Source organism: Mirounga leonina, unplaced genomic scaffold (assembly GCF_011800145.1).
Source record: "Mirounga leonina isolate KUSES-001 unplaced genomic scaffold, KU_Mleo_1.0 Mir_376, whole genome shotgun sequence".
Lineage (NCBI taxonomy): Eukaryota > Metazoa > Chordata > Mammalia > Carnivora > Phocidae > Mirounga > Mirounga leonina.
The window spans coordinates 79525-197917 of record NW_023270718.1 but is presented as its reverse complement, the minus strand read 5'-3'; the positions used below and the strand labels follow the sequence as shown (position 1 = coordinate 197917).

The following is a 118393-nucleotide window of genomic DNA, read 5'->3' as shown; positions in this document are numbered from 1 at the left end:
GCGGACTCTGAGGCACTTTAGGAAGTGGAGTCAGAGTCACACACTCACTCCACTGCAGCAACTGCAAGCCCTAAGTGTGTTTCAGAAATGTAGTTGCAGCCACTCTTTCGGTGAGCTTCGTAGGCCTGATGCACGCCGGGAAACAGAGTCCAGACGCTCATTTAGTCTATTGGCTGTGTATGCCGATCGGCGCCAAGTGCACTGTGGGAAATTGAGTCGGCGCCGGTGCATCCGCAGATACCGGGCCGTGAGGCAAGCCGGGAAATGGAGTCGTCACCACGCCCTCACCGCATTGCAGGTGTAACGCGACTTCCAAAGCACGTCGGGAAATGGAGTCCTATGTGCTTCCCCAAGCCCCAAGTAGACACTGCAATTACGGAGATAGGCTAGAAAATAGAATAGGTAGGTACGGCGTTCTTCTGCCCTCCTATGCTAGGCCGCAGTCCCTGCCGGGAAATGTAGTCAACACCAAGGCTTCAGAGTAGTTGCTACAGAGAGCCTTTGTGTCTTCTGGGAAATGGAGTTCAAGGCAGCCTCTCCGTTTGAGGGGGAGGGAGCTACCAGGAGCCCGGAGCATGCTGGGTAATAGTCCAGACCGGATCCTGACCCTTTATGAGACGAGGCTGCAGAGGCTTGCTGGGAAGTGAAGTCCAATCGGTACTTTTGGAAAAGCGAGAGCCAAAGGTGGAAAGACATCAGTCCCTTGCGGGAGACTGCAGAGTGTTCGACGCCTCCTTCCCTTCCCCAGGCTCCAAGAAAGAGCTGAAGTTGGTCAGGAGCTGCAGGAAAATGGGAGTCCAAACATTCCAAGTTTCCACAAATCAGGAAGGAAAAATCCCCCTCAAACAATTTGGGAAACAAAGTTATCGGTGGTCTCTCAGAACAATAGTCTTCAAATACATTTTAGCTTTTTCTACCAACGTGGGTTACACCAAGAAACTGAGACGAGCATTAAAACATGTGAAAACAGAATTTCTGTTTTCAGCTCTTTGCGTCCTCCCGCTTCCTAAGTTTACAGGATCCAGGAGGGCCCCAAATGAGGAAGCCGGCTGTTAGGAGTAGCCTCGGGTTTTGTGCACGGACTAGGTTGCTCTATTTATCGATTAATACCCGGAAAGACACTATCCCCAAAGGACGCTGGGAAACGGAGTTCGTGTGAGCGAGCGTGCGCGCGCGTGTGTGTGTGTGTGTGTGTGTGTGTGTGTCCCGGAACTAGAATGAAATCATCCTCAGCCCCTCCTGCCTCGTAGAATAATGGGAAATGGAGTCTCTAGACTTTCCCTTAATTTGAGTCTATGTTCATACTAACTGTCCTGCCCTTTCTGAAGCCTCAAGAAATCTGCAATTCCCAAACGGACCCACAGACCCCTGGGGCCGGAAGTCTCGCTGAAGCCTTGTCGGACTACAATAACCAAAAGGCAAAGCGCGGACATACTTCCGCTCCCTTTTCAGTGAATGCAGCTGCATTGTGAGCAGTCCATAGCGGGTGTTTCTGGGAGCTGTAGTTTTTCAGCCAAATGGTCGTTGCTGCCCTCTGACGGCAGCTCAGAGATGAAAAGCAAAAATCTGAGTCAATCCCCAAGGCTGGGAAATCCTACACTGGACCAACAAGGCCCAAAAGGGCAGCGGAGCGGGGGCGGTACGGGGGCGGTTACTTAACGGACAGAACTCATGGGACACGCGCAGTGGACGGCTCGTGGGCAACCGCCAAAAGGGGATTGGGGTCCGTGGGAGTCAGAGGGCTACCGTCGGAGGGAATCTTACCAGGATGTTTGCAGGGGTGAGAACGTTTGTTAAGGGGTGCTAGGGCAGATTATAAGTATCTATGAGGGGCCTGTGGGTGTCTGGAGTGCTCAGGGGAGTCCGTGGAGAGGTAAGGGGTCTTACTGGGGTCCAGTGGAGAAGTGACTGGGGATTTGGAGCGTTTTTAAAAGGTCTGTGGGATACCAAGAAACTACTGCTGACTGAGGGGATCTCTGAGGGACCCGAAGGGGTGAGCGATGTTTAAGAAGCCTCAGGAAGGAGCTTCGGAGGCCTGGGGGGGGGGGGGGGGGGGGGAGTGCTGGGGGTTATAGGCATGAAGAGAGTCTCTGAAAGGATGAATTAATTGATGAAGTGTTGTGAGCTCCATAAAGGACTTTCTATTTGGAGTCCGAGATCCTGGGATGTAGAAGGGAGCAGGGGTGTGGTTTTGCAGAAACTGAATAGGCTTAGGTGAGTCATTAAAGATTAGAAGAGCCGCTGGGGTTTTCAAGACGAGATGCCACCTGTGACATCCCACTGGGTCAGAATTGGGGGCAACAAGTCTGGCTGGGCTGTGGTCTGACCTGGAGAGCAGTTCTGGAGCTGAGCACTTTTTAATCCACATTAGACCTGGTTAGAGGTGCTCTGAAGGCCCTGGAATCGGGCTGAGACTCCTAGTCTGGGTCCTCCCTCCTCCCCCCAGTGATAACATCCCCCTTTCTCCATCACACCACCAACCACCAACTCCGTTGCATCTATGTTGCCAGGAGACATGCCTCATCCCAACTTCCAGAAATAGCCCAGTGGCCCCCACCCCAGGGAGTGACTTACATCACCCAGGAGAGGGAGCAGTTGCCCGCAGCCTGCCAAGGGAGCCTCGGTTTCCTGCCAGTACCCCAGCCCTGGATCCTCTCTTCACTGCCAATCGACATCATCTGGGACCACCCACCCTGGGCTGGCAGGAAATGAGGGTGAAGCCTGAGTAGATAGGAGCTGCCAGTTCCTTCCCCCTCAGAGTTGTGCAGGGTGGAGTTTCTCCGTGAAGCCAGTCCAACAGGCCTGAGTCCTCAATTCCCACTTCATTTCTTCACTGTGTGGCTTTAGGGAAACTCCTTCCTCTCTCTGGGCTTCCAGCACCTCACCTGCACTGAAGGAGTTGGGCTGAATTCCTTTTGGCTTGAATTCCTCCTCCTGGTTCTTTCATCCCTGAATCACGCTCTCCAACCTTAGCCGCTAGCTTTAGGAGCTCACCTTTCAGAGCCTGTGATCTGGAGACCTTTGTCTAGATCCAACCATCCTGTGCTTAGGAAGAACATGGGCTTGAGAAACAGACCTCATTTCAAGTGCTGCCTGGGCTTAGGGCCTTGGGCAAGTCATTTAACTGAGCCACTTGCCCCTGCCTTGCTGGATGTGGGAGATAAGGCACTGCAGCTAACTAGGTATCAGGTACTTGGCACACAGCAAGTCAATCAGTAGCAACTAGGATTAAGCCTGGCCCTTCTCAGTTTGCTGCTGGACGACGTTCCCTCAGTTTGACAGAAAGACGAATAAGGAACGGTGGAAGCTCTACATTTCAAGAGACCCTGCAGGCCTGTTGCCAAAGTCCAGCTCCAGGCCACGGGGGCACAGACAGGAGTACACAGAAGCAGAAAGGAAAGGCAGTTCAGGTGATCAGAAGAGCAAGGGCAATAGCGTAGTTTCAAGGACCAGCGGATCCCCACAGTATAAGGGAGCAACTGGTCAGAGGGCCAGAGGATACCTGAGAGCTTTATCATCAGGCCCTGGGGGTTATGTATGTGCCTCTGGGGTCAGATCATTTCCCAGGCCTGGATTGGACCCATTCAGATGGGGTTAGACCCTCTGGCCATAAATCCCCTGGAGGGCCAGTCTAGGCTCCTGTCTCTGAATCAAAGGCTGCGACCTCGTGGTGATTGTACCCAGCACCCAGGACAGATCACCGCATCCAAAGGTCCAAAGTTTTATTGTTTTGAATACATTCTCCAGCAGCCCCCCAACTTCCCTCCCCCCCACCCTCCATCCCCAATACAGAATAAGGCTTGACCACAGACCCCCACCCCAGGGGCCCCAGCTAGGAGGCAGAGGGGGCTTCCAGTTTGGTTTCAGGGCACCCCCTTCTCACCCCCCCCACCCGCCTGCCTGTGGGCTAGTCCTAGGAGCAGCTGGGGGTGAAGGGGTTGGACCAGTGCTGGGGTAGGGGGTAGGAGAGGAATAGCAGGCACTTGTAGAGATTTGTGGCCTATGGGCGGCACCCCTCCCCCTCCTCTGCCCCCCACCCCCCAACATGGAATTTTTGGTTCATCATAAAATGTCCCTCCCTCCCCTGCTGCAACCCTGTGGGGTATGAGAAACCCAGGCACTCAGGGCCCCTGGAGGGGCAGGGAAGGCAGGATCGGGGCTGAGGATGGCCTGGGAGTGGAGAGGGACAGGGACAGGGACAAGAGGCAGAGAATAGGGAGGGAGACAAGGCTTTTACTTCCTAAGCGATTGTAATAAAAAACGTTCCTGGGCATTGAGGCCAGCGCCTCAGTTCAAATATAAATTCCCCAGAATGGAGGTGGCCCCTTCAACTCCCCCCCCAACCCCCCACCACCACTTTGCCTGGAGCTTCGAAACCCACAGATAGGGGAAAGCCCCCAGCCCTGGGCACCCACCCACCCTCACCATTAAAAAAAAGAAAATTAAAAGTTTTATACAAAACGTCAGGGCAGGAAAGGGGAGGAGGCAGGGGAGACACCAGAGAGCTGTCCTCACCTCCAGGGCTTGGGGGGGGGGGGTGGTTAAGGCAGCAAAAGAAGCATGGGAGGTGGGGGGACCAGGGCCCCCTGCCCACAGCCCTCAGGAATCTCGATGCTCCAGCGAGAGCTGGGCTGTAGCGTGCTGGAGGTCAGAGCTCACTCGCCTCGGGGTGAGGGGTCCCCCGGCCTCCCCGGGTCCCTCCCCACGCACCTTCTTGTCCTCACCCTCATCCTCCAGGCCCCCAGCAGGGCCCCCACCCCCCTCCAGGCGACAGTCTTCGCTCCAGCGCCGCTTAAAGCGCAGCTTGAGAGGCATGCACAGTGCTGCCCCAGGTGCCTCGCCGGGCTCGGGCTTGGGGGGCGCAGGCGGGGCACGGGGGGTCTTGAACACCTCCCCGTCTTCCTCATCTTCATCGCTGATGTCAGTCACCTCCACTTCCTCCGACTCGCCTTCCGAGATGGGCTCCACCTTGATCTGCGGTGGCGGCGGGGCCAGCGCCCCCGCCCCTGCACCCTCGGCCAGCCCGCCCGCGCCGCCGCCGCCGCCAACGCTCTTGTCGGCACCCACCGGAGCCTTCTCCCCGGCCGCCCGCTGCCGCCGTCCCAGCGGGGGCGGCTGGAGCTTAAACTTGAACGGGGAGGAAGAGGAGGAAGAGGAGGACGAGGCCGAGGAGGGGACCGGTGGGGTCTCGGGCGCCATGGGCGGCAACGGGCACTTGTCAGGGCGCTGGGGCTGGGGCACCACCAGCCCAGGGTAGTGCAGGAAGGCGCGGGGACTGAGGTGGTAGTTGTAGACGCTTTGGGTGTGGGCCTGCAGGTACCGTTTCATGTCCTCAGGGCTAAAGGAGAAGTGGGAGCCTCCCCCTGAGCCGCTGGGGCCCCCACCACCACTGGGGTACATAGGGCTCAGCGTGGGTGAGGGAGTGTAGGCCAGGTGAGTGGGTGTCATGGGCAGAGCCGGTGAGAGCTGAGGGGGAAGCAGGGAGCCAGGCCCAGCCAGAGGCGACACAGGGAAGGGGCTCAGGGGCTCGGGGCCACCCCGGGGCCGGGGGTAGACGCGGAAGACGCCAGGGTCATGGGGCAGGCGTGCCAGTGGGGGCCCGCGGAAGGCCCCCAGCTCCGGAGGGCCTGGCGGTCGGGCCCGGGGGTCCTCTCCCAGCGGCTCTTCCAGCTCTGACGTGCCATCGCTACAGTCGCTGACTGAGCCCCGACCCAGGCGTCGGGCCACCACAGCCGAGAAGAGGGAGGAGGAGGAGGAGGAGCAGGCCGGTGGTGAGCGGGGGTCCTCGGTGGGGGACAGCACCTCGGAGGGCGTTGAGGGAGGGAAGCGGAAGTGGCTGCCGCCCGATGGCACTGGCGGGGCGCTCTGGGGCACTGCCCCCCCTGCAGGAGAGGGGAGACATCATTGTCAAGGCCCGCAGCCCAGCCTGGACCCAGAGGCAGATGCCCTCCTCCCTCTGAGGCCCAGTACACCAGCCCTAGTAACTCACCAGCCAACCCCACATCGATGAAAGGGTAATTAACCAGCACCAGTTTGTTGAAGTTGAACTTGTAGGTGAACCGTTTCCCCTTGGTCTTGTGCAGAATGCGTTTGTTGTAATAATAGCTGTGGGTGCAGAAACACATCGGATGACCGCTCACACCAGACCCCAGTCTAGACCCCATTCCTTGACCCAAGTCAGGTGCTGCTCACAGAGAGGGACCAAGAAACCTGGGCCACGCAAGAGAAACCAAGGACCCGGAGGAACGGACCTAGCTCTCCCCTCAGGTCTGGGGCCAGACTAGAGGCCACACCCAGGACTGCAGTCTCTCCTCAGGACACCTCTATGGGACAGAGGCGCTCAGAGGAGCCTTAGGACTTGCCCATCCAGGGTCACACAGCTATGATTTGGCAGAGGATCAAACCCAGGGCCTATTCCCTTGGCTTACAGGCTCCCCAACCAGTGGGGGCTACCCACATCTGCCCAGGGGCTTCAGCCCCTCCTCACCGCAGGGCCCGGCTCAGCTTGTCATAATTCATCTGAGGCTTGCACTTGCGGACGCCCCAGAGCCGAGCCACTTCATCGGGGTCCTTGATGACGAATTCCCCGTAGTCCCCCTGCCAGGCGATGACCCCCTGGTACTCCTCCTTCCTCAGCAGCTCCAGGATAAAGTGCCACAGCTGGATCTGCCTGGAGCCAGGGGACGACTCTGGCTTGTAGGCCCAATCCGGGAAGGCAAACCCTGGGGACAGGAGGCAGGGGAGTGGCCCCGGGTCAGGACGCCAAGTCCAAGGCTCCGGGTCCCCTCCCAGGGTCCACCCTCCTACCCCGCCCTCCACATGGGGAAATCCGTCTCCCCTCCGCCAAGTCAGGACCTGAGTTTGAGGGAGACAGTGTGTGTCTGTGTGTGAGGGGGCTAGACAGGAGCTGGGGGGGGAAGGGAAGCTGGAGCCTGCTCCAGCGACACCGGGAGAAACAGGAAACCGTCGGCGGCGGGTCCCGGGGCCAGTGCCAGGGGGCCAGGCACCAAGCCAGGCCGGCGGGCAGGGCTGCCAGTGGGGGAGGGGCAGGAAGGGGCACACGTGGCCAGCCGGGTTGGGGCGCACCCCCCCAGCCCCCCCAACGCCCATTCAGGGCCAGTTATACCCCTCCCCCAACTCACCCCACAGCTCCAGTCCCCTCCTGGGAACATAACACTGTCTCCCTCCCAAAACCTACCAGAGCCCTACTCCCACCCCAGGACCCGATGATTTTTTTTTTTTTTTTCTTAAAAGGACCAGGAGGGGTGGGGTGGTTGGTTGACGATGAGGTCAGCGCTTGCACACACAGAGGCTTCTGTCTTCCCTGGAGAGAGAAACCCAGACTGTCTGAGAGCGAGCCCCCCCCCCCCCCAAGCCCTAGACCCTCTGGGCAGCACTACCCTCCCTGGACCCAGGCACATGGACACAACCTGGCTGGAAGGCCCCAGCCCAGGCCTGGAGACTGAGTAGGCAAATGCTGCAGCCTGTTCCCCCCCTTCCGCCTTCTCATCCTCAGCTTCTTCCCTGCCCACCTGCCTACCCGCCCCCAGCATTAACCTTGGGTAGAGGTTGGTGGTGGGCTGGCTGGTCCCTGGAGGGGGTGGGCAGCCTGTGGGGGGGGGGCTGCGGTTGTCATTTCCCAAACCCCGGGGTAATCAGGGGCCATCAATAATTCAGCACTAGGCAGCCGGTAATGGAGGGGTGGGAGGAGGGAAGGGGAGGAAGAGAAGGAGGGGGAGGCAGGGCAGGGGCCCTGGTGCCACCAGAAGGAGAAGGCCAAGGTGGACAGCTAAGGATGGGCGGGGTCCCTAGTCCCAGTCAGGCTGCACGGTGAGCCTCTGGCCCCTGGCCCTGGCTCAAGCCCCAGCTCAAGCAGGTACCAACCAGGCCTGGGGCAATGCTGAGCCTCCCTCAAAGCCTCCACAGCAGTCTGGACTCCCAACAGGGGATCCTTACCCTTGGGGACACAGGGGTTCAGCAGTTCATACTGCCACAGGGACCACTCCTTCTAAATCCAGAGCTGACTCTGTCCCCTACAGTGACCCAGCTTCCTGAGCCCTGGCCTTGGGTAGAATGGGATGGCCAGCATTCCCCACGTAGTCCCTGCCCAGTTCAGAAATCCCAGCCCCAAACCAGCCCCTTAGGGCTCCAAGGATACGACCTCCAGCTGGTCACAGACCCAGAGTCCTACACCAGCAGCCCCTGTTCAATTCAGAAGTGACAGCCCCCAACAATGCCTTTCATAGATCCCAGCATCCGTAGCCCCATCCCTCTCACAGGAATCCAGGTGTTCACCCCATTATCCTCACCCTGCTCGAGAATCCAGGTCCCAGGGTCTTCCTCAGAGCTCAGAGGCCCTTGGGAATCCAAGTTACCAAGTCACTAGCTCCATGTACCCTCTGAACCCTCCAAAAAGCTCCTACCCCCCACTGAGGGCACCAAGCTCTGTGCTTCTCCCACCTAAGCCCCAATCTGGCTTTCAGACCCAGGAGTGTGTGTGTTGGGGCGGGGGGGAGGCGAAGCCCCTGAGACAGCAGTCTGGAGGTGGGGGGTATACTGACTTCCATCCTCCCCCCCAAAATTAAAGCCACCCTTCCCAGCCCACCCACCCCAGCCTCCTTGTCCCGGTAACCAGGCAACGTGTGTGCAGCGACAGTCCTGGGAGCGGGGGAGCAGGAGGCTAAAAATAAACTTTGCAGAAGAGAAGGAGTGAGAGAGACTACATGCAACACAAAGGGAACTCAAAAGGGAGGTGGGGGGCTCTGGAAAGGCCGCACGCCACATTCCGGGGGCTGTCCCAGGCCACCTTGTTAACCCACCCTCCCTGAGGAAGCCCCCCTCCGGGCCTACGACCCTGGATCCCACTCCAGGCAGGGACCCTCGCCACTCCCAGGTCCACCCCAACCCAGCTTTCCTCATCGGACATGGCATACATGAGGGCCTGTTCCTGGCTTTGGGGGGAGAAGAAGAGCGGGGGTGACGTCAGGGTGTCTCAATGGGGCTCTGTTCCCCAGGCCTTGGAGCCAGGAGCCAGGCACGGGCAAGGGGAGCATGTGTGAGTGTGTTGTGTATGGGTCCACGTGCTTAAACAGGGAACCACCGGGCCTGCACCAAGAAAGCTTGGGGGAGCAGGACCTCTGGAGCATGGGGGGTCGGTGAAACAGGGAGCAGGCAGCTAACACAGAGAGGTGCTCAGCGCATTTTGAGACAGGGTGGAGAGGTGGCAGCAGACAGACAGGAAGGATTGGGATGGCAGGGTCCCAGAAGGCACACCTGGGTCCCACAGAGGCAGGGTAGGGATTCTCCCAGACAGACTGGAAATGCGGGGGGGGGGGGGCAGAACTCCTGGGCACCCCCCAAATTCACATGACTGGCCAAACTTTTTCTAAAGAGACTATGGGGGTCGGAAGGGAGGGGTGGTAGTAAAGGAAGAACACGCCGACCTCCTGGGGGGCCCTACCACCTCCCCCACTCCAGGCAGCCCTCGGTGGCGCCAGAGCCGGGAAGAAAACAGGAAGTGGGAAACAGCCGCGGCAGAGAGGAGAGGGGCCGGGATGGAGGATCGGATGGAGGGGCGTGCGGACGGACAGACGCACCGATGGGCCGATCGGGAAGCCATTCCAGGCCCCCGCCCCTTCCCTCAGCCGGAGAACCTACACGCGGCTCGGGCCCAAGACAGGGTTAGGGGAGCGGCCCAGCCGGTCCCACCAGGCGAAGGCCCGTAGCTGGGAGGGAAAACGAGGCGGGGTTGTCTGAGCGCCTAGGCCCCCTCCCCGGGCGAGGGGAGGCTCCTGCTGCCCCCAAGGCCCAGGGGCCCTGGAGCCTGTGGGAGCCAGAGAGTATGTGGGACGCACGTGACTGACCCTACAGCACTCCGCACCCCTGCCCCACCCCCCTGCCCCCCTCCTCGGCCCCAATCCCCAGGCGCCGGAGCACGGCTCCGAGCCCTTTAAGAGCCGCCCCCTCCCGCCGAGCGGGGGGGGGGGCGGGGTGGGTGGGCCGGTCGGGGCACACACCCGCACACAGGAGCCCTAGCCGCGGCCGCCGCCGGGGGAAGGAAACAAGTTTGAACAGCGGCGCCCGGCCCCCTTCCCCCTCCCCCGTCCCCGCCCCGGGCCGGATTCCGACGGGGTAGATGGGCAGGGGGCGGCTGGGACCCCTCCCCCCAGCGCGCTCGGGCGCAAAGTCCAGCCCGCGCGAGCCCGGGGGCGGCGGGGGAGGGGTGGGGGAAAAGTCCGAGTGGGAGGGGGGTTAATCCCGCTGCCCCCCGCCCGCCGACGGATGGGGGGAGGGGAACCTTGGCCCCTTAAGGAGGAGCAAGTTGGCGGGGAAGAGGGGGGCGGAGGGAAAAGACGGCCGGTTGAAAGAGAAGCGCTGGATGAGGGAGGGGGGGTGAAGGGGGAGCCTCCGCGTCCCCCCCACCTTCCCCACCCTCCTCAACCCCGGGGCCCCGGCGGCGCGGGAGAAGGGTACCCAGGTCTCCCCGGAGCCACCTTAAAGCCGCGCGTTCTAAGGTCGGAAACAAAAAGTTCCTTTTTCGAACGTTCGGGCTGCGCTTTGGAACTTTGCGACTCGGCGCGGGCGGGGGAGCGAGGAGCCGGCGGAGACGGGCGGGGGAGGGGCGGCGCAGCCCGGACCCCGAGTCTTGGGCTCCCCAATCACGCCCTCCTCCTAGAAGCCATCCCGTATCCCCCTCTAAGCCGGTGCGGGGCACGCGCCGCCGTGAAGGTCATGGGCCGGACCACGCAGCGCGGAACCGGGAATAGCGGGCCCCGTGGACAGTCCCCCCCCCCCACGCCCCGCACACGTCCCGGCCCCCAAAGTGCAACGTGACAGAGCGGCGGGGAGGGACCCCGCCACCCCCGTGATCCCGGGAGTGGGGGAGAACCCAGCTTTCGGGGTCCAGTAGGGAGAGGACCAGGACTCGCAGCACCCACACCACTCCGCCCGGACCCAGAAATTGGGGGTCCCGTGCAGCACCCCTCGCTTGCGCCACGAGAAGCAACAGGTCTCGAGTGCTCGGGGGTCCCCCGGAACTGGGGATCACTCGGGCTACCCCGGAACCCTCCAGCCCCCCCAAAGTTTCTCCGCCTGGTTTCCCGGGGCAACAAGTCTCCCCCACACGTGCTGCCCCCGCCCCCACCTGTGTCCGCCGGGGTCTTCATGCTGGGGGGCCCGGGGCGAGGCGCCCCGACTCCGGGCCGCAGCTCCCGGCGCCCGCGCTGCCCCGTCCCGTCCCGCGCCCGTCGGGCCGCCCTCGGCGATTCACCCGGCCTCGCCTCTCAGAGCCTCTCCCCTCCCCGCCGCCGCCTCCCGGGTTAATATCGCACTCCGGGGCCGGGACGCCCACGCCCCCCGGCCGGCGACGTCACCGCCGCGTCGCCATGGAGACACTGCGCCCGCCCCCTCCCCGCGCACTCACACACACACTCGCCGGCGCGCAGCCACTGAGGACCGGCCGGCTCTGGGCTTAAAGGGGCCGCGCGGCGGGGGAGGAAGGAAGGAGGGGGCGGGGGTGGGATGGGGTCCTGCGGGTCATGACCCTTTTCCGAGGCTCCAAGTCTGCAGATAACTTAAGTCCTTGGCACTCGCGACCTGCCGCCCCTCCTCCTCCTGCCCACTGCAGAATCCAGAGTTTCTTTTGGGAGCTTGTAAGAGGGCGGAGTTGGGGGCACATGGAGGGGGGTCAGAAACTTTTGAAAGGCCTGGACCTTTCGGGAGGGGGCAGAATCTTCACCTCAGGGGGACGGGGTCAAGACCTTGGGGGTTGATCAAGACCACAACATTTCCCACCCTGGCCTTACCCTACTGCACCCCCCCCCAAAGCCCTTAGCCTGAATGGGGGCAGCTGTCCAGGGGTGGGGTGGAATGGGTGGGAGGCATTTCCCAGCATCGGAAATGGGGAGGCGGCTGTGCCCTCCACTCCTCCGGGGATGGGGTCTTGGCCTTCCAGATATCCCCAGTCCCAGCTGCGGAGGAAGTGACCTGAGAGAATGCATTCGGGAGCATCCCCCCACTCCATCCCCAGGCTGCAGCTGTTCTAAGGACGCGGCTGGCGTCGGAGGTACCCCCACCTCCACCACCAGCGCAGGGGTTCCGGAGGTGGGGCCAGGATGCGAGGGGGCGACCAAAGTCTGAACAAATGTGCTCCCAAGGGGCACTGGGGGGTCGCCAGGAGAGAGGAAGGTAGGGCTTAAGGATGAAGGCCAGTGCGTAGGGCAGTGTTAAGTCTGTTCTCCGCAGCAGGGAGGGATGGAAGGAGCCTGAGGCTTCAGGAAACAGGAAATCAGCGCTGATCAGATGGCTAGTTGAGCCGGCAGCAGGGTAGAGAGAGGGCAAACAGAAGCAATATCCACAGACCGAGCCTGGAGACAGAGTTTCAGAGAAGACTCTGAGGTACCAAAGGAGGGGAATATTGCAGGGGTTGGGGGGTGATGCTCAGAGAAACTGAAACTGAGAAGATGGGCAGGGAGAGACAAGCCACAGGGAGGGAAAGCCAGCAGGGTCAGACTCTATCTTCTTAGGGCTCTAACCCGCGGCGGGTTCCTAGATGCATTAGAACCGTCTCTCACCATCGCCTCAGAAGCAGTCTCTAGCCTCTTCCTCCTGGAGACCACAGCCTCCAGGGAAGCATCACCTCCCTGGGGAATTATGTAACCTTGCCTACGGACAGTGCAGCTCCCCCACGGATATTGTAACCCTCCGGGAGCAGTGTGGTCCAGCGATAATCATCACCATCATTGTTATTATAACAGCTCCCGAATTCCTAGCGCTCATGATGTGCCAGGCACTGGGCCAAGCATTGTCTGGGGCATCTTGTCATTTGATGCTCACAAAATCCCAAAGAGGGAAGTTACTATAGTTATCCCCATTTACAGATTAAGAAGGTGAGGCTCAGAGGGGAAATCAGTCTGCCGAAGTCCTACAGCCAGGAAGTGTCGGGAGTCAGGATTCAAACCCGACTTATCCCATGTGAAACCACTACCCTTCACCACTACGCTTTACTAACGCCTTTACTGTCCCCCCCCCCCCAAGAAAAAGACAATGCAGAGTTTCAAAGATAATAGGTCTGTAACAACTTCAGGGATCCCACACTCCCACCGACAAGAGAGACCTGTGTTGCAACCCTAACTTGGCTATTTCCTGTCTGTGACATAGAGCAAGGGAGTTTGCTTCTTTGAGCCTCAATTTCCTCATCTATAAAATGGGAATATTATTAGATCCTACATGACCAGTTTTTTTTTTTTAAGATTTTATTTATTTATTTGAGAGAGAGAGAATGAGAGACAGATAGCGTGAGAGGGAGGAGGGTCAGAGGGAGAAGCAGACTCCCTGCTGAGCAGGGAGCCCGATGCGGGACTCGATCCCGGGACTCCAGGATCATGACCTGAGCCGAAGGCAGTCGCTTAACCAACTGAGCCACCCAGGCACCCGACCAGTTTTTTTTTTTTTAAGAAATTGGGGATGTGAAGTAAGTATGCAGTAAATACTGGTAATAATTAGTAGCAGAATGAACTATATACCCCATGGATAATGTAAGCACCACTCACCATATAGACTCCCAACTGTACACGGTAAACACAGGGTACGGAGAGTGTGAAATGGCTTCTTAATGGCGTAAGTCCCACCCTGACCCAGTCATAACTCAATCCTACTGTTTCTATGAAATACAGTCATGGATGGTGGGCATGCCTGGTGGTAGAGTCTGAGCCATCACCGAGAATGGGCATCCCCGGTGAAAATGTCCCTTGGGTTGTGTGACCTCTGGTGGTTTGTGAAAACCTATCCACAGCTAGTGTAACCACTGAGGGATTGATGCGACTCTACCACGGAAGTGTGGACCCTTTTGGATAGTTCACTTGCCTCGTGAACGCTGAGAGCCATCCTCAGGGAAGGTGGACCCATCACCACTGGTCATTCCTTAAAGACATGCCATCCAACCAAGGCCGTATCAATTCCAATGAACAAGGGGACACTCCACTCCCTGCTTCCGTTCACTGTGAAAAATCTCCACAGATCCCCCCTGGGGCTTGTGAAAAGTGCAGCCTCTCACAAAGACCTAAGCCATGCCTACAGTGAACAGTGTCGTGCTCTGGGGAGAAAAGAACTCTTTCTAGACAGTGAAGGCACCCTTGCTCCCATGGACCTAGCACTTCTTGTTCCAGTTTACCATCCTGACACAGATAACACTTAACCTGTTGCTGTCAGGCTAAGGCATGGACAGAACCTGTCCCCAGAGAAGTCCCAACACTCCACAGACCTCACTCCTGGAAAGGAAACTGTATGGATGATGAAAATCATAGTTGCAACCTACCTATCACCTATAATAAGCAACACTGAGCCATCATTACTGTGTGAACATTGTAGTTCCCTTAGAAATAACATGAATCACCCTATATAGAGAGTGTAGCCACCTAAATAGAGTGACTGCCCCCAAACAAAAATGGAATCCCATTAGAGAGTACCACCCCTCTTCAGCTCCCTGACTTGAAATGCCAAAGGGCTCCTGGGCTCAGACCTGGGTCCTCCTCTCTCCTCCATCTATTGCTCATTCCCTTGGTGATCTCCACCAGCGCCATGTTTTCACATGCCATCTCCATGCTGATTCCACCCAAATTTCTCTCTCCAGCATAGGACTCACCCCTGGCCTCCAACCTCACACATCAAACTGACTCACCAGTGTCTCCATTGGGATTTCTCAAGCTTGCCAAGTCAAAGTGGTTTTCCTCAGCTCCCCCAAACTGTCCCCACCTCAGTCTTCCCCATCTTGGGCACCTGCAGCGCCATTTTGCAAGTTGCTCAGGCTGAATTCCTTGGAGTCCTCCTTGACCTTCTCTCACCTGTCATCTGATCAGAAAGGAACTCCCATATGCTCTACTTTCAGCTGCTTCAGAATCAAGCTCCTCTTCGCCACCACTCCTCACTCTCTCCTGGCTGCCACCAGCCCCTATGGTTTGAGCCCCACCCATAGCCAGAGGGGTTCTAGTAAATCACATGATGTCCCTGTGCTGCCCTAAATCCTCTGTTCCCTGGGAGTAAAAGCCAACTCCCTGTAATGACCAGCAGGGCCCTTCCTCCCTGACTTCACTTCCCACCTTTCCCCTCCATTTCTGTGCCAGCTTCACTCCCAGCCTCTTTGCAATTCCTTGAACAGGCCAGGCAGATGCCTGCCTCAGGGATTTTGCCAGGGCTGTTCCATCTGCTCAGAAGGCTCCCCCCCACCCCAGAAGTCTACATAGCTCTGCCCTTCATCCCCTTCGGGTTTTTACTCAGAAACCACCTTCCCAATACCTGACCACTCTTTTAAATTGGAGCCCCCTGGGCGCCTGGGTGGCTCAGTTGGTTAAACTGGAGCCCCCTTCCTAGACCCCTCTGTCCTTTCTATGCACTGTTTCTCCCCATAGCACCTTTTTCTCAAGTGATACAGATTACTGTAATGTATTAGCTAGTCATCAGAATCCCTCCTCCATCCCTGCTTTATCACCGGCGCCTACACCGGGGTGGGTCATAGAACAGTCTGGTAATATGTACCTGCTGAAATGAGCTGAGTCCATGTACAGCTAGTATAACCCCACGATCAGAACCCATCAGACAGACAGAACAAGGTCCGTAACTGATAGAAACTCCCATTTGCAATGTGGCTCTCATATGGACAGTGGAAACCCCAAATAGTGCAATGCTCAAAAACAGCGTGAACCCCAGTAGAGGCAGCACGACCCTCATAAACCTCATACAGACAGGGTAACCCTCATAAATGATAGGAGTCCCATTCAAACAGCCCAGCCTTCATAAACTTTGTGAGCCTCGTATAAAAGGGCAACCCACATGAATGGTGTAAACCTCATATTGCCAGTGTAACTCTCATAAACAGTGTGAGCCCCATATACATGGTGAGGCAGCAAATAAACAGTGTGGGTCCCCCTACAAATAGCATATACTCTTATTAGTGTGCCCTACCATAGAGACAGTGTGGCTTGTTGAACATGTGAATTCCTCTATCAACAGGGTCAACTCATACAACCTGGGTAAACCCATATGCACAGCGAAGACAAGCATATAAATAGGGTCGTTTCCATAACCAGCGTGACTTTTCATGTGAACAGTGTAGCCCCATAGTCATATGGCCTCATGCAGTGTAACCCATGGACACTGTGCCCTCCCGGGAACAGTGCCGCCTGCCTCAGTGGACCACTCAGTGAACAGTGTAGATTTCACAAGGATTGCAACAGGGGCACCTGGGTGGCTCAGTTGGTTAAGCGTCTGACTTCAGCTGAGGTCATGATCTCAGGGTCCTGGGATCGAGCCCCATATCAGGGTCCTGGGATTGAGCCCCACATCGGGGTCCACGTGGCTGGGGGGGTCTGTGCTTAGCGGGGAGTCTGCTTCTCCCTCTTCTCCCTCTCCCTCTGCGCCCCCTCCCCCGCTTGTGCAGGCACTCACTCACTCTCTCTCTCTCTCAAATAAAGTCTTTTAGAAAATCCAATGCTTGCAATAAACCTCAATGTCACTATGTCAGTTTTATTAAGTCATTGATAATGTAGCCCTTTTCCATAAACAGGGAGAAACCCCATGTTCCATTTAAGCTCCCTGGGCCTTTGTAACCTTCATAAAATTATATTATCCACCCCCCTCCCCAAAGTCCTAATTCTCTCATTAAAAGTTACCCAACTGTCCTTCAACACACACATGTATTAAGACAGTAGGAGTCCCTGAAGGGTGGTGTAACCTGTCACAGACAATGAGGTCCCAAATAAAGACAAAGAAATGGTGAATTCATGAATGGCAAGGATTTCCCAGGGCCCAACACAGGATAAGCCACATAAAAAGCGCCCCTCCGGGATGCCAGGGTAGCTCAGTGAGTTGAGTGTCTGCCTTCGACTCAGGTCATGATCCCGGGATCCTAGGATCAAGCCCTGCATCGGGCTCCCTGCTCGGCGGGGAGTCTGCTTCTCCCTCTCCCTGTACTCCTTCCCCTGCTTGTGCTCTGTCAAATAAATAAATAAAATCTTAAAAACAAAAGCACCCCTCCTATTTACTGAGCACTCACTATATGCAAGGCCCTGGATTCAACATCTGATTTCATTGTCACCTCAACTTTATCAGGTAGGTACTCCAATGATCCTCATTTTTCAGAGGAGGAGAGGGCCCACGGCAACACAGCTAACTATGGTGACAGCTGGGACATCAAGTACTGGACCATAATGCCTCCCGATAGATTGACAAATGCCCCAAAGATATGCTGAACCCTGAAATACCTCCCCAAAACATCGCCACCACCATCAGCAGCACCACCAGCATACAAACTGCGGACAAGGTGACCAATAAGACTGAGACAGCATAAACTCTTCAGGCAGGGATAACCCCCTGAATACTAACAATCACACTAATAGCCAAGATTTTCGAGGATTTACTCTGCTGGAGACACTGTCCTAAATCCTTTGCACATATTAATTCATTACAACCCTATGCCGAGGTGGGTTTTTTTTTTTTTTTTTTAATTATCCCTGTACAGATGTAGAAATGGAAGCACAGAGGGATGAAATGACTCACCCAAAGTCACACAGCTGGGGAAGAAGCCCCACTAGCTGGGTTTGACCCCAGCAGCCTGGCTAAGCCTGTAGTATCCTGCTTCCTGCAACATCACCCCCCCCCCCCCCCCACCCCCCCGCGTCACAGGACAGTGTAATTGCAGTGAACTGTAGAACTAAGTTAACTACGGTTTATGTAATTCTCCCAGGGGCAGGGCACAGCTCACTGTGCACACCTTTCCTCGATGACAGGGAAAATAGGCCTTAGACAGCATGAATTCCCATGGACAGGTCTTCTTCGTGCATGGTGTAACTCCAATAAGCAGTGAGGATTCCTCTGTGGACACTGGTTTTTGGTTTTTTGGTAGATTTTATTTATTTATGAGAGAGAAAGAGTGAGGGAGAGGAGCAGAGGGAGAGGGACAAGCAGGCTCCTCACAGAGCACGGAGCCAGATGTGGGGCTCGATCCCACGACCCTGAGATCGCAACCTGAGCGGAAACCAAGGGACGGACGATTAACCGACTGAGCCACCCAGGCGCCCCTCCTCTGCGGACATTGTGAACTCACCACAGCCAAGACGTTCCTGAATGGGACAGCAGAGGCCCCTCTCACTACAGCAGAGCATACTCCCTGGACAGGGTGAGTTCCGTCATGGACAGTACACACCTCCCCACCAACAGTCTGATTCTCCCTCACACCTGATGTGAACTGACTGCGGACCCTGAAACAGCATCCCCATCAGTGGAAGTCTCCCTGTAACGCAATAGAATCTCCTATGGGCAACGAGAACTCCCACCTGGTATGTGGTTCCCGTGGACAGTATGATGTCTCATATCCATGACAAAGTTAACAAGGACACGGCACATCGCCATGTATGGGGAACCTTCTGCAGCTGCTGTGAACCCCTTTTTGTGACAGTGTGAACCGCTCTCCAAGGGTCTACCTACGTAGGCAATGGGAACTCTCTGATGAGTATAAACTTCCCTCAGACCCAGCATCTGCCCAACGTACCCAGTCTAAACTGCCCTGTAAAAGTTCCCTCAAAGCCCGCTCAATGTTTAAGTGCAAACTCTTCCAGAATGTTATTAAAAGAGCATAAAATAGCATGGTTATAAAATAGTACGTGCAAGTCATAATATAATACTGTAAGTAATTGTGTAAGATTCCTTCCCAGTGGAACTTGCAGACAGTGAAATTTCCCCCTCTCTCAAAGCAAATCTCTCGTGGACAGTGCATAATGCGTATCTCCTTCAAACTCAGTGAACCCCACTGGACAACCGACATTTCTCCCCAGCCCCGCGGTGAACTGGCCATATGTCACGGGTCGTGGGAATGTCACACAGCATGCACCTGCAATAGGCTGGGTGCGTTTTCTTCACAACTGGTGTGGATCCTGTGTGCATACTGGGAACCCACCACGAGCAGCGGACGCCTCGGCTGAGGCCAGTGTTCACTGCTCCCCATTACCCTCTATCTAGGGCAAATCCAACGGGGAGAGTATGGATGCACTGCAGACAGCTTCCCACCTGGTGCAAACCCCGTGTCTGGGCTGCAGGAATCTACGACTGGCAGGGCATATCCCTCTCCTCCCTACCCTGTGTGAACACCCCCCCACACACACACCCCGAGACCTTAAAAAAGTCTCGCTCCCGCCAAGTGCGAACACCCACAAAGTAGCTCCCCACAGAATGTAGTGTGAAGGGAATGTGGTGTGAAGCACCGCCTTTTCCCATCTTGTGCCCCGACAAGCCTAAGGGGGCTGTCAGAAAACTGCACCGCCCTACATGTCAAAGTCTTGGAAGAGAGGACTTGTCCCCAGGGTCCCCAAGCCCCAGGCCGCGCGCGTTCACTCCACTGCAGCGCGCGCCTCCCCACACGCGCACGTTCTCTCCCCTCCCGGTGGCAACAGGGCTTTCCGCGGGGCCGCGCCGGACTTTCTGAGGCTGTTGATTGGTCATAGTCCCGGCCGCCCTACAGCCAATCAAGCGGGGGAAAGGTGACATCACTCGTTCTCCTCCCCTCCCCCCCCCCACCCCGAACTTCCCTACTCCCGGCTACCGACAGCAACAACCACGTGGGGGAGGGGTAACAGAGTAGAACCCGGTGAGGTCATTGCACCGCCCCGGCCGCTGCTGATTGGCTGCAGGGCTTGCGGGTGGCGGTTGGCTGCTCCTCGCACCTCCCCCTCGTGCCGCTACCGCCGCCACTGAGAGGAGCCACTGGCGACGCCAGAGCCGGGAATCCGGGTGAGTCGGGGCCCTGGGTCTAAGATGCTCCCGGTGTGCAGGGAGACTTACAGGAACTGCCCTGTCCGACTTTTTCTCCTCGCCCGGGTTCTTTGGTGCTCCAGCACTCTGTCACATGGGAGTTGTAGTCTGCTTTTTACTATCGACTATGGGCCGGAGACGTAAGAAGACTACCATTCCCAGCAGGAATAGCGACTAGCCGGTCAACAAACGCTCAGGCCACGCCTCCTCAGCCTGCTTATTGGACAGCCTATTCCTTAGCCCTTCCTTCTTGCACCCCATTGGCTACTGTCCCTCACAGAGGCTGGGTTCCGGCCTAGAGTGCAGGGCGACTGGGTACTGTATTCGTCGTTCTGCACTAAGACGGCCTGCAATTGGTCAAGGCTGATGCCCATCACTTGTTGTGGGGCAGGGCCCCAGGCAGATCAGGCGGTCGTAGGCTCAGGTTGGTGTCGGTCCCAGAGGGAGGCCGGTCTTGGACTTTGGCCCCTCCCCCTGGCGCTGCCGGGTGGGCGGGATTGGTCATGGCGAATGTCGCTCGTCGTGGAGAGGCGGAGCCGACCAGGCTGCGGATATCTATTGGTCTAGGACGGCGCCGGTCAGCGGGGTTGTGGCCGGTGATTGGCTGGCTGCTCCAGCTGTTGCAGGTCCATTCACCATTTTGTGTGTTGGAGTAAAAAAAAAAAGGGAGAATCGAGAGGGAGAGCCGGAGGGGGGGCGGGGAGGGACCGGACCGGACCGAGCCGGGGCCACGGCCCCCCGCCCCGAAACCCCGCCGAGCCCGAGGTGAGGGGCGGGGCCAGGGCTGACACGGGCAGGGGGTATTTGGGGTGCTGGGGGCCGAGAGGGGACAGGTGGCAGGGACGGGGAGAGGGTACAGGGGGAAAAAAGGTGGGTTGGATGGTGGGAAAGGGGGATAGAGTGGATGAAGTGGTAGGGAGGAAGAGTGACAGAAAAGGGGTGACGGAGAGGGGATGGTGGGCAGAGAATGGGTAACAGGAATGGAGGGGTGACAGGACTAGATCAGGGTGACAGGGAGAGGGAGGGGACAGAGTTGGAGGGGTGACAAGGAGAGGTGATGGAGAGAAAAGGTGACAGGTCCAGAGATGGCTGACAGGGGAGTGACTGGGAGAAAGGGGTGACAGAGATAGATGAGAGTGACAAGGATGGGGTGGCTGAGGAGGGGGCCTAGGGCCTGTGAGGAGAGAGGCAGAGGTAGAGTGGTGACAGGACGAGAGAGAGAGTGGCAGAGAAGCTGGTGCCAGGAGGGCTGATGGGAGCAGAGGGCATGGGACCCTGAAGACCCAGGGCCTGGGCTTCAGGAGTTACTGCTTAGATTCTGAAGGAGGTGAGGGCCCACAGGGCCTTGGGTGGGAGTTATCCAAAGTGGGGTGGACAGGAAGAGAGTAGGCCCCAGGGGAAGGAAAAAGGCTTGGCTTCTGGGGTGAAGAGGCAGGACCAGACGGCAGGGTCCAGGGGTGCCAGGCCGTATGGTCGTAGGCCCTGGGTGGGGTATGCAAAGGTTTGTGTTTGGGCAGGATTGGGGCCGGATCTCAGTCCCCAGGACGGTGGCCCAGCGGGTCAGTGGGGAGAAGGTGGTGGCAGCTGCCCAACTCCTGGGCACTTGGATGCTTGCCCCAGTGTGAGAAGCCCCGGGCCCTACAGGCTCTGCCCGCGAGGACCCCAGGACTGGCCCAGAGAAGGAGCAGCCTGGGATTGTAGGGTCCACAGGAGGAGCAGGCCCCAAGTAGGAGAACACAGGATCAGGGGTCCTGGGGGAGCTTGCAGACTGAGTCAGGGGTGTCTCTGATTGTGTTTGGGTTATGGTCCTGGGTACCCCCACCCTCCCAGAGGCCTCCTTTTGGCCTCTCAGCTTCTCTTAGTCACTTCAGAGTAAAGTTTTTTTTCCCTTTTCTTTTCTCAGGGCAGCTTGAAAGGGGGCGGGCAGTAATGACTGTTCAGGAAGTGGGTGAGGTTGGCCTGCTGGGCTTGCCCTGCTTTCTTTGACCTTCTCCCACTTACCCCCACCTGGAGTCGGAGGGCATATTTGGGGGCCCCAGGGGGCCGGGCCAGCTCAGCCACCCTGCCAGAGGCAGCCCAATCAGGGCGGGGGATGCGTGCAGGCCAGAAGGGGGGCTGGGCTTGCTGGTATCACGCTGGGTGCTGTGGGGGGAGGGGCAGGCTCCCATCCAGTGGGACAGCAAAACCCTGGGGTGTAGCTCCGTGTCCCACTGTGTGATGACGTGTGTGTGCCTGTGTGTGTGTTTTTGTGCGCGTGCGTGTGCTCATGCACGGCCCCGTGGCAGCACTGGGTATAAGCTCTTGCCCCAGACGTGCCCCTGCCTGCTCCCTGCCAGGATCTGGGGAGATGGCTATACCTGGCAGGCCTGGGGTGCAGAGCAAGAGTGGGCAGCCGTCCCTCAGGACTTTCAGCTGCCCACTCCTTCCCACAATGTCTGGCCATGCCAGGCGGCCCAGAGGGGGTGGGGGTGGGGGTGGAGAGAGGCTCACATCACAGCCCAGTCACCTCCTTTTCTGTGACTGTGTTCCTGTGCATGTGTGTGTATGAGTGTGTGTGCTCTCTGGATCATGTGACAGGCGGCACACTGAAATGGTTAGGAGCACAGACTCTGGAGCGGCCAGATTGCCTGGGTTCAGACCCTAGCGCTGCCATTTCCTAGCTGGGTGAATTTGAACAAAGTTGCTTGAGCTCTCTGTGCCTCAGTTTCCTCAAGTAGGGCTGTTGGTCGCACCTGCCTCTTAGGGCCGTCGTCAGGATAAAATGGGTTAATAAAATCAAGTTCGGCCCACGGTTTGGCACCAAGTGCGTGCTCCACAGGCGTGAACTGTTACTGCCTTTTTGTGTCCCCTCGGGCAGTCGCACTCACCTGCTGTGGCCTGTGTAGAGGGAACAGATCTGTGTCAGTGGCCCCAGGGAGCCAGAGTATATAACTCAGGGGACATGGGTGCCAGTCTGTCTGGGTGCCGGTCAGGGGCCCCCATGAGTTGAGGACAGCCAGGAAAGAGCCTTCAGGTATCATGGAGCTGAGGCGGTGGCCTCGGCAAGTGGCAAGTCTTGGGGGACACTGGCTGTGGTGGGGGAGGTTCATGAGTTGCTCCCGATGATCCCTGTCTGCCCTCCCACCTGCAGGTGGACAAAAGATGAAGCCAATGAAGAAGGCATGTGTCGGCCTCCCGGGTTCTAGCAGTGGTGGCAAGTCCCCACCGGCCACTCGGGCCAAGGCCCTGAGACGGCGAGGGGCTGGGGAGGGCGACAAGCCGGAGGAGGAAGACGAAACGGTGCAGCAGCAGCCGCCGCCGCCTCCGGGGCCAGAAGAGGCTGAGGAGGGTGAGGAGGAGGAGTCCGAGCGGGGCCCTGGGGCTGAGGGGCTGCCCCCGGAGCTGCCCCCTGACGACCCGGCGGCCCCGGGCCCCGCTGAGGACCCCAAGGTGGAGGGGGAGGCGAGCCGCTGGGAGCCGTCACTCAGCCGTAAGACGGCCACGTTCAAGTCTCGAGCGCCCAAGAAGAAGTATGTGGAGGAGCATGGAGCTGGCAGCGGTAGCAGTGGGCCAGCCGGGGCCCCTGAAGAGCGGGCACGGACCCCTGAGGAGGCCAGCGCCCTGGGTGTCCCTCCACGGCCACCCACCTCCACCCGTTCCTCTTCCACCGACACGGCCAGCGAGCACTCAGCCGACCTGGAGGATGAGGCAGCCGAGGCTTGTGGGCCCGGCCCCTGGCCCCCAAGTGGCACCAGCGGCGGCTATGACCTGCGGCAGCTGAGGTCCCAGCGGGTGCTGGCTCGGCGTGGAGACGGCCTCTTCCTGCCGGCCGTGGTGCGCCAGGTGCGCCGAAGCCAGGACCTGGGGGTGCAGTTCCCCGGGGACCGGGCCCTGACGTTCTACGAGGGGGCCCCCGGCGGCGGTGTCGATGTGGTTTTGGACGCCACGCCGCCGCCGGGGGCCCTGGCGGTGGGCACAGCTGTCTGTACCTGCGTGGAGCCCGGCGTGGCTGCCTACCGTGAGGGTGTGGTGGTGGAGGTGGCCACCAAGCCCGCTGCCTACAAGGTCCGCCTGAGCCCCGGCCCCACCTCCCAGCCGGGCCCGCCGGCCGCCCCACCGCAGCCCCCGCAGCTGCCACACCGTGAGCCTGAGGAGGCCGTGTGGGTGGCCCGCTCCAGCTTGCGCCTGCTGCGGCCCCCGTGGGAACCCGAGGCCCTGCCAAGGAAGCCCCCTGGGGGCCCCGAGGAGGAGCGGGCTGAGCCGGGGGGCGCCCTGCCCCCCTGCCCTGCCGCCCTGGACCCCAAGCAGCCTGAGGATGCGGAGGTGTCGAAGATCAGCTTTGGTGGCAACCTGGGCACTTGCGAGGAGGGCGAGGAGAAGCACCCGCCGGCCCTGGGCACCCCGGCCCTGCTCCCACTGCCCCCGCCCCAGCTCCTGTCGCCCCCGCCCAAGTCCCCAGCTTTCGCAGGCCCCGGCCGCCCTGGCGAGCAGCCGTCGCCCTGCCAGGAGGGCAGCCAGGGCGGGAGCCGGAGCAGCAGCGTGGCCTCTCTGGAGAAGGGGGCTGCGCCCGCCCGGGCCCGCACGCCGCTGACAGCCGCCCAGCAGAAGTATAAGAAGGGGGATGTGGTCTGCACGCCCAATGGAATCCGCAAGAAATTCAATGGCAAGCAGTGGCGCCGGCTGTGCTCCCGAGACGGCTGCATGAAGGAGTCGCAGCGGCGGGGCTACTGCTCGCGCCACCTGTCCATGCGAACCAAGGAGATGGAGGGCCTGGCGGACAGCGGCCCCGGTGGGGCCGGGCGGCCGGCAGGCGTGGCGGCACGTGAGGGCAGCACCGAGTTTGACTGGGGCGACGAAACATCGCGGGACAGTGAGGCCAGCAGCGTGGCGGCCCGCGGGGACTCGCGCCCACGCCTGGTGGCTCCTGCCGACCTGTCGCGCTTTGAGTTCGACGAGTGCGAGGCGGCCGTGATGCTGGTGTCGTTGGGCAGCTCTCGCTCTGGCACGCCCTCCTTCTCTCCCGTGTCCACGCAGTCGCCCTTCTCACCGGCCCCCTCGCCCTCCCCCTCGCCGCTCTTTGGCTTCCGCCCCGCCAACTTCAGCCCCATCAACGCCTCACCAGTCATCCAGCGCACTGCCGTTCGCAGCCGCCACCTGAGCGCCAGCACCCCAAAGGGGGGCGTGCTGACACCACCGGACCTGGGCCCCCACCCACCGCCGCCTGCCCCCAGAGAGCGCCACTCTTCTGGCATCCTACCCACCTTCCAGACCAACCTGACCTTCACCGTGCCCATCAGCCCCGGGCGGAGGAAGACAGAGCTGCTGCCCCACCCGGGGGCTTTGGGGGCGCCTGGTGCGGGGGGCGGGGGAGCCACCCCGGACTTCCCCAAGAGCGACAGCCTAGACTCCGGCGTGGACTCGGTGTCCCACACGCCTACACCCTCCACACCGGCTGGCTTCCGGGCTGTGTCACCCGCCGTGCCCTTCTCCCGATCCCGCCAGCCCTCGCCGTTGCTGCTCTTGCCCCCGCCTGCTGGCCTGACCTCGGACCCTGGGCCCTCTGTGCGCAGGGTTCCTGCTGTGCAGCGGGACTCACCCGTCATTGTTCGCAACCCCGACGTGCCGCTGCCCTCCAAATTCCCTGGGGAGGTGAGCACTGCAGGCGAGGCACGGGCAGCAGGACCTGGGCGGGGCTGCCGAGAGACCCCGGTGCCCCCTGGGGTGGCCAGTGGGAAGCCTGGCCTGCCCCCACCTCTGCCAGCCCCTGTGCCCATCACCGTGCCTCCAGCCGCGCCGACTGCCGTGGCCCAGCCGATGCCCACCTTCGGCCTGGCTTCTTCACCCTTCCAGCCGGTGGCCTTCCACCCCTCACCTGCTGCCCTATTGCCCGTCCTGGTGCCCAGCAGCTACACCAGCCATCCTGCCCCCAAAAAGGAAGTCATCATGGGCCGACCTGGGACAGGTAAGAGATGGTGGAATGGCTGGGTGAGGGCTCATTTGGGACGGGGCCGCTTGCCAACTGGCTCTCGAGAGAGGTGAAGCTCCCCACCTTGGGAGGGGCTCAAGGGGAGATTAGCCTCCCCTCTGCATAGATGTTTCAGCGGGAATTCACATGCCAGGCAAGGGACTGGACTTGGAAGGCTCAGTGCAGTGTTTCCAGAGGCCTCCTGTTGGGAATGCACCCTCAAGCGCTCTATCAGTCAGCAGACCTTTCCTGAGCTTCGGGAGCCAGGCCCCCACCATCCTGATGGGGTAACAGAGGAACAGAGTTGATAATCGTGATGACAGCCGCCGTGTTTGGAGGGCCAGTGGGGGCATCACCATGATAATAAGCATCGTGTGAGTTACCTCGCGGAGGTACTGTACGGGGCCTGTTCTCAGCCCTTTGGAAATACCCGCTCATTTCGCCTTCACGAACCTAACAGGCGGGGGCTACGATTATGTTCATTGAAAGGCGACTGAGGCCAGGTTAGTAACTTGCCCTGGGTCCTACGGCTAGTAAATCCTGGAGCCGGCCTGCAAAGTCAGGCAGGCTGGCTCGTCCCCGCTGGGCCACAGTGCCGGGTCGCAGATGGGAAGATGGAGGCTCCGACAGTGCCTTCTGCCTCGGGGTGGCAGGATCAGGACTGGAGCGCTCACCTCACGCCTGTGCCTAGTAAACACCACAGGTGCAGTCAGTGCTGTGGAGGGGAGCTGGGGGTGTGCTGGGCAGGCCTCGAGGTGTGAAATCCAGTCTGGCTGCCCTCAGGAAAGGGCGTGTAAGCCAAGAGTTGAAGGATGAGTTGGAACCAGCAACCCTGGGCTGGAAGAGCCTCCTAGGAGGCCAGAAGGAGCACAGCTGAGGGAAGCTGTTATGTCCAGAGGGCTGAGGCCGGAGGCCGGGAGAGCCAGAGGCCAGGCCAGGTTGGGCCTTGTCAGAGCGACTGTCAGGGAGGGTGACCAGTCACCAGCCCCTTCCCTAGCACCTTCTTCCTCTTTATTTCTTAATCCACTGTTGACTGAGTGCCCTGACTCTTTGCTAGTTGGTGCTGAGGACACAGCCCTACCCTCACAGGGCTCACAGTCCTGGGATAGACAGATCTGTCCCCAGACAGTGAGCATCCGGAGCGGTCAGGGCTGGGATGGGGGAAGCCCAGGAGGCGGGGGGCGGGGGGGGGGGAGTCAGGGAGGGCTTCTTGGAGCAGGGGCCAGGGTCTCTAAAGTGAGATGTGCAGGGTGTGCAGAAAGCGGGCCTGGGTAGGCTGGCGGGAGGGCCGTCAGGCAGAGGGAAGAGCTTGGGCAAAGGCCTCGAGGCCAAAGTAGGTAGTTGAAGGAAGTGGAATCTGCAAAATCAAGGGCTCTAGATGGGCGAGTGTGGGAATGTGCGGCTGTATTGATGAGCAAGGGTCAGATCCCTGAGGGCCCTCAGGAGACTTGGGAACTTTATCTTGAGGGCATTAGGGAGCCATGGAAGGCTTTGAGCTGATCTGACCCGCACTTGTACTGTGGAGGGTGAGTTCCCGTGCCTGAGACCAGAGACAGGGAGGCCAGGGAGGAAGGAGACTGGATTGGGGATCTGGGTGGGAGCTGGGACTGGGGCAGAGACTGTGGCAGGAGGGAGCCCAGGCCCTGACCTTACGGAGCTCCAGCCCAGATCCAGGGTACAGGGACACAGGGGCTGTGCTTGCCCCTCAGACTTATATGCTGAGGTTGTGAGTTGTGTTTTTTGCCCTGCCCCCAGCATTTTTTACACTTGTTAGTGTAGTTGATAGGAGCAAAATTCCACAGAGAGGGGCACAGCAGGGATTTCTGTCCTTAGCCAGATGAAGAAAGTGAAGCAGAAAGACTCCATCGAGAACTATCCTCCTCTGCCCCCACCCCACATGCCTACAGCCCCCGACATTGCCTTCATAGCATTGTGTCACGTGACCATCACTGCTGGCGCTTGGAGGGGGATGGCACCAATGCAGGTGACCCGAGGCCTACCAGGGCTGACCCAACAGGGGTACCTGCCACCATTTTCCTGATGAGGAAAAGCGACAGAAGAAGAGTTCTGATTGAGGTCACCCGGCCAGGGAGGGTCAGCACTGGGCCTTGAACCAGGTCTCCCAATCTCCAGATCCTGGGTCTCCCACTGCCAGAAGCTACAGCAGTCCTCGTTTCTGGAGCACCACCCATGTGTGTGCGCGGTACACGGCTCTGTAAGGGCCGCCTCAGCGTTTACTTACCGAATCCTCACAACACCCCAGGAGGCCAGCACCATTTGGATTTCCACAGTGTTCAGAGCGGGAAACCGCTCCCCAAGAGGTTAAGCGACTTGCCCAAGGTCACCCAGCTAGGAAGAGGGAGAGCCAGGATTTGAACCCAGGCTGTCTAGCTCCAGAGCCCAGGCCCTTAAGTACTCTCGATAACAACGATAATAGTAACCCGTCTTTTATTTTTTTATTTTTTTAAAGATTTTATTTATTTATTCACGAGAGACAGAGAGAGAGGCAGAGGGAGAAGCAGGCTCCCAAGGAGCAGGGAGCCCGATGTGGGACTCGATCCCAGGACCCTGGGATCACGACCCGAGCCGAAGGCAGACGCTTAACCATCTGAGCCACCCAGGCGCCCCGTAACCCGTCTTTTATTAAGCATTTACCACGTGCCCAGCCCCAGGTGTGGGGCCCTCTCATGGAATCCACCTGATGCTATGCAATAGGGATTACCAGCCCCGGTTTGGGGGGTGGAGGGGTGGGGCCTGAAGTTCAGGGAAGGGAGGCTGCAGGCTGTCTGGTCGTCAGAACTTGTCCGGTGCCTGTCCTGGCGGTTCTGAGCAACGCCTCCCTAACAACACCCATGCTGAGGTATCCAGGCTGCCCTCAGGTTCCCAGCCAGCAGGTCCTTTTGTTCTTGTCCCAGAGGCCTCCCCAAGCCCTTGGGAGGCAGGCACCCTGGGGCCTTCTGCCTCTGAAGCCCAGGTAGGGCAGATCCTGCCCAGTGGCATAGTGAGGCCGTGGTCCTGTCCCTTTCTGCCCACTCATGGCAAGGCCTGACCCTCACTCAGGGCAGCAGGTGTGAGGGGGCGGCCTGGGACAGCTTGCCTGCTCCTGCCCCCCGCCAGGCATTTGCTTCCGCTGGGGGACGTGCTGGGGCAGGCGGCCGGCATTCTCCACATTCTGTGCATGGCCAGGCCAGCCAGCTGCCACTGCCACCTCCCTCTGACTCTTCCCGCCTGCTCCCCAGGAGAGGAAGCTGCCCCAGGGCCTGCAGCCCCAGCCCAGGAGGCCAGATGTCTCAGCCCCATTCCTGGCACGGCCTCCTTTCCAGCTCCCAGCTTCCGCCTGGCTTCCCTGTACTGACAGGCAGTGCCCCCTCTCCGGGGCCTCGGTCTGCCTGCCTTTGAGCCACTGTGTGTCTCTCTGTTTCTCCCTTGGGTCCCTAAATCTGTCTGTCTAGGTCTCTATTTCTGGTCCTGAGTCTCTCTCTCTGGACTTATGTCTCTCTCTCTGTCTGCCTCTCTATACCTTTCTTGGTTTGTCCCTCCCTAGACATCAGTCCTTGTCTGAGCTTTCATCCCACCTTTCTTCTGTTTTGGCCCCCTATCTTGGGATCCTGTGTCTCTGGGCCTTCCCTGGCCCTCCTCCCCCTCCTCAGACAGACTTGCTGCCCCGCCTCCTAGCCCCTCACCTCCACCTTGTGCACATCAGGTGCTCCATCCCTTTGAATCAGTGGACAGTTGCTAAGCACTAGGTCCCTCACTCCCCTTCTTGGGGAGTGGTGGGAGGTTGTACAGGCCTGGGAGCCCCTTCCTGTTCCTTGACAAATTAACTGCCCACCACTGTCCCTGAAACGTCCTGAGAGGTGTCAGAAGCCATCTACATCCAAGCACCTGTTCCCAAGTCAGGCAGGAAGGTGGGGGCTGCATGGGCAAAGCTAGGAGATCCGGCTGTAGGGGAACAACAGGAAGGCAGCTCCTGTGCCCACCCACCTGCTAGAGGGCACGACCCAGATCACCCCAACTACCCCCTCAATGCCTTGCAGGAGACACATTTGGTGCCAGCTCCATGTAATGGAGTCCCACATGTAGTAGGACCTCAGAGACCATGCTTGGCCAGGTGGGGAAAATAAGGCCCAAAGAGGGGACTAGGTTCTCCTGACTCCCCAAATCCAGATTCTGCCCACCAGAGTTCCTGTTTTGTCTCAAACGGTGAACCCCTTCTGCCCCGCCAGAAGTCCCTCCTCATCTCTTCCAGGCCCAGGCTGAGCAGCCCTGGGGGAAGTGGGTGGGCAAGGCAGACCTGGAAGCAGGCACAGGCAAGGATGAGCAGAAGGAGGTACAGAGTGTGGGGAAGCCAGAGGACAGAGACAACTCTGGCTCGATGCAGGGTGATGAGGGAGGTACAGGTATGCTTCTTAGTGGAAGTGACATTTGAGCTGAAGCATGAGGCATGAGTGGATTTCAGGAGAGTGAAAGAAAGGGGTGTTCCTGGCCGAGGCAGCCATAGGAACAAAGGCCAGGAGGGGTCAAAGTGCATGACCTCTCAGTGGCTTAGTGGAAGCTGGAGCTGACACTAGAGCCCAGGATTGGCAGAAGCGTGCCAAGGAGCACAGTTCTAGCCAAGCCAGCTTGAATGCCGGTGGGTGAAGAGGCAAAAGTTCAGAGCAGGAGAGGGAAAAGGTTAGATTTGGATGTCAGAGATCTCTGGAGACTCTCCTGGAGAGGGAGGAGGCCTAGGCTGGGAAGAAGAGGATGACCTGCCCAGGAGAGAAAAGAGAAGGGCCGTTTTTGAGGTAGCGGGAGTCAGTCTTAGGGACTTCGCGAAGAGACCCCAGCACCAGGAGCTGCAAGGGGTCAGGCTGCCTCCTGGCGGCGGCGGCGCGGCGGCGCCGGGCGGGCGCATGCGCGGGGCCGGGGGGGTGCGGCCCGGAGCCCCCGGCGCCCGGGCATTAATGGCTCCATTAGTGGCCGGGAGGGAGGCGCATTAGCGGCGGCGACGGCGTCTGGCTCCCATTACCACCGGCGGCAGCGGCTGCACCGCAGGCGGCTGGACCCTAGCCCGCCGCGCCGCCTCCTCCGCCCGCACCCCGTCCCCTGTTCCCGCTCCCCACGGGGGCCTGGGTCAGGGAACCCCCGTCTCCCTGTTTCCGCAGAAAAGCTGTGTGTGAGGCCAGGCAGACCTGGGTTCAAATCCCGACCGTGCCACCTCCAGATTGCAAGAGCCTATCCCCCTCTGAACCTTTTTCTTGCGAAGCAGCCGGGGAAACAGGGTGCACCCGGGGCTTTGCAGATCCGGACCGGTACCCTGAGGGCCGCGCCCAGCCCCGGTCCGCACCGAGGGGCGCGGATTCCCGCGCCCCAGGGGTAGGCCCTGAGCGTCGGGCCTCCGTCTTTCCCATTGGCCGCCTACGCGCCTCCCGACGCTGATTGGCTGAGACCACCCCCCCACGCCGTTGCGCCATTAACCCTTAAGCGGCCGCGCCCTCGGGCTGGGTGGGGGGGCCCCCCCCGCAGACAGCTCGGGTGCCAGCTGGCCCGTGCCCCGCCGCGGCCCGCGTGGGTGTCAGGCCGGCCGGGCGCCCGCCCGCCCTCCCAGCACAAAGCGGCTTTGTGGGGCCCGCCGGGGGCTGGCTGGGGGCCAGGCGGCGAGTGGAAAATCTCGTGAGCGCGGGGAGGGTTGGAGAACGCAGGGCGGCGCCCCCTCCTCCGCCCGGGTTGGGCGCCTCCCTCCCTCCGCGCCGACCAGCCCTCTCAAGCCCGGGTGCCTGTACACTCCCCCACCCCCCGCCCCTTTCCACCCCCAAACCCACATGCCCCCTCCTCTGTCCTATCCCGTCCGTCTCCCAATCCCTGGGGACCCTCCCCCACACCTCTCGGCTGCCTCTTTCCCTCCTAGTCCCCCTGCCTACCCCAGCCCCACTCACACTGACTCACCCCGGCGCTATTTTTAGGCCCCCATCCCTCCCGAGCCTCACAGCCCAATCCTGGGCCCGTTCCCCAGGCAACCCTGGCCGTCGCCGACGCCGCCCGGGGTGGGTGGGTGTGTATGTGGAGAGCGGGTGAGGGGAGCTGGGGACACCGGGGTGGTGAGCCAAGGCGGGGACCCGGGCCTGTAGAGCTGGGTGGGGAGCCGCGGGCGACAGGGGCGCGGTGCCTCTTGGGCTCAATAAATGGGCCCGTGAGTTCAGAGTGTGTCTGCCTGTCCCTCAGTCTGTCAGCATCCCTGGCTGTACGCCCCAGGCCTCTGGGCAGGCCTCAGCCTGTGCCACCCTGGGTGGCAGCTGGTGTCTCTGTCTGGGCTCCCTGTCCCCGGGCTGGGGGTGGGGTAGTGCTTCGGGGGATGTTTGGCGCCAGACCTTTTGTGGAATTGGCGATGGGGTGGTGCAGGGGGTGGCTGCGCCACAGTTCTGTCGGGTACCTACCTGCCTTGAGTGCAGGGTGGTGGTGCACCACTTCTCAGATGGGACTGGGGCCCTGGTTTGGGAAACTCCCTCAGCCTTTTCCAATTAGGGAGGCCCCAGTTAGGGTTGAGGATGGCTGGAGAGATGGAGCTGTCTGGGGTTAGGACCTGCTCCCTCTTCTCCACTTCTAATCACCCCCACCCAGGGTTGCTCCACTCTGAACAATGGAAGCTAAGTATAGGGCTGGCCCGGTGCCCAGGGCAGGGGGGCCCTTCCTGCCCGGATTCCGGCCCCTCCCTGCCAGGCTGGGTCCCCACTTGGCTGTACCCTACCCTGTAAGGGGCCTCTTCCCATCCCTCCTATGTGGGCACTGTGTCTTCTACCAGATGTGCAACCCTCCCAGATGTGTGGGGCCCTCTTTCCGTGCTGTGCCAGGCCTAGCTCTTTTCTCACCCTACAGAAGTTGGGGGGCTGGGGGCAATGTTGCTCCGAGCTCTGTCCTGGGCTGCATTGTAGTAGGGAAGGGGTTAACTTGCCAGTAGGTGACTCACCGGAGGGGAGAGGAGGGGGCAGTGGTGGGGAGATAGCGGGCCACATTGATTTCAGCCTTGATTTCTGCCTCACATTGCAGTCCCTGGGGCAGTGAGGTAATGGAGGGTCTGAGTCTGGGGCTGCATAGGGAGGAGGGGGCAGTCACCTAATAGTCCCTCCAGTGGCCCCCTCCAGGCTCACAGCCAAGTGTCTGGCCCTGCAGTCTCTGGAGGTCAGAGGGCTATGGACCTTCCCTTCCCCTCTGGGCCCAGATTACAGGTTTCTGTCCCCTTTCCATGCCTTCGGCTCTGTGAGTGGATGGAATAGGCTGGGAAAGGGATTTGTTTGTGCTTGTCATTGACTCCACCTGTGTAGGAGCCCACTCTTTGTCCATCTGGGCTTGTGCAACCTTTAAAACCTGCCCGGGTGTGACCCCAGGCCTCTGCCTCTACTGGATGTGACCCCAGGGCCCATCTTCGGTGATCCAAGGCCTCTGCCTCTCTCCCTGGTGGGCCCCAGACCTTTGCATGTGTCTCTGTGTGTGCTCTCTGGCCTTTCTGTAGTTCTTTCTGTATCACTGTCTGACCATATTCCTGGACGTCTGGGAGTGTCTGCCTGGGTCCACCCCGAGGTTAAATTTTCAGTAGTGGAAAGAGCAGCTGAGTTGGAGCACTGGGCTGTTGCGTTCTGGAGGCATGATCTTGCACAATTTATTCAGTTTCTCTGAGTCTCATTTTCTCATCTGAACAATGGGCATAATAAAGTATACCTCCCTAAGTGGTTGTGAGGATTCAATGAGCAGTATAATACATACAAGCTCCCAGCACGCTGAAGCCCCAGTGTTTGTTTCCTTTCTTCCTCCTGGCCCCTTTCTGGAAGGGGTGACTCCCAGCCTAGAGTGGTAAGGCCAGCCCACAGTGGTGCTCTGTGGCCCCCTCGCCCCCCACCACCTTACACTGTGAGGTAGAGGGTCCCAGGTGGCTGCTAAGTGTCAGGCCAGTGAATGGCCATGGCGCTCTGTATTCCTGGGGGGCCAGGGTACTGAAGGAGTGCTCACTGGGGTAAGCTTACATAGTGTGCGGGGGTCAGTACAATGGCATCTGTAAGAGTTAGCCTGTGTTGGGGATGGGAGGTGCCAGGAAGGCCCCATGAGAGTGTGTGAAGATGGAAGAACATGTGGTTGTGTGGGAGGGATGTGGGGTGTGTGTGTGTGTGTGTGTGTGATGGACAAGCAGCGGTTGTGATGAGATGTGTGAGATAATGCTGCCTGTTTGATATGTTGTTTGTATGATGATTCATGTGGGCTGGCAATGAGAATATGCGTTGGTGAAGCATGTATGACAAGGCGTGCATGAAATGGGTGATGTGGAGGATGGGTGAGAACGAGTGTGTATGATGATGGGTGGGGAGTGATGGACCAGGAGTGTGGGAGGTAGTACATACATGTGAGCAGGTGTTCAAGGTGTGTGACTTCATGTGTGACAGTGTGAGTGTAAGGCCAAGGGTACATGTGACCGTGGGGTGTGTGTGAAATAATGGGTGTGGCAGGAAAAGTGTCTGTGAGAGGGGTGTGTGTGTGTGTGAGTGTGTGTGAGTGAGTGTGTGTGGTGGGGGAAGAGTCTGCTGGCGTGAGTTGGTGAGGGCTCGGGGTGGCTCGCGTAGCCCTACCGCGCAGTTCGTCTGCCCTGCCGAGCCGTGCGCGCTCAGGCGGGCGTGAGGGAGGTGGGCCAAGCCGCGCGTGAGCGTGTTCCTCGCGTGGCCTGGACACACGTAGCAGCACACACAACCCCGAGGCCTCCGCAGCGCGGTGCCGCGAACCGCCCCTCTGGCTCGCTGCCTTTACTGCAGTGCGCCCTCCCTGCCACCCTCCTCCCGCGGTCCCGCCCCGGGCCGGCTTGGGGCCAACCGGAGCCCGCCCCGCCCTTCCCTTATTTGCATATGACTGACGTTCCCCCGGGGCGGCCAATGGGGGCGGGCGCGGCGGGGCCTGACCCGCGCGCGGCGGCGGCAGCCAATGGACTCACGCGCGGGGGGCCGGGCTTGCGCGGAAGGCCGCGGGGGAAGCGGGGAAGGGGCGGGGGGAGGTGCGGCGGGGGGAGGGGAGCGCGTAGTAGTGGCGGGGCGGGGAGGCGGCGGTGGCTCTGCGCGGGGCTCGCTCGGAGCGCACGGACGCACGCACGCTGGTCCGTCTGCCCGCCCGGAGCCGAAGGTCGACCCGGCGCTGAGCCGCGGGCCCGGAGCCCGGAAAGGCGGGGCGGCGGCACCGGCAGCCGGGGCGCGCGGGGCCAGAGCCGTTACCCGCCGGAGCTGCGAGGGAGGGAGGGAGAGAGCCAGCGAGAGGAGAAGGGAGGGGGCCGCCCCCGCGCACGCGCGCCGCGCCCCGCCCCGCCTGCCCCGCCCGCCGAGCACCGCGCGGGAGGAGGGAGAGGGAGGGGGCGGCGCCGATGGCCCCTGTGCCGCGCGCCCCGTGACGGCCCCCGCGCGCGCCGGGGGGCGGGGCGGGGCCGGCGCGCTCTGACCTCCCCCGCCCCCCGGGCGGCGGGAGGCAGGCGGCGCTGTGCGCAGGCGCGCCCGGCAGAGACCCCCCGAGTGGGGCGGCCGGAGGGGGGCGGCGGGGGGGGGCATGCGGCGACGGCCTCCAGCTCCCCCCGGGCCCGAGCGGCGACGGCCGAGGAGCCGGCGGCGGGCGGAGTGGCGGCGGCCGCTGAGGAGGCGCGAGCCCCGGCCGGGCCCCCCCCGCGCCGGACCATGTACTCAGCCCACAGGCCCCTGGTGCCCGCGTCCGGCGCGGCCTCCCGTGGCCTCGGCATGTTCGGTCAGTAGTGCCTGGGCCCTGGGACTGCAGGGGTCAAGGTGTCGGGGTGCTAAGTGCGGCGTAATGGTGTTAGGGGTATAGTATGAGAGTGATAGAGGCGGAGTACAGAGGTGACGGGAAAGTTACAGAGCTCAGCTGGGCCAAGCGGTTAGTGACGGCAGGTGGGAGTGTAGCGGGAGTGATGGGAGAGAGGCGAGGGGAGTAGCTAGGGACAGCTGTGGTGTTTGGGTGATGGGGTGGCACGGTCCGTTGTCATTGGAGGTGAGGGGTGCAGAGTAACTGGCTTGGGAGCATGGATTAGGATAGGGGCAGCATGAGACCTGCTGGCCTTAGGTGTGGAAGAGAGGGGGAAGGGAGCGTGATCGAAGAGTGGGGCTAAGAACAGGGCTTGAGAAGTGAGCGAGGCGCTGCTTGCTTAGAACAGAGTGATGGGCTGGAGTGTATGTGGTGTGCTAGGCAGAGACGGAGGGACCCAAGAACCTGGACGGGAGTGCACTGAGGAGGACCTGAGGAGGGGCAGGACCAAAGGACTCTTCCCCCATTGTCTGCTGGTCCCCCTTCTTCCCCACCCAGCAGATGAGAGGCCCGGTGGGTAAGATCTTGGTGAAGAGAGGGACAGGTCTAGATCCTTGGGGTTGGAGGGCCGAGCAGGCTTTTGCGGTCCCCAGTGTCCCAGGGATCAGGGACAGGGTCCTCAGAGCGTCTTGAGACCCCCTCCGGTGCTGGCTTCCTTATCCCTCTTCTGTTGATTTGATGTCTACTTTTTCTTTTGTCAGCCCCTTGCAGAATCAGGTCTCGAGGCCAGTGTCTCCTATAGAGCTGTCTTAGTCCAGGCTTTTGAGGGCATAGAGGGGTCACCCCAGGTCAGATTGATCTGGCTCAGGGGGAGGCTTGGAATGATGGAGACCAAGGCTAGGGCGTTTCCCTTCTCTCTTCATCGTCTTCCCTCGCAGGGGCCTCCTCAGCTGGTTCCACTTCCCCCAGGGAGCCAGCAGTGAGAGGGCAGCCCACTCCTAGGCTAGGCCTGCCCCAGGAGTCCTGCCAGGGATGGGTCCCAGCCCAGGGCTTACCCTGCTACCCCCCAGCTCCTGGGGCAGAAGGTTGGACCCCTGGGACTGGCCCCCTGGGAGGGAAGTGCCTTCCTGTGCATATTCTCAAGAAAACACCTGGCACTTTTGTCTTCCTTGGGCATAGACTTGTAACAGTTCTCTTGTCTGTCCCATTGTCTGTGCCTTTTCTTCCAAGGAGTTTACCGCACCCTCCCCTTTTTGGGCAAGGGGCCTGGATACTGCACCCAGGATAAGTTCAGAGGTTGAGAGGGAGCAGGGCTGGGAGACCACTTCGTGGGCAGTAGATTCTCTTAGGGGGCCGGGGGAGACGCTGGAGCCACCTGTGCCCAGCCCAGGAAAGGCGGGTCTGGCTCCTTGGGGTTTGTGGTACAGGGAGGGAGGCAAGGAGAAAGACTTAAGACCCCACACCCTGTGGGGAATGGAGAGGGAAGAGAAGGGGAAACCAAGCCATGGTCTCCTCAAGAGAGAGAAAGGGAGTGCGAGGTGAAGATGAGGGGCCATGTCAGATAGCAACCTGGGTGCTGGAAATGTGGCATGATTGGGGAGGGTTCCTAGCTCTGCTGAGGTCTTGGGGCCTCGGGAGTATGAGATGGCAGTCGAACATGGCCTGGTTTGTGACAGGAGCCAGTCATTCCTCTGGCCTGGTCCCTGGTGGCAGGGCTGGTAGCAGTGGGGGAGGGAATGGGGCGTGAGGCCTATTTCCCTTCCCAGCTTCTGTTTTCTTTTGTATAAACCTCGAAATCTTTCAGGGAGGAGTTTTTCCTGAGTGATGTTGTACGCACAAGCCCACGAGGCTCTGGGATAGTGGAAGGGGGTGTGAAGGAGGCATGGAGCCACCTCATCCAGGGTGGAAAAGAGCTTGAGTTGGGGGTCAAGGCCAGGGTCTCCTGCTGCACAGCTTAGCTGGCTTCTTCCCACAGTGTGGACGAATGTGGAACCTCGCTCTGTTGCCGTGTTCCCCTGGCACTCCTTAGTCCCCTTTCTGGCCCCCAGCCAGCCCGACCCCTCTGTGCAGCCAAGTGAGGCCCAGCAACCTGCCAGCCACCCAGTGGCCTCCACCCAGAGCAAAGGTGAGGAGTGGGGGGCCATGGAAGGCATGGGGATAGGGTCCAAGCAGCCCAAGAGCCCTCTGACCTACCTCTCTGCCCCCAGAACCTGCTGAGTCCGCGGCTGTCGCTCACGAGCAGCCACCAGGTGGGACAGGGAATGCTGATCCCGGGCGGCCCCCTGGAGCCACCTGCCCTGAGAGCCCAGGGCCTGGACCCCCCCACACTTTGGGGGTGGTGGAACCTGGAAAGGGTCCCCCTCCCACCACTGAGGAGGAGGCCCCTGGCCCTCCAGGAGAGCCCCGGCTGGACAGCGAGACGGAGAGTGACCATGATGATGCGTGAGTGCCACGAGGTTTGGGACTGGGCGGGCGGCGGGGAGCAGAGATGTGGCCCTCACTGTCCCTGCCACTCCCACCACAGATTCCTCTCCATCATGTCTCCTGAGATCCAGTTGCCCCTGCCACCCGGGAAACGCCGGACCCAGTCCCTCAGTGCCCTGCCAAAGGAACGAGACTCCTCGTCGGAGAAGGATGGACGCAGCCCCAACAAGGTGCCTCATCTCTACCTGTCCCCAGCTCACCCTCTGGCTGCCCAAGCCTGTCTCCTGGTTTTAACCATCCCACTCTGCTGTAGCGGGAGAAGGACCATATCCGGCGGCCCATGAACGCCTTCATGATCTTCAGCAAGCGGCACCGGGCCCTGGTCCACCAGCGTCACCCCAACCAGGACAACCGGACCGTCAGCAAGATCCTGGGCGAGTGGTGGTACGCCCTGGGGCCCAAGGAGAAGCAGAAGTACCATGACCTGGCTTTCCAGGTAATGCCTCTTCCTCTTGGTTCCTCCCCAGCTTCCTCTGGTGGGGTGGGTGAGTGAAGGGTCCCTCCTCTCTCTCCTGCCAGGTGAAAGAGGCCCACTTTAAGGCCCACCCAGACTGGAAGTGGTGCAACAAGGACCGGAAGAAGTCCAGCTCAGAGGCCAAGCCCACGAGCCTGGGGCTGGCAGGCGGGCACAAGGAGACTCGGGAGCGGAGCATGTCAGAGACAGGGACTGCCGCTGCCCCTGGAGGTTGGTCGGCTCCTTGGTTGACTCGTCCTGCCCCCACCCTCCCTGAGAGGTGCCAGCTACTCCCTTGTTTGCTCAGCCCCTGCCCCAGAAGTCTTCGTCTGTCCTCTCATTTCATTTGAGGACCCTTAGCCATAAAGGAACTGGCAGTTGTCTTGTATGAAGGAGCCAGGGAGATCTAGACAGACAGAGTTTCCAGGCAGTCATCTTGTTATGGGTTGTCATTTGCTGAGCATTTACTACATGCTGGGTACGAAGAGGAGTACAATCTCTGCTTTTGAAAGCTGTACCCCCATTTTCCAAATGAGGAGACTGAGACTCAGGCAAAATCGTTTGTCGGAAGTTATAGAAGACTAGTAAATGGTAGAGCCAGAGCTTAAACCCCAGCTTGGGTGGTTTCCAGCATCATAGTTGGAAGCCCCTCAGTGGCTGCTTCTACTGACAGTGTCTCGCGTGCATAGCGCTTTTCTGAGGCACTTTTTTGGAGTGATCTGTGGGTACGGGCCTGCAATTCTCTGAAGGTGGGGTTGCTTCCTCTCTGAGATAGAGGGATGGAGACTCAGGCCCATGGTTATTAGCTAGCAAGCACCACACTACCCGTTTTCAGCTTTTCATACTCAAGAAGGCCTGCCTTCCGGGGAGCAGTCCATTAGGAAATGCTGGGCTGGTGGCTGGTATCTCTTCTGCCAGGTAGCCCGGGAGTTTCAAACTTCCTTTTGCTTCTCCAGTATGTAGACATACTGTAGATGTTTTGGCCGATCTAGGTGCTGCTAAGGGGCTTCTTGACTCCGTGATACCTCTCTCCTTACATTCTGCAGTGTCCTCGGAGCTCCTGTCCGTCGCAGCCCAGACCCTCTTGAGCTCGGATACCAAGGCTCCGGGGAGCGGCTCCTGTGGGACAGAGCGTCTGCATGCAGTGGGGGGACCTGGCTCGGCCCGGCCCCGAGCCTTCTCCCACAGTGGGGTCCACAGCCTGGATGGTGGGGAAGTAGATAGCCAGGCACTACAGGAACTGACTCAGGTCCGGGGGCAGGGGAGATGGGCAGGGAGGGCTGCCCCAAGGTGATGGCCCCAGCTGAACTCTCCCGGTACCTGCCCTGCAGATGGTGTCTGGCCCTGCATCCTATTCTGGTCCAAAGCCTTCCACCCAGTATGGGGCTCCAGGCCCCTTCTCAGCCTCCAGTGAGGGAGGTGCCCTGGCGGCTAGTGGGCGACCCCCGCTGCTGCCCACCCGGGCCTCCCGTTCCCAGCGTGCAGCCAGTGAGGACATGACCAGTGACGAGGAACGCATGGTCATCTGCGAGGAGGAGGGAGACGATGATGTCATTGGTGAGCAGTTGCAGGGCCCAGAATCCTGCCCGGAGAGCAGTAGGCTAAGGTTTGGGGGGGGTGGGCAAAGATTTGATCTAGGCCTCAGGCTCTTCTTGTTTTGCATGTTTGTTTAGGATTGCAAGCATGTTCAGCTCAGGCCCTACTGAGTAAACCCAGCCCTGCCTTTGGGAAGCTTCTGGCCAGGCCGGAAACCAGGAGCACAGGGCCACGGATGGCCAGGCCATGGGGCACAGTGTTAGGTGGTAGTACCTGCATGCTCTTAGGTTCCCCTGGGCAGGTAGGCTCACCCTAGGCTGCGTTCTTGGATAACAGTTACTGCTGGCTTAGGGGGCTGAGGCCAGAGCCTGGGCTCCGTGCTGTCCCTCCCGGGCACTCCTGCACCCAGCCCTTTTGCCAATACCATTCGCTCCCTCAGCTGACGACGGCTTCGGCGCCACTGACATTGACCTCAAGTGCAAGGAGCGGGTGACTGACAGCGAGAGCGGAGATAGCTCTGGGGAGGACCCAGAGGGCAGCAAGGTGAGACCCGGGGAATTGGCGGTGTCTGGTAATGGTCCTAGGAAGGGGGGATACCTGTTTTTGTGCGCATTGCCACAGAGAAAGATGAAGGCCCAAAAAGGGCAAGCTACTCGCCCCATGGCGAATTGGGTCACAGCCTGGATGAATTGAGGCCTTTAGCTGGCCTCACTGCCAGGCAGGACAGGGATGGGCAGGATGTGCGTATCCAGGCTCCCTTGATGTGGTTGCGTCTCCTCCTTCCACCTAGGGCTTTGGCCGGAAGGTGTTCTCGCCTGTGATTCGTTCCTCTTTTACCCACTGCCGCCCACCGCTGGACCCTGAGCCCCCAGGGCCCCCGGATCCACCACCTCCAGCCTTTGGCAAAGGCTACGGGCCCACCCCATCCTCCTCCTCCTCCTCGTCCTCACCTGCCTCCTCCTCAGCCTCTGCCGCCACCTCCTTCCCCCTGGGCTCAGGGACCTTCAAGGCCCAGGAGTCAGGTCAGGGCAGCACGGCAGGCCCACTACGGCCCCCACCTCCTGGGCCTGGGGGTCCAGTGACACCTTCCAAGGCCACCAGGTTCCTCCCAACGGATCCTGCCGCCTTCCGGCGCAAGAGACCTGAAAGTGTGGGAGGCCTGGAGCCACCGGGCCCCTCTGTCATTGCGGCACCTCCTGGCGGGGGAGGAAGTGTCCTGCAGACGCTGGTCCTGCCCCCAAATAAGGAGGAACGGGAAGGCGGCGGAACCCGCATGCCCTCGGCCCCAGCCCCATCACTGGCCTATGGGGCCCCAGCAGCCCCCCTGTCCCGCCCAGCTGCTACCATGGTCACCAACGTGGTGCGGCCTGTCAGTAGCACTCCTGTGCCCATCGCCTCTAAGCCCTTCCCCACCGCTGGCCGGGCTGAGGCATCTCCAAATGACACAGCAGGTGCCAGGACTGAGCCGGTCACAGGGTCCCGGGCGCCTGGGAGCTCCCCGCTGGGCGTAAGCTTAGTGTATTCGGACAAGAAGTCGGCAGCAGCCACCTCGCCGGCCCCGCATCTGGTGGCTGGGCCCCTCCTGGGCACTGTGGGGAAGGCCCCTGCCACAGTCACCAACCTGCTGGTGGGCACACCTGGTTATGGGGCCCCGGCGCCCCCTGCTGTTCAGTTCATAGCCCAGGGGGCCCCTGGCAGTGGGGCCGCTACAGGCTCAGGAGCAGGGGCTGGGAGTGGCCCCAATGGGCCAGTGCCCCTGGGCATCCTGCAGCCGGGTGCCTTGGGCAAGGCTGGGGGAATCACCCAGGTGCAGTACATCCTGCCCACGCTGCCCCAGCAGCTTCAGGTGGCACCTGCCCCAGCACCAGCCCCTGGGACCAAGGCAGCAGCTCCTGGTGGCCCCGCACCCACCACCAGCATCCGTTTCACCCTCCCACCGGGCACCTCCACCAACGGGAAAGTTCTGGCGGCCACCGCACCCACTCCTGGCATCCCCATCCTGCAATCCGTACCCTCCGCCCCGCCCCCCAAAGGTGAGGTCTGGGCTCAGCGGTGAGGGAGGGGGGCCCCAGGCCCCTTGTGGCTCTCTGACAACTTCTCCTCTTTCCACTTGCAGCCCAGTCGGTTTCTCCTGTGCAGGCCCCACCCCCGGGCGGCTCAGCCCAGCTGCTACCTGGGAAGGTCCTGGTGCCCCTGGCGGCCCCTAGCATGTCGGTGCGGGGCGGAGGGGCTGGCCAGCCACTGCCCCTGGTGAGCCCGCCGTTCTCGGTACCTGTGCAGAATGGGGCCCAGCCACCCAGCAAGGTAAGGGCATCCTGGTTCCACCTGTTCCCCGTGCCCTTCCCTCCTGGGTGTCGGTTTCTGTGCCACGGTTTCTGCCTGCTTTTCCTTTGGTCTCTCGTGCTTTTTTTCCTTTTTATCTTTTTGGAACCCTGTCTCTAGGACTGTGTCTTTCCGTGTACTTCCATGTCTGCATGTGTCTCGATTCTTCTCTCAGCGTCTGCGCCTTGCTCCTTTGTGTGAAACACGCCTTGCTGTTTTCTTTGTTTTGTTCTGTCTTGATTCCAAATTTTGTGTTCCCTGTCTTCGCTGAGACCCACCTTCCTAGGTCTGGGTCTGCCCCTGCTCCAGCCTGAGTCCCCAGCTCACCCCAGCCTGTGGGTGCCCTTGCCCACAGATCATCCAGCTGACTCCGGTGCCCGTGAGTACACCCAGCGGCCTGGTGCCGCCCCTCAGCCCAGCCACGCTCTCCGGACCCACCTCGCAGCCTCAGAAGGTCCTGCTACCCTCCTCCACCAGGTAATGGTAGCTGAGCCCACACCTGGAGGCCAGCCCAGAGAAGGGCCTGGGGGTGGGGCGGTGGGCAGCTCACCTCACTCCTCCCCCTTCCTCTCCCTGCGGCAGAATCACCTACGTGCAGTCGGCGGGTGGGCACGCGTTGCCCCTGGGCACCAGCCCTACGTCCAGCCAGGCTGGAACAGTCACCTCGTATGGGCCCACGAGCTCGGTAGCCCTAGGCTTCACCTCACTGGGGCCCAGCGGACCCGCCTTTGTGCAGCCCCTGCTTTCAGGTGAGGGGCAGTGTGGCAGGCAGAGCTGGGGACCCAGGGTGGTGCAGAGGTGGCCCAGGCCCTAATTGGGGCCCCTGCCTCTCTTCCTCTGTCTCTATCCCTGCAGGCCAAGCCCCGCTGCTGGCTCCTGGCCAGGTGGGCGTGTCACCCGTGCCCAGTCCCCAGCTGCCGCCCACCTGCACGGCCCCCGGAGGTCCCGTCATCACGGCGTTTTACCCTGGCAGCCCTGCACCCACTTCCTCAGCACCCCTGGCCCAGCCATCCCAGGCGCCCCCAGGCCTGGTTTACACCGTGGCCACTAGCACCACCCCACCTGCTGCCACCATCCTGCCCAAGGGCCCACCAGCTCCTGCCACTGCCACTCCGGCCCCCACCAGCCCTTTCCCTAATGCCACAGGTGGGTGTTGGGCCATCCCAGGGTGGGGTGAGTTGGGAGACCCAGGAGAAGGGCTCCAGACAGGCCTGGCTCAGCAAATGCTCTTCTCTCCACCAACAGGCTCCATGACCTACAGCTTAGTGGCCCCCAAGGCCCAGCGGCCCACCCCCAAGGCCCCCCAGAAAGTGAAGGCGGCCATCGCCAGCATTCCCGTGGGTTCGTTTGAGGCAGGTGCCCCTGGGCGGTCAGGCCCTGCAGCCCGGCAGCCCTTGGAGCCTGGCCCAGCCCGGGAGCCCCCTACCCCCGAGTCTGAGCTTGAGGGGCAGCCTACGACACCGGCTCCTCCACCGCCCCCAGAGACCTGGGCTCCCACAGCCCGGAGCAGCCCCCCGCCGCCCCCACCTGCTGAGGAGCGAACAAGCACCAAGGGCCCTGAGGCCATGGTGAGTGCACAGCAGGCCCGGGGGCTCCTGTTGCTGCCTGGCTCTGTGCGTCAGTCCACCGTCTGCTTTTCTGCTCCATCCCTTTTCCCTGCACACCTGTCTGACCTGTATCCTTGTTTGTGGGGGTCGGGGGGAGGTTCTTCTGTCCCTTTTGCTTGTCTGTACAACCAGGTCTTTTCCAAGACTCTACACCTGGGGCAGTCAGCATCCATCTCTTTGTTGTTCTGGGTTTTGCACCAGTGAGTCTGAACCCGGTGTCCTCCGTCTCCCTGCCATCCCTACCCCAGGCCAGCAAATTCCCCAGCTCGTCTTCAGACTGGCGAGTCCCTGGGCTGGGTCTGGAGAGCCGGGGGGAGCCTCCCACTCCTCCCAGCCCAGCACCAGCTCCAGCCCCGGCCCCTGGCGGCGGCGGCGGCGGCAGCGAGGGCAGCAGCGGGAGGGCAGCTGGGGACACCCCTGAGCGCAAGGAGGCCGCTGGTACCGGCAAGAAGGTGAAGGTGCGGCCCCCGCCCCTGAAGAAGACCTTTGACTCTGTGGACAAGTGAGCATGGGCTGGGGTCCGCGGCAGCGTGTGCGGGGCTGGCAGGAGAGGGGGGCAGCTGCAGTCCGGGACGGGGGAGGTGACCCTGCCGGCTCTCCAGCAGGGTCCTGTCGGAGGTGGACTTCGAAGAGCGCTTTGCCGAGCTGCCCGAGTTCCGGCCTGAGGAGGTGCTGCCCTCACCGACCCTGCAGTCTCTGGCCACCTCGCCCCGGGCCATCCTGGGCTCCTACCGCAAGAAGAGGAAGAACTCCACCGGTAGGCGAGTGTGGGGCACCCGGGGAAGGCAGGGGACAGACTGGGGCTGCCTCCGCTGAGCCTCCTTGCTTTTGTTGGACCAGACCTGGACTCAGCCCCCGAGGACCCCACCTCGCCCAAGCGCAAGATGAGGAGACGCTCCAGTTGCAGCTCCGAGCCCAACACCCCTAAGAGTGCCAAGTGCGAGGGGGATATCTTCACCTTTGACCGCACAGGTGCCGGCGCCGAGGCAGGCGGAGCTGTGGGGACCCGGGAGCAGGGTTACAGATGAGAGGTGGGATGGCAGGTCAGGGATGGGAGGGTGGGGTCTGGAGCCCGACAGGGTCCAGAGACAGGTGCCCTCTTGGAACTCTGCTGTGGAATAGAATTCGGTGAGGGCTGGGTGGACGCTTCAGGTGGGGGTTGGGGGCGGGGGTGGGGGCAGGCTGCAGGCCCCTTGACCGTGGCGCCTGCGCTGCTTCCAGGTACGGAAGCCGAGGACGTGCTCGGGGAGTTGGAGTACGAGAAGGTGCCATACTCCTCACTGCGGCGCACCCTGGACCAGCGCCGGGCCCTGGTCATGCAGCTCTTCCAGGACCATGGCTTTTTCCCATCAGGTGAACCTAGCTCAGCGTCTTCGGGGGGCACTTGGAGAGGACCTGCCTGCTCCTCTCACCCTCCTCTCATCCTTCTGTCCCCAGCCCAGGCCACGGCAGCCTTCCAGGCCCGCTATGCAGACATCTTCCCCTCCAAGGTCTGTCTGCAGTTGAAGATCCGCGAGGTGCGCCAGAAAATCATGCAGGCGGCCACTCCCACGGAGCAGCCCCCTGGAGCCGAGGCCCCCCTCCCCGGACCGCCCCCCACTGGCACTGCTGCTGCCCCTGTCCCCACTCCCAGCCCTGCTGGGGGCCCTGACCCCACCTCACCTGGCTCGGACTCTGGCACAGCTCCGGCTGCCCCGCCACTGCCCCCACCTCCAGAGCCGGGTCCCGGACAGCCTGGCTGGGAGGGCCCCCCCCAGCCCTCCCCCCCGCCCCCCGGCCCCTCCCCAGCTGCCACAGGCAGGTGAGGGGTCCGAGAAGATCCCAGGACCCACAGTACCCCCCTCAGGACATGGACAGTATGTAGGTGGCAGGAATGGGGGGGCAGGATGGTTACGTCCTCCCCACTAAAAGCCATTTCGTCCTTTCTAGTTTGGGGCGGAATGAGGCCTGCTCCTCTTGTCTATCTCCCCTCCCCCCACAGCTTTCTCCCTGTGATGGGGGGCAGCTGAGGGGAAGCAGGGGCACAGTCTCCCTCCACCGAGCCCCTGTATATAACCTGGAGTGTGTTACCTTCAGACCTTTTCACTTGTACTTTATGCAAAATGGCTCATGTGAGGGCTACAAGCTGGAGGGTAGTGCGGGCCTTGGGCCACAGGGAGGTGCCTGTGGAGTAGGGGGGAGTTCATGCACCCCTTTTTTCCCCAGAGGGGCTGGACTCAGGTTAGTTTGGGGTGGGGGCTCCTGCACTTTGCCACAGGCATGGGGAGGGTTCTCTCCCCACCCCCTCTGCCCTCCCAACTTGGGTTGTACTTTCTAAGAAGGTGATTCCCCTTACCCTTGTCCCCGTCCCCAGAACAAAACATGTTGATCATGTGCAATATTTCTTACTGTGCCGAGAAGCTGAAATGACCGAAATTAAAGCTGTTTAACACACCTGTGTGGCTGCCCACTCTAGAGGGAGAAGGGGTGTGGGTGTGCTGGTCCTGTCCCCAGATGGGCAAGGAGCTATACACTAGCTATATGCTCCCCCCCCCCCCCAACCTCACTGTGGGGAGCAATTCCAGGACCCACCCTCCCGACACTGCGGGCGGAGGACCCGGACTCACTGTGGACCGAGCAGCCTCTCTCCAGCCCTGGTGCTTGGGGCTCACTATGCCTACTCTCCTTCACAGCCATCCAACAGGAGGGCGGTTTGGGGAAGGGGTCAGGTGAGGTGCTACAAGAAGGACAGTTCACCCTCGAAGTTCCAGCTGGACCTGAGAGGTCTGAGCCTCGGTGGTGCGAGGCAAGGGACAGTGCTGTTCTCAGTGATTCCTGCTGCCCCCACATGGCCTGAGCCAGCACTGCAGCCAGGCCCACTGGAGCTTCTCCAGGGTCACATCCGTCATGGCCAGCCTGAGGACCGTGGCCTGTGTGGAGGGAAGGCTGCTTGGGATGGGAGGGTCAGGAAGCTTCTGCGGGAAGTGGCATCCAAGCTAAGACCAGAGCACCAGAAGTTCCAGCCAGGGGAAGATCTGCAGCAAAATGGGGAGGGCAGCTTTGGACAGGCTTTGACTGCTGGGTCACTATGTTCCCAGAATTCTTACTTAACCTCGACCGTCTAGGGTAGTGTTGGCAAACTGGTTTCGCCGAGTGTGTTACCGATGGGCAGTGCCTGCGTGCAGCGTTCCCGATGGTAGAAACCTGCCAGATTGTGCAAGAACCAGAGTGCCTTGATGGGTCGGCGGATGCCTGCTTCGGGCAGAAACAGGACACCCCCCAGAGCGTCAGGGTCGCAGAGGTCAAAGTTGAGGTGGAGGGACCCAGAAGGGCTGGGCCATAAAGCAAGAAACGGGAGACTGAGGAACGAGAATTTAATGTCGGGGAAGGAGGATGCTTAGGGTGCAGCCTCTGGCAGGGGGACCCCCTGGCCCTGGTCTTGGGCCAGCAGACGCAGAAGCAGGGAGTGCAGGGCCCGACAGACAGGTGTGTAGCCCAGGCGGCTCAGATGCAGGTAATCATACATGTCATGGTGACTTATGGTACCGTCTGAGTGCACAAAGCCGGGGTCGGCATCCAGGAAGTGGGCCCGTGGGTGGCCAGCCAGTGCTGCCCGGACCAGCTCGTTCACCCGTCGGTTTTTCTCACGAAGTGGGTTAGGGTGCTGGCCCCTCGGAAGCAGGCCCTGAGGAAGGGCACCAAGAGTTGTGAGGAGACATCCTACCTGCATCTGGGTATCCTGTGCTCTGGGCCAAACAATTCACCCTCACCACGGAGTCCCCAGCTGTGGAATACACTAGGGATGGGAAAGCGGGGGGATTGGCAGGATGATTCCCGATACCGTGACTGAGACCCCAGTTCAGCAAGAACCTTCTGGGTGCCAGCCCCTTGCCAAGTATCAATCCTAAAAATGTCAACAGCGTGGCAAAGGGTCAATCCCTCTTTCTGAGGAGGAAAGGTTCTGGCCCGAAGTGATGGAGCCTGGATTCACCCCGGGAATGCCTGACGACTTCTGGCTAATTGTTTTGAGTTTTGCAACACCCCCAGAACCTTCAGCAGTTTCTTGGGCAAAAGAGGCTAACTGGTCCCTGAACGTGACCTTAACTACAGCCGCTGGGTGTGTAGCAAGCCTCGATGTGAGCTTTTGCCTGAAAGCCACTTCTCTGCTGCCATGCTGCCCAGAACTAGCTGCAGCTGCACCTGAGGGGGTCCCGGACCACCGCCATTCTTTCCTCCCTGACCTCCCACCATCTCACCAGCACCACGACCCGGGCCTGGGGCTGCCGTTGGTTCACCAGTTGCACAATGGCCTGGATGCCACCAGTCACTTGCTCCGCTGTGTGCCCATGGTTGTTGGTACCCACCCAGACCACCACGATCTGTGGAAAGAGAGGCGGGAAGCAGTGGTAAAGGGGGAGGCCTAGGGTGCTTTCGCTGCCCACCCAAGCTCCGCTCACCTTGGGCCGGATGTGTTCCAGCTCTCCATTCTCCAGCCGCCAAAGCACATGTTGCGTGCTATCGTTGCCAATGCCAAAGTTAAGTGCGTGCAGAGGAGAGAAGAGCTCCCGCCAGATCTGTAGACAAGAAGGGGTGTGGGCACAGGGGCGTTGGCAGCAGGGACCATGGCCCTCTGTCCGAGCGTGCACCAAATGTCAGCACAGAAGAGCCCTGCCTTATGGAAGGAGTCTGGTCAAAACCTCACTTTATGGGACGCCTGGGTGGCTCAGTTGGTTAAGCGACTGCCTTCGGCTCAGGTCATGATCCCGGAGTCCCGGGATCGAGTCCCACATTGGGCTCTCTGCTCAGCAGGGAGTCTGCTTCTCCCTCTGACCCTCCCCCCTCTCATGCTCTCTCTATCTCATTCTCTCTCTCAAATAAATAAATAAAATCTTAAAAAAAAAAAAACCCTCACTTTATGCAAACCTAGTATAGTCTCCCTTTCCCGGAGCCCCACAAAAGCAAGACTCACTTTATGGAAACCCACTGGGCTTGAGTCACGCATTGAACCACTAGCCTTACAGCTGATGAAAGCCTCTATTTACGGTTTGACCTCACTCAGTGGAAAGATAACATAATTGCGCCCCCTTTGTGGAGAGCTATTACAGCTGACTTTCACTTCGTGCAAACACTGCAGCTTTGTGGCCATTCACTAGGGCTGTGCACTCCCTGAAGCAAACAATAGAGTCTCACCTCAGGCAATCTCGCAAGAAAGCCTCAATCTGACAAAGATTGGTCACACAGTTCCTTCTCAGTACAACGTTGCCCCTTACGTGGGGTGCTGCCTGAGGCTACTTCGGGGAACCTCATACTCTGTCTGGGCTGGGGTCTGATCCAGGTGTGTCAGTGAGGGCAGAGGCCCGGGTGGGGCAGGGGGACGGGGACGGGCCTCACCTCGCACTGGTGCATTAGCTGGACCAAGGAGTCCCCGATGAAGACCACTTCGGGTTCCTTATCTTTGCTGTCGGCCACGAACCGATGGTGCTTTGAGGACGTACAAGGGGCAGTGAATGGCACGCGCGCTCCTGGGCCCGCCCCGCTCCGCTTCCTTAGGCAGCACCGCCCCGACTGCCCGGTTTCCTAATCGCGTACAGAGAGCGGCGCCACACAGCTGCTCTCCTGAGGCCCCTCCCGGACTCCCGAGTATCGCGGGCCGGGTCGCTCACCAGGGACATCCAGCGTCCGTCGCCCTGCACGTCCTGCACCGGCGTGGGCTTGCTGGCTGGGTTCTCCTCCCTGCTCATCTTGGCGCCGCAGCTCCTGCAGGATGGGCGAGCGAGGCCGACCCGGGAGAGTTGGCCAAGGAGGTGGCTCCGCCACGCCCACCCCTCCCTTCCCGGCAACAATGGACGGTCCCGACGCCCGCACTCCAGCGGGGACGACGGCCGATCCCGGGCGCCGCCTCCTCTGCAGGAGCGGAAACCTTCACTTAGAAGGGGAGACGGAATCGGGAACACATGCTTCCCCCGCGGCGGCCGCGCAGTGGACTCGCCCAGCGCTTCCCGCCCGGGCCTCTCTCTCTCTCTCCCTCTCTCTCCCTCTCTCTCTCTCTCTCTCTCTCTCTCTCTCTCTCTCTCTCTCGGGCGGCGGCCGCTAGCGCACTGGGGCACCTGGGGACGGGGAGGCGAGACCATCCAGCACCCGTGGGGGAGGGAGAAACGACCACATCGGTGTCAGGGGGAGGGGCGAACTACCTGAAAGGCAGAGAGTGGGGGAGGGGAATCTAGAGCCTTTTCTGGTAGGGGAGAAACCATTTGCTATAGGGCGAGAAATGTGCGGACGGGATCACCAGGTTGTGTGTGTGTGTGTGTGTGTGTGATCACCAGCTGTGTGTGTGTCTCATTCACGTGGCGGGAGAGGAGTGAGTGGAGGGATGGGTTCACCAGGTGTGTGTGTGTGTGTGTGTGTGTGTGTGATCGCCAGCTGTGTGTGTGTCTCATTCACGTGGTGGGGGGGGGGACGGGAGTGAGTGGAGGAGTCCATTCCTGGATCCCTTGAGGGGGTGGCTCGCACGCACCTGGCTAGGAGGGGACGCTCCCATCTTCTACTGACGTGGGGAGAAAAAAGGAAGATGGCAAAATGTGAAAAATAGAGCCTCAGTTGTAAGCCTCAGGCTAAGGCAGCACCAGGACTTAAGTGAGCTTACCTGCTCGTGCCCCCACCCCAGCCCCCCTCTCAAAAGCACCAGTGTTTGTGGCATAAGATCTAAACTACATAGCTTTGCATTACATACATCACAGGCAGCTGCAAAGAGGGCAGCAGAAGGTGCAGAAAGAGAAAGGAAACTCGAGATGCCTCAAGGCCTAGGTCCAGCCTGGCGCCCCTCCCGCCCAGCTCATCTTGCAGATCCGTGGCCTCCATTCCCCCCCCTAAACCCACAGGTGTGTCTGGGCTCTGAAACCTACATCCATAGCCAAGGCCACCTAAGGTCACCTCCCCAACACCCCATATTAATCTGAAATCTCAAGTCTTCCCAGCTCTTCCTGTTCTCAGGGACCAGGTGGCGGGGGGGGGGGGGGGGGGGGTCCTCTACCCCCTAAACTTCCTGGTTATATTCCTGAAGCTCTACTCCCAGATGAGACCTGCCCGTCTATTCATTCTTTCTGGGTAGGTTGATACTGAGATAGTCTTATTTATCATGTTAATGTTTTGCCTCCATCCACTGGCCTAGAACAGGGCCTGACTCATAGTACCAAGTACCATCGCTGCTCACAAGAACTTGAATGAATATTAAATGTATGGGTCAGATCCTGGCCTTGTCCCAGCGTGTTGGGGAAGACAGATCAGACAGACACAGAGCTGGGAGAAGGATCGAGGCTGTGATTAAGAGAAGTAGAGAAGGAGGAGGAAGAGAAGGACTCTGAGGGTGAGGGGTTTCCCAGTAGTAATTGAGTTAGGCTTTGAAAACTCAAGAAGACTGGGTAAGCAGTATTACACAGGGAATATAGCTTATTGGGGGGGTGGGTGGTGCCTGGGTGACTCAGTCGTTAAGCATCTGCTTTCGGTTCAGGTCATGATCCCAGGGTCCTGGGATGGAGCCCCGCATCGGGCTCCCTGTTCAGCGGGGAGTCTGCTTCTCCCTCTCCCACTCCCCCTGCTTGTGTTCCCTCTCTCGCTGTCTCTCTGTCAAATAAATAAATAAATAAAAATCTTTATATCTATATCTATCTATATATATCTCTCTTATTAGGGCAGGGGGAATACTCTGGCCATAGCTTGATTTTAAAGGTTGAGGAGGGGGCACGGCTCCTGGGTGGCTCAGTCGGTTAAGCTGCCGACTCTTGATTTCAGCTCAGGTCATGCTCTCAGGATCCTGGGATCAAGCCCTACATCGGGCTCCGCACTCAGCAGGGAGCCTGCTTGAGGATTCTCTCTCCCTCTCCTGCCCCTCCCCTTGCTCATGCTAGCTCTCTCTCAAACAGATAAATACATCTTAAAAAAAAAAAAAAAGTCTGAGGGACTGAGTGTAGATAGATCAATTGGAAAAGGTAGAGAAGCACTTCTGGAAGCAAAGCTTAGCGAGAAACAGCTTTGAGGCATTCATCTCATTCAAATCAAGCGCTGTTTCAGGTTAGGTATATTGGCGCATTTCATACTTACAGCCACCACATGAAGGACGTACTACTACCAACTCCATTTTACAAATTAGGAAACTGAGGGTCTCAGCAGTTACACACTTGTCCAAGGTCACACAACTAAAATATGCCAGTTTGGGCATTTGAACCTGGGTAGTCTTAACACCAGATCCAACTTCTGAATGACGACTCTACACTGATTGTCTGGGGACCGGCTGCAAACGGAGACTATGATGGCCCTTTTCCCCCTTGTGCCTCGTCTCATCGCACCTTCCGGAGAGAAAGTCCACTGTTAGACATCTAAACCAATCAGCATTCAGGAAGGGGGCGGGCCCCAGTGTGCCTCACAGCCAATTGGTGGATGGGAAGGGCCTAAGGACAAATGAGAGAGGTTTCTGAAAGTAAGGCTGCAATGGGCGGGACTATAACCGGCAGTCTGTGCCTCGTGCCCGCCTCACGGGAGCAGGAAGCCGAAGGGCATGGGAGAGACACACGCATGCGCGTTGTGCGCAGGAGGCCCAGCGTGAGGCCCGGAAGAGACCTCGGTCCGTCGTGAGCTAGGGTTACCGCGGAAAAGAAGGCACTGCACCCCACAGCCACGTGGGGTGGGTGTGCGGCGGGGTTCGTTGGTCCCTGAGAAGGTGAGGTGCTCCACGCCCTGCCCCCACCAACCGTACCCCCCCCCGTGTAACCTCAACTGCCCACCCTTGCCTGGTCTCCTACCCTAGGCCACCTCGCTCCCGTGACTAGGCCCCAGTTCCTGGTAGCTCCGCCGTCGCCCTTTCTGCTTTCCCGAGGTCTTCTCAGCCTCTCCAACTTCTTTTCTGCCGTTTCTCTCCTGCCTTTCTCCCTCTGCCCTCTCTTTCTGCATTCTCCAATACCTCCTCTATGCCTGGATTTCTCCTCTGTCCACAATCCGCTTCTGGTTCACCAGATCCCTGTGGTCTCATGATCCCGTCCCCACCCCCCATCTTCTAGCTGTTTCCTCACGACCCTGTACCCTGTAGCCCTTTGTTTATTCCCTGACAAATCTTCCCATTGATCATGACTCCCTTGACCCCACCCGACCCCCATGACTCCTTCCCTGACCAAGCCTTTGCCAGTCGCTCCCTCCCCACTACCTTACTCCCATCTCGTCTCTGTAAATAGTATATCCACCTCACCCCAAACCATCTCCTCTTCTCACCATTCACTCTTAGTCCCTGACTTACCTGCTTACGGTTAACCATCCTAGCTTTCTCTTCCAGTACACTATGGACCCCCGAGGGCCAGCCCCCCAGCCTTTCCAGCGGCCTGAGAAACCTGGTCGTGTCCGCCGTCGGAAGACCAGGCGGGAGCGCAACGAGGCCCTGATGGGCAGCCGCCGGCCACTGACCCGTCAGGATCCTCCTGTGACCAGTCAGGATCCCTCTGTGGCCCCTGCTGCTTCCAAGCTTGTGGTCATAACCCAGGGCCGGCTGAGCCGGGAGCACCGGGGTCTCTTCAACCATGAGGTGAAATCTCTGGACGTGGCACGGCTGCTTAGCTGTGAGTCCCTGGAGCCAGGCACCCCTTCACTGCCCACCAAACCCTCCCCGAGCCCAAGGCGGGCCCAAGAACCAGCCCCGCAGTCAAGGGGCAAGGAGAATCAGGTGCCTAGAGGCTCTGGCCCAGGCCCACCCAGTCCCCCAGAGCTCCCTGGCTTGGGGCAGCTGCTGGAGGAGCTGCAGTGCCAGCTGATTCTGCCACAGGCCTTCCCCAGGAGGAACCTAGTGCAAGAAGCCAGGGATGCCATTGTGGGCACCTTACAGGCCTGCCATGGCTGTGTGCCCGACCTCACGGTGGTGCTCCGTGGCTGCCAGGCACCCTTACCAGGTGAGCCTACCTCCTGCTCCCTGTACTCCCCTTCTCCTTGTCTGCTCTGGTTCAGCTGTCTTCCATGCTTTTTTCCTTTGTGCCAGGGACCAAGCCTGGGGGCCCTGAAAGCCGAAGGATGACACCCTCCTGGATCAACAGCCCTGAGCCGGCCCCAGGGGAGGGGAGGCAGAGGAGGCAACAGAGGACAAAGGAGCTCACCTTTGCCATGCCTCACACCTCCAGCACTCCCATGGTGCCCGGGGTGAGCCTGGCACCGCCAAAAGGCCCCTGGCCACCCCCCTTGCCCTTGCTGCCTTCGCCATCCGGGGCAGCCTGGGGCCCCCCAACAGCCTTTGACCTGCTGAAAAGCATCTGGCTGGTAGCCACACCACCCCCTCCGCGGCCCTGGGGGGTCGGGCCCCAACAGCCCGTGCCTCAGCCACCATCATCCTTGTTGCCCAGAACCTCTGCCCTGGACTGGAGCCCCAGCCCCCCTGCCCCACTGCCCAGTCTCTCCTGGGTGGTGGCCCAGAGCAGTCCAGAGGCCTGGTCCTTTCCACCCATGAGACTGTACTGAGGGGGCTGAGGCTGGGCTGGGGGTACTCCTAATCTCCTCAATAAAGTACCTTCTACATGGTCCTCTTGATTTTCAGTGAGTGGCTGGCCCAGGACAGCAGCTTTGCTTTGTTCTGAGTTCTGGGTCCAAGAGGGAGGGGAAGATACTGTCACTTGTCACCTTCCTGGGGTTTGAGGTGCCAGGGGGCTGGGGAAACCTGGGGCTTTAGTCAGTCCCACATGTTCACCCACTGAAGCCAACTATGTGCCGGGAGTGCAAGGAGGGAGTGATGATCCTGCCCTGGTGATGAGGGAGTTATTCAGAAAGGAGCAGACGTAGACCTTTACACATTTTAAGATTAGTAAAAACTTACTAGTAGAGGCAGAAAAGAACCATCTCAGGCAATCCTAGAAATGCTGTTCTGTGGGACAGTATGTGCATACAGTCCATATCCCTAGGCTGTCCTGGGACCTTGAGTGAATCATGTCCAGGCCCTGCCCTTGATGGGCTCCTGGTCCGGCGGGCACAGGAACTGTGTTTGCAGGATCACGACAGGAGTGGCAGATGAGGCCTGAAGCTGCCCCACAGACTTTTTACTTCGGCCCAAGATATATTTTACATTTTTGAATTAAGTGCCTACTATTACAAATCAGTTTGCTTTAAAACAAAAGCAAAACAAAACAAAACAAAAAGCCGAACACATTTCTGGCTTCTCTGGAAAAAAAAAGAAAGAAAGAAAGAAAAGATCTGGCAGCAGACCTACTATCCCTTCTGGCAACAACTGGCTCAAGCCAAGTAGCAGAGGCCGCCTTTTCACGGGGCTCACACTCTCTCAAACTGAAATGTTTCATGCACTTATGTTTCCTGCTTGGCCCCTGGCTTAGAAAGTTTTTTAAAATGATATTTTGAGGAGCAACACATTTTTTTGCAGAGGAGAGGGAGGAATGAAGCTAGAAATGTTTGTTGGAATCTGATCAGGAAAATGAAGCTGAGGGACTTGGACGCTACTCTCTAAAGCCTTTCCAGGGATCCTCATTGCCCACTGGGAAACTGTAAGGTTGGAACCAGCTGGTAGGGGACTGAACTGGGAGATTACAGGACTTGGCTGAGGTCTAATGAGAAAGTGGCAATGTTGGGTTTTGAACCCAGGTAGTTGATTTCAGTCTGCTGTGGACTTCTCACAACACCACCTCTTCTGAGAGGCAGCAAGCCCGTTTCACACCCCAGTGAGCAGTGACTGGACAGGGTCAGGCAATGGAGTGGAGTGGTTGTGGCCCAGGGTTGTGCCATCTCCGTGTTTTGTGACCCAGAACAAGTGGTTTGCCCTCTCCCGCCTCTGTGTCTCTGTGGGCACTTCAGAGTCCACAGGATCTCGGGTGGACACAGCTGGGGATGGCTGTCATGCGAGGCGGGGATGAGCAATGAAAGAGCAGTTTGGGTCTAAATTCGGGAGAGGTCAGGACAGAGCTGGGGTCTGTGGTTTGGGGGGTCATCCCGAGAGGGCAGTCTGGAGGAGGCGGCACGGCTTGGGGGAATGGGAGTTCAGTGTAGGACACGGGGAGCCAGAGGTGTCAGGGACACTCCCAGAGGGGAGGACTTAGGCTGGGGCGGGGTGGAGAGGCGTCCTCTCTCACACCGATTGGGAAGGCGGCAGGCCAGGCCATCCTGGAGGAGGGGGCGGGGAGCGCGGCGGCCGGCGGCCCCTTTAATCGGGGGCGCGCGCTGGCCGGCCCGCGCGCTCTCGCCGCCGTCGCCGGGCCGGAGCGGGAGTCGGAGCGGAGCTGGGGCCGGGGCCGGGGCCGGTAGCGGGCGGAATGGAGCCCCCGCGAGCGCCCGCTCTGCGCCTCCTGCTGCTGCCGCCGCTGCTGCTCCTGCTCCTGCCACTGCCCCCCCGCGCCCGGGCCAAGTACGTGCGGGGCAACCTCAGCTCCAAGGAGGTGAGCGCGCTGGGCCCTCCCCTGCCACCGGCCGGGCCCCCGGGGACCCGAGGGGAGGGAGGGAGGAGGGTGCCGCCCCGCCCCCTGCCGCCCTTCCCTGGCGGTCCCTGGGAGCCGTGGGGGGCGGGGCGGGGGGGAATGGGGCTGGGGTTATGGGGGTGGGGGGATTGGGTCAGTGTTGAGGCTAAGAGGGGCTGTGGGGTCGAGAAGAGACTTGGGGGTTGTAGGAGGGACATTGAGGTCAGAGCTGGGCGGGGAGGAGGGCCCGGTTGGGAGAGTCGGAGTTTGGGGTGGGGGTTGGGGGGGGGGGACGCCGAGGTGGTGCTGAAGGGACAGCACTTTTCACTCTGCCGAAAGCCTTGAGTTCACGCTCCTGCTCAGGGCCGGAAGAGGGCCCCAGCACGAGATGGTCTCTGGGACCCCCCTGGGGGGCATGTGTGTGGATAACCCATGGGGGTGGCAGTCAGATTGTGTCTGGGACTGAACGTGGCCTGGGTGGGTATCTGGCCCTCCAGGATCTTTCTCAGGGCACTCGGAAAATGGGACAAGTGTTTGAGGGGAGAAGAAACTTGGGGGAGTGGGGGGGCTTCTGAGGCAAGAATCCTGGACCCAAAGCGAAGGGATCACAGAAGAATTTGGGTTGTAACTTGGTCCTCTTATGCTTCTTGGGAAACCAGGTACCCAAGGGTAGGGAAGGAAAGTTGGGGGCCCGTGGAGTCCAGGAGAGTTCTCAAAGGACTCAGCAGGACTGGGCCCCTTTTTCAGGACTGGCTGTTCCTGACGAGATTTTGCTTTCTTTCGGATTATGGACGACTGGACTTCCGTTTCCGATACCCTGAGGTGAGCCTTCCTTAACTAGTCTCCATGCAGAGGCTGGATACTCCCTTGGCCTCCCAAGGCAAGGACCACCCCAGCTCTCTGCACTCCCCCAAACTTCAAAATCTCTGGGTTTGCAGGCCAAGTGCTGTCAGAACATCCTCCTCTATTTCGACGACCCATCCCAGTGGCCAGCTGTGTACAAGGCAGGGGACAAGGTGAAGGCTGTGAGGAGGGTGTATGGGGGGAGAGGGGGGAAGGTCGAGGCTGGCCAGGGGGTGACCATGTCCCTGCCTTCCCCAGGACTGCCTGGCCAAGGAGTCAGTGATCAGGCCCGAGAACAACCAGGTCATCAACCTCACCACCCAGTACGCCTGGTCAGGCTGTCAGGTATGGGCCCAGTCTGGGGGAGTGAGCAGGTGCTGAAGGCCAAGGACCTGGGGGCTGCACAGACAGGCTTCAGCCTTCTTCTTGTTTCTCCCCAGGTAGTGTCAGAGGAGGGAACCCGTTACCTGAGCTGCTCCAGCGGCCGAAGCTTCCGCTCTGTGCGTGAAAGGTGGTGGTACATCGCACTCAGCAAGTGTGGGGTAAGGGGCTGGGACGGCCACCCGGGCCTTCCCCTCCTTGCCTTCCTGCTGATCCCCTGCCTGCCCAGGCCCCCCTCCCCACTTAGGCCACCACACTCTCCACAGGGAGATGGGCTGCAGCTGGAGTACGAGATGGTCCTCACCAACGGCAAGTCCTTCTGGACACGGCATTTCTCGGCTGATGAGTTCGGTGAGTATATGGGGACCCAGAAGCCAGGATCTTTGTGGGACTCTAGAGTGGGGTGCCTGCTGAGGAACCCCCAGCCTGACTGAAACATTTCCTCCTCCTACCAAATCGGCAGGGATCCTGGAGACAGATGTGACTTTCCTTCTCATCTTCATCCTCATCTTCTTCCTCTCCTGTTACTTTGGATGTGAGTCCAGCACATGGTGGTAGTGGTCGGGTTAGGAGTTATGCGGGGCAGGATTGGGGGAGGTGAGCTACTCTCCCTTCCTGTCTGTGAATCCCCTTCCCCTACCCGTCTTCTAGATTTGCTGAAAGGACGTCAGTTGCTCCACACAACTTATAAAATGTTCATGGCTGCAGCAGGAGTGGAGGGTGAGGTTTAGAGTAGCCCAACTTTGAGTTCTGTCGGGGGAGGGGCCTAGGGTCCAGACACCTGGGCCTGAGGGAAGAGGGGCTGGGGGCCTGGATTCCTGGGTCTGAGGGAGGAGGGGCTGGGGGCCTGGACTCCTGGATCTGAGGGAGGAGGGGCTGGGGGCCTGGATTCCTAGGTCTGAGGGAGGAGGGGACTGGAGGCCTGGACTCCTGGAGGAGGGGCTGGGGGCCTGGACTCCTGGGCCTGAGGGAGGAGGGGCTGGGGGCGGGACTCCTGGGTCTGAGGGAAGAGGGGCTGGGGGCCTGAGGGAGGAGGTGGCTGTGGGCCTGGACATCTGGGTCCTGGAGAGGAGAGGCTGGAGCCTAGACTCCAGAGTCTCCTAGGACATCAGTGGGAAGAAATGGTCTAGAGTCCTGATGGGGATGAAGGAGGAGTTCTGGCCATCTGGATCATAGTGCTAGGGAACAGTGATGCCGCAAAGCCGGTTTCTGTCCTTTCCTCCCTCTGCCCATTCTCCCCTCAGTCCTGAGCCTCCTGTTTTTCTGCATCTACTGGGGCCAGTACGCCACTGATGGCATTGGCAACAGGAGTCTGAAGATCTTGGGTGAGAACGAAGTGGGCCGGGGAAGGGTGCCCGGGCTCGCTGCGAGCCCTGTGTCTGAGACACCCTCTCCTCCCTTCTCGCAGCCAAGCTGCTCTTCTCCTCCAGCTTCCTCATCTTCCTGCTGATGCTCATCCTTCTGGGGAAGGGATTCACGGTGACACGGTGCCCAGGCTGGGGCGGGAGGGAGTGCTGGGGGGAGATGTGGCTGGGCTAGGGAACAGGGCACTCGGGTGGATCTGGGGGGTGGCTGCCCGCTTCTCCCTGACAGCCCCCACCCCTGCTGTCTCCCCTCATGGCCGGCCGCCAGGGGCCGCATCAGCCACTCAGGTTCCGTGAAGTTGTCTGTCTACATGACCCTGTACACCCTTACCCACGTGGTGCTGCTCATCTATGAGGCCGAGGTGAGTGCCACCCGCCACTGCCCAGGCCTTGCCTCCCTGCCCCCCCCCCCCCCCCGCAAGGCTTTTGGCCACCTCCTCCACCTGTCTGCCAGCCCTTCTTCACATCGCACTCTTGCTGGCTCGCTCGCTCCCACTCTGCGATTTCTGCCTGCCCATCTGTCTCTCTGAGTGCATGCCTCCCCTCTTCACCATCTCTGAGGAGCCTTCTTCCTCCTCCCTCTGTCTCTCACTGTCTGTCACATTTATGCTCAATGTCATGACTGAGAGTTCAGGAGTCCCGCAGACCTGGATTCTACTCTGGCTCTCCCACTCCCCAGCTAGCTGACCTTGGGTGATGCCCGCCCCCTCTAAGCCTGTTTCCTCTTCTGGAAAAGTAGGAGGGTTTTACTTATCCCAGGGAGGCTCCTCTAAGGCTTTATATCACCTTGGCTTTGACTTTGGCCAAAAGGTGTCCTTCTTAGCCTCAGTTTCCCCCTCCGTGAAGTGAGGTGATAATAAGACCTAACTCACTGAGTTGAGGCAAATGGAAAAGCTTACACATGGCAGGTGTCTCGCCCCATGTTGGGCCCTTGGTAGCGAATGTATTCTCTTTCTCTACGTGCTTCTGTTTCCGTTTTGTGCTCTCCAGCTGCTTCTGTCCTGACCAAGTACCTCTGCCCCCTGGGTGCCCAGGGGTGGGGTCTGGGGTCCCTGTGTGGCGGGCAGGGGGTCAGAGCTATGACGAACCTTCTCCCTTGCGTCCAGTTCTTTGACCCGGGCCAGGTACTGTACACGTACGAGTCGCCGGCGGGCTATGGGCTCATTGGGCTGCAGGTGGCGGCTTACGTGTGGTTCTGCTATGCCGTACTCATCTCCTTGCGCCACTTCCCGGAGAAGCAGCCTTTCTACGTGCCCTTCTTTGCTGCCTACACCCTCTGGTGAGACGTGCTGGGCCCCCAATGTGTCCCTGTCTCCTGGTCCTGGGGCTTCCCGGAAACGGCTATCCATTTCTCAGGCCCTCCTCAGTCAGGCAACTGTCCCAGAGTCTGCCACCGACTTACTTTGTGACCTGGAAAAAATCACTTTCCCAAATTAAAAAAAGAAAAGAAAAGAAAAAAAAAAAAGAGTGCCTCAGGTTGCCTACCCATAAAGAAAGGATTCTCTTGAGCATGCGTCAGGCAATATGTAAGGCACATAGTAAGTGTTCAATAAAAGCTAGTTGTAATTTTTTATCGTTCAACGTAACTTAGCAGTACAGCAGGCAGATTCTAAGCCTGACTGCCTGGGTTCAGATCCCAGTTCTAAAGCTTGTAAGCTGTGTGACCTCACGCAAAAATTAACTTCTGTCGGCCTCAGTGTCCTTACCTGTTTAATGGGGATGGAAATTGCACTTGTTTCGTAGCGTCATTGTGAGAGTTAATGAGTTTATATACATGAGACGCAGTAAGTCCTTAATTGTTATTGTCCTGTGTTAATTCATTCACCAAACATCTTTTGATTTCCTATCAGGTGCCAGGATTTGGGGTGGGGTGGAACTGAGTTAAATTCAGCCTAGTCTTTGCCTTCCAGAATTTCCCAGGCCAGTGGGATTCCTGCCCCCCTTTTAACCTCTGACTTTTGAAGGTCACACTGGCTTCTCTCCAGTTTGGGACCCACCTGGGCCCCATGTGTGTGTACATGGCAGGGGAGCTGGGGCCATGGGGTGGGGACGAGGGCAGGGGCAGTGTCTCTATTGACCCAGTACCTCCCCTTCAGGTTCTTTGCGGTTCCTGTGATGGCCCTGATTGCCAACTTCGGGATCCCCAAGTGGGCCCGGGAGAAGATTGTCAATGGCATCCAGCTGGGGATCCATTTGTATGCCCATGGCGTGTTCCTGGTGAGGAAGGGCATCCAGGTGGGGGTGGGAGCCTGATGGGCGGAGGATGCGTGAGGCTGAACCTTCTGTTCTGAGCTCTCCATCCATTTCCTTCACTTCATCCCTTTAGTCATCCAACAGACATTGAGAGCCTGCTGGGTTCCTGCAGGCTGCTCTCCTGTGTCGTCCGCCCCCCTCCCCCCTGCCCACAGTCCACCCTCTTTTATTCCTCGCTCCCATCTTGTCCTGGCCTCTTCCCCAACCCAACCCCCCCCCCTTTTCCCTTAAATAAACTCTACGCTCAATGTGAGGCTCGAACTCATGATACCGTGATCAAGAAGCCGCATGCTGTACCATCTGAGCCATTCGGGCGCCCAAGAACCCCACCGTCTTTCTTTCACCCCCTCCCATTCCCATTCCGGACCCTGTGTCCCCAGACTCTCACATTTCTCTTCTCTATCCCCCTGCCTTTCCCAAGCCCCTTGGTCACTACTCCACCCTTCCCCAACACGTTCTCCCATCTGCCATCACAGGCCATTGTCCAGGAAGAAGCAGGTGGGGTGGGCCAGGCTGGGGTCCCAGGGGACCTGGATCTGAATGATATCGAGAGGCTATCAGCACCAACCTCTTCTTCGCCCCTGATTTATATCCTATCTGGCCTTCTGGGTGACAGTTCATGTATCTATATGTTCATATACCTTGTTTAATTGTCAGAGCAGCCCCAGGACAGGATGGATAATGGTTGTTGAACCCACTCTACAGAAAGGCCCAGATGGGGGAGGTGACCTGCCAGGGCTCCAAGGCCTTTGGTATTAGGGCAGGGACTTTGAGCCCAGTCCTTCTCCAGCAGACCATGAGAGGGAGCCAGACCTGGATATAGGCATTGATGAGGGTCCCAGGTCTTGCCTGACCCCAGGGGTCCACAATGTGCTCTGGGTGGGGAATGTACTCAGTCACAGGTGGCCGGGTCCCCCATCTTCCACCCCAGAGCCTGACTTAGTTCCAGACTCACCATCCCAGCACAGCCCTTCTTGAAACTCTGCAGGAAGTCAGAAAGGGGCAGAAAGAGGAGAAATGCTGGGAACCATCATGTGCCAAGCTCTGCACCAGGGGTTTGCATTTCTACCCTCTCCTCATCTTTCCAAGGAGGCACTGCAATCCCTTTTCCCCAGTGAGGCTGAGGGAGTTTTATCATCGTGACCCAGATCCCATACTCAATGAGCTGTGGGGCGAGAGGTGGGGTGCGGGCCTGAACACGGAAATGCAGTGCCCTTTTAGCTATATTTCACCTTCAGCCAGTTTCTTTCCTAAAAATGCTCAGTTAGGTGAGCACAGCTCCACCTCTGGCATTCCCCAGCTCCTTGTCTCCTGTTGAGCACAACCTTAGTGGGGGGTCATGCTGGGCTCCCATGTGCAATGCTAGAGTCACACCTAGTCCCGGCCCTCATTACTTACTAGACTAACTGGGGACACATCTCTACATTCGACCAATATTTATCGAGTGCTTATGAGGCAGGTACTGTTCTAGACGGTACTGGGGATTCAGCAGGGAACTGAACAAATTCCTACCTTCATGGTGCTAACATTCTAGAATCTATCTGGTGTTGTCCAATTGACCTTTCTGTGTTTATGAAAATATTCTATACTCTGTGCTGTCCAATACAATAGCTACTATCCACATGTGGTTACTGAGCACTTCAATGTGGCTAGTGTGACTGAAGACAAACATTTTCATTTACCTTTGATTAATTTAAATGTAAATAGCTCCATATGGTTAGTGGCTGTCATACTGGACAGGGAAGGATGCTGACACTTAACCAATCTGCAATAAGTCAGTGATCAGGGCTCTGATGGAGGAAGTATCGCAGAGTGGTCGATGGAAGAAAAAGGTGGGAGCTCAGGGCACCGTGAGAGCCCAGGGTAGGTGCCTAATCCAGGCTGACGGGCCGCAGGGAATCGTGGGGGATGTCAAGTGAAGGGGGATCCTTAGGACCCCATGTTTATGGAGACGGCCTGAGGCCTGGACAGCGCTTCTCCAACCAGCACCTGGCCTCTCGCCCCAGATCATGACACGCCCTTCGGCAGCCAACAAGAACTTCCCGTACCACGTGCGCACGTCGCAGATCGCCTCGGCCGGGGCCCCGGGCCCCGGAGGGAGCCAGTCCACGGACAAGGCCTTCCCGCAGCACGTCTATGGGAACGTGACGTTCATCAGCGACTCGGTGCCCAACTTCACGGAGCTCTTCTCCATCCCCCCGCCCGCCTCCTCCGTAAGCCCCGCGCCCCCGGCGCACGAGGAGCTGCTGGCGCCGCCCCTGGAGTACCTGACCCCGCTCCCGGCCCCGCCGCCGCCCCCCTCTCCCAGGCGCCTGAGCCCACCCCCCGCCTTTCGCATGCCCCGAGCCCCAACACCACGCCGCGACCTACCCCCGGCGCCCGCGCCCACCCTGCCCGATTGGGTCCTGGCGCTGTTGCGCACGCCCCCGCAGACGCCACGCGCCGTGCCCCCGCCACCAGCCTTCCGCGGCTCTCCACCCACTCCCCGGCCGCCGCCGGAGTTCGCCCCGCGCGCTCCGACGCCGCCCCTTGAGTACCTGGCCCCGCTGCCCAGGCGCCCGGCCACCCGGTCCTTCCCTGATTGACACCTGCGCCCGCACCTCGGGAGGGGGGCTCCTTTGCGGGGAGGGGGACGGGCCTTCGGGGCCGCATCTGCCCCCCGTGGGTCCCGGATGGCCTCTGACCCTGACCCCCCTCCCAGGCCGGGAAGCAGGTGGAGGAGACGGCGGTGGCGGCGGCGGTGGCCCCGAGGGGCCGCGTGGTGACCATGGCCGAGCCGGGCGCGGCCTCCCCGCCCCTTCCCGCTCGGTTCCCCAAGGCGGCCGACCCGAGCTGGGATGGCCCGACGCCGCCCTATCAGCCGCTCGTGCCCCAGACGGCGGCGCCGCACACCGGCTTCACCGAATACTTCAGCATGCACACGGCCGGGGGCACCGCACCCCCGGTCTGAGCACCCTTGCCCACCCCGCCCCTTGGGCCGCGCGCCGGGCCCCGGCCGGGCTCCGGATCCCCGCTCTATCCCGGCCCCAGGGCTCTGCCATCCCAGGCCTTCCCGACCCTCCCCACCCCGCGCGCCCAGGTAGGGGTGCGTACTGTCCCGCTCCGCCCCCTTCCCCCGACTTTTGTGCCAAACGGTCCCGCGGGAGCCGCTCTCCCCGTCCCCTCCCTCAGCCCCTGCCCCGAGCGGCGCCGGATTCTGGGCTCCCGCTGTTCCGAGACCTACGGCCCCCTGGCCCCCTCCGAGACCTCTGATCCCGCCGGACCCCGGAACACCAGTGACGATCGCCGGGACCCTGCCCGTGACTCTCCAGGACTCCGCGACCCCGAGCCATTGCTCCTGGGACGGATATTGTGAATCTGGTCTCGACTCTGAAACCTTCCCTTGGATCTCTGTGACCTCGGACCCGAGCTCTGCCCACCCCTATCTCCATCCGGGGGTCTTCCCTCAGGTCCCCGGCAGAAAGACTTTTTTCCCTTCTTGCCAAAATAAAGCGGATTCGTTGAGTTTTTATCTATAAAATGGCCTCTTTACATCTTGATGGTGCTCAGAGGCGGGGCGGAGCATGAACCATTCCAGGCTCTGGACCTCAGTGTGTCCACCTGTGAAATGGCATTTTGGGAGAGGCCTGCATAACCTGGCCTTCATACTGGCCCGGAATCTGGGGGCACTGAACATCTAAATCATCCAACAGAACCCTCTTACTGCACCGCTCCTTTATTTTTTACCGTCTCTTCTCCAGTCAGGGCTAGAGGCGCCCTCCAGTGGCACAAACTTTGCTCAACCACCTGTACCCCGAGTTCGGGTTACGATTTTAGCACTGCGCATGTGTAATTCTCTCTTCGCAAGCCAAGGAGGTCACTGTTGCGCACGCGTCTGGGAACAAATGGGCGGGGAAGTTTCCGGAAGTCTCCCTCTGTGGAGGGGTGGGGTTGGATGCTCCGCAGTCCTCCCAGGGCCGCTCTGACCAGCTGCTCTGCGACTTCTCGCCTCCTCTCCATCTTTCCTCCCACAGCGGCCGCTCGGCCCCCGCCCCCTCGTCCTCCCGGCGGGTCTTCCCAGGCCGCTCTGGCCCGAGCGTCCCCTCGTCTCTCTGATCTGGCCCATCCGGCTCCGGAGGGAGGCGCGGGTGGGTGAGCAAGGGTGTGCGTCTATGGGGTCCAGGCCCAAGCCCCTGAAGACGGGCGCCGCCCCCGACACCCGCTCGCGCCCCGCCCCTGGCTGGAGGGGTCTCTCTCGGATCTTCCGGGCCTGGCCCGGCACGACCCGCACCCTCTATGGAGGCCCCCGCCGGGCTGTAGAGCCCTTCGCCCCCTGGGGATCCACCCGTATATAAGGTCCGTTTTGGCCTGCAGCGGCCCGCCTTCATAACTGCTGGACACCGTTTATGGGGTCAGCTAGCCTGTGGGGGCCCGTGACTATCAGGGACTCCCACGGTCCCTAGGGGTCGGCCTCGTCCATGACGACCCCATTTACGGGTCCTTCCATGGGTCTGTAGGACCTACTCCGCGGCTTCCAGAGCCCCTCTACAGCGGCGGTTCCCTTCGTGGGGTCTGCAACTCCTGGACCTCCCTGGTCTACAAGGCCATGTCCCGTCTATAGAGGTCACATTTGCAGGGCCTCACGCCGCGTGGAGGGTCCTCTCCCGGTCTTTAAGGCCTGTCCCGTCTGTAAGAGTGCGGGAGGCGGCGATGGCCCTGGGCCTGGCTCTGGCCGTGGCGCTGGCTCTATCTTTGGCCCTGCTGGGGCCTCTGATACCTGGGGCCCAGGCAGGGGACTGCAAGGGGCAGCGGCAAGTGCTGCGGGAGGCGCCAGGCTTCGTGACGGATGGTGCGGGCAACTACAGCGTCAATGGCAATTGCGAGTGGCTCATCGAGGGTGAGTGGGGCCGCGTGGGTCACACACCCACCCATTCGCTGATTCATTCATTTGTGCCCTCATTAATCCCACTCACCGAATTCCCACACCCCGGTTCTGGTCCAGGCCCTTTGCTCTGAAATGCAGCCAACCTGGGCCCTGTCCTGGAAGTCCTTGAAGTCTGGTGGGGGAGTTGCACCCAGACCCAGATGGACAATTACAAGCCAAGAGCATCAGTGAGAGATACTCTGAATGACTGTTAGCAACTCAGGCTCTGAGCCCAACCACCTGCTTCAAATTTGGGTTCCACTTCTCACTAGCTTTGTGATTTGGGCAGGCAGCTTCTTTTCTCTGAGGTCCAGCTCCCTCTCCTCCCAAGTAGGGTTCATACTAGTATTGACCTCATAGGGTTGTTGGAATTCAATGAGAACACCATTTAACATGCCTGGCACATAGTATGTACACGGTAAATGGTATTAGGATTATACTGTTGTTATTTTTAAAGTAATTCAATAAAGGCATTTTTTTCAGTCATTCATGTGCCAGACATTATATTTGTTATTGAGACATAACAGAGACCAAGGCAACCCTAGCAATCCATGATGACTTGGGGCTTAGAATCCAGTGGGGAAGACAAACACATGAATAGAGAGTGACAACCTAGAGTGGTTGGGACTGTGATGGAGGAATCCCAGGGGCCTGTGGGAGCCAGAGGAAGTACCTGGCCTGGGGGCTGGGAGAAGAGAGAGGGCTTCATGGGGGAGGAGATGTCTGAGCTGAGACCCAAAGGACCAATAGCAATTAACCGGGAGGAAGAGTAAGAGCATTCCAGAGGGAACAGCCTATGCAAAGGCCCCATCCTTACCCTTATGGGCTCCTAGTCCAGTGGGGGAAGTAGACCACCCACAAGGAGTGGGAAGCCCAGAAGATGTCTGATTTAGCCTGGCCTGGAGCTAAGACCAAAGGCATGTGAAAGAGGGAACAGAAGGGCCTCCCAGGCCAGGAGCATAGCCCATGCAAAGGCCTGGCAGCAGGAGGGATGATGCTTTTGAGGACACAGAATACAAGAAGACAAACAGTGAACCAGAGGGTGGAGGACTGATTTTGACCTGTATCCTGAGGGCACTAAGGAGGTGGAAGAGAAGTCTCAAGGCAGTGCCTGGAGAAGCCTAGGAAGGCTTCTCTGTAGCAGATGTAGGAGCTGGTGTCCAGGGAGTGGTAGGAGTCCCCCAGAGGAGGTTCTGGGCAAAGGCCAGAGGTGTGATGTCCCAGATCAGGCATGGTCTCCCTTTACAGGCTGCAGACCTTGGTCTTTATCTGAGGACACTGGGGAGTGTGGGAGGGTTTTGAACAGGGAAGGACATGATCCTGACTTAAGTTTTAGGTCTCTGTGGCTATTGTATGGTGTATGGATGAAGCATGTTTCTTGGGGATGAGTGTGTCTGTCCCCAGCTTGGGGGCCATTCCTGTCTGAGGGTGTAGGTAAGCACAGAATGGGAAGTATGGGTATGCGTTTGATGTATACATCATTCTCTGGCCTTAAAGAGCCCAGCCTTGGGCGCCTGGGTGGCTCAGTTGGTTAAGCGACTGCCTTCGGCTCAGGTCATGATCCTGGAGTCCCTGGATCGAGTCCCGCATCAGGCTCCCTGCTCGGCAGGGAGTCTGCTTCTCCCTCTGACCCTCCTCCCTCTCATGCTCTCTGTCTCTCATTCTCTCTGTCTCAAATTTATAATAAATAAAATCTTAAAAAAATAAAAAAATAAATAAAAAATAAAAAGAGCCCAGCCTTGTTGGGGATGGTAAGGCTGGATGCAGACGTTCATTCTACAGTATGCTCAGGCTATGTCTAGAAGGAGGTAGAGGGGTTGGGTAGATGGGCAGAGGGGGATGAAAGAATACTGGGGGTCACATAGGAGGGGCCATTGGAATAGGGTCCTGAAGCATGCATAGGAGTTTGCTGGGTGAGAAAAAGGAACAGCTTCTGTGAAGATAAAAGAGAGGCTGGTGTGTCTCAGGAGCCATGTCTAGGTTTTTCTGGTCTGATTGGACTGCTGGCTGAGAGGTGCGGAGGGCCACAAGCAGGGGAAGAAAGGCCTTGAATGTCATGCTGAGCAACTTGGCTTTTTCTCTTGGCATTGATGGGGAACCACAGAATGATTGTGGGGGTGGCCTGGAGACTTGGTGTGCTAGTCTTGCTGGAGAGGAGGTAGAGAGGGCTGAGAGCACTGAGAGGTGTTTGGGAAGTTTCACCAGTGAGATTTGGGGACCACCTGGCTGGATGTTGGGATAGGGAGGAGTCTAGGTGACTTCCAGATCCTCCTTGATCTCCCATGCTTCCCAGTGCCTATTACCTTTGAGAACAAACACGTTCCCCCATGTTTTAAAAAATAAGCAGCTGACCTACTTCCTTTTGTACCACATCCACACTTTATTGTAACCAATCCTCATAACATTCTCATGAATAAAAAGGCATTCTGCTTTTGGAAACCGGGGGTTGGGGTGCCTGGGTGGCACAGCTGGTTAAACGTCCGACTCTTGGTTTCAGCTCAGGTTGTGATCTCAGAGTTGTGAGATCGAGCCCCGAGTCAGGCTCCTCGCTCAGCTCAGCGTGGCATCTACTTGGGTTTCTCTCTCCCTCTCTCTGTGCTCCTCCCCCCGCACTCTCCCCACCCCCCTGCACTCTCTCTTTCTCTCTCTCTCTCAAATAAATAAATAAATATTTAAAAAGAAAATGAAAAGCAGGGAGTTTTGGGGTTGGATCCCTGTCCAGAAGGGCATGGGCATTGAGTCTGTGTTGGGTGGAAGCAGGAGATCTTGAACTTAGGGAGGAACTTGGGGAAAGCAGATGGTGAGCTGGCTTCCAGCATGCCCTTGACAGAGATGTACTTGTTGTGATTCTGGGAACTGAGCTTTATATTCTGGTTGAGGCTGGCAAGATTCTGGGAGGTGTTGTTGCCTGGTCTGGCGAAATGGTTCTTCTTCCTTCCCCAGGCCATGGTTTGGGGTCTGTGTGATGTTCTCAGGGGCTCTGGCCAGAGCCCGAGGGAAGGCTGCCAACTTCAGTATTCTTTCTTTTGTGCATTTCTTCATTCCTTGCTCGGTGCCAGGCCCTGTGCTGGTTAATGTCAGGGAGGGACCCCAAGATGAGTTAGGCCTAGACCCTGCCCTATGGGCCTCCTTGACTGCAGAGGAAACAGACCCAGACACAGATGATCCTGGCGCAGAGGAATGAAGGTTATAAAATCTAAAAAAAAAAAAAAAAAAAAGCCCTCCATGGCTCCCTGCCATTCCCAGTATGCAGGGGAGCGTGCTGAGGGGCACGGGAGAAGGGGCTGGCCCAGGGTCCCCCAGCAGGTCAGGAGCAGAGCTAGGTCTGCTCCCAGGTCTAGTTTCCTGAGCCCCTAGTGTGAGATGTGGGATGAGGGTTACGGAGGAGGGCTGGGCCTCTCTCGTGGTTGTAGCTGGATATCAGCTGGGCCTGCAGTCATCCGAACACTCACCTGAGCCAGACGTCCGCGAAAGCTCCCTAACGAGGCTGGCAGTTGCTGCTGGCCGTGGGCTGGAAGCTCAGCTGGGGCTGTCAGCTGGGATGCCGACACGTGGCCCCCGCCATGTGGCTTTGGCTTTTCATAGCTTGACAGCTGTGTTCTGAGAAGGAGCATTCTATGATGTCCAGGTAGAAGCTGTGAGGCTTCTCTGATCTAGCTGTGCCGGGGCCAGAATGTCTGCATTGCTGGCTTGTATGGGTCATGCTAGTCTTTCTGAGGGTCTTCCCTGATACAAGGGGCAAGGAACCAGCCCTCGCCTCTCGATGGGAGGAGTGGCCAAGAAGTTTGAATCCACCTCAGTACCGTTATAACTTCACTTTCCAGATGAAGAAGCAGATCCAGAGAGGTTAGGGGACATGCCCAAGGCCACACGACTAGTAGCTAGTAAATGGCAGAGCCAAGATGTCAGCCCAGGCAGTCTGGCTCAAGTCTGTGCCTTTAGCTACTACAATAAACTGAGCCTTGGGGTGGGGGTGGGGGGCGAGAGGAGCTGTGGTACTCCAAGGTTTGGCCCATTCCGGGGGAAGAAACTGGCCTCTTCCCTTGGAGCTCTGATCAGCCTGGAACAGGTGACCGTCCCAGAGGCCTTTTCCGTCTGGGAGTATGCTTCTCTGTTCAGGTCTGGACCCTGCCCCTCAGACTTAATGTCTGAGGCTCAGGAAAAAAGGAGAACAGCTCTGTGTGACCCCCGGGGTGGGGTCCTTTCTGGGGCACTTCAGCTTTCCCATCTGAATGGTGGGAGGTGTTCAGCCTGGTCTCAGGAGTCCTTTCCAGGGCTGACACTGTAATTCCTTCTCTGGCCCTGTCCCTCTGGCTGTCACAGCTCTGACCTCCCTGGGCCATTGAGACCAGGGGCCCCTCGAAGGCAGGGCTCGGGTCTGACTCATGTTTGGGCCTCCCACATCACCAGGCAGGCCTTGGTATTTTGGGGTGAGGTACGTGGAGGCACAGGGAGAGGGTCCACATCTGAGCCCAGCCCCCCTGCTCTCGCTGCCCAGCCCCAAGCCCCCAGCACCGGATCCTGCTGGACTTCCTTTTCCTGGACACGGAGTGCACTTACGACTACCTGTTCGTGTATGATGGGGACTCTCCCCGAGGGCCCCTGCTTGCCAGTCTGAGTGGGAGCACTCGGCCTCCACCCATCGAGGCCTCCTCAGGCAAGGTTGGTGGGGCCGGACCGTGGGGGGGAGCTGGGCTGTTGGGGGGCCAGGCTGTGCGGGGGTAGACTGTGGGGCTCTGGCTGGAGGTCCAGGTGGAGTTTGGAGGAGTGGGGGGGGCGTCGATACACAGAAGGAAACAAAAGAGGGGGAGGGGCAGAGAGACTGAAGGAGAGACCTCACGTCTGACTGATGGAAGGACACAAGGACAAAGAAGGGTGGAGAGGGACCAAGAAAGGAGGTGGGGACGCCCAGGGTGGGGTGGGGACAGCAGCAGCCCACCCTCCCAGTCCAGTCCCCCGAGTCCCCGGAGCCGCGCCCATCTCGTGCCTGCAGATGCTGCTGCACCTCTTCAGCGATGCCAACTACAACCTGCTGGGCTTCAACGCGTCCTTCCGCTTCTCCCTGTGCCCCGGGGGCTGCGGCAGCCATGGGCAGTGCCGGGCCCCCGGGGAGTGCGCCTGCGAGCGCGGCTGGGGGGGCCCCGACTGCAGCCTGCAGGAGTGTCCCACCTACTGCGGCAGCCATGGCACCTGCGCCTCGGTGAGCCTGTCCCCAGCTGTGTCATATCCCTGTCCCCCCCCCCCCCGGTCTGTGACCACAGCTACCGCTCCATCTGCCCCTGCCCCACTCCCGTCCGGGACCCTGCTGTCACCCTGTCACCCACAGTGACACTCCCCTCTCCTCCCAGACCCTGCCCGTGCCTGCCCTCCAGCCCCACCCCACCTTCATCTGCGGCCCCTCCTCTGCCTGAGCCCACTCCCCTCCTGCCTCTCGCCTGCATCTGGCCTGCAAACCCACCTGCCTTCCGCTTGCCGGCCCCACTCCGTCCTCCCACCCAGCCGCTTTGTCTGGCCCTGACTTCGGACTGCTGACCACTGACCTTGGGCCTCAGCCCCGCACATCCAACTTCGGGACTGGGTCACGTCTTGAGCCCTCCTGCCTTCGCCTCCCCAGGCTGAGGTCGTCCGGCCCAGGCTGACCTTGCCCTCACCGCTGTCCTTCTCCTCCGACCTCTCTTGCTGTCTGTCCTCGTTTTCCTCTCCAGGCCCTTCTGTCTTTCCCTTTTTTTGTTGGGCTGTCTGCTTTTTTCTTTCTTTTTTTTTTTTTTAAAGATTTTATTTATTTATTTGACACAGAGAGACACAGCGAGAGAGGGAACACAAGCAGGGGGAGTGGGAGAGGGAGAAGCAGGCTCCCCGCAGAGCAGGGAGCCCGATGCGGGACTCGATCCCAGGACCCTGGGATCATGACCTGAACTGAAGGCAGTCGCTTAACCAACTGAGCCACCCAGACACCCTAGCTGTCTGCTTTTTTCTACCTCTCTGCTTCTCTCTGGTTGTGTCTCTGTGTCCCTTTCTTCCTCCGTCTGTTGGCCTGTGTCCTTCCTGGCTGTTATTCCATCTCTCCTTTCCCATCCATCTTTTTCCTTCTCCCTTTCTGCCCTGTGTGTCTCTGGCTTCATCTCTCCTCCCCCTTTCTCTCTTTTTTTTTCTTTCTCCATCCCTGCCTTTGTGTGCCTGTCCCCCTCCAGCCCCTGGGACCATGCCGCTGTGAGCCTGGCTTCCTGGGACATGCCTGTGACCTGCACCTGTGGGAGAACCAGGGGGCCGGCTGGTGGCACAACGTGAGTGCCGGGGACCCTGCCTTCTCGGCCCGGATTGGGGCGGCCGGTGCCTTCCTGTCCCCGCCGGGGCTACTGGCCGTTTTTGGAGGTGAGCCAATGGGGTGTGCGTCTGGGGTCTGGTGGCTTGGCAGTCTGTGGCCAGGGCTTGAGCCATCTGTCCCTCCACAGGCCAGGACCTCAACAGCGCCCTGGGGGACCTGGTCCTATACAACTTCTCTGCCAACACCTGGGAGCGCTGGGACCTGAGTCCTACCCCGGTACGAATCCTCCCCAACCCCCCGCACTGCTCAGAGGTGCCTGTCCACTCCGGCAGACCCAGCCAGGGCCCCCTGGAGCAACCCTACCACCCCATACGCCCCCAGCCCTGCCGCTTGTTATGGGCCCACCTCCTCCTCCTGGTGCTGCTTTTCTACCTCTGATTTTCTTTTTGCTTCCTTTATCTCCATTTTTGCATCTTATCCTTCTGTGGATCTCCTGTCTCTTTCTCTTGGTTTCTCTCTCCATTTTTGTCTCTGCCTGTTGGTCTTCTGCTCTCTCTTGGTCTCTGTGTCTCCCCTCTGGGCTGTCTGTCCCTCTGCTTTTCTCTGCCACCTCCCCTATCCCTGCCCCCCTGCCTCCTCCGCCTCCTTTTTTTTTTTTTTTTTTTAATTTGTTTTTGTTTGCCTGTGTCTGTCTTGCTGGGTCTGTCTTCCTTTTTCTCTTCGTGTACCTCTGTCTGGCTTTCTCCGTGTCTCTCTCTGGCTGGCTCTCATGTCACTCTGTGTCACCATCCTGTCTCCCGGTCTCTTACCCACAGGCTGCCCGGCACTCCCACGTGGCTGTGGCCTGGGCCGGCTCCCTGGTGCTCATGGGTGGCGAGCTGGCCGATGGCTCCCTCACCAGCGATGTGTGGGCCTTCAGCCCGCTGGGCGGGGGCCACTGGGAGCTCCTTGCGCCACCTGCCTCGGGTTCCTCGGGGCCACCAGGCCTGGCAGGTCACGCGGCCGCCCTGGTGGACGACGTCTGGCTCTATGTGTCTGGCGGCCGCACCCAGCACGACCTCTTCTCCTCCGGCCTCTTCCGTTTCCGCCTCGATGGCTCCAGCGGAGGCTACTGGGAGCAGGTGATTCCAGCAGGTGGGCGACCCCCTGCCGCCACCGGCCACTCCATGGTGTTCCATGCACCCTCACGCACCCTGCTGGTTCACGGTGGACACCGGCCCTCCACTGCCCGGTGAGTGACCTCCTGCAGGGCCAAGCCTGGCCCAGGCCCCTGGGTCTTCAGTCTTTAGTGGTCTTCGTCCACTGATGGACTTCTGCCGTCATCCGCCCTCCTTCCTTAGGTCATTCACTAGTTCATTCGTTCTCTTATTTGCTCATCCACTCACTGACTCTCTAACCTTTCCTTCACTCTCTTGGCCACTTACTTCCCATGCGCTCTCGCCTGTCTGTCCACTCAGCCACACCCTGCTTGATGGGCAGCCCTGGCTAGATGATGCATGGAACCCAGGGATGAGCCACTGGGAGGCAGGTGGGGACATAAACCCCATCACGCCGGCCTCACCCTGACTGATCACACGACTCTTGAGAGCCCAGAGGAGGGAGAGAAACCTTTCCTGCCCTGAGCCCCTCCTCTGCCCCTCCCGATAGGTTTTCTGTGCGGGTGAATTCCACCGACCTCTTCCACGTGGATCGGCGCGTGTGGACCACCCTAAAGGGCCGGGATGGGCTTCAGGGCCCACGGGAGAGAGCCTTCCACACAGCCAGTGTCCTGGGCAACTACATGGTGGTCTATGGTGAGGAGGCTCCCTGATCCCGCCTGCCTGCCTGCCTGCCTTCTAGGGCCCCAGGCCCACACTGAGCTGAGGCTCCCTGCCTGGGTGTCCCCACCTCTGCCAGGCTTGCCAGCTGTGCCCCTTTCCTCCTTTCCAGGGGGCAACGTGCACACCCATTACCAGGAGGAAAAGTGCTATGAAGATGGTCTCTTCTTCTACCACCTCGGCTGCCATCAGTGGGTGTCAGGGGCTGAGCTTGCCCCCCCAGGAACCCCTGAGGGTGAGTGGCCCCTCTGTTTTCCTGAGGGACTTCTGAGAGTCACACTTCCCTGACAGTGAATCTGGGCTTTAGGCAGGAGCCACGTTGGTCCTCAGAGGGTGAGCCAGATGTCCTGTTAGAGCTGGCCTCCAGAGGTGAGCCTGTGCGGGGAGGCAGGGCGGGGTCGCTGTTGCCGTGGAGATGGGAGGCAGGTCCAGCAGCCCTGGTCTAGGCTCCAGTCCAGATTTTGCCAGTTTCCAGATGCCCCAGGGAATGACCTACATGTGACCTTTTCAGGGTCATAGAGTGGGCAAGTGGCAGAACCAGGATGGCCAGGCCCCAAGCAACCATCTGTACAAAAATATTGTTTAATCTCTCTGTGCCTCAACTTGCCCGTCTGTAAAACGGGGATGACAGTAATACTTAAAGCACTGGGCTGTTGTGAGAGTCGATTGAGATGGTGCAAAGAATGAAGACCTCCTAGCCAAGGGCTCAGTATGTTGATTTTTTGATAGTGTCAGCATCCTGCCCCAGGGACCGAGGGCTTGCCTGGATGGCAGTGTGGAGAAACCTTTCAAACTCATTAAGTCAGACTGCTTGGAGAATCAGAAGGAAGCCACAGGCCCTCTGCTCGGAAAGACACTGGTACACACAAACTGGGCCTATCATTTCAGGGGGCTGTGGACTTCCAGGAGGCCCATCTCTTCTCCCCGCCCCACTGGACAGAAGAGCGAGGACAGAGAACAGGCATAAGGAAGGGACATGGAACCCATGGAACCCTGTTTGACCATCAGGCATAAAGCCTTGGCCTGGCATTTGAGGCTCTTCTGCCTGTCCCTGTTTCTCCTTTAGGCCAGAGTGTGAGGTTTCTGGAGGCCTCTTCCTCTGTAGTTTGTGAGTCCCCAGGCCAAGTCCCATGTGCTTACAGAGCATATGGGGCGGTAAGAGGGTGTGGGGTCACCAGTCACTGAGCACTTACCCATCAGTCAGTACTCTTGGTTCTGGGCGACAGGATCCAACCCAACCAGCTTGAGCGAAACCGAGTTCTTTTTTTTTTTTTTTTCAAGATTTTATTTATTTATTTGACAGAGAGAGACACAGCAAGAGAGGGAACACAAACAGGGGGAGAGGGAGAGGGAGAAGCAGGCTTCCCGCCGAGCAGGGAGCCCGATGCGGGGCTCGATCCCAGGATCCTGGGACCATGACCTGAGCCGAAGGCAGATGCTTAACGACTGAGCCACCCAGGTGCCCCACAGAACCGAGTTCTTGGCTCACTTGAGTGACAACTGGCTTTAGGCTGGTCCGGGTGTGGGCGCTCACATGATGGCATCAGCTAGTTCTCATTCAAGTTCGCTTCAGTCTGTGGCAGATTTGTCTTTTGCAAATGGTCACCAGCAGCCCTGGGCCTATATCCTACCCCTTTAAAATGCCCAGAGGGAGGAAGCACATGCCTTTTTCCCAAAAATCATAGGAATCGGGTCCTGTTCCTGAACGAGTCACTGACCTGACAGGTCTGGGCTCAGCTCAGCTTGAGCCTGTGGACTGTAGTGGGAGAGGGTGGAGTTCCAGAGGAAAATCAGAGGCTGTCCCCAGAAGGGAGGCTGGTGTACAGACAAAACCAGGTGAGAGCCAGGCGGCCTGCCTCATGGCTCCCCGAGGGCAGGAAGATGGTCCATTTATTGAGGAGGAAACCAAGATTCAGAGAAGTTGAGTTTCTTTCCCAAGGCCACACAACTACTCAGAACCCAAGTAAATGGTAGACCTAGGAATCAAAGCCAGGTTTTTCTGACCCCGAAGATCATGCTCTTTTTTTTTTTTTTTTTAAGATTTTATTTGTTTATTTGAGAGAGAGAGAGAGCACGAGCAGGGTGGGGGGCAGAGGGAGAAGCAGGCACCCTGCTGATCAGAGAGCCCGATGTGGGGCTCGATCCCAGGACTCCGGGATCATGACCCGAGCTGAAGGCAGACGCTTAACCAACTGAGCCACCCAGGCGCCCCATCATGCTCTGTCTTTTTTTTTTTTTTTAAGATTTATTTATTTATTTATTCGACAGAGACAGAGAGAGCAGGAACACAAGCAGGGGGAGTGGGAGAGGGAGAAGCAGGCTCCCCGCGGAGCAGGGAGCCTGACGTGGGGCTCGATCCCAGGACCCCGGGATCATGACCTGAGCCGAAGGCAGACGCTTAACGACTGAGCCACCCAGGCGCCCCCGTGCTCTGTCTTTTAAAGGTGGTTCGGGCAGTGGTGTGGGAGCTCTGGCAAGTGCAGGGCCAGGCAGGCTAGGAGGGTTTCCTTGGGTGCGTTCAGTTGAAGCAGGAAGTAGGAGGCTGGACTTGAGGCATAGGAGAGTTGGGATAGGCCTCTGGGCAAGGGAGTCGTGAGCATAGGAGGGGAGACTCGTTGGAGTCTCATGTCCTTGGGTTGGGGGGTGTCTGTATTCTCCTAGGCCGAGCAGCGCCTCCCAGTGGCCGATACTCACATGTGGCGGCTGTGCTTGGTGGCAGTGTCCTGTTGGTGGCTGGGGGGTACAGTGGCCGACCCCGTGGGGACTTGATGGCCTACAAGGTGCCTCCCTTTGTGTTCCAGGCGCCTGCTCCGGACGTGAGCACTGGGGTGATAGGGAGAGGGTGGCTGGGGAGGAGGTAGCATGGTTCCCATGGAGGCGGGAGCAAGTTGGGGAGGGTCCCTGGGGGAAGGACTGGGGGTCCCTAGGGATATGAGGGGAGGGCAGTTGGTCCCCAGGTTCAAGCGGGGAGGACTGGAGGTCCCTGGGGCTGAGGGCAGAGTGGATAGGGGTCCTTAAGGTGTCGAGCAGTTGAGGGTCCCTGGGATCATAAAGTGGTGGGCATGAGGGAACAGGCTCCAGGTCTGAGGACCGCCCCCCCCATCTCCCTGCAGTACCACTTAGACTATTGCTCCATGTACACCGACCATAGCGTCTGCTCGCGAGACCCCGAATGCAGTTGGTGTCAGGGAGCCTGCCAAGCCGCGCCACCTCCTGGGACTCCCTCTGGTGCCGTGAGTGACTGTCCTAGCGCTCTGTCTCCTAGCACATGTCTCCCTCTGTCAAAACTAAGTAGAGAAGGACCTCCTCCCACTTGGGAGACTTGTTTTCACACCGAAGATTGGCTCTCCTGCCTGCTGACCCCTCTGAACCTCTGACCCCTCCCGATCCTTTTGAACTTACAACCCTGTCCCCAGACCCCCTGGCTCCTGTCCTCTTGATCTTCCTCATTCCAACTGGCTTTCAGTTCCCTTCTCCGATTTCCTGACACTTTCCACCCTGTGACTCCCGAATCTACAGCATTTCCCAGGTCCGTTGCGCCCCTGTGGACAGTAACCTCTGTCCCTTCCCCTCCCTGCAGTGTCCAGCTGCCAGCTGCCTGGGACTGGGCCGCCTTCTGGGTGACTGCCAGGCCTGCCTGGCCTTCAGCAGCCCCACAGCTCCTCCCCGGGGGCCCGGCACCCTGGGCTGGTGTGTGCATAATGAGAGCTGCCTCCCCCGGCCTGGTGAGTGTGCACGGGCAGTGTGGGAGGGGGCAGCGCAGCACTCCGCACTGACCTCTATTCCCCCCACCCTCCTGTCCTCACAGAGCAGGCCCGCTGCCGAGGGGAGCAGATCTCGGGCACCGTGGGCTGGTGGGGGCCTGCGCCTGTCTTTGTCACATCCCTGGAGGCCTGCGTCACCCAGAGCTTCCTGCCTGGCCTGCACCTCCTCACTTTCCAGCAGCCGCCCAATGCCTCCCAGCCCGACAAGGTGGGAGCCAGGGGATGGGGCCTGGTGTGTGGTCCCAGGGTTTTCATTTTTCAAATGGTTCTATACCACTCTCGTGGTTGCCTAATAAGCCTTTACAGTCAAGAGTCTGAGTTTACTTATTGACCTCTAAAGATTTTTTTTTTTTTAATTTTATCTGAGAGAGAGAGAGAGCACATGGTGGAGGGGAGGGTCAGAGGGAGAAGCAGACTCCCTGCTGAGCAGGGAGCCCAATGTGGGACTCGATCCCGGGACTCCAGGATTGTGACCTGAGCCTAAGGCAGTCGCTCAACCAACTGAGCCACCCAGGCGCCCGACCTCTAAAGATTTTTTAAATTGTGCTAAAACACACATCATGTAAAATTTACCATCAGTGATATGAAGCACGTTTACAACATTGCACAACCACCACTACCTAGTTCCAGAGTACCACCTAGTTCCAGAAAGACACTCCAGATCCATTAAGTAATCCCTCTCTGTTCCCCCTCTCCCTTTGGCCCCTGGCAACCACTAACCTTTTAGTGGTTAGTGGTTGGCAATCTGCTAACTCTGGATTTGCCAATTCTGGGTATGTCATATAAATGGAATCCTATATGTTGTATTTTGTGTGCAGCTTTTTTCACCTAGAGTAATGTTTTCAAGGTCCATCCATGTTGTAGCACATCTTAGAACTTCATTCCTTTTTATGGCTGAGCAATATTCTCTTGTATGGCCGTGCCACATCCGTTCATCAGCGGATGGACATTCAGGGTGTTGATACTTACTGGCTATCGTGAATAGTGCAGCCATGAGCATTCCCTGTATAAGCCGCTGTTTGAGTACCTATTTTCTTTTAAAAAATATTTTCTTGGGCGCCTGGGTGGCTCAGTTGGTTAAGCGACTGCCTTCGGCTCAGGTCACGATCCTGGAGTCCCCAGATCGAGTCCCGCATCGGGCTCCCTGCTCGGCGGGGAGTCTGCTTCTCCCTCCGACCCTAACCCCTCTCATGTGCTCTCTCTCATTCTCTCTCTCTCAAATAAATAAATAAAAAATCTTTAAAAAAATTTTTTTTTCTTTTTTTTTTTCGATTGAGACATTATTGACATACACTATTATGTTAGTTTCAAGTATATAAGGTAATGATTTGAAATGTGTATATATTGCAACAAACACCTATTTTCAACTCTCTTTGGGTATATATCTAGGAGCGGAATTGCTGGGTCATACGGTGATTGAATATTTAACTTATTGAAGAATCACCAAACTGTTTTCCACAGTGGCTTCTTATTGATTTTGATTTTTTTTTTTAAAGATTTTATTTATTGGGGCGCCTCGGTGGCTCAGTCGTTTGAGCGTCTGCCTTTGGCTCAGGTCGTGATCTCAGGGTCCTGGGATCGATCCCCACATTGGGCTCCCTGCTCGGCGGGAAGCCTGCTTCTCCCTCTCCCACTCCCCCTGTGTCTCTCTCTGTCAAATAAATAAAATCTTAAAAAAAAAAAAAGATTTTATTTATTTATTTGACAGAGACAGCGAGAGAGGGAACACAAGCAGGGGCTGAGTCCCACATCAGGCTCCTTGCTTAGTGGGGAGCAAGTGTGGGAAGCCCTCTCAGTGTGGGAAGCTGTCCCAGCACCACCCCCCATTCGGCGCCACCCTAACTCTTCCCAGAAGATCAATTGGGATTTCTTTTTTTTTTTTTTTAAGATTTTATTTATTTGACAGAGAGAGACACAGTAAGAGAGGGAACACAAGCAGGGGGAGTGGGAGAGGGAGAAGCAGGCTTCCCGCGGAGCAGGGAGCCCGATGTGGGGCTTGATCCCAGGACCCTGAGATCACGACCTGAGCCAAAGGCAGACGCTTAACGACTAAGCCACCCAGGCGCCCCTCAATTGGGATTTCTTACGTATCCTTGCAGGTCTACCCATTCACACACATGTAAATGTGACATTTAATTATTTTTCTTTCTTGTACAAAAAGTAATATTCCAGTCACACTACACTGCCACTTTTATTTCTTAATATATCCTAGCAAGCTTCTTAGAACTTAGGAAATATCCTCTCTCTCTTTTTTTTTTTTTTTTTTACAGTTTTGTAATATTCCATTTAGATTCTAGGGCCGTGGTGCTATAGTTTATTTAGGTAGTCTCCCGTTGACGAATACTTGGGTTATTCCATTCTCTTGCAATTACAAAACACACGCTAATAAATCATGTAGCATGTCTGTCACTTTGAATGTTGGATCTGGACTCTCTCTTTTTTTTTTTTTTAAACTTGTGTATTGGTTTATTATATAACCGAGAACACGTTACATAGGGTGTGGTCCAGAAGGGTCGTGAGCAAAGGAGCTCTGTCCCCGAAGAGCTGGGATGTGACCCCTGCTGGCACGGGGCTGTGTTCACTAACTTGGAAATTTCTCCGAACCCTGTGGTTCAGGGACTTTTTTAAAAAGTGTGGACTCTTAAGGCTTCGGTGGAAAGTGGAAGGGTGGGATGTCAGAGAAGAAGTTCCCAAAAGGTCTGGGGTCCTGGAGTTTCATGAGAGAGGTGCTGAGTGGGGACCCTGCTATTGTTGGAGTCCCAATGCAGAGTACCCCTGGCCTCGGTGCTCGTTTGATGAAAGAGGGAAGGAGGTTGGGGTACCTGATCTTTTCTAGCTCTGGTGTTTGCCTGAGGGGTGGGGCCACTGTGGGGCCATGCACAGAAGCGCTCACGCATACCCTTCTCCGTGGCTTTCCCAGGTCTTGATTGTCCGCAGTACAACCATCACTCTGACGCCCAGCCCAGAGACAGATGTGTCCCTGGTCTACCGTGGCTTCATCCACCCACTACTGCCTGGAGGGCCCGGAGGGGCGGGGGCTGAGGATGTAGCTGTGTGGGCCCGGGCCCAGCGTCTACATGTCCTAGCCCGGATGGCCCGGGGCCCTGACACGGAGAACATGGTGAGGGGCCTGAACACACAGGGGGCTGTTAGTCATAAATGTGGCGGCTGGGGTGTATGCTGTGGGAGGAGGACTGGGGAGAAATCAGAGGCACGGGATATATCCTTAGTGGAGGGAGGGTCCTGGGGTTTTCAGTTATGAATGGAATTGGGGGGGAATTTGGAAGAAGGTGGGGAGGGTCTGAGTTACCAAGTCAAACTCCCCCTGAGGAGGAGGTAGGTGGCGTTGGGGGGGGTTGTTGAGGGTTCTCAGAGGTTCTTGGGGTCTAAGGAACTCTGAGGCCCTCTTCCTCTTCCCAGGACAGAGGTCAGTGCTAGGTGGGTTTGGGGCTCTTGGAGGTTTCAGGGGTTGGGGCGGCTGGAACGTTCTGAGGCCCCTGTCTGTCCTTCACCCGTACCCAGGAGGAGGTGGGGCGCTGGGTGGCTCAGCAGGAGAAGGAGACGAGGCGGCTACAGCGCCCAGGGTCTGCTCGCCTCTTCCCACTGCCTGGCCGGGGCCACAAGTATGCGGTGGAGATCCAGGGCCAGCTCAATGGCTCGGCGGGCCCTGGGCACAGCGAACTTACGCTGCTGTGGGACCGGACTGGCGTGCCAGGTGGCAGCGTGAGTACCCAGGCCCTGGCCTCAGATCCCCGGAGCTTTCCGAACCCCAGACCACAAATTCTAACTCTCTTGACCTGACCTCTCCCTACCCCCCCCCCGACTCTTGAACTCTCGGCCTCACCTTGAGCCCTCCAGACCCCAACCTCTGACCCCCAGACTCTGACCTGATCTCACATTCTGACCCCCTGCCTACATCTCTGACTTCTCCTGCCCTGGCCTGACTTCTGCCCTCTGTATTTGGCTCTCTCATCTCTAGATGCTCTCAAGCCCCGATCCCCTTTTGTCTGCTCCTCCTAAATCCCAGCTTTCCACATACTTGGGTTCTTAACCTTGTCTCCAAATCCTGACCCCTACCCCCAACCTCGACTCCTGCCCTGGGACTTGGCTTGTGGACCCCCGGCCCTTACGTGAGCCCTTCCCCCAGGAGATCTCCTTCTTCTTCCTGGAGCCCTACCGCTCTTCAGCTTGCTCCTCCTACTCCTCCTGCCTGGGCTGCTTGGCCGACCAGGGCTGCGGCTGGTGCCTGACCAGCGCCACCTGCCACCTGCGCCAGGGCGGGGCCCACTGCGGGGCCGACGGGGCTGGCGGGTCCCTGCTGGTGCTGGTGCCTGCCCTCTGCCCGCTCTGTGAGGAACACCGCGACTGTCACGCCTGCACCCAGGTGCCTGCCAAGCCACAGAGGGGAGGTCTCAAGATCAAGGCAGCCGGATCAGGCAACTGGGAAAGGGGGAGGCCCCCTGGAGTTGGCACGGGCATCCGAGGGGTCCCCTGGGTGCAGTGGGGGGAGACAGGTGGGGCCATTGTCCTTGATCTGCAGGTGAGAGCCAGGTGGGGAGCAGGGCTCCTGGCAGTCAGGACTCTCCCTGTTGTAAGGGCCAGAAAACCCAACTTAGTACCTCTTTACCAGAGGGGCATTTATGGGCTCCGGCACTGGAGCCCAGGAAGAGGTCTTTAGGCTTGTTGTTTAGACCGTGTGGTCAGGCGTCCACCCCCCTCCATCCCATACCCTCGCTTCCCTGGAGGTTCATTCCTTGGGAGTGGCAGGGGAGCCACGAGGGCTCCAGACTTTCATCCCCCCCACGCAGCCCCCCAAGTCCCAAGTGGAAGAGAGCACCTTTCTGTCCCCACCCCACTCTCACCCCCAGTTCAACAGAAGTCCCAGAAGCACGTTTCGTTGGCTCTGGTTGGGTCTTGTGCTGACTCTCAGAGCCATCTGCGAGGCTAGGGGGTAGAGAGTGTGGCCCCTTGCCCACCTCTGGAGCTTAAGGATCCACCAGTCCCAACCGGACCAGACATAGGGGTTCTTTTGCCCCAAAAGGGAGTGGGTGCCGGGAAGGCGGATCCCATGGATGCCATTGGCTGGAGGAGAAAGTCTAGAGAGGCAGGCAGCTGGGGAGGGAGGGGGGCTTGGAGGGGTGGTCTATGGGGTGGGGCAGGTGAGGGAGGCCATCTGGGCTCTTACTCCTTCTTTAATTCCCCAGGACCCCTTCTGTGAGTGGCATCAGAGCTCCAGCCGCAAAGGGGACGCCGCGTGCAGCCGGCGGGGCCGGAGTCGGGGTGCCCTGAAGAGCCCAGACGAGTGTCCCCCACTCTGCAGCCAGTGAGCCGCCTGGGCCCAGGGGGAGGGGATGTAGGGGGCGTGTGGGGGCCGCTGCACGGTCTGACCCTGTCCCTGCTCCGCGCCCCCAGGCGCCTGACCTGTGACGACTGCCTGGCCAACTCCAGCCAGTGTGCCTGGTGCCAGTCCACGCACACCTGCTTCCTGTTCGCGGCCTACCTGGCCCGCTACCCGCACGGGGGCTGCCGCGGCTGGGACGACAGGTGCGGTCTGGGCATCGGGGCGGGGCCCACAGAGGGGAGGGCGCGGACACCCCCACCCACGCCTGTCGCCCTGCAGCGTGCACTCGGAGCCTCGGTGCCGGAGCTGTGACCGCTTCCTGACCTGCCACGAGTGTCTGCAGAGCCACGAGTGCGGCTGGTGTGGCAATGAGGACAACCCCACGCTGGGCCGGTGCGGCCGGGACCGCGGGGCCCCGAGGCCAGAGGGCGGGTGGGGTGGGGGGCTCTCGCCTGCCCTGATTCTAACGGTGGATTGTCTCTCTGTGTTTCTTCCCCTCCCCTCTCGGTTTCCCTCTCTCCTCCATCTCCACCCTCTCCCGCTCTCTGTGACTGGTTTCTCCTCATCTTTGCTTCTTGTCTTTCTGTTTCCGTCTTTCCTTCTCTCTCCCTTCACCATCTCCCTGTGTGTCTCCGGTCTGACTCCGCTGGGTTTCTGTCTCTCCTTCATTTCTCCTTGTGTCCTTTTCTCCGTGTTCATATTTCCGTTTCTCTCTTTCCCATCGGCCCCTCTCTCCCTGTTTCCATCTTGGTCTCTCGTTTCTTTATCATCTCCCCCTTCCCACCCCTCCTCCCTCTCCCACCCCCCCCAGGTGCCTCCAGGGGGACTTCTCGGGGCCGCTGGGAGGGGGGAACTGCTCCCTGTGGGTGGGGGAGGGCCTGGGGCTGTCTGTGGCCCTCCCCGCCCGCTGGGCTTATGCCCGCTGTCCCGACGTGGATGAGTGTCGCCTGGGCCTGGCGCGGTGCCACCTGCGGGCAACCTGCCTGAACACACCCCTCAGCTACGAGTGTCATTGCCAGCGAGGCTACCAGGGCGATGGCATCACATACTGCAACCGCACGTGAGCGGGGCTTGGTTTCCATGGAGATGTCGCCCGGGGCTGGGGCACGTGGAGATGGAGGGAGGAAGCCGTGGCAGTGCTGGGTGCCTCCCGGGGAACCAGCATCCCCAGTGAGCCTGGGGTTTTTACCTTGCAGGGTAGGCCCTCGTTAGAGTGACAGGGTCCCCAGGTAACACTAGTTACTGTGGAGATGGGTCACCCCTGGACTGCGGACCATAGTCCTCAGTGTTGCCATGGAGACGGAGGAGGACCCAGTTGAAAGGGGTTTTCACAGAGAGCAGATCACCAGTGGTGATATGTGGTTACCATAGAGACAGGAGTTACCACGTGTGGGGGGGTTACCTTGGAGACAGGGCCGCCCACAGAGTCCAGGAGGAGGAGCCGGCAGTGGCCGGGGATGGCGTTGCCGTGGAGACAAGGCGGTGGACTGGGGCGGGAGGGGGGTGCGCCTTGGGGGCTCCGGGCCCCGCCCAGCCCTTCCCCACCCCCGCCACGCCCTCAGGTGCCTGGAAGACTGTGGCCACGGTGTGTGCAGCGGTCCCCCCGACTTCACCTGTGTGTGTGACCTGGGCTGGACGTCTGACCTGCCCCCGCCCACGCCCGCGCCGGGACCCCCGGCGCCCCGCTGCTCCCGGGACTGTGGCTGCAACTTCCACAGCCACTGCCGCAGGCGGGGGCCTGGCTTCTGTGATGAGTGCCAGGGTGAGCGGCCTCAGGGACCCTCCCCGGGGCTCCAGTGTCCTTCCTCTGCCTGGGCGTCTGGGTCCCCTCGCCCAGCTAGGGGTCCCTGCCCCATGGCCCGCTCCCGACCCCACACGGTTTCAGTGCCACCCATCTCTTTGGCGGGGGCTCGCAGTGCCTCTCCGGTCTGGGTTCCCCCGGTCACCTGCCTCTGGAGCAGCTACGTGGGGCCAGGGATCGGCCGAGCGTTGTGGGGCTCCTCCTGCTCTTGCCCTGACTCCGTGTCCTGTCTGCCGCGGCCTCCACAGACTGGACGTGGGGGGAGCGCTGCGAGCGGTGCCGGCCTGGCAGCTTTGGCAACGCCACCGGCTCGGGCGGCTGCCGGCCCTGCCAGTGCAACGGGCACGGGGACCCGCGCCGTGGCCACTGTGACAACCTCAGCGGGCTCTGCTTCTGCCAGGACCACACCGAAGGTGCCCACTGCCAGCTCTGCTCCCCTGGCTACTACGGGGACCCCCGGTGAGCCAGGGGCCCACCGGGAGGCCAGGGCGGGTTAGGGACTGGATGGGACGGGGTGGGACCCGGTCTGACGCTCTTGCTCTCTCCTTCATCTCCCCAGGGCCAGTGGCTCCTGTTTCCGGGAGTGTGGGGGCCGCACCCTCCTCACCAACGTGTCCTCAGTGGCGCTGGGCTCACGCCGGGTGGGGGGGCCGCTGCCTCCAGGGGGTGGGGCAGCGAGAGCCGGGCCGGGCCTGTCCTACTGTGTGTGGGTTGTCTCGGCCACCGAGGTGCTACAGCCCTGTGCCCCCGGGACCCTCTGTCCCCCGCTCACCCTCACCTTCTCCCCCGACAGCAGCACCCCCTGCACGGTGAGTACCCAGGGCGCCAGAGTTCAGGCCCGTGTCTCCCCCAACCCAATCTAAATCCTCAGACAGACCCTGACCCCACGTTCCTGTTCCTTTATCCTTCAAACCCTAAGCTCTCTTCCTCAGACTGCAGACCTTCATTTCGAAGCCCCCCAGACCCTCTCATTCCCCCGATCACCTCCTATTTCCTGGGCTCCCCACTCCCCGGCCCAGGCATGGTTAATATTTGTACTTTGTGTGCCAGCTCCGACCAGTAGGTAGTGGCCGCCAGGAGCTGTGTATTGAGAAAGAGGCTCTGTGCAAGAGTGCCTGATCCATGAGCCATGTCTGCTGTGCGCACAGGAGGGGAGTGCTGGCCACAGTTTGTCCAGAGTCTCCCGGGCTCAGATTGCCCTCCCCTCTTGAGCTCCTCCTCCTCCCAGACCTCCCGCGTCCCTCTTTCTCACCCTTACCATCCGTCCCCTGATCCTTCACTCTGCATCCTCTGCCTCCAGCTGAGCTACGTCCTGGCCTTTGATGGATTCCCGCGCTTCCTGGACACTGGTGTCGTCCAGTCGGACCGCAGCCTCATCGCTGCGTTCTGCGGCCAGCGGCGGGACAGGCCCCTCACTGTGCAGGCCCTGTCTGGTACGGGGACTGGGCAAAGTGGGACCCTGGCCGAGGCTTTGTAGCCCTTGCCCCTTACGCTGTCCCTCCCCCCCGGTGGGGGGGCTGAAGACCCAGCCCGACTCTGCCCCTGACGTGCCAGCTGATGCCATCCCTTGTCACATCTGGGCCTCCGTTTCCTCAGTTGAGGGGCTGATAGAGAGGTTTGCCCTGGCTGAGCGGCCCCTCTGGAGAGCAGGGCCGAGTGGGACAAGTCTCTGGGGGACACGGAATGTGGCTGGTGTGGAGGCCCCCTGCTCATCTCCTCAGCCTGGTGGTTCTCCACCAGGGGGGATTTTGCCCCTTGGGCCCTCTGGCTCTGTCCTGAGTGGCCCGGCATGTCACGGGTGGGGGCCAGAGATGCCGTTCTGCATTCTGCAGTGCACCGGACCCCCCACAGCCAAGGCCCCGTTACATCGGCAGTGCTGAGAGTTTGGGAACCAGCTCCGTCTGATCGAGTAGCACTAAAAATAATTTGTCACCTGTGGCAGTTGAAGGACCCTAGTTTGAACCATCGTAGATCGGCGAGATCTCCAAGGCTGGGAGAGAGAGGGCGGAGGGGTAGTTGGCCGGCTGGGGATTGCACGCAAGCCCAAACCCTTCCCCAGGGAGCAGCTAGAACCGAGGGGCCCTCGATTTCATTTCACTCAGCTGTTGTGTACCGAGCACCTTCAGTGAGCCACGCCTGAGCTGGGTGCTGGGGATCCAGCAGGGAGCAAGGGCATGCAGGCCCTGCCTTCGGGGGGGCAGGGGTACAAACAGCACTGAACAAATTCTAGTCAGAATAGTGACACCTTTGCCAAGGGGCAGAGGAGGTGGGAAGGAGCAGGCACCTGGCCTGTCTGGGGAGTTGGGGAGGGCTTCTTCGCCGAGGTGAGATTTCACTGGAGGCGTGAAGGGGATGGTGTGGGCGAGGGAGGAGGGCGACTTCTCCAGGCCAGAAGAGCAGCAGGTACCCAGGCCCCGAGAGGCCTGAAGGGGGCCTGTGGTGCTGGAGTGCTTAGGGCTGGGACAGTGGGAGGCCTTGAGGTCAGAGGGCCTACGGCCGCTCCCCACACCCCCCCCCCCCGCTTTAACATAATTTTATTGAGGCACTGTTTACATATCCTATGTCTAATCCCTGCCCCCCTCCCCCACCACTAATCGATTTTGTAAGGAGACCCGGTTTTATGTCAGAGCTGTAGGGAGCTGTGCGGGGTTTGGAGCTTGCCAGTGATGGGACTGGGATCGGAATTTGACGGGTTGGATGCGGGGGAGGGTGTGCAGCGTGCAGGAGAACAGTGAAGCATGGCAGTGAGTGATCACAAATGATAAGGAGTGCCTTGTCGCCCTGCCCGGTGACACCGGATTTTCTCTAACCCTGGGGGTAATGTCCTGGAGCCCCGCCCGGCCACGAGCCTCTGGCCCTCTCCCCTCACAGGGCTGCTGGTGCTGCACTGGGAGGCCAACGGCTCCTCGTCATGGGGCTTCAATGCTTCAGTGGGCTCTGCCCGCTGCGGGTCGGGGGGCCCCGGGAGCTGCCCGGTCCCCCAGGAGTGTGTGCCCCAGGATGGAGCCGCAGGTGCTGGACTCTGCCGATGTCCCCAGGGCTGGGCTGGCCCCCACTGCCGCATGGCTCTGTGTCCTGAGAACTGTAACGCTCACAGCGGGGCAGGGACTTGTAACCAGGTATGGGGGCGGACGGGCAAGCCACATGGGACAGGGGTGGTGATCTGGCTTCCCCTGAGCCTCCTTCTGCTGTTGCCCAGAGCCTCGGTGTGTGCATCTGTGCCGAGGGCTTCGGGGGCCCTGACTGCGCCACGAAGCTGGACGGCGGGCAGCTGGTCTGGGAGACCCTCATGGACAGCCGCCTCTCAGCTGTGAGTCGTGGATGCCACTCTGTCCACGGAGGTGCCATGCAGCCCGCCTCCTGGATGGTTCTCCCCTCCCTGCATTCCTGGGCCCACCCCTCAGCCCCGACTCCCAGCCTGACCCTTCGTGTCCCCACCTCCGCCCCCAGGACACTGCCAGCCGATTCCTACACCGCCTGGGGCACACCATGGTGGAGGGACCTGATGCCACCTTGTGGATGTTTGGGGGCCTCGGCCTGCCCCAGGGGCTGCTGGGGAACCTGTACAGGTGAGGACTGTCTCCCGGAGGTGGGATGCCTGAATGAGAGGAGGTCACGACCTCAGGGGATGCTGAGATGTGTGTCACATAAGAGTCCCTTCGGGGGTTAAAAAAAAAAACAAAACAACTGGTGTAAAAAACCCTCTAGAGATGCCTGGGTGGCTCAGTCAGTTAAGCGTCTCCCTTCGGCTCAGGTCATGGTCCCGGGGTCCTGGGATCAAGCCCCACGTCCCCTGCTCAGCAGGGAGTCTGCTTCTCCCTCTCTCTCTGCCCCTCCCCCTGCTCGTGCACTCTGATTCTCTCATGCGCTCTCTCTTTCTCAAATAAATAAATTAAAATATTTTAAAAACAACAACAAAAACCTCTATAGGTGAAGGACACCCAAAAATTACTGGGACACTTGTCACAGGAGGCTCACCTCGGGGTCTGGGATACTTATTTGGGTGGTGCTACCCCAGGGGGGGATGGTAAGATGGTTGTCAAAGGAGGGGCACCGTAGGGGATTTGGGGATAACTGTGCAGGGGGGGTCACCCCAGGTCATGCTGGGATGCCTGTATGGTGAGACTCCTTTTCTGCACCTTGGTGCCAGGTACTCAGTGAGCGAGCGGCGGTGGACACAGATGCTGGCGGGAGCCGAGGATGGGGGCCCAGGCCCCTCACCCCGCTCCTTCCACGCGGCTGCCTACGTGTCCGCTGGCCGTGGTGCCATGTACCTTCTGGGGGGACTCACAGCTGGGGGTGTCACTCACGACTTTTGGGTCCTCAACCTCACCACCCTGCAGTGGCGGCAGGAGAAGGTGAGCCCCTCTCCCTTCCCCCGCCCCCATGATCCATGTCTAGCAGGGCCGGCCAGAGTGCCTCCTGCCTGTTTCACCCCCAGGGGATGCAGCTTCCCCCCACTCCCCACTGGGGCTCCAGTGCGAGTCCCAGAGTTGAATCTCAGCCATCCTGCGTCACACTGTAGTCCCGAGCCAGCCTGTGGCCGAGTGGGTGGGATAGTCCTGTCCACTTGGCTGGGTCGCGCGCACTCTGGGCGGGTACAGTCAGCCCCACACGGCCAGAGAGCACAAGGGCCAGGGCTTCCCAGAGGAACACCAGGCTGCCCCCACCCGCATCGGTGACACTGAGCAGGCAGAAATGGCAAGGAGCCTCGCACACACCTGCTGGGACCGTGGCAAGTTGGAAGTTTGGGGTGTGACCAGCCCCAGGCAGCTCACTACCTCCTTATTGGTTCAAGGGGAGTGTCCAGAGTTCCGAGTCTTGCTTCTACCCGGAAGATGACCCCTAATCTCCAGCTCCCTGCTAACCTCTGCCCTTTATCCCCCAGGTGCCCCAGACCGTGGAGCTCCCGGCAGTGGCTGGTCACACCCTCACTGCCCGCCGAGGCCTGTCTCTGCTCCTGGTGGGCGGGTACTCCCCCGAAAATGGCTTCAACCAGCAGCTGTTCGAGTACCAGCTGGTGACTGGCACCTGGGTATCCGGAGCCCAGAGCGGGACACCCCCCACCGGTAGGGCTGGGGATAAGTCGGGGACAGCACCTTGGACTCCTGGCCATCCAGGGCTTTGTGGAGGCTCTCTATCCACTGCTGTTACCCTGTGGTCACTGCCCTTAGACCTTGTTATGTCCTGTCTTGCCCCCAACGCCCACCCAGATTCGCAGACCCGCTCTTGAGAAGTTCAGTTTCCCATGAAAGGCTACCCACCTCCTGCCCGGTGACAGTGGGTCATTGCATTCCTCTCCCAGGTCCTGGGTTCCAGCCCCTCAGGCATTCCCCTTCTCCATTCTTTGCTCACTGTCCCCCCAGGACATGCAGGTCACTCTGACTCCCCCTCTTCTCTTGCCCAGAGTCACTAGAGGTGGTCCTTTGGAACCGAAGCGGGAGGGAGGGGTTGACAAGAGCTCCTTGGTGGCGTGGTCCCAAGAAGGGGAGCCCAGGAAGGTGGGAGGGCGCTCCTAATCACCAGCCCTCCCCCCAGCGTCTGCTCCCTCGTGCCCCCCAGGTCTCTACGGTCATTCTGCCGTGTACCATGAGGCCACTGACTCCCTCTACGTGTTTGGGGGTTTCCGCTTCCACGTCGAGCTGGCAGCCCCGTCCTCTGAGCTCTACTCCTTGCACTGTCCTGACCGCACCTGGAGCCTGCTGGCCCCTTCCCAGGGGGCAAAGGTCAGGAAAAGAGGTGTACACAGTTAGATCCAGGGGGCAGGAAGGAGGGGGTCACCCCTTACCCAGCACCCCAGGGACTGGCTCAACCCTGGACTCCTAGTCCCATCCTTTCTAGTCCCCTAAACTCAACTGTGGCACCCCACACATCTCCCTTTCTTTCATTGCTTGCTTGGAGGGAAGCATCCTAGATGAGGAGATCAGAGGCCTGGGTTCTGCCCCAGCTCTGCCCCACTCTTGGCGTGGCCCTCAACTTCCCAGCCTCCCCATCTGTAAAACCTGGGACTGAGGCGCCTTGGGCCTCCCGCCTTCAAGGCCAAAGGAGATAGCGGATGGGAGTACATGGACTCCGGATGTGCTGGTTAGAGATGATTGAGTTTTCCATCTGCAAACATATCTCCAAGCCCTTTTGGGGACCGGACTGTAAGGGAGGCCCGAGCCTCACCCGCAGGTTGCCCCCAGCCAAGCTGGCCAGGTCACACGAGAAATGTGGGATTCATCTCAAGCAGCCTGGGCCAGGTTCCTGGGGAACAGCACAGGGCATGGGGGTTCTGGAAGTTCGGGGAAGGGAGATGGCCCTGGGGGCTGCTCTGAAGAATGAGGGAGGTCTCCTGGATGGAGGAGCTGAGATTTGAGGGAGATTAGGGTTGGGTAGGGCTGGTGGGGGCTGAGGTGTGGGAGGGTGCAGGGTGGCGGGTGGGATGAGAGGCGAGTGGAGGAGTGTGGGCTCTGACCGGCCATCCTGCGGGTGTCTCCCCAACAGCCCCGCCCCCGGCTTTTCCACGCCTCAGCCCTGCTGGGGGACACCATGGTGGTCCTTGGGGGGCGCTCGGACCCCGATGAGTTCAGCAGTGACGTTCTGCTCTACCAGGTCAACTGCAACGCCTGGCTCCTGCCTGACCTGACCCGTAAGTCCAGTGCTCCCCCTAGGGGGCCCTGGGGACATCCTACAGGAGCCCTGGCCTGTCCTGGGACGCTCACTCATCCGGACTCCCTCAGGCCCCTTCAGGCCCTCCGGCAAAGCTGCTTTCCCCTCTGTTACCTGAACACCCATGGAGATGCCCGCCTTCCTTTTCTTTTCCTAGGAAGTTTATTTTTTGTCTTGATTATAAAAGTAATAATATTCGTTGTATGTAATTGGTGAAATAAGAAGACAAAAATCCCCCATGATCCTGCTCTCTAGAGACAGCACTATTATACGTGGGGGTGTTTCTTTCTAGTCTGCTGGTCGGAGGCCGGAAAGGGGCTTGGACCTTGTCTTTCTGTTTCGCTACCCAGTGTGACTGTGTATGCCTCTGGGCCTTTTCCTTTTGCTTCTCTCTCCTACTCTCTGTCTGTAATTCCCTTTTGCCCTTATCTTGTTTGCTACTCTGTGACTTTCTCTTTTTTTTCTCCTGGAGGATTTTTTTTTTTTAATTTTTAATTTTTCAGATTTTATTTATTTATTTATTTGAAAGAGAAAGAGCACAAGTAGGCGAGGGACAGAGGGAGAAGCAGACTCCCCACTGAGCCAGGAGCCCGATGCGGGACTCAATCCCAGGACCCTGGGATCATGACCTGAGCTGAAGGCAGACGCTTAACTGACTGAGCCACCCAGGCGTCCCCCTTCCTGGAGGATTTAAAAAACCTGAGGCGAAATTCACATAAGAAAATGAACTGTTGTGAAATTAATGATGCAGTGACACCTGTAGGTACCTTCAGGAGGTTGTGTGACCAGCACCTCTGGTTCCAGAAGCTTTGTCTCGGTCCTTACTCCATTCTTTCTGCTTCCTTTTTCTGTTTATCTCTCCCTCTCTTTTGTCTTGCTGTCCTTGTCGTTTCTCTTGCCTTGTATGGCCTTACGTATCTTCTCTGTCCATGTCCGTCTCTGCCGTCCTTAGCCCGTCGCTCCGCTCGGCGTCCCTCTCTGACCGGCCTCTTCGTGGGGCTCTCGTCCCTGAGTCTCTCTCTGAATGTTCCGTCTTTCCCCAGGCCCAGCCTCTGTGGGGGCACCGATGGAGGAGTCCGTGGCCCATGCTGTGGCAGCGGTAGGGGGCCGCCTGTACCTCTCAGGGGGCTTCGGGGGAGTGGCCCTGGGCCGCCTGCTGGCCCTGACCCTGCCCCCTGACCCCTGCCGCCTGCTACCCTCACCCGAAGCTTGTAACCAGTCTGGGGCCTGCACCTGGTGCCATGGGGCCTGCCTGTCCTGGGACCAGGCCCATAGGTAACCATGGTGACCGACCGGCGCATGGGTGGATGGTACTGGTGCCCTCCGAAGGGGGTTCTGTGCTAGGCCAGGCTTGCGGGGGGCGGGGGGGCGCTCAGGAGGGTACTGTCTGAACAGGACACCGGCTCACATGGGAAAACGGGCGCTGCATCACAGGCAGGGTCAGGCCGGGGGACCCTTGAGTGAGAAGCCCTGCTTGTGGGCTGGGGTGTCATCTGAGAATGTTTCCTGGAGGAGCTGGGTCCGAACTGGCTCCCAAATGACCACTAGAATTTAGACCAGCGAAGGTTTGGAAGCGGGGCTGTGCCCGGTGTATTTTAGGGACCGTCTATGCTGGGGGAACGTGAGGCTGGAGCGGTGGTGGGGGCAGCTCAGGAAGGGCTCCCAGTGCCTGGCTGTGGCGCTGGGCTTCTGTTGTTCGGGAGGCCAGACATCTCAGGAAGCTAAAAGGGCTGTCCTTGGTTCAGCACAAACTCTTTTGGCTACATCGTTATCCCGAACCCGTATGAGGCTACGAATGGCCTTGGCTTGTCCTATTAAATGTGTCACTGTGTTTGCTACTGAATTAGTAAAGGGTTTGATTTATGGGGTGCTCCCCCAGATTCTGCTAGGAGTGTTATGTAACAGTGGGTACACCCACTGCTTTTCTAAAATCTGGAAAGTTCTGAAATGTGTGCCTTCAAGGACTTTGGGTAAGGGATTATGAACCTCCACTGTGGGTGGTGGGGAGCCAGGGGAGGGCAGGGGCAGGCCTGGGCAGAAAGCCCTGGGGCTGTTGGGAAGGAGCCAGCGGTGAGGGGAGGCTGTGGGTGGAGACCTGGGTGGAGACCTGGGAGGAGGCCGAGGAGGAGGAGGCTGGAGAAGAAGAGGCCTGAACTGGGCAAAGGGCTGCAGGGGTGGAGAGTGGGGGACGCCTTGGTGGCTGGAGGGACAGGGGAGTGTGGGATATTGTCCAGTATCTCTGGCTGGAGTGACAGGGGGACGTGAGACCATGGCCAGGTGGGGTGGGGGAGGAGCAGGTTGGGGAGGCCTGCGCTGAGACCAGTCCAGGATACACGTCGGGGGGCCCGTAGGACGATGTCCAGGAGGCACCAGGAAGAGGCAAGGGTGGGTGGAGGAGGGACAGGGTCTGGCTGGGTGTGCTGAGCCAGGCCTCCTGCCTCCCCAGGCTGGGCTGCGGGGCCCCCCCATGCTCCCCCATGCCTCGCTCCCCCGAGGAATGTCGACGTCTCCGGACCTGCAGTGAGTGCCTGGCCCGCCACCCCCGGACCCTGCAGCCTGGAGATGGAGAGGTGAAGCGGGGGTGGGGGGTGTCTCAGGAACTTCAGCTGGGATTGGGTGGGAAGAGCTGGCTCGGGTGGGGGGGTGCCAGGGACCTTGAGAACCCCGCTGAGCCCATGTTCCCCCCCCCCCAGGCATCCGCCCCCCGCTGTAAGTGGTGTACCAACTGCCCTGAGGGCGCCTGCATCGGGCGGAACGGGTCCTGCACCTCGGAGAATGACTGTCGCATCAACCAGCGAGAGGTGTTCTGGGCCGGGAACTGCTCGGAGGCCGTGTGCGGGGCTGCTGACTGCGAGCAGTGCACCCGGGAGGGCAAGTGCATGTGGACCAGGCAGTTCAAGAGGACAGGTGCGCCTCCCCACTAGGATGGCCTGGGGGCCCCCGGAAGGGGTGGAGCAGGGGGTGGCCGAGGCCAGGCCCAGGCTCTGATTCCTGTGCCCTTGACCCCAGGGGAGACCCGCCGCATCCTCTCAGTGCAGCCCACCTACGACTGGACATGCTTCAGCCACTCTCTGCTGAACGTGTCCCCAATGCCGGTGGAGTCGTCACCCCCGCTCCCCTGCCCCACTCCCTGTCACCTCCTGCCCAACTGCACCTCCTGCCTGGACTCCAAGGGTGCGGACGGGGGCTGGCAACACTGTGTCTGGAGCAGCAGTCTCCAACAGGTACCGTCGGGCGGGGTGCCCAGGGGGCCCTGCCCGCCCTGCCCCTGCCCCTGTGTCCTACTTCCTCCTCCGTTTCCCTGGCTCTGGTCCCTCCACGGTGCTTCCTCTGTCCTCCTCCTTCCCCTGTTCTCTTCCCCCCTGGCCTCTCGAGTCTCCCTGTCGCGTCTGCTAGAACCCTGCCACGCCGCCACCTTCCGGACCCCACAGCCGGGGTCACGATCCACCCCCCATCCTTCCTGCGACTGCTAATGCCATCTTGCCTCTCCCTCCCAAACCTCTGCACTTGCCTTCTCCGTCCTTTTCTCTGCTTTTGGAACTTCTGGTTGTAAGATACAGAGATCCCCTTGGTTTTATTATATGGAATTGGGGTAGGAAGTCCCGCGGCTCCGTCCTTCTCGGGCCTTGGGGTCTCTAATCTCAGCTGTTCTCTGCACGTCTCCATCGGCTGCTTTCTCTTGCCTTGATCATCCGGGGTTAGCTCACATTCTCAAGGGCAGACTTCCACTCAGCTGACCGGTTAGATGTCCAGCCTTGGCCCAGTGAGACATGGCCAGGGAGGGGTAGGAGCACAGGGTTAAGCTGCCGGCTGGAGAGATGGCTCTCTGTGGGTGTGGTCTGGGCAGGCAACGTGGGTACCAGGGACAGTCCGCCCCTTGACTGTCCAGCTCCTGCTTACCCCGTAGACCGGTCCAAAGATGCCTCTGCTTAGCATGATTTGGCCGCCCCCAGTGGCAGACATAAGCCCTTCGACCCCCAACCCCACCCCAGGGGGAGACAAAGATTCACCTCTTGCCGTCACATCCAGAAGCAGTGTCGTTCACTGGGCCAGAGTTCTGGGTCTCTGAGTCCCAGTGGTGTCCACTTCTCATTCATCCTTGTGGAACACCCAGTCCACGAGTGACCACTTGCCATCTCACAACGCGTGCGCCTACGTGAATCTTTGGTAAAATAGGACCGATAACAACAGACCCAACACCAACAACCCGTTCTCCAATTCTCTGGACCCCGACTGAGTGTCTAACAACTCCGGTCGCCCCTGACACCGCCCACCTAGCACCAGAGCCAGATCCTACAAAGTTCAAGTCCACAGGCCTGCCCCCATTTCGAGTCCAGTCACGCCCTCAGACCACCTGTGCTTCTGACCAACGAACTGTAAATCAGGGGTTCTACCACCCCCAAAGCAGGTTTGATCATTTGCTAGAATGGCTCACAGAACTCGGAGAAACAACTACTCACGAATACCAGTTTACTATAGGGGCTACAACTTAGGCAGAGCCAGGTGGCAGAGAAGATTAGGGCAGGGAACGGGGTGAATGCGCAGAGCTCCCGCGCCCCCTCTGGGCACGCCATGCTTGCCACAGGGGGGCTTTCTGAATCTCCTTGTTCATGAGTTTTTATAGACCCCAGCTCCATCCCCATCGCAGTCCGTGGGGGGGCTGCAAGCGCCAACCCTCTAGCCACTTGGTCTTTCTGGTGACACCCTCTCTACATGCCCTCTTTAGCATAAACTCAGGTGTGAAATCAGCTTCTTATGAACAACAAAAGGCCTTCCAGCACTCAGGAAAGACCAGGACACCTGTAGGATATATTCTTGGGTTACACCACACCATCCCGTAGGCAGGTGGTAGAAATTAAACGGGTGAGTGTCTTTGCAGCCTGGGGCCATGCTTGCTCCTGAGTAAAATCTGAGTCATGCCCCAAGTTCTGCCCAGTGCGGGGATTCCCAGCCTCCACTCTGTGGGACACACCCAGAGGGTGGGCAGTGTTCCCCGCGGGGGTTCTCTGTGACCCCCACAGTGTGCGTCTCTAGCACACTGAGGCCTCATCCCCAAGCCTGGGGTCCTTGTGGTGATACAGGTTCTCCTCAAATAACATTGAGATGCCCATTGTCCGTCTCTGTGGACACTCCCGGGCCTGGAAGGCAATGGTAGGGAGCCTGCTGGCAGGCACTTGCTATTCACCCAGCCCCTCTGTGCTGTTCTGTGGGGCAGGAGACTCCAGCACCGGGTCGGTGCCACAGTGTGGGTGGGAGGGCACTTCTGCCAGAGCTTCGGATTTCTGTGCGGTCTCCTAGCTCTGGAGCGTTGGCTCGGGCTTCTAACAACCACCACTGCACAGATTGGACCGAACAGATGTGCAGACCAGCCCTGTTAGGAGTTGGCTTTAGGGCCGCTGTTATTTTAACACCCGGGCATTGTTCTTTGGAATGACTTTGGCTTCAGAGCCTGGGACGGGCACAGAGTGCTCCCTTCCCTGGCTTCTCTCCACCAGGTTCTTTGTCGAGCCCCTTCCCTGTGCCAGGCACTTTGCTAGGTTGTAGGTATACCTGTCAAGATGAGCTAGAACCCTGCTCTCGGAACTTAACATTCCCATATCTCTTCCAAGAGCGCAGGGGATGCAGTTGATGGTGTTGGGCAGCATCACCTGTGGCCACTAGCGAGGTCACAGCAAAACAAACGCTGTGCAGACTGGGGACTTGGTCTCCCCCCCCCCCGCCCAGATTGCCCCACCATCTGCCAAGGGGCGCACTAAATTTAGATCTGGGAGCCTAGCTCCAGCAGTTCAGCAAGGCTCAGCTCACTGCTGGCTGTAAGCGTCTGTGGGCCCAGAGCTCCGGCCACAGCAGGGAGGGTGTCTGTTTCAGGATCGCGTGGTTGCTGAGTGCTGTCAGACAGCCCAGACTAATCCCTGTCTTCTCAAGGCCCGAACAGTAAATGAAATACTCTGACACCCTGCGGAAAGTTCCCAAGAGTCTGACCCTGACTGCTCACCTTGTCTGGGTCCCAGGACGTGCTAAGTGATGGCGTGTGAGCTACTGGGCAGCCCCTGACCGCAGACTCCGCTTCCCAGCCCAGCGCGGGAGGACCCTGTGGCCCCAGCAGCCAGCTGCACGTTTTTCCTAAGTGACAATGGCTTGCAACCCTGCACCTGTCGCTAGTTTCTGTCCCAACTTGGGATTGTTGCCCCCCTTTGGTTGTGAGAAACAGCCATGCGCGCTAAGCCAGGTGGGGAGACCGACACCGCCAGTCACACCAACACAGTGGTACCTCTTGGAGCCCAGGGTGCAAAGTGCAGCCAGGCCTGGCGACGGGGCCTGGAAAAGCTGCCCTCCTCCCCCCCCGCCCCGCCCGCCGTGGGCTTGGGGTGTGTGGTCCTCATCGATGCTTCCTTCTGCATCTGCTCTTTTCCTGTCCCTCTATTCTCTTCATTTGCTGTGTTTTGCTCATCCTAACAGCCCCCAAAGCCCTCACCTCCAGAATCTTCCAGTTTCAAGGATGCCCCTAGCCTGACTCCCATTGTGGACTCCCAGGTTACAAATGCTTGACAGGGAGAATGTGATTAACCCCTGCTGGTGTCCACTTTGACCCATGGGCTGTGGCCAGAGAGGGGCGAGAGCCCCGAGGAGGGGGTGCGGTCTGGGAAGACACCCAGAATGTGTTTGATCCTCTTTCTCTGCCTCTCTCTTGCCCACCCCCCCCTCATTTCTCATCTCCCCTCCCCTGTACAGTGTCTGAGCCCCTCCTACCTGCCCCTGCGATGTATGGCTGGAGGCTGTGGCCGCCTGCTGCGAGGACCCGAGAGCTGCTCCCTGGGCTGTGCTCAGGCTTCCCAGTGTGCCCTGTGCCTGTGGCGCCCCCACTGTGGCTGGTGTGCCTGGGGGGGCCAGGATGGGGGTGGCCGCTGCCTGGAGGGTGGACTCAGCGGTCCCCGGGACGGTGAGCCGCGCTCGGGGGTGGGTCTGGCACAGAGAACCTGGGGGCGCTGGGGGCCGTGTCGGAGGGGGGCCCGGGTGGCTGAGTGGCTGCTGCAGAGGCACCCGGTGCAGCTCTGCGTGTCCCTGTGCCAGGGCTGACGTGCGGGCGGCCTGGGGCCTCCTGGGCCTTCCTGTCCTGCCCCCCTGAGGACGAGTGTGCAAACGGGCACCACGACTGCAACGAGACGCAGAACTGCCACGACCGGCCGCACGGTTACGAGTGCAGCTGCAAGGCGGGCTACACCATGGACAAGTGAGGCGGCGGGGGCCCAGGCGACTGTGGGGGGCGGGCTGTGGGAGCAGGAATGGGTGAGGTGTGGGCCGGCGCAGATGTGAGGCGTGGCGTTCATGCAGGAAGGGGTGAAGGGCCAGCGCGTGGAGGGGCAGGGCTCGCTGGGAAGAGGGAGGATGGCAGGCTAGCCCCTGAGGGAGATGGAGGCTAGACCCCGGAGGGGGAGCGTGGGACAGACCAGGGCTGAGCCACGAGTTGAGGGCGGTCTAGTGGGTGGGGGGCTGGCCGGACCCCTGAGGACCCCGGCCCTGCCCTGCCCCTCCACCGCCCCCCGCCCCCTGCCCCTGCAGTGTGACCGGGCTGTGCCGCCCCGTGTGCGCCCAGGGCTGCGTGAACGGCTCGTGTGTGGAACCCGACCACTGCCGCTGCCACTTCGGCTTCGTGGGCCGCAACTGCTCCACCGAGTGTCGCTGCAACCGCCACAGCGAGTGTGCGGGCGTGGGGGCCCGCGACCACTGCTTGCTATGCCGTAACCACACCAAGGTGGGCTGCCCGGGGCCTCCGACGCACCCGCGTCTTGAGCCTCACTCCGAGCCTGGAGGAGCCAGGCCCCAGGGTGGGGGGAGGCTTTGGGGACACTGCCTGGATTCGTGTCAGAGAGGGGCCGCCCCGGAATAGTGGACAGAGTCAGTGCTGAACTAGGGAGGCGGGGCCCGTGGAGGAGGACTCCGGGTGGCACAGGGAAGGGCTTTCTGAGCTCAACACCTGAGCTGGACAGGCACGAACGCCACCCCCCTCGGCCCGAGTCACCGGAGGTGCGCAAGCGAAGGCAGAGGCTAAACTGCCCCAAGGCTGGGACGGCCCGAACCAAGAGCCTGAGCCCCTGCTGCCCTCCCGCAGCACTCCCAGAGGGCCCCTTCTCCCACCCTACCTACTCTGACCACCCCGTCCCCGGTTTCCAGGGCAGCCACTGTGAGCAGTGCCTCCCCCTGTTCGTGGGTTCAGCTGTGGGGGGCGGGACCTGCCGGCCGTGCCACGCCTTCTGTCGTGGCAACAGCCACGTCTGCGTCTCCAGGAAAGAGCTCGAAATGGCCAGGAAGGAGCCCGAGAAGTACTCACTGGATCCGGAGGAGGTAGGAGAGGCCACGGGCCAGGACTCCTGGGTCTCGGGGAGGAGGGGGCTGGCCCACGCCTCTTTGCGATCACCCCGTCTTTCCTTGGCCAGATTGACAACTGGGTGACCGAGGGGCCCAGTGAAGATGAGGCCGTGTGTGTGAACTGCCAGAATAACAGCTATGGGGACAAATGCGAGAGCTGTCTGCACGGCTACTTCCTCCTGGACGGGAAGTGCACCAAGTGAGAAGCAGGGGGGCTGGGGACCCTAGCCCTGCCCACAGCGAATAGCTCTGGGAGCCACACCCCTCTCCCCAGTTCTCTGCCCTCAGGCAGGAGCGGACAGCATCCCCAGGGAGGCCCGGGGCTGAGGCCGAGCTGGGGGCCATGAGCCAGGCTCAGGTGGGAGACCCCCTCCCTCAGAGGCCGGTGCTGACACGCAGACCACAGAGCATCCACCATGGAGACTGGGGGGCAGAGAGGGAGCTGCCAAGGGGCGAGGCCTTCGGGCGGCCTCCCACCCCAGCCCTTCCTTCCCGAATGCTCAGTAGACTTGAGTCATTCCGACCTGGCTTTCAAGTCCTAACCTTGCCTCTGACTGGCTCCCTGGCTTTGGGCAAATGGCTTGACCCGCTGTGAGCTTCAGTTTCCTCTTCTGGCCTGGAGCTCGGACTCAAGCTCACCTCTGCAGCATCGAGCCTGGACCCCTGTGGGCCAGGGGAGCTCTGTGACCCCTGTCTTCCCCCCGCTTCCTCAGATGCCAGTGTAATGGCCATGCAGATACATGTAACGAGCAGGACGGGACGGGCTGCCCGTGTCAGAACAATACGGAGACGGGCACGTGCCAGGGCAGCTCCCCTAGCGACCGTCGGGACTGCTACAGGTACCAGGTACGGCTGGAGAAGTGAGGTCCAGGCCAAGGGCCCTGCACCCCGAGAGGGCCACTCATTCATCCAGCACGTATTTACTGAGCCCCTACTGTGTGCTGGGCTGCATGGGAGGCACTGGGATGCAGTGGGCACCAAAATGGGCAGGGTGTTCTGTCCTCGGGAAAGTTACATTCCCGTGGAGGAGCCCAGCAACAAACGCACGAGTAAGTTAGATGCAGAGCATGTTAATGATGAGCAGTGAGGAGAAAGGAGTGGGAATGGTAGATATGACGACCAAGGAGGGCCTCGGTGAGAAGGTGACACTTGAGAAACGATCTGATAGAAGTCGGGATACCAGACAAGCAGCCACGGGGGTTGTGGGCGAGTAGAGAGTGATCCAGGCAAGAGGATCGGCCAGTGCAAAGGCCCTGAGGTGGGACGTACCTCATGCAGTCCAGAAACAGCAGGGCTGGCAGGTGAGGCCGGCCCACCCTGTGCTGTGCCTGGACCTTCGGCAGTCCCATGCGCGAGCCCTGTTTGCCGCCTGGGTACAGAGGAGGGATCTCAAGTTCAGCGAGCTTAGCCACCCAAGTAGTGAGGAGTAGAGGCAGGTTCGACAGAGCCCTTCATCACTGCGCCTGAGAGTTCCAGAGGCCTCCACATCAGGGTGGGACAGCAGCGCTGGAGCGTGGGGTCCTGGGGGCCTCCACACTGCGTCAGGGTGAGGGACAGTCCCCAGGAAGCTACTGGGGACTGAGGGAGCCTGGGGCAGTGGCTGCTCACCAGTCGGTCCAGAATGTCAGGACTTGGAGGGTGGCCGGGCGCTGAGCTCAGCCCTGACCGCCCCCGCCCCCCGCAGTGCGCCAAGTGCCGGGAGTCATTCCATGGGAGCCCGCTGGGTGGCCAGCAATGCTACCGCCTCATCTCCGTGGAGCAGGAATGCTGCCTCGACCCCACGTCCCAGACCAACTGCTTCCACGAACCCAAGCGCCGGGCTCTGGGCCCTGGCCGCACGGTCCTCTTCGGCGTGCAGCCCAAGTTTACCAATGTGGACATCCGCCTGACGCTGGATGTGACCTTCGGTGCCGTGGACCTCTACGTCTCCACCTCCTACGACACGTTCGTGGTCCGCGTGGCCCCCGACACAGGCGTCCACACTGTGCATATCCAGCCCCCTCCACCCCCGCCGCCTCCCCCACCCCCTGCTGACGGTGGACTCCGGGGGGCCGGGGACCCAGGGGGACCGGGGTCCGGGAGTGGGCCAGGCGCCCCAGCCGAGCCACGGGTGCGGGAAGTGTGGCCACGCGGCCTGATCACCTACGTGACGGTGACGGAGCCGTCAGCAGTGCTCGTGGTTCGTGGCGTGCGGGACCGGCTGGTCATCACCTACCCGCACGAGCACCATGCTCTCAAGTCCAGCCGCTTCTACCTGCTCCTGCTGGGCGTGGGGGACCCGAGCGGGCCCGGGGCCAACGGCTCGGCCGACTCGCAGGGCCTGCTCTTCTTCCGGCAGGACCAGGCCCACATCGACCTGTTTGTCTTCTTCTCCGTCTTCTTCTCCTGCTTCTTTCTCTTCCTCTCGCTCTGTGTGCTCCTCTGGAAGGCCAAACAGGCCCTGGACCAGCGGCAGGAGCAGCGGCGGCACCTGCAGGAGATGACCAAGATGGCCAGCCGCCCTTTTGCCAAGGTCACTGTCTGCTTCCCGCCCGACCCCGCTGCCCCGGCCCCTGCCTGGAAGCCGGTCGGGCTCCCGCCGCCCACTTTCCGCCGTTCCGAACCCTTCCTGGCACCCCTGCTGCTGACCGGGGCCGGCGGGCCCTGGGGACCCGTGGGAGGAGGCTGCTGCCCACCAGCCATCCCCACCACGACTGCCGGCCTGCGAGCCGGGCCTATCACCCTCGAGCCCACTGAAGATGGTATGGCTGGGGTGGCCACGCTGCTGCTCCAGCTGCCTGGGGGACCCCAAGCGCCCAACGGTGCCTGCCTGGGCTCAGCGCTTGTCACGCTGAGACACAGACTGCACGAGTACTGTGGGGGCGGCGGGGGCGCCGGGGGCAGTGGGCACGGGGCTGGCGCAGGCCGGAAGGGACTGTTGAGCCAGGACAATCTCACCAGCATGTCCCTCTGACCCACGGTGGGGTCCTCAGCCACGGCAGCGCAGTGCCCTGATGACGCCGCCCTGAACTCGGGGCTCCTCTGCCTGGGGGCCCCCCGGACAGTGTGTCCTCAGAGACCTCCGACTCCCTTGCCCTGGGGCTCCCCAGCCAGGGCACTCGCCGTTCTGCAGCCAACAATTATTTATTGAATACTTACTCTATGCTGTTGAAGGCACTGGGCAGAGCAGAAAGCGAGACAGACCAGTTCCCTGATCTTGTGGGGCTTCGGTTCCAGTGGAGGGAGACAATCAGTGCGTGCACGCGTGCGCGCGCACGCACACACACACACACACACACGTGAGATCATTTCTGTGAAGGAGAGGCCAGGAGGGATCACAGGATGTGGCCATGAGGGACCGCGGGGTAGGGTAAGTTGGGCACTCGGAGAAGCTGGGCCTAAAGATTGAGAGAACCGGCCACTGGGAGAACACTGGGAAGTGGGTCGCAGGTGGAGGGAGCTGCAAGGACAAGTCCCAGAGGTGGGGACCAGCGTGCTTTATTGGGGGGATCGGAGAGGTGGCCAGTGTGACCCAGACCGAGTGCAAAGAGGAGGTGAGGTTGGGGACCAGGCAGGGGTGGCATCACCCAGGGACGTGCAGGCCCCAGATAGGGTTTTGAGTTTTATTCTCAGGGCAATGGGAAGCCGTGGGACAGTTGTATGAGGGTGAATGACAGGATCCGACGTACCTATTCAAGAGGTCCCTCAGCTGTGGTGTGGAGAATGGGTCGGAGGGGACAAGAGATGACAGTGGGCTGGACTAGGGTGGTGGTGGGGAGGGGGGGGGGTCAGGGACAGGTGCAGGATGTGTGTGGATGTTGGGGCGGGGGAGGGGAATCCAGGACGACCTCGACTTTGTAGCTCAAACTATGGGCGGACGGCGGGGTCGTCTATTACAGTGGGGCAGCCTGGGGCTTGTGGGGACGATCAGAAGTCCAGTCTGAGATGCCCTGTAGGCATCTCTTCAGTCAGGCCCAGCCAGGGAGACAGACCGCTCTGCGTATTTCAGTGGAAGGAACCAAGTGCAGGGGATTGGCTGTTCTGGTCTACGCATCAGAGGTGGGGCGGTGAGGTAGCAGCCACCACCTTGGACTTCTGAGCTCCTGTCCCCCTTGAGGACAGCTCCCATCCTAGCCATCTTGAACTTGGGACTCCTTTTTGCAAGACTCCATCCCCCAGCTGCGGGTTTGGACCTTGAGGAGCTGAGCCCCGCCTCTTCTCTGCTGGGGTCCTCAGTCTATGAGGCTGAAAGAGGGACAGTGCTGGAAGCAGCAAATAAAGAGTGTGGGGAAGGCCGGTGTCTGAGCGCCGTGTGCATGCAGGAGATGGGGTGTCTTGTTTCTCGGAACAGCACCCAAGTGTAGAGAAATCTAACCGGTGTGCTGACCTTGGTGGCCCGTCAGAGCTGCGTGGCTGGGCCTGGCTCCACCCTGCCTCTCCTATGCAGGGGTGGGATGGTGCTGCTTGTTTGTCCCTAGAAAGGACAGACCTAGGGAGGTGGGGGCGCAGAGGCCTCTGGCCCTTCCTCAGATCCCTGTCTCAGGGAGACCCGTTTGTCTCAGGAGGTAAAACAGACTCCCTTGGTCCCAGGCTTGGGTTTTATTCTGGCCTCAGAAGAGTTGAGGCAGCAGAGAGACCAAGATGCCCCAACATGACGAGTTTCCTCGAATCCGAGAAGGCTCTCACGGCCCAAACGGGGAGCATCTCGGGGGCCTTCACCTGCCAGGCCCGCAGGGCAAGCAAGAGCATGGCCCGGGCGGTGGAAATGCGCCCTCAGTTGGCCTTGCGCAGCGTGGGAGTCCGGCTGAGAGGTAAGCACCATGCCTTCTGGTTCAGGCAGCCCAGGGGCAAGGCTGGTGGCTTCATCCAGTGGTTAGCCAAAGTGAGGTGCACTGGGGGGGGGGGGGTTGCATCTGCAGTGCGGTCCACGAAAATCAGTATTTTCAGATTTATGGGCAACGTCCAGGATTTTCAGGGATGACTCTGCCCACACAGGAGTTCTGCCTTGATGAGCTGTTGGTAGTACCTGCCCTCCACGACGTGACCGTGAACTTGTATGTGCTGAGCACCCGTGTTAGACGGCTCTCCTGGCCATGTTCCTGCCCAGCAATCGTATGAGGGGGTAACTAATCCCGGTGTGCAGATGAGAAGACCGAAGTTCATAGACCTCACTCAGCTGTTCAAGGACAGCTGCCCCATGACTCAAATCCACATGCCTGACCACCAGGCCCTCTCACCCCCTGAGGAGAGAGGCCCCGGGAATAAGGGAATAAGGAGGAGACAAGGCCACAGAGAGAGCAAAAGGGGCATCGTGCACATTCTTCCTTAGCCCACCTAGCTGAGCGCTGTCCCAGCACAGAGCGGGCGCTAGGGGCAGGTGTTTGAAATACCCAGTTTCTGCCAGGGGTCAGGCACAATTTCCCACCCAGGAAGCTCACCAGAAGCAGGGCGTGCTGCCTCGGGGAGTCCCAGGCCAGTCTCCAGTCCCAGTGGAGCGGTCATCCTGCACCACCAGGAAGGAGCTAAGGTGGTTCTTCAAGACTCGTCTGCGTTCTGATCAGACCTTTGGTAAGGTCTCTTTCCCGCCACCAGCCTGTGACTGCCTTCCGGGGCAGAGCATTTGCACTGTGACTGGACCCTGTCCCTGGGACGCAGAGCCGCCCTCTCCAGCTGCTGTCCATGGCGTGCGGATGCTCCTCTATGAATGCCCTATAGCACTGTCCCTCCACTTAGCCCCTCAGCAGGCACCTTGCTCTGCTATCCACATACCTGAATGCAAGAGGCTCCAGGAGCGTGAGAGAAAGCCTGAGCATGGGAGCCTGAAGGTCTGGATTCAGGGGTCTGTGTATGGCCATCAATGCCCTAAGGATTTCGGGAAAAGGGGTGGGGGGGATTTCACCAAGGGCCTACAGCATTCCAGGTAGTGAGTGCTGGGTGCTTGGTGTGTCTTTTACTCTTCCCCACATCAATGCTGAGAGGTACAGGTTTGTGCCCCCATTTTGCAGATTTGGAAACTAAGCCCCTTGCCTAAGGACTCAGGGCAGATTAACAGCCCAGATTCTGATGCAAGCCTGTCTGTCCATTGCCCCCTCCCCCAATTACCTCTAAAATCATGTCCCTTTTCTGCGTCCATGGCTCCCACCTGTGATCACTCCTCTCCACCTGCAATGGGCTCCACACTGTTCTAGGTGCTGGGAACACAGCTGTGAATGAGGTCCCCGCCCTCATGGAGCTGACAAACCAGCGGGGAGCCAGATAATAAATAAGCAAATGATGCGGTATGTTGATATATGGCCAGAAAAACAAGGTGATGAAGGAGGGGAAGGGGGGGTCGGTACTCGCTATGGAAGATAAGGTAGAAGGGAAGGCCTCTCTCTTCAGATGGTGTGTGAGCAGAAGTGCAGGAATGAGCCATAGGGACATGTGAGGGAAGAGAATTCCAAGTCAGGGGAACGGCTAGTGCAAAGGCCCTGCGGTGGGAGCATGGCTAGCATTGGAGAAACAACCACGAGACTCGTCAGAGGGAATAAGGAGGAGAGAAGGGCACAGAGGAAGCAGGAAGCAGATGGTGCAGGTCCTTGGGCCACAGTGAGGGCTCTGGCTTGAACTCTATGCAGGAAGAGCCATGAGAAGTTTCTGAGGGCAGGAGGGATGTGACCTACCTAACTCAGGTGTTCACAGGGCTTCTCTGTGGGAGGAAACTAAAGATATGGAGTTAGGGCACAGAGCCCAGTGAGGAGCCACTGCATTAGTCTAGGCTGAAGAGGAGGGTGGCTGGAACAAGGTGGGGGCAGCGGAGTAGGGAGAAGTGAGGTTTTGGATATATTCTGAAAGTAGAACTAACGAAACTAGTTGACAGGTTGGGACATTGGGTAATAAAGTGACTGAGCAGCTGGAAAGATGGGGTTTGCTATTTCCTGAGAGGGGGAGCCTGGGAGTAGCAGGTTTTGGGTGGGGAATCTAGAGTTAGGTTTTATTTATTTATTTATTTATTTATTTATTTATTTATTTGAGGGAGAGAGTACTTGCAGGGTGGGGGAGGGAAAGAGAATCTTAAGCAGGTCTCATGCCCAGCAGGGAGCCCAACGTGGGCTCTCTCAGATCCTGAGATCATGACCTGAGCCAAAATCAAGAGTCGGACGTTTAACCAACTGAGCCACCCAGGCACCCCTGGAGTTAGGTTTTAAATTTGAGATGCCCATTAGATACTCCTAGTAAAGATGTCACTTGATGGTTGGATACACAGATGGAGAGAGAGAGCGAGAATAACAGCAAACAATACAAATAACAGAATAGTGTAGTGTTATTATACATAATAATACTAACAAGTTTATTAAGCTCACTCTTTGGTCTTTCCATCTGTTCTGTCTCTTGCTCACACAGTAGCCATATGACATATTAGGGATTATCCTCAGAGGAGGAAACAGGCTCAGAGAGGCTTATTAATTGACTAAGATAATACGCCTAGTAAGTGGCAAGAGTTGAGATCAGATCCTTGCTCTGCCCAATTTTGAGACTAGATTTTCTTAATCTGCTAGTCGCTTTTCCAATAAAGAGAACTGGGTGATCCTTAAGGATTAGTTTCAGCTCCAGGGAGCCTTAAACCTGGCAGTTCTCTGCTTTGGAGACAAAGGACCCCCCCACCCCAAACCTGTTAGGATTGTGTGTAGGCCAAGAGTCCATAGGTATTGACTTAGTAGGGGTGGGAAGGGGCTCTCCTAAATTTTTTCTTGGAGCTTTTTCTGGTTTTGCTTATTTTCAGGATCCCCGCAGAGCTTCGGTTGGGCAGCTTAAGGGGTTAGTGGTTTCACTTTGTTAATGAGGACCCCCTGGCTTAGCGAGGTAAGACTTGCCAATGTCATACACAGCAGGCTGGGGTCAAGGATCTGACCCTGGCATCCTTCCACACCTAGACATCTTCCCTGTGTCCCCACAACCCTCACCAAACCTTCTCCACCCAGATTCCTTCCCTGGGACAAAAAGAATGCAGGCGGAGTTGGTTTTCAGGTTTTTATTGTGGGTGTATTTCTGGTAGCGGGATAGGGCGGAGGGGCAGGCCCTCCCACGAGGCGGCAGAGGGGGCCGAGGGGGCAGAGGGGGCCGGGCGTGACAGGTGGAAAAGGAGGAGGCGCGTGGAGCTGCTTTACTCCCGGATCTTCAATTCCCGCGCCATCTGACAGAGGGCGCAGGGCAAACAAAAGGTGAGGGCCGCCCAGTCGTGCCCGACGGAGCCCTAGAGGGTTGGGGGAGAGAGAGTTAGGAGCCCCGCCTTGGGTCCCAGGAGGTCCGTCCCCGCCCGGGCCCCGCGACCCGCACGCACCTGGATGTGATAGCGCTCCCGCATGCCCGTGCGCAGGGAGTGCAGGCCTCCGGGCAGGTAGGGCGCGCAACAGCACTCCCCGAAGTCGTCGGAGATGCGGCAGGCGAGGCACAGGGGGGCGAAAGTGCCGCACAGACCTGGGGGCGGGCGCGGAGCAGTCAGAGCGGGGCCCACCGGGGAGAGGCGCCTGGGGGAGAGGCGAGGCCGATGCTCCGCGGCGCCCAGTCGAGGGTCCCGGAGGGAATGAAGGGTTCCCAGCGGGGGTGGTTTGGAGGATGGGAGATAGGGTTTTGGAGGGGGAGCTGGGGCCACAACGGGGAAAGTTGAGGGTGCAAGGGGACGTTGGAAGAGGTGAGGTCAGGATCCCGGGGAGTGTTGGAGGTGGGAGGAAGGGGTGAGGGCCAGAGTGTGGGGATTCAGGGTCTAAGGAAGGGAGGGGGCGTGGGGTTCGTGGGGCCTGGTCCCGCCCCCCGGAGGGAGCCGCCGGCACTCACAGACGGGCATGTCGTTGCAGCAGTCCGTGAGTCCCGTGTGCCAGTCGCTGAGCTGGGTCTGGTAGCAGCTGCTAGCGCACTGGGGCTGACTGGTCACTGGGTAGGACATGGCTGCGAAGGTGGTGGGCCAGGGTCAGCGGGCAGCCTGACAACCCCTCCCGGACCCCACATCCCTGCCGCCCCTGCCTCTGCCGGGCAGTCTGGGCGGGGCCACCAGGCCGCCCACGGAGAGGACACCACTGCACCCCCCTTTCCTTTCCACCACGTTTGGGCACTGACACCCCAGTCTGTCCCCATCGCCACTGCCTCCTGCACATCTGGTTGGGCTGTGGGTGGGGAACTCCTGCAAGTCTGGGGAAGGGTGGGTGCCACATCCGGGCGGGGCGAGAAGTGCGCCACCTCCTCCACGTCTGCGCCTGGGGAGCTGGGTTCCCGCATTTCCAGGGGTCTCTGGGATGCAATCAGGCGCCATCTGTCTTCGAAGCCAGGGCGCCCAGGGGAGGGAAGCGGCCAGGTTCCAGGGACTGGAAGGGTTCCAGTGATCCCACCTTTGCCTTTCACGTTGTCGTGCATCTCAAACTGCATCTTGCTGGCCCTGAGGAGGTGGCGGTGTTGGGGACAGCAGAGGTGGCCGCGGTGACAGTGGCTGAGTCTGTCCAAAGGTTGCTGGATACTGGGGGAGGGGCGGGCAAGGAGCAGGGGCACTGGGGGCTGGGTTCTCAGGGGGAAGGGCACTGGGGAGAAAGAGGCCAAGTCAGCCTGCCAGCTGGGAGAAACATGGAGTAGGGATGTATGGGGTGGGGGCGAGAAACTCGCCCATCTCTGTACCGCTGCCCGACAGACCCCACAGGACCTTCCCCATACCAGAGGTAGAGCTGGAGACAGAGACCAGGGGACAGAGACAGGCGGAGTCAGAGACAAGGGGAGAAAGAGATCAGAGCCAGGTGCCCAGAGAGATGCCACCAGTAACACTCACACCTGCCCAGGGCTTTGACTTCTCTGAAAGCCCATTTCGCAGATGGAACACTGAGGCTCAGAGAGGTGAAGAGAAATGCCCCACATCCAACAGCCCAGGCCAAGGGGGTTAGTAGAGGCCGCGCTGGGCCCCAGGACTTCCAGATTCAACCCAGCGCCACTGAGGTTGAGAAGGTGGACATGGAGGGCATTGAGAAAGACAGAAGTGTCCACCGAGACAGTCAGAGATATGCAAGGGACAGAGATGTCAGGGGAGCGGGGGGTGGGGGGGGTGGGGACACAGAGAAGAGGCTGTGGGCAGATGCTCCTACCTGCAGGAGACAGCAACGGCGATGATGCAGACAGGTGTGGGTGAGCCAGGCACTGTGTTCTGTCTCTGGCCAGGAGCTGCTTATATTGGGGCGGGCCACACAGCCCTGGGTGGGGCTCTGACAGAGGTGCCCAGGGAGCCCAGCCGGTCTGGCTGACCCTCTTCCCCCCACAGGAACTTCCCCTCCCTGGCTCTCCATCCCCCATCCCCCCTTTTCCCCTCCAGCTCTTGTGGGACCGAGGAAATCAGGGAGGGGGCCAGGAATGCAGAGCTGGGAGGGAAGACAGAAAGGGGAGCAGGCAGGGAGAGACGGGGTGAGGGGAGAGAAGGCAGAGGGGAGGCTCAAGGGGCGCAGCTGGGCCACAGTGCAGAGACCCAAAGAGAGGAACGACAGAGAGACGGGGAGGGAATGGGGGACACAGAGACAGAAGGGGAGAGGCCCAGGCGGGAGAGAGAGAAGGGGATTCAGAGAGATGGACAGAGACGAAGACATAGAGAGATGGAGAGAGAGATGCCGAGACAGAGAGGGACAAAGATCTGGGGGAGAAACAGCAGAGAGAGGAGCCAGATTCAGAGAAGAGACACAGAGGTGGAAAGTGGAGAGGCAGGGAGGTGGAGGAAGGAATGGGGGGTGCAGGAGAGTGCAGTGGGGGCTCCCCTGTGAGGGCCTCTCCTTTCCCCCTGAGTGAGGTTCCCACTTCCCTGGAAGAGGGGGCACCGTCCTCCCATTTGGGGCCACCAGGCCCATGGGGGGCAGTGTGTTTTGGGGGTGACTCATGCTGAAACCAAAGTAAATATATACAACTCACTCGACCTTCAAACTGGGAAGGGAGGAGGCTGGGAACCGAGAAACTGTGGTTCTGGAAGGAGATGGATGTGGCCCAGGACTGGGGGTGGGGGGGTAACAGAGCAGATGGGGGGGCGGGGGCCGGACTCCTGGGTCTGAGGGAGGAGGGGCTGGGGCTTCATCTGGGCCCCTAACAGAGGAGGGAGAGGGGCTCAGATTCTGGCTAGGGGTGTAGACTCTTGGGTTAGGCTAGGCTGCGCCCCTGAGTGTGCAGGGGTCCTGGGATTTTTGATGCTGGGCTCCTGAGTCACCAAAGTCTGCCCCCAACAGGCCTGGCAGGGTTGGAAGTGACTCAGTGAGGGAAGCAGCATTAGAGTTGGGTGGGGTTTCCAGCACAGGTGTCACCCCAAAAATGTAGGCGCTGGAAAATTGGGGTGTCACCTGCAGAGAAGGTGGTGTCACCCCACTGGGAATGGGTATGGGTGATGGCAGGTGGATCACCCTATCCGCCTGGGATCCCAGCTTTTTCCTCACCTCCCAATCCAACCCACAGCAGGACCCAAGCCTTGGTCTCCCGGCACCACCCAGATGGCTCGCTCTCCTTATCCCCAGACTGCTGGGTGGCACTCAGTGTTTTTCTGGTGCATGTCTGTCACTTGGTCCAGGAGCCTGAATGTCTAGGAACATCTTCTCTCCACTTCTGGTCTAGTGTCCCTGTGCCCCCTTCTCTGCATCTTTGCCTCACTAGCTCTGTATCTCTTTCCTGATCTGTGCCAGTCTGTTTCCAAGTTGCTCTGGTTCTCTGTCTCCCCATGTCTGAGTCTCTGTTCCCCCAAGCTGTGTGTCTCCTGCCCTCGTCCCCGGGTCTCTGCCTCCCATCCCCACATCTCCATCTCCAGGCCTCCCCACAGAGGCAGCCCCAGGGCCCCATCCCCCAGCTTGCCAGACCATGATCTGCAGGTGACTCAGGGTCAGTCATCTCTGAGGACCCCAGGGCTCCCAGGATGACAACCCGAGTTGTCCTCGGGTTTCCTCTCCCCACTCTGACACAGCCTGGGGGCTGCAATTAGACAGCAACTCATGTAGATGAGGAAAGCGGGTGGGGAAGCTGTGAGGTGGCCTGCTTAGGGGTGAGGAAGAGGGCAGGGGCAGGAAGAGCAGGGGCCTGGGGCCTGACCAGTGGCCATGGCTGTCTCCGAGCACCTGGCATCCATCCCCTCAACAGCGTTGCTGGATAAAATATAGGATGCCCAGTTAAATGTAAATTTCAGGCAAACAACAACAACAACAACAACAACAACAACAACATTTTTTTGGCGTAAGTATGTTCCATGCCATCTTTGGGATATACTTATACTAAAAAAGGTATTTGTTGTTCATCTGAAATTCACCTTTAACTGGGTGTCCTGTATTTTTATCTGCTAACTCTGGAACCCTGCCTTAAAAGACAGAGGAGAGGAATCCAAGTCCCTGGCCCCTCTTTTTCCAGAACCCAGGATCCCAGGCCTCCAGCTCTTCTTCCTCAGGATCTGAGAGTCCAGGTCCCAATCCCCATCCTCCTCTCCCCTAGAATCCATGATTGGGGGGGCACCCAGCTCCTATTCCCTCAGAACCCAGGAATTCAGGCTCCCAGCCCCTTTCGCTCCAGAATCCAAGAGTCCAGGTCAGGTCTGGGTCCAGTTGCCCAATGCGGGTTTCATAAGGTGGGTGGTGCCATCCATGGCCCTCGTGGAACCAGTCAGGCAGAGCAGACAAGTGAGATTGTCCCCTCTTCCCATCCTGAGCCTGCTGCTTCCTCGAGGGCCAGCCCAGTGGGGCTGGGAGCAGAACAGGAGCTCAGTGGAGTTCTGGGTGGGACACCGTGTCTGGGTTTGGGTGTGTTGTGTCTCTGCGTGTGGTGTGTGCGTCTCTCTCTGGGTGCTGTGTGTCCCTGTGGGGGTTGCCCCATGTCTCTGTGTGTTCTGGGGGGTCTTTTCTATTTGTGTGTCTATATTGCCTTCCTGAAATTCTACCCACTGTGCATCTCCCCACCCCGCCCGCCCACTGTGCATCTGGTTCAGGTGTGGTCGGTTGTCATGGTTCTAGAACTCCAACTGGATTAAGGCAGGAGTGATTTATTGAATAGGAGCCTCGTGTGATGGGTTCCAGAGCCAGAAAACCTGAGTTCAAATTCTCATAGCCTCTTCCTGGCCATGAAAACTTTAGCCAATCACTAAGCTTGCCTGGACCTTGGTGTGTCCATCTTTAAAATGAGTGGTGGCAAATAGGGTGGTTGCGAGGATTCGATGAGTTAGTTCACGGGAAGGGCTTAGAACTGTGCCTGACACTCGGAAACATTTTGTGTTTCTGCGGCTGATGAGAGCAAGGTGCTGTTCTAGCTGCTGGAGATACAGTTGAGAAGGAAACCAAGTCTTCTCGTGGTCCTGGCTGGGTTTGAATGAGTGGCTTGCCTGTGGCTGGGCGTATAATTGCATACCTGGGGTGTCTGATTTGCATGTGGAATAGGATATTTCTTTTTTTTTTTTAAAGATTTTTATTTATTTATTTGACACAGAGAGACACAGCGAGAGAGGGAACACAAGTAGGGGGAGTGGGAGAGGGAGAAGCAGGCTTCCCGCGGAGCAGGGAGCCCGATGCGGGGCTCGATCCCAGGACCCCGGGATCATGACCCGAGCCGAAGGCAGACGCCCAATGACTGAGCCACCCAGGCACCCCAGAATAGGAGATTTCTGTGTGTGTTGTCAGTAAGGGTGATTATGTGATTGTGTGCTGATGTTTATGTTTGTGTTTGTGGGTGAGTGCGCGTGGTGCATGTGATTCTCTGATTGTGTGGGTGCAAATGAAGATCCCACTAAGCAGGTATTGAGGGCACATGTTTGGTGTGATCTTACATTTCTGACTCCGAGATGCCAGGGGTGTGTCTGTATTTGGGGTCTTGAGAACCCCTCTCAGCTCCTCCTTTTCATGTCCCACAGGTGACCCTGGGAGGGTGACTTCTCCCAAAATGATCCTCAGTTTCTTCTCCTCCTCCTTCTTCCTTTTCTTCCTTTTTATAAGATTTATTTATTTATTTGAGCGGGGAAGGGGCCAAGGGAGAGGGAGAGAATCTCAAGTAGACTCCCAGCTGAGCACAGAGCCCGACACAGGGCTTGATCCCAGGACCCCAAGATCATGACCCAAGCCGAAATCAAGAGTTGGATGTTCAACCGACTGATCCACCCAGGTTCCCCAAAGCCTCAGTTTCTTCTTACTGGGGATAGGGGGCCCTGTGTCCTCGGATGAAACACCTGTGTGAAAGGGAAGGTGGGAGGAGATGCGTGAGGCGAGGGAGAGGCTGAGAAACATGATGGGGACACAGAGAGATGGTCAGGACGGGGACAGAGGAATAGCTGCCCAGAGAGGTTTGTCCATCCATTCGATACGCATTTGCTGAGCTCCTGTGATGTGCCAGGACCTCTGGTGGGCATTGGTTCAAGGTGTGGGGGAAAGCAGAGAGGCCCAGAGAGATGCCCCACGGTGGCCCACTCATCTCCATGGTGGGACTTAGTGACAGTTCTGAGAGATGGAGGTGCAGTGGTGGAGAGGGACAGAGAGGACCCTGCCCCTCCCCAGTCCTTTCTGAGGCCCAATCTGTCCAGATGAAACAACAGAGGCCATGGGGGAAAGGCCCCTCCCAGGCTGGGGGCATCCCCATGAATCATTTTCTTATCATCTCCTAATAGGATAATGACACGCCTGCCCCCTCCTAATCACTATTTTTGACCCCAACCAGGTCCAACGCCCACAGTGAGAAGGGTTGGACAAGTCTGGTATTTGGAAATCAGGAGAGGAGATACTTGAAAGCCCCAGTCCTAGGTCCTTCCAACCCTGGGACCCAGGAGTCCTGGGACCCAGGAGTCCTAGGCCCCAGCCCCCTACCCCACCCCAGGAGTCCCCGCTTGCAGCCCCTCTCTTTTGTTTGCTGTCTACCTTTTCTATCCTCTCTGGGCCTGTTTTTATCTCTTTGCCTGTTTATCTCCATCTGTGTTTTGTGTCTCTCCTGTCTCTTCACATTTGCATCTTGATTCTTCCTCACTGGGCATCAATTTTCTCACTTGTAAAATGGGGATTATAATAAACTGATCTCTTAGAACTGTAATGAGGAAGACATGCGATAATTATGTGAGATGCTTCGCATAGAACCGGGGCCACACACAGTCCACGCCATACAAGAGAGAGCTCCCTTATAATTATTGTTTTTACTATTTTAATCTCTCTTGGTATCAATGTTTTTCTCTTTGTCTCCATGTGAGTTTCAAGTCTCCTCCCGCTCTGGGTTCCCCTGGCAGACAGCACCCTGGCTTCCCTTTCCGGGGGTGGGGGTGGGGGTGGGGGTGGAAAGGGCACACCGAGGCCAGAGCTTCCCCTAAGCCTCCTCCTCCTCATTTCTATTCTAAGCCCCACCTCACGGGACCCAGAACTCTTGCCTGGGGACAAGGCCTGGCTCCAATCCCATAAATAGCCACATAAAATCTGAAACCTCAAATCCGTCATCCCGGGGCAGGCCAGCGACTCTTGGGAGTCCCCGTCCCTACACCCCGACCTTTCAGGTTCCCAGCTCCCTCCTTCCTCAAGATCCAACCATTCAGATGCTCCTCAGACCCTGAAGTCTAGGTTCCTCTGTCCCTCCTCCCTCAGATCCCCAGCCCCTCCTCCCTCAGGACCACGGAGTCCAGACTTCTCAAGTCCCCATCCTCCTTTAGGACCCAATGATGAGGCCAGCGAGTTGCGCGAGCGGCCGGACCCCACTTCCGGGGCGCTTCTGCCATCCACCACGCCCTCGGCTACCACCCCTTTGCGTTTTTCCAGAGGCGGGCCTGAACTGGGAGCGCTCCTCCGGAGGCTGGCTGTGATAAGCTACCCATGACGTCAGTCACTATCTTCCAGCCAATAGACGCTCCGCCTCCTATCGCCCAGGACCACTTGGGGCACGTTTCCCTGGTAGGCGGAGCCCACGGCCTAAACCGGACAGCGATAGGCTCTGGAAGACGCCAGTCTCCGCTAGTCTCTGCCAGGCAGCCAATAGGCCGGGCACCTGGGGGTGGGAATCCCGCGGCGCCTCCCAGAGGCTGGAGCGGCTTGGGAGGGAAACAGGTTCAGCGGGTCCAGTCGGTAAGCCCTTTCCAGCACGCCCAGTACTGGGATTCTGGACGTAGTTCGGAGGGGAAACGGCGAGGTTTGTTGGGGTTGAAGGCGGAGGGGGCCGCTTAGCCCGGGCGACTGCGCATTTTGCTTTGTTGGGGAAACTGAGTCCCAGACAGTCATGTCTCCCTTCCATTCCTCTCAGCCTCAACCTGATTTCTCGGCTGCGCCTACCTGGCCTGCACACCCATCCGTTCAGTCTCTCCTGCCCTCATTCTCTCTCCCACTCACTGGCTTTCCCATTAGCTTCTGTTGCTACTCACTCGCTCGCTCATCACACACTCAGCCACCTATTACTCAAACGTTTCCCGAGGCTTCCGATGTGCCAGGCCCTGTGCTGGACGACGGTGGTGACCAAGATGAGTCAGGCCTAGGCCCTGCCCTCGAGGATCCCCGGTCAGATCCCGGGGAGGACAGACACGTTGATGGGCAGGGGTGTGCCGAGGTGGGGAGAGTCTCTTTAGGCTTTGCTGGATCAGGAAAGGGTTTCCAGAGGAGGGGACATTGGCGCTGGATCCTGGAGGGGCAGGAGGTGCCAAGCAAAGGAGAAGAGCATGTGAGAAGGTGTTTCAGCACAAGCGAAGAAAGGGAGGTATGCGGGAGTATTACTCTGTGTAGGTGCCCAAGAAGGACGCCAGTCAGGTCCTTGCGGTGGGGTAACTATAAGGCTGGAAGAGGATGAAGTGGGCAAGGCCAGCCTTGGCAGCTTGGACTTTGTCCTGGGGTGGGGTGGTCGTGGGGAGCCATGGAAGGGTTTAGAGCAGGGGAAGATGAGGTCAGAGCTGGAGCTGGAACTGGAGAAACGAGACTGGACGCTGCCAGTAGCCCAGAAGGTGGCTTGAGCAGACACCCAGGCAGGAGAAGATGAAGCGTGGATTAGGTCAGAGACCAAGGGGATAAGGCAGAGAGAGGTTCGGGAGGCAGAAACAATAGAATATGGGGCTTGATGGGCTATGGGATGAGGGGCTGTCCAGGACAAGACCCAGAGTTCTGGCCTGGGCTACAGGGGACAGGAAATACGAGCGGGTTGGTGGGTGGATGACTGTTTGGGAGAGATGAACAAGAGGTCCTATGAGCTCAACAGGGGGAACAAGACCTTCAGGGAGAGTTCTGGGCTATGGCTCCCTCCTCAGCCCTCCATGTCTGGCTGCCCACATCCCATGGCCGGCCCTGCAATAGCTCTGGACAAGGTCACCAAGGACCCACCTGCTCCCTGCTGAGGCGTGAGGATAATATTTCCATCCTCATCTCACCCCAACCACTCCCTCCCACCTGAAATCTCTTGTTTCCTGGTTAGCTTCTTCTCTCTCCGGCTGCTCCTTAGAACCCTCCAGAACTGATTCCCCTTTTACTGCCCACCCCTTTCCTGGGGGCAGTGGCCTTCAGGGCTCTCTCTGTCCTGGTCCTCTGCTCATCCCACCTGTCCACTCTTCCTGGAAAGGTTCTAGTCCCTCAGCTCCAGCCAGAAGTGAGCAACCAGCCTGCTTTCCTGCCCCCTGCTGCCTCCGGGATGCCCCCCTGCATTGCTTCACAGAGACTTTTTGATCTCTCCATGTGCAAAACAGCTCTCAGTAGACGGCCACCCTCCTTGTACACACCAGAGCCTCTTCCCAGTAAAGACACAGCCTCACCGTCCACCTGCTCCCATGGCTAGCCTGAGTGCCATCTTCATCCCCAACTGCTCCACCCACAATAAGTCCTCTTCAACGTCAGTTACCCTCATGGCCTCTGCCCCAGCTCAGGCCTTGTCTTCCCTGTCCCCAGCCTCCTCTGCCTCCAGGACTCCAGTCTTGCCCCTTTCAGTCCATCCCCCAGGGTCCCAGCAGGCCCTTTCAGTGCCTTAGCTGATCCTGTCCTTCCCCTGCTCAAAGCCCTTTTGTGGCTCCCACTGCCCTCCAGTTCAGTCCAGATTGTATTCCAGGCCCTTCAGGATCTGCTCTTGCTGACTGCTCCAGGCCCCCCAGGCCACTTCCCACTTTGTACCTGACCTTCTGGCCAGGCAGAGGCTTTGATAACTGTGCAGTGGCTCTCACAACTTTGCATGTTTCTTCTGCCTAGCAGACTTACACTTATCCCTTAAGGTCAAATTCAGATCACCTCCTCTATGAAGCCCTCCTTGATTACCAGATGGAACCTGGGGGAACTGTGACATGCTGTGTCTGGGTCTCTCTGCCCATTCTCCCTGAGTCCCTTGAAGACAGGCCCTGGATAGAAATCATCTCTGCTCCAAACCCAGGGCCTACAAAAGGACAAGACCTCAGAGTCTTGGTTGAGGGACTGAGTGACTGTCACAGCTCAG

General features: G+C 59.3%; 7 protein-coding genes across 18 annotated transcripts; 4 read left to right on the top strand and 3 right to left on the bottom strand.

Annotated features, from left to right (window-relative positions):
• Positions 1 to 4501: 4501 nt before the first annotated feature.
• On the bottom strand, positions 4502 to 11282 carry ERF (ETS2 repressor factor). 2 transcript variants are annotated; one of them, XM_034986594.1, is made up of 4 exons: positions 11144 to 11282; positions 6488 to 6722; positions 5990 to 6105; positions 4502 to 5882 (listed from the first exon to the last, which is right to left on the bottom strand). In XM_034986594.1, the coding sequence occupies exons 1-4, from the start codon at positions 11163 to 11165 to the stop codon at positions 4600 to 4602; spliced, it is 1656 nt and encodes a 551-aa protein (XP_034842485.1). In that variant the 5' UTR covers positions 11166 to 11282; the 3' UTR covers positions 4502 to 4599. The 2 variants fall into 2 exon arrangements, with proteins under 2 accessions (XP_034842485.1, XP_034842486.1); XM_034986595.1 differs by lacking the exon at positions 11144 to 11282 and adding an exon at positions 7199 to 7360.
• An 8433-nt stretch (positions 11283 to 19715) lies between these two features.
• On the top strand, positions 19716 to 46333 carry CIC (capicua transcriptional repressor). Of its 7 annotated transcripts, none has more exons than XM_034986585.1 (21): positions 19716 to 19776; positions 22928 to 25738; positions 37473 to 37622; positions 37705 to 37939; positions 38022 to 38151; positions 38235 to 38417; positions 38501 to 38666; positions 39482 to 39684; positions 39767 to 39992; positions 40411 to 40514; positions 40762 to 42004; positions 42088 to 42275; positions 42649 to 42770; positions 42876 to 43042; positions 43149 to 43439; positions 43539 to 43861; positions 44149 to 44402; positions 44503 to 44657; positions 44741 to 44872; positions 45122 to 45253; positions 45338 to 46333. In XM_034986585.1, the coding sequence occupies exons 2-21, from the start codon at positions 22939 to 22941 to the stop codon at positions 45703 to 45705; spliced, it is 7572 nt and encodes a 2523-aa protein (XP_034842476.1). In that variant the 5' UTR covers positions 19716 to 19776; positions 22928 to 22938; the 3' UTR covers positions 45706 to 46333. The 7 variants fall into 7 exon arrangements, with proteins under 7 accessions (XP_034842476.1, XP_034842477.1, XP_034842475.1 ...); XM_034986586.1 differs by lacking the exon at positions 19716 to 19776 and adding an exon at positions 20496 to 20562 and having other exon boundaries at positions 44506 to 44657; XM_034986584.1 differs by lacking the exon at positions 19716 to 19776 and adding an exon at positions 20496 to 20562.
• A 908-nt stretch (positions 46334 to 47241) lies between these two features.
• Positions 47242 to 49805, bottom strand: PAFAH1B3 (platelet activating factor acetylhydrolase 1b catalytic subunit 3). 2 transcript variants are annotated; one of them, XM_034986592.1, is made up of 5 exons: positions 49543 to 49804; positions 49271 to 49360; positions 48337 to 48453; positions 48136 to 48258; positions 47242 to 47564 (listed from the first exon to the last, which is right to left on the bottom strand). In XM_034986592.1, exons 1-5 carry the CDS (start codon positions 49618 to 49620, stop codon positions 47277 to 47279), a joined length of 696 nt encoding a protein of 231 aa, XP_034842483.1. In that variant the 5' UTR covers positions 49621 to 49804; the 3' UTR covers positions 47242 to 47276. The 2 variants fall into 2 exon arrangements, with proteins under 2 accessions (XP_034842483.1, XP_034842484.1); XM_034986593.1 differs by lacking the exon at positions 49271 to 49360 and having other exon boundaries at positions 49543 to 49805.
• A 3399-nt stretch (positions 49806 to 53204) lies between these two features.
• PRR19 (proline rich 19) lies at positions 53205 to 54364 on the top strand. The gene is made up of 2 exons (XM_034986546.1): positions 53205 to 53805; positions 53892 to 54364. The coding sequence occupies exons 1-2, from the start codon at positions 53205 to 53207 to the stop codon at positions 54362 to 54364; spliced, it is 1074 nt and encodes a 357-aa protein (XP_034842437.1).
• Positions 54365 to 56089: 1725 nt separating this feature from the next.
• Positions 56090 to 64667, top strand: TMEM145 (transmembrane protein 145). Of its 2 annotated transcripts, XM_034986545.1 has the most exons (15): positions 56090 to 56280; positions 57046 to 57120; positions 57237 to 57314; positions 57400 to 57486; positions 57582 to 57683; positions 57789 to 57873; positions 57986 to 58057; positions 58174 to 58242; positions 58767 to 58847; positions 58931 to 59009; positions 59155 to 59248; positions 59993 to 60165; positions 60983 to 61103; positions 63146 to 63352; positions 63841 to 64667. In XM_034986545.1, exons 1-15 carry the CDS (start codon positions 56158 to 56160, stop codon positions 64087 to 64089), a joined length of 1695 nt encoding a protein of 564 aa, XP_034842436.1. In that variant the 5' UTR covers positions 56090 to 56157; the 3' UTR covers positions 64090 to 64667. The 2 variants fall into 2 exon arrangements, with proteins under 2 accessions (XP_034842436.1, XP_034842435.1); XM_034986544.1 differs by having other exon boundaries at positions 63146 to 63927.
• Positions 64668 to 65096: 429 nt separating this feature from the next.
• MEGF8 (multiple EGF like domains 8) lies at positions 65097 to 106303 on the top strand. Of its 2 annotated transcripts, XR_004675939.1 has the most exons (42): positions 65097 to 66015; positions 70541 to 70704; positions 71036 to 71242; positions 72234 to 72414; positions 72495 to 72583; positions 73123 to 73538; positions 73955 to 74100; positions 74237 to 74359; positions 76786 to 76940; positions 77238 to 77357; positions 77705 to 77849; positions 77933 to 78096; positions 80809 to 81009; positions 81411 to 81611; positions 82036 to 82272; positions 83093 to 83211; positions 83301 to 83432; positions 83509 to 83622; positions 84041 to 84289; positions 84792 to 84991; positions 85279 to 85489; positions 85590 to 85839; positions 86331 to 86463; positions 87902 to 88149; positions 88230 to 88340; positions 88481 to 88599; positions 89181 to 89388; positions 89919 to 90099; positions 90593 to 90756; positions 91517 to 91661; positions 92725 to 92956; positions 94128 to 94251; positions 94375 to 94588; positions 94691 to 94905; positions 98414 to 98621; positions 98753 to 98912; positions 99242 to 99434; positions 99854 to 100024; positions 100117 to 100247; positions 100762 to 100894; positions 101733 to 104838; positions 105023 to 106303. XR_004675939.1 is itself a non-coding variant. In XM_034986583.1 (41 exons), exons 1-41 carry the CDS (start codon positions 65829 to 65831, stop codon positions 102999 to 103001), a joined length of 8370 nt encoding a protein of 2789 aa, XP_034842474.1. In that variant the 5' UTR covers positions 65097 to 65828; the 3' UTR covers positions 103002 to 106303. The 2 variants fall into 2 exon arrangements, 1 of the variants encoding a protein (XP_034842474.1); XM_034986583.1 differs by having other exon boundaries at positions 101733 to 106303.
• Positions 106304 to 108170: 1867 nt separating this feature from the next.
• Positions 108171 to 110166, bottom strand: CNFN (cornifelin). 2 transcript variants are annotated; one of them, XM_034986543.1, is made up of 4 exons: positions 110128 to 110166; positions 108842 to 108952; positions 108348 to 108484; positions 108171 to 108260 (listed from the first exon to the last, which is right to left on the bottom strand). In XM_034986543.1, exons 2-4 carry the CDS (start codon positions 108948 to 108950, stop codon positions 108171 to 108173), a joined length of 336 nt encoding a protein of 111 aa, XP_034842434.1. In that variant the 5' UTR covers positions 108951 to 108952; positions 110128 to 110166. The 2 variants fall into 2 exon arrangements, with proteins under 2 accessions (XP_034842434.1, XP_034842433.1); XM_034986542.1 differs by lacking the exon at positions 110128 to 110166 and adding an exon at positions 109390 to 109432.
• Positions 110167 to 118393: the final 8227 nt, after the last annotated feature.

What these genes read in the sequence shown, in the direction of transcription:
- ERF (XM_034986594.1), bottom strand. Translation starts at nt 11,165, where the DNA reads ATGAAGACCCCGGCGGACACAG. An exon ending in GAAGACCCCGGCGGACACAG is followed by an intron (nt 6,723 to 11,143) that starts GTGGGGGCGGGG and finishes TCCTGTCCCCAG; the next exon opens with GGTTTGCCTTCCCGGATTGG. An exon ending in AAGCTGAGCCGGGCCCTGCG is followed by an intron (nt 6,106 to 6,487) that starts GTGAGGAGGGGC and finishes CTGCACCCACAG; the next exon opens with CTATTATTACAACAAACGCA.
- CIC (XM_034986585.1), top strand. Translation starts at nt 22,939, where the DNA reads ATGAAGCCAATGAAGAAGGCATGTGTCGGCCTCCCGGGTTCTAGCAGT. An exon ending in ACCATGACCTGGCTTTCCAG is followed by an intron (nt 38,418 to 38,500) that starts GTAATGCCTCTT and finishes CTCTCCTGCCAG; the next exon opens with GTGAAAGAGGCCCACTTTAA. An exon ending in GGGAGACGATGATGTCATTG is followed by an intron (nt 39,993 to 40,410) that starts GTGAGCAGTTGC and finishes TCGCTCCCTCAG; the next exon opens with CTGACGACGGCTTCGGCGCC.
- PAFAH1B3 (XM_034986592.1), bottom strand. Translation starts at nt 49,620, where the DNA reads ATGAGCAGGGAGGAGAACCCAGCCAGCAAGCCCACGCCGGTGCAGGAC. An exon ending in AGCTAATGCACCAGTGCGAG is followed by an intron (nt 48,454 to 49,270) that starts GTGAGGCCCGTC and finishes TCTTGTCTACAG; the next exon opens with ATCTGGCGGGAGCTCTTCTC. An exon ending in TGGAACACATCCGGCCCAAG is followed by an intron (nt 48,259 to 48,336) that starts GTGAGCGGAGCT and finishes CTCTTTCCACAG; the next exon opens with ATCGTGGTGGTCTGGGTGGG.
- PRR19 (XM_034986546.1), top strand. Translation starts at nt 53,205, where the DNA reads ATGGACCCCCGAGGGCCAGCCCCCCAGCCTTTCCAGCGGCCTGAGAAA. An exon ending in CTGCCAGGCACCCTTACCAG is followed by an intron (nt 53,806 to 53,891) that starts GTGAGCCTACCT and finishes CCTTTGTGCCAG; the next exon opens with GGACCAAGCCTGGGGGCCCT.
- TMEM145 (XM_034986544.1), top strand. Translation starts at nt 56,158, where the DNA reads ATGGAGCCCCCGCGAGCGCCCGCTCTGCGCCTCCTGCTGCTGCCGCCG. An exon ending in TGTACAAGGCAGGGGACAAG is followed by an intron (nt 57,315 to 57,399) that starts GTGAAGGCTGTG and finishes TGCCTTCCCCAG; the next exon opens with GACTGCCTGGCCAAGGAGTC. An exon ending in AAGGGATTCACGGTGACACG is followed by an intron (nt 59,010 to 59,154) that starts GTGCCCAGGCTG and finishes GCCGGCCGCCAG; the next exon opens with GGGCCGCATCAGCCACTCAG.
- MEGF8 (XM_034986583.1), top strand. Translation starts at nt 65,829, where the DNA reads ATGGCCCTGGGCCTGGCTCTGGCCGTGGCGCTGGCTCTATCTTTGGCC. An exon ending in CACCGGCCCTCCACTGCCCG is followed by an intron (nt 73,539 to 73,954) that starts GTGAGTGACCTC and finishes CCCTCCCGATAG; the next exon opens with GTTTTCTGTGCGGGTGAATT. An exon ending in GGGACTGCTACAGGTACCAG is followed by an intron (nt 100,895 to 101,732) that starts GTACGGCTGGAG and finishes CGCCCCCCGCAG; the next exon opens with TGCGCCAAGTGCCGGGAGTC.
- CNFN (XM_034986542.1), bottom strand. Translation starts at nt 109,426, where the DNA reads ATGCAGTTTGAGATGCACGACAACGTGAAAGGCAAAG. An exon ending in CTGCAACGACATGCCCGTCT is followed by an intron (nt 108,485 to 108,841) that starts GTGAGTGCCGGC and finishes GCCCGCCCCCAG; the next exon opens with GTCTGTGCGGCACTTTCGCC. An exon ending in GGGAGCGCTATCACATCCAG is followed by an intron (nt 108,261 to 108,347) that starts GTGCGTGCGGGT and finishes CCAACCCTCTAG; the next exon opens with GGCTCCGTCGGGCACGACTG.